At 35.7% G+C, this 144179-nt stretch overlaps 3 protein-coding genes across 3 annotated transcripts; 1 reads left to right on the forward strand and 2 right to left on the reverse strand.

Moving 5' to 3' along the window:
• The first annotated feature begins 1836 nt into the window (after window positions 1-1836).
• On the forward strand, window positions 1837-27134 carry LOC127876078 (arrestin domain-containing protein 3-like). Its single transcript, XM_052420987.1, has 7 exons — window positions 1837-2160; window positions 4583-4717; window positions 7708-7931; window positions 8279-8461; window positions 11102-11284; window positions 20473-20692; window positions 26648-27134. Exons 1-7 carry the CDS (start codon window positions 2046-2048, stop codon window positions 26806-26808), a joined length of 1221 nt encoding a protein of 406 aa, XP_052276947.1. The 5' UTR covers window positions 1837-2045; the 3' UTR covers window positions 26809-27134.
• A 10211-nt stretch (window positions 27135-37345) lies between these two features.
• On the reverse strand, window positions 37346-38606 carry LOC127878513 (galactoside 2-alpha-L-fucosyltransferase SEC1-like). Its single transcript, XM_052425045.1, has 2 exons — window positions 38594-38606; window positions 37346-38487 (listed from the first exon to the last, which is right to left on the reverse strand). Exons 1-2 carry the CDS (start codon window positions 38604-38606, stop codon window positions 37493-37495), a joined length of 1008 nt encoding a protein of 335 aa, XP_052281005.1. The 3' UTR covers window positions 37346-37492.
• A 4221-nt stretch (window positions 38607-42827) lies between these two features.
• Window positions 42828-110972, reverse strand: LOC127878514 (deleted in malignant brain tumors 1 protein-like). Its single transcript, XM_052425046.1, has 44 exons — window positions 110777-110972; window positions 103649-103863; window positions 101087-101422; window positions 100676-100803; window positions 100305-100494; window positions 99436-99594; window positions 97907-98052; window positions 96618-96704; window positions 95436-95622; window positions 94993-95139; window positions 94246-94383; window positions 91346-91499; window positions 90813-90976; window positions 90354-90518; window positions 88196-88363; window positions 87599-87742; window positions 85483-85668; window positions 84047-84184; window positions 82963-83196; window positions 82502-82684; window positions 81396-81530; window positions 79661-79885; window positions 73821-73973; window positions 73350-73511; window positions 71905-72246; window positions 71170-71460; window positions 70066-70170; window positions 68198-68416; window positions 66955-67095; window positions 66186-66368; window positions 65580-65903; window positions 64290-64435; window positions 63142-63328; window positions 62393-62511; window positions 61244-61460; window positions 60574-60930; window positions 58767-58952; window positions 58030-58158; window positions 56736-56891; window positions 55312-55485; window positions 51478-51828; window positions 46328-46501; window positions 44186-44332; window positions 42828-43835 (listed from the first exon to the last, which is right to left on the reverse strand). The coding sequence occupies exons 1-44, from the start codon at window positions 110953-110955 to the stop codon at window positions 43504-43506; spliced, it is 8403 nt and encodes a 2800-aa protein (XP_052281006.1). The 5' UTR covers window positions 110956-110972; the 3' UTR covers window positions 42828-43503.
• Window positions 110973-144179: the final 33207 nt, after the last annotated feature.

The following is a 144179-nucleotide window of genomic DNA, read 5'->3' on the forward strand; positions in this document are numbered from 1 at the left end:
CGTATGCGTTCTTGACTTATCATACGACAACCACCTGGTGGACGGACAGACCGACCGACCGACCTACCGACCGACCGACCGACATGAGCAAAGCAATATACCCCCTCTTCTTCGAAGGGGGGCATAAATATAGGTGTTATTGTCCATTCATTCATAGCAGTCCTAATGAATTAAGGTCATTCTCTAAACATGATTAAAGTCTAAAGAAGGAAATAATTTTATTTTTTTACAGTTTGAACATTAAGGTCATTCTCTCTTCTCTTCAAAGTATCACATTTCAATTATACAATATAATACAACATTTTAGACTTTATTATATAATCCTTAGTCAGGATAAGATAAGAGACAAATGAATTTTTATAATTTATTTCAATTTCAGGTAAGACTAATAAATGATTTATTAAGTACTACATGTACTTTGGCTAATAAATTAAACTAAGACACTCAGTGACACTTAGACAATCTGACAAAATATAAAATCTATGGCCAATATATACGTCTAAATTCATAAATACTATCACACAAAATACATCTCATCAATAACACACATTCATATTAAATTAGTTATCTCTTTATATTATAAATATGGTACATAAAGTGTCAGATAGTGGTACATAAAGTGTCGGTACATACACAGACTGGTACGTAATGTGTGACATTCAACATTTTAAAAATCAGTTAACAATACATGTATATGGACTTCATTGTTTTGCATATACGCAATCAAAGCATATTTATTAAAAATTAAAATAAAACACACTGTTCATGGCTGTATCTTTTTATTTATACATGCATAAACTATTCTGGTTATTAATACATTTTTAAAATTATATATAAACAAGAGCACCACATTATGGGTGCCAAGCTAGGTTGCGGTGCAGTTTTGAATAAATGAAATTTATTAAGAGTTTTTAGAGGTTAGTGACCTTGACCTTGACAGAGTGACCCCAAAATGGGTGTGGTGTGTAGAAATCATCACGGTGCATATACATGTGAGGTTTCAATGTTATAGGTGGAAGCACTTTGATTTTAGAGCCGATGTAAAGGTTTTAGCACGACGCGGACATCTGTCGACGAGCTATGACAATACCTATGGTTTTCCCCGAAAACAGCCGAGCTAAAATTGAGCGCCATTAGTCCAAATTTTTGACGCTCTTAAATATTAAGCTACTTTTTATATGGGTAATATTTGGAGCAAAAAATTTAGCCCATAAAAAAAAGTATCTCTAAATTCTTTGCACGTCTTATAAATAAGACTAGTGCGCCATATAAATTAAATGGAAAACATACAACATTGTGTCAAGAAAAATAAAGCTGTAAAAATCTCACCTGCTCGTCTTTGATGTTGCAATTAGCACATTCAGCATTTTCAGTATCTACTAAATAAATATATGAAAGTGCCAAATGTCCAAGATACCATGACGTCCTCCTCAAAATGTTAGATCCTTTAAACTCCATTTATTTTATCCCTGATTCATCCTCTCACACATGAGGCCTACATGTAAGATTCCTTGTAATGTTCACAGCGTTTATTTTAAATCGTTTACGTTCTCAAATTTCAGCAGGTATTTAATTATAAATATTTATTTATTATTTTGATTTATTTACTATTTCGAAGATACAGTCTTGCAACGTGTTAAGTTAGTCTAAGTTACGTGTTTAGTGATTCTTACAAACAATAGACTGACATGAAAAGTGGCTCCTTTTGAAGCACAAACTGCATCCATGTATATATTACAGCTCGCCCGGTTTGATAGGGCCTGTTTTTGATAATAACTAATTACCATTTTTCACTTCCGTGTTTATTATGTTTACCAACGCCATGATGGAAAATCCGTTTCCCACAATGCTTAGCGCGCATTCACACAGGTCAGTAAGACCGGTGTGACACAATGGGCAGTAGCTAATAAATTTTACCGCGGTAGGAAAGGCATCTTTTATTATTAGTAGTAGTAGTCTAAAAAGTCTAATAAGTTTCTACTAGTAGTAGCTAATAAAACAGGATCGGGTGGAACATTTGTGGAACTGTGTCAGAACAGAAGAAAATGCCGAAGCGAAACCTTCAGATTCTGATAGACAACCAGAAGACGGTTTATTTTCCGGGAGACACGATAACTGGACGTGTACAGTTTGACGTAGATAAACCTCTTAAAGTAAGATGTAAGTAAAATGGATTGTTCCTTTTTTTAACGTGTCACACTTAACCATTTAGGACAAGAGTAGACCGGTAATTATATTTGCGCAACATAAAATGTCTTTACGCGTGGTTTGGTTTTCATCATTTTTTTAAAAAACAAGTGTCAACGCACAGAATAATGGTTAAATCGCAGCTTTATTAATCTTCATTTAACAATGAAAAATCAGTTGTACAGTCTACCAAGACTAGTCCGTTGTTTCCTGAAGATACATTACTAAATCTATATAAAAAAAATACATCAGTATCAACTTATTAAGCGATTAACCAACAAACAGTCTACACAAACAAATGCATCCGAATATATATATCCGAGATTATACCAGTTTGTCAAATATTAATGAATTTATATAAAATGTGTAAAAAAACTTATTACATATATATTTCAATATAAAATAAAATAAAAGTTTAGAAGAACATGTGTCAAAAAATGCGAAATAAGCCAGATATTTAATTCTGAAATCGAAAACGACTGTACAGTCGAATTCGCCAGCATGTATATCATGCATGTACAATGTGAATCTAAACTTAGTTTAAAGGTTCATTTTAAATTCCTGCAACGATATATATTTAAACGACATGGTCCTAATAAAAAAGACGAATGCTTCGGTTATTGTAGGAAAATATGTGCGTCACTATCGGCTAGGGGCGCTAATTTGTCTTTGCTGCATTTTATGAATTTCCTTATTAATGTATAATTTTTCTTGCCTATTTTGTGTTATTGTAACCTATTTTATCAATATATTACAATTTCACACATATACAAAATCGTTTAATCTCGCTTTAAAGCAGATATTTATCTTATACAAATGTTATATTTTAAATATTGCTAGGAAAAATTCATGTAATTTTGTTAATGTTTTCGATACTCGCACCGCCACCTGCTCAAGCGGGACTCAAAGTCATGACTACAATTAAAGCCTACTTTAATAAAAATACTTCTTCACTAAAAGCGCGAAATAAATAATATGCAGGCGTATAGAGTTGTCCCATGTGCACCTCATGTCTGACGAAATTAATTTATGGTAATTTATGCAGTCATAAAATCATTTATGGGACTGATAAGATCTTTTGTTGATAATGGCCAAGAAGCCGCATCTTAAAGTATGGTTTATATAACTTGGAAGTTATTAATGAGACATAATGATACATTCTATAAATAGCACGGTTCGACCAATCAATAGGCAGCTTGGCCATTTTGTTTTATCGTTGAAGGAGGAAAGGCAGGTTTCTATCAACAGCTAACCTTCTCCTTCCCACCTGCCGCCTTGAGTTTGTTTTTTTCACTGTGATGTAACTGTATAGTTAATCTTAACAACTTCATAATTTTTGTATTGTATTGTTCGACATATATGTCAAACGTTTTAGTGGCATTTTCGTCACAACTTTGAACTGTGTTGAAACATTCATTATAACTTGATCTGCGTTTTTTGCAACCCAGATATGTCACATCTAAATGTATGTCTTTTCATATTTGACATATTATGGTTTATGTTTACATTACATATAAGAAAATGATGTTTTATACTAGACATACTTAGGATGTCTCAGTTTTGGCATAAATAAATGCCCATATTCAGCATAATCCGTCTTGTGTCTTTATATGTGTCATGCTAGTCCAACCACACCGGTCCCTCCAATACTACTTGTGGTTGTTCTGCATTTCTGGATCTGAACAGACCATAAAAAGTACTAATACAGAATTTATCATGCCCGGTTAAAGTGTTAACAGAAACAGATGTGTTTATGTATAAATATTATCTTTTCTTAAAATCGAGGAAAAGCATTTGTGAAAAGCAAACATTTAATATATATTTTTAAGATAAAATTGTGTGAGTCAATAAAATACTGAAGGGCCTTCGACATCAAAGGAATGTTTACATCAGCGGAAAAATACGGGCTGCACAGGCTAATCTTGTACGACATTTTAAGCACGTGCATTAAACCTCTCGTTCACAGAGCACGACCCATAACTTTGAAATCCTGAACGGCCCAGTTATAGCGCGTAAAAATGTGTTCGCAAATTTTCGGCTATCAAGTCCAAGCAAAGCACACATTTGTATTCAAATTTTATGTAAATACATTTTAATATTTTTACAATAACTCCGATTATTATGTTTAATGGCATGAGAGAATAATTTATTTCATTAAAAGTTTGAAAACAAAATTCTACTACGTTTCCCTAAAAACACGTTAAGTTCCCTTGCAGATACTTATACAAATGATTTCAGTGTACAAAGCTGGTGTCTTCCTAATAATTCTTAATATGACTCCAAATGATTCAAATCGGTTACATCTTACGTAAAAACCACGAATTCAAACAAAACTAAAACGCTAGATATTATATAAACATTTACACACAAACCTCTCTATATTCGATTTATTCAGCCATCGTTCTGAAATTCGTGGGATGGGCTAACGTTCACTGGTCGGAGAGGAGAAAAAGCGGGAATCGCAGCTACTCGGTGGCCTATCATAACCGCGAGGACTACTTCAACTTCAACAACATCCTGTTAAGTAAAGGTAAGCAAACCAATACCTACATTCCTAAATATGAAAGCCACCGTTTTCATAAAGTTGTATAATCAGTGAACAGTTTAAGATTATTTTGCAATGTATACAATATACCAAAGTTGAATTGAATATAGTTGACGGAATTTAATAGTATTAAAATAAGTGCTTTATGCTGGTGGTATCGAAACAACAACATCGGAATAAACAACCAATGTCTCTTAAAGGATAAAAAAAAATATTGAACTTTAAACGATAATGATATAGTATGCCTTACATAGGTAGTCTGCTCCACTTATATAAACTTCGATGGTCAATTATTTATGTGTCTGTCCATATATTAATTAAGCGGGCTGATTAAGATAATAATGGGTGCCCACTCAACTGTGTACCACAGTTATTGAATGCTTTTTCAAAATATGAACATTTATTTCGTCAATAGCTTTTTCGTATCAATATTTACAAAGTTGCTAACAATTCCGTTAACACCAAACAGAAGTCCCCTTATTGAAATAATAATATAAGACTACGTAATAAAGCATGGGTACGTTTACAAAAAATTCGTGACGCAGTTTAGTTTATTTAAATGATATTGCTGCTCGTTGTTTTAAATAAAAGCAACCTAAGGAAATGTGTGACTACAAGAAATATAAAAGTTCTTTAATTTTCATTTATGAAGTTCTTTTGATATTGTATCATTTTATGCTTTGTTGAACCTTAAAAAAGTGGAGTATAATGTAAGAAGTAGTAAACATCACATCGGGCCTCCTCGCTTTACAGGGACCGCCAATTCAGCCCGTATACGTCAAATGACCTTAGCATGCGGATTTTGTCCGTTCGCCGTTTTTTAGCTGACTGGTCGGTCACTTTAATTCAATGGGTATCTCATTTATCCGTGCGATCTCTTACAAAGTATATTAAACAAGAAATATATCTATATATCTAGAAAAGATATACGGCATTGATTATGGTTAGAGTTGGTGAAAGGTAAATAGTTCAATGAATGTCTTTTTCTGTGCAGTTCTAGCTGCATCCTACGCAGTACGGGATGTTACGCGGAGTTTTCGCGGCTTTTTTACATAACATATTGCTGGTCATAAACCTATCGATACAAAACAGAAAACCAAAAGAAGAATGGAAGTGAAATTAAAACATATGAGTCAACCGGCCACACGCGAAGTTTCCGTACATATTTTAAATATTTATACGCGCGTTCTTCAATCAAACATGTTTTAGTGGTTTGTCGGGCATTGCTATTTGATTCGATTATTAATAGTATCGAGAATAATCGCGCTCATGCTTAATACATTAATCAATGTGGTGGAATAATTGTCGTTAAATTTAAAAAATATTATTTATCATGGTATTGTTGAAAACACATTAAGAATCTATTATTGACATAACATAATTATATCGCTGAATATCTTCATTTAACATTTCTGGTCTAAAGAAAATGCAGTTCACATAGTTCACGCGATAGCGTCTATATTATATTACGATTATTTTACTGGCCGCGAACTGACCCTGATACCTTGCGGATTGGAATGCAATTCATTAAAGTGAGGCCACGCTTCCACTGCTGGAACGACGGCTTGTTTAAAACTTTATAGTTTTACATGTTAAATGTTCAATTTCAAAAACAATTTAAAATGGTTTGGCAAAAACGAATATCAGGAAATGGAAAAACGATACTTTTATGAACTTAAATCGACTAGTACACAGACAGCAATATGGAAGTAATTACTAAATATGAGGACATAGACGTTAAGTTCAAACGCTCGGGCGCTGGCAATCCTCTGAAAATAAAAAGTGCACGCACAAACTGTATTAATGTAAAGAGTTGAGTGTAAAACTGTTCTATCTATCAAGCCTTTTTATTTGAGATAAAATTGTTTCATGCTGAACATGCAGTAAAACAGTGTTACAAAGACGCGGTCATGTTTCCATTGTTCTGGTGGTATGTTCAAATCAGCCAATGGTATAAATGAAGTGAATTAATTCGTGTCTAACCGCGGGAATATTTATATGAATTTTACTGGTCATGATTAAAGGTCACCTAAGGTCAAAAGTGACGTTAAACAGCTATGCCGAAAAAAGACTTGGGAAGTTTAACGAGCGATTCGACCTTCAAATCCGCTGAAAACACATTGTAGGTAAAGTTGTGTATTACCTTTGTAATCCCCTTTGTTGTTGTATTTATATGTTTAATGTTTCATGATCTAATTCAATGTAGCTTTGGTCACAACACTATTTAGGTTCGTTAAGAAATTAACCAGATCTGTAAACTGTATTAAAACATACGGTGCATACATTGCTAAGCAATGGTATGTCAAAACTCATGAATAAGTCGTTTGAGCTTTTCGGACCGAGATAAAGACATATGGATGAACAAAAGACAGTGTTGACATAGGCCACCGACAAAAGAAGCTTTAATAGCCCCATAATTACAGTTTGTATTTTATGTTGCACATTCATTTCGTTTGGAGTAGCCATTAATTACAATTCTCACGTTTCGTTTTAGTTTATGTTACACTTACCTGATCCTTTACATTCTCGTAAAAAAGAACATGCATATCATCACACAGCACCTTTTAAGTATAACTCGCTTCATCAAAGAATCTACTGAATGTTTAATCAAATCGACGAAATCAGTCTTTTTAGACGGGCGGACGTTCAAAATGAAATGGAATGCAGCTTTTTCAATATATGTATAGGATATTGTTGTAAACAACATTATGTAACATTGTAGATGACAATACAGCGATGCGATTTTCTTTCACTTTAAGACAATGCGTCTTGCAATTGTTTCATTTACGTTAGACCTGTTCTGAAGCTTTATAGTTAAGGAAACACGTTTCAATCGTCAAAATAAAAATCAAGCGTAGTTTTACGACATTGGCGTGGATAATATTTTAAATCTTAAACGACATTTGAGAACAGTCAATCAATACAATAGAAGATTTGTGAATGATTCACACGTATAAAAAACTGATTTCTTTCAGACACGTCAGGCTCAGACGAAACCGTTTTATCGCCGAATTCCTATACTTATCCATTTAGCGTTACGCTGCCGTACAACATTCCGTCCTCGTACGAGGCTTACATCGGACAGGTGCGCTACATTTTCAGCGTGAACGTTGACAGACCCTGGGCCTTTAATATCAACGCTAAACACTTGATCACCGTGATGGATCCACTGGACCTGAATACCATTCCCAACCTAGAGGTAAAAACTGACAGCCTAAACGTATCTTACAGTACGCCCTGTAGCCATAACTAAGACGTGCAAAACACATACATTTTTTAACCTTGCTTTACAGCATCTTGGTTGATTTAATTCAAGTGTTTTTATGCCTACATTCTTTTTTCGTTGATATCACAATCTGTTATGCATTTGTAATCTATGGTTCAAACACGCATAGCGTCTTTCACAATGTACACCCGTATAAACAAGGTTTTCAAAAATAATGCCTTGTAAGACGGCACCTATTGAAAAGAAATTCTAACAAATTTATATTAAGCAATACTTTGTGTATGTCCAGAACAATGAAGGAAATACCTCTATGTTTACAGTCACGTGCAGAGAAGACGGACCAGAAGGTGCTGTGCTGTTGGTGCTGCGCCTCGGATCCCATTTGCGTTCACGTCCGCCTCGAGAGACAGGGCTACGTGCCCGGAGAGGAAATTCCGTTTTGGGCGGAAATCAACAACCAGAGTAACAGGACAATGAGCTGCACCCAGGCCAGGTTTCTTATGGTACTAACAAGATTCTAAATGTTTGCTCAACGGTTGATTGTTGTAAGCTCATTCGCCGGTGATTTAATTGTAATAAATCAAAGAAAGACATCTAACAAAAATCAAAAATAAAATAACATACTATTGGACTCCACATATACCGCAATAATAAGGCTTTGCGCCAATATCAACATTTAATATAACTTGAATTGCGTTCATGCGATCATGAACTCAATTGGCCAACTGCAAACCAAGCACAGGCGTTCGTCCAAGTTTGCTATTTTGACAAAAAAAAGAGTTCTTCTAAAACGATTTAATTTCGGATTATTTAAGACGATAGTGTTATATATCTTTGGTCAAACAAGTATTGTATTTCGTTGCCATTGTATAATAACACACAGAAAGATTTTTCTGAACGATACAGCGACGCACAACACTTTTCAAAAGAAATGCGCTACTTAAAACGATAAACAAACTTCTTTTTTCTTATTTATCTTCAATTTATCAATTTTCATCTTAATATAAAATGAATATGTATATTTATCAACCCCAATTTTTTCAAGTAGAACGATATCGGACAAACTACAGCAACAAAACAACTTATGCAAACGTACCATTTGAACAAGTGAATATCCATTTTCTCCAGCAGTATTTTATTCCTATTACACACACTTTAATGACATCAATAAGAACGGTCATTTCGGGCGGCGAAGCCAGCACACATCCCTTATACCTTATGTTTACTTTTAAATAGTACACCGTGTACTTTATTAACACGTGTTTTAATAGTAAGAGTACTAACGAAAACGCACAGTATTACTACAAATGAATTCAAAGTTCGTCAATGATTCTTTACATAAATTGTATATGCTTCAACTAAAATCAGGTAATATAATTAACAAAACCGAAGATTATAGAACACTCGGTTGATAACTAATGCATGGTGTTCCTCCATCTAAAGGTAAACTTGGCGAGATATTGAAAACATTTTCAAAATGCCATGACTGGTATTTATCAATGATGACAAAGAATGCATACCGATTTTGTCATTAATCAACCGCAGTTGCAGCTCTGCGTATTTAAATGGTCATGCATATTAGCAATTTTTAACAACCGCAACGGTTCAAGTGAAGCATCATCAAGGCGAACGCAAAACGTGTCCTGGTGGAGGCATCGGCAGCAACAACCATATAGCGCTCCGACCACTAAGCTGAAACTTAAGAACAAGCGCATCAACAAGAACACCAGAATTGGATTTTTACTTGGAGAAACAGAAAGAACTTGAGATAGTAAAGGCATTTCAAGAAGAGATAGGTGTCAAGTGTGCAGCCCGAAACATCGCAGACAATCACATTGACACCATCGCCAACAACATCAATGAAGTCCTGCTGTCATCAACCGAAGAAATTATTGAAAGAGAGAGAAGGAACAACAAGCCTTGTGTGATGGCCGAGATCATGGATCTCTGCGAAAAATAAAGAGTGCTAAGGCATTAGAAGTAGAAGAACATCAGCCAAGATTCCAGGACAGAATCACAGAGAGCAAACAGAATCGATGACAAAAGATGAAAGAGGCCAAGGTTGAGTGTATTTAGGAGCAATCTGTCAACATTTACACAAAGATTACCAAATGCAACAGTTAAAAGGCCTACAACACCCTCCAAGCAGCGACCTCAACAACAACCCGATTCAACCAGACCCAAGTCTCTTTTAGAGTTCTCTCAGACAAGAAGTCGACAACGAAATTATGCATTTAAAGGCCGAGATTGAGGAGGCAGTGTGCAAGAACATCTCAAGGAGAGGACAACGTCCATTCCGAGCTGATGAAGTAATTAGGAGAGGCAACGACTTTAACAATGAAGGCATTGTGTCAGGATTTATGGGAAGAAAGAATTTGCCGAAGAAGACGACCCAATCGTTGGACATCCTCATAACAAAAAAAGGAAAATTCAAGCTTTTCGAAAATACACAACATTGCCATCATATGCCATCTCATCAAAGCGGCCAAGGAACTTATAGCGGAAGAGCAGGCTGGATTCAGAACAGAACCGAGCACAGTGAAACATATCTGCAACTTCAGATTCATCATTTAGAAGCACCCGCAACACCAACGTGAGCTCTTCAACAACTGCATCGACTTAAAGGAAGCATTTGATCGAGTGTGTCATTATGGTTTATGAAAGTTTCAGAGAGGGTTCTAAAGTTTCAGGTCCTTATCGAAACATTATAAATAACATTTATCAAAACATTATTATTAATATATCCTCACGCATGCCAAACAACAATTCATACTTTATACAATATATCCCCAAAACGCAAAGAGTCATATTACCATACAATGTTTTTTTGGAGGGGTAGGGGTGGGTGGGCTATTCATCATTTTGATACGGATGCAGCAGATGGTCAGCGTTTCTTACACTTTATAATTTGATAAATTATATGAATCAGCACCTGCTTTTCAGATATTCAACAACAACAACAATAAAACAATAACACACTATTCACATTAAATTAATCATGACCCGTTTGTATTCAATTTATAACGAAAAATATCGTTTCCTCGCGGATGCTCAGAGAGCGAACTTGTTTTCTTATCAGTCATGAACTAATCTGCACATTAGTTTAGTTTATATGTTTTCAAAAGTACACGTTTCAATTTCAGAGTGTTTCTTACCATGCAACGGCTAAAACTCGAATTGTGCAAAACCATCTGACCCAAATCAAACATGGCGAGATTGAAGGTGGCGGCACGGACGCCTACGTCAACGAGAAACTTCACATCCCTGTGGTCCCTCCTTCGTTCCTTAAAAACTGTAGGATCATTGATATCCGTTACTATGTTGTGGTAGGTGTAATTTTCAAAGAACGTTATCCGCTAACGTTTCATGATATCGTTAATAATGATAAGAGATACGATGCAATGTTATATCCCATTTTGAGAGTCTTATATCTGCCTCAATGTAATGTTGAGGTCTCTTTTAAAAGTGACATGTGCATCTTTTATTTGTTGTTGCCACTTTTTAAGAGTTATCTGTCCGTTTTAAGAGATTTATATCCTCTGCTTTTTAATCGAATGGCCCGTCAAAAGAGACTTATATCTGCCACCGTTTCAGATAAAACCCATTTTTTGAGATCAGATATGAACCGCTAAAAGTGATATTATGGGAATTGTTCACTGTTGAATCGAGCTGAAAAGAATTAACAGGTCAAAAGAGTTAGTTAAAATGTGTTTACTGACCAATTATCTGCAACTCATCTTGCTACCAGTTGTAAATAAAAGAATATTTTGTATTCGATATTTTACGTGACCCACCCAGTCCTCTAAGCCGAAATGATCCGTAAAACAAAATTGTGTCTTTGTGTCGTATGAACGAATCTGCACTAAAACTAAATTTAGGTTCACATCGTACATACATGATCAGTTGTCAAACGAAAGTACGGTTGATATTCAAATGCATTTTTTTCTCTTTCCGGGATATTGTTTTAGTATGTCGATGCTGCATTAACAAATATAAGTGTATATTAAGTAAAAACACCACAAATAAACAACGTATGCGATAGACACTTATAAACTGTTAGATGCCCATAATATCACTTTAAATAGATAAGGTATGTCCCATTTTAAGATATAAGGTATGACCCACTGTAAGAGATCAGGTATAACCCATTTAAAGAGATCAGATATGAACCACTTTAAGAGAGCGGAAATGACCCACTCTAAGAGATCAGGCAAGACCCACTTTAAGAGACCAGGTATGTCCCACTTTAAGATATTAGGTATGGCCCACTTTTAGAGATCAGGTATGACCTGCTTTAAGAGATCATGTATGACCTACTTTGAGCGATTAGGTTCAACCACTTTAAGAGATCAGGTATGACCCACATTAAGAGATCAGGCATTACCCATTTTAAGAGATCAAACCTGACCCACTTTAAGAGATCAGGTTAACCCACTTTAAGAGATTAGGTGTGACACACTTTAAAAGACTAAACGTGTGAGGAAAGCGGATTTCAGAAACTTATATTCGCTACTTTATTATAATATATGGTCCTCTTTAAGTAACAGATATCCTCGACTCATTGAATGACCCGTTTCAATAGGAAATGTCCGCAACTATGACATGTACACTGAGTGACTTTTAAAACGCCTCACTTTATCAAAACAATTTTTCACGATTAAAAAATATGTTAGAGTTTTTTAACTATAAATTATATGTTATTTACAAGTAAAACAATTTATACCCGCTAAAATCTGCAAGGAAATTGAATGTCGTAAAAAGCTGGCTACACATAAGCTATTTACACGTTTTTTGCACGTGCTTCACAATTATATCCACGAAATAAAATCTAGTCCTGTTGTATGTGTATGTAATCGACAAGCAAACAAGACAAACACAAAATATAGTTTTAAAAGGTGTTCGCTAGCATGCCACGCTAACTAGAACATGAGCGTTCAGAGGCTGTTGGTATGCTGAGAGCCGGAAGTGGCGTAACCGACGTCGCGCGTCAGTTTAATTGCGCGAGATCCACGGTTAATCGTCTTCGGGAAAGGTACGCCGTCACCGGAAGTATTAAAGACCGTCCACGCCCGGGTCAGCCCAAGATAACAACGCCTAGACAGGACGCCAACCTTCGACGCGTTCACAGACGTTACCGCTCCCGGTCTGCCACCCAGAGTACCAGACCAACAATTGGTATCCGTGGGTAAGTTGTGCACCATATTTTATCATTTTATGATGCTTGTACAATATTTGACAATCCAACGAAGTTAGAGACTGTTCAGTCACTTTTGTTTTTCAGGCGATCAATCCATGTCCGAACCGTGATACGTAGACTGCGTGCCGTTGGTTTACGTTGTCGTAAACCTAAACAGGGATACGTTTTGACCGATAGACACAAAGCTGCGAGACTTGTTAGGGTACGTATACATCATCGGTGGACCCGAAGACACTGGGGGTACAGTTCTATTTTCAGATGAATCTAAGTTCAATGTTCAGAACTGTAATGGACATGTTAGAGTGTATTGTTCGAGAGGTGAGAGGTTCATTGAACAATGCATACAGAAGTTTAATTGTGGCTTTGGTGGCAGCATTCTTGTGTGGGCTGGGATTTTCCAATTTCACAAAACTGACCGCTAGGCGATATATAGGCACCGTATTAGCCCCTGTTGTTGCTCCATTTATACAGCGTAATCTCAGAGAAGGATTATTTCAACAAGACAATGCACCTGCACACTCAGCTCGACTTACAAGAGCTTTAAAAAAAATCCACGAATGGAATTGCTGCAAGACGCTTGAGAGCCCATCGTCCAGCCCCTAGAAATCTCAACCAGTTACGTCAAGCCTTAATACACGATAGAACAACATTCCCCAACAACAAATAACAAACATTGTGTTGTCGATAAGACGTAGATGCTGCCTACATTGCTTCTTATGGAAGTTACACGCGTTATTGATTTTTGTAAAATTGCGAATTTCAATGTTAATGGTGTTACTCCTAGATTTGTGTTATTTCCTTTAATTGCAATAATTTTTCAATAAAAATTTTGGAAGTTGCTTGTAACATACCTTTGCTCATTATTGCCAAATATCATACAAATTGAAGAATGTATACATGTACTTTACCAGTTCGTTACTTTTACAACTGGAGCGTTTTTAAAGTCTCTCAATGTATTTCTCTTTATAAGAAACTGACATCTGATCTATGTCATGGTATGTATCGTTTGAAGATGCATATATCCTGTACTATATTATGGCGTAACCCGTTTGAAGAAACTCATGTCTGAAAGTAAGTTTGATTCGTGTAAAGCGATTGATGACGCTACCATTTCATGAAACGACTTATTTTAGAAAGCTCATGTGCGCTACAAGTGAGGTCCGTTTTGAAATGCTGATACCTGCTACTTTGTCAAGTACAACCCATTTCAAAAGACTTATATATGTACCTATGTAAGGTATTTGCCATTTAATTGCAACAGCTCAATAAAGTCACGTGATGTAATGACGAACCGCAATTGCTTGAAGTCAAAATGACGTTGCTGAAAAAAACTTCGGTATTTTGCGCGCTAATTAATATATTAAAGTATCAATATAGCCATGTTTTTTAAGGTTATTGACGAAACGTAATCTTTTGCTTATAGAATAATTAAATGATGTACATTTTATAGCATTGAATAACGCAAAAAGAAATCAAAATAATATTAAATGTTGAGGTCTTAACTTAGTAATGTGTGGCCACAACTAATAGCTTGTTCTAACAATTTATAAAGTTGAGGTCTCAACATAGTAAGTTGTTCCTTCAACTTAATAACTTCTGGCCGCAAGTTACTAAGTTGAGACTATAACTTTATAAGTTGTGGGAACAAATTACTAAGTTTTGACCATACAATAGTTAAACCAATCAGATAGACCGTTTCATCTTTACCGTTTTATCACCGTTAGTACCTTTATATTCGTAATATTGTGTGTTCGGGTTCGAGCGCCGATTTGAGCACTATCCCCGAAAGCTATGGATCCCAGGAATGAGCCCCTGTCTGAGCACTTGCCTTGTTAGCGACTTGGTTCAGGGATCCATCTCCGGTCTGAACGCTAGCAACGTAAGCGTCGGATCCCGGTTTCGAGTCCCGAAGCACTCGCTTCATAAGAGAGTGGTCTATGGTTTTTGGATTTGAACTCGGGACCCTTCTTGTAAAGGGCGATTGCTCTGACCGGGGTTCGATCGCGTGAACCATCACTTACGAGGCGAGTGCTAGATGCCTAAGTTTTCAACGGTCCCTTGGTTCGAATCACGGTATTAGCAGTAGTCCGAAAAGCTAATTAGGAGTTTTCGACGGTCCCGGGGTTCGAATCACTGTTCGAGCACTAGCCCTGAAAGCTTTGGGTCTCTAGATCGAGCCTCGGTTTGAGGACTTACCCTATAAGCGACGGCTCGAATTCCGATGTGAGAATTTGCACCAACATTGACAGGTCCCGGGTTCGAGCCCCAGTCTGAGTACCAGCCCTGAGAGATATGGATTCCGGGTTCAAGCCTGTGTCTAAGCACTTGCCCAGTAAGGGAAGGATCCCGGTTGCGAAACCTCAGTCTGAGCGTTCGCACCGAAAGCTACGGGTTCACACAGGGACTCGAACCAAACATCCGTCGCTAACATACCATACTTACACTCGCTTTCTAAGCGAACGGTTGCCGAAATGAGCACTAGCTCCGTAAGCAACATTTTCTGTTTTCGAGTCCGGAATGAGAGCTAGCCTCGCAAGCTATGGGTGTTCGGGTTCGAGCGCCGGTCTGAGCACTAGCCATGTAAGCTATAAATCCCGCATTTTTCGGGTCAGGCGCAAAGACTATGACTTGGATTAGGGTCCGTTCGCTTATTAAATGGTAAGTACTTAAACCGGGATTTGAGCCCGGGGATCATAGCATACAGAGTTAGTGCTCAGGCAGGGCCTCCAAACCGGGATCCGTTACGAAGGGTGCGAATGTTTAGACTGGTGTCCAAGTCGCTTACAGGAAAAATCCGTAGACTAAAAACCAAAGACCTAGCGTTTAAGGGAGGCATCAGACCTGGATTCGCAACCGGAATCCTTCGCTTATGTGGCTAGTTTTCACACCAGGGTTCGAACCCTTAACCAAGTCGCTAACTTGGCCATTGCTCAGATAGGGGCTCAAATCTGAAATCCATGGCTTACATGGCAAGTGCTCAGACAGGGCTCGAACGGGGGATCCATAGCTAACAGGGATAGTGCTCGAACCCGAGCACCTACTAGTATAAGGATTACTAATTGTGATAAAACGGTAAATATGAAACGGCCGATCTGATTGGTTAAACTTAAATTAGTGGCCTCAACTTAGCTAGTTGGTCCCACAAGTTATTTAGTTGAGGCAACAACTAATAAGTTGTTGGAAAATGTTATGAAGTTCTCGCCACAAGTTTCTAAGCTGAGGCCTCAACTTAATAAGTTGTTCCCACAAGTAATTTAGTTGAAAGAATGAGTTAATAAGTTAAATGAAAAAAATACATAGTTGAGGCCACAACTTAATAAGTTTTGGAAACTAGTTATGAAGTTGTGACCACAAGTTACTAAGCTGAGGTCTCAACTTAACAAGTTGTGGTGACAACGTACTTAGTTGTTTCCACAAGTCATTTTAAAAGTTGTTTCCACAAGTTATTAAGTTGATGCCATACTATTAATAAAGAATTGCGGTTGTCACTTCTGTTCGGCGTGTAAAACAGAAAACACGCATTGCTTTGCTATATCTAATGGAAAACAGTGGACTAATTTATTCTGTTGAAACAAAATCTATTACAATAAGCTGTCCAATTTGCCGAAACATCACATAAACGCAAGTCAATATTACGAAGATTCATTTTACAGCAGATTTATTAACTAAACGTCAAATTAATTCCATACGAACATGCTCCATCATGAGACACTCTTAAAAATGATTAAAGTAATCTTTATTTGATTTTGTTCAAGAAATGTTTAACAAAAATACGTCTCCTGAAAACTTGTGTTTTTGTAGGTTCGACATTCTAAATTGGAACCATCGATGGGTCCTCAAATATGATAAAGATGGCCGATATTTAAACATATGTATCTGCTAATATGCCATGGTGTGCTCCGTTTCTAGAGAAGATATTTAACTATGGCGTTGTACGGCCCGTTTAAAGAGATTGACATCCGCATACGTTTTAATGGAATTGCAGATCGTTAGAAATGCACATCGGTTAGTTTTATGGTATTATCCGTTTGAAGATACTAATATCAGCTTTTGCGTCGTGTATGACTCGTTTTAAGAGTATACATGTTTATCCCATTTTCACCGCAACATTGACGGTATAACACGTTGTGGAATATACTTGCTTGTATTCAACACTGTGGAATATACCTGTCGCGTGCACGGACTACTTTTTCAATGACGTCATGCGATATGCGCTAAAATTAGGTCGATATTGTTTGGTTCATTGATCGAATTATAAGGTCACCCATTAGAAGAAAATGTGCATATTTTGCAGAAAAAAATATATATATGACATATTCATCAAAAGAAATGTTGAAATAAAATATAAAATTACACGATTTTTGTTTTATTTTTTTATTTATATTTACTTTACCACTGAATGATTTTTCATAAGAAACAAAGTCGACAAAACTTAAGCTTCAAAATTATACGACCTTCAACCTTTAAATCTAGTCATATGACATAATTTTTCGCCATCCGTATAATGAATCAGCTGATTGATGGCGTCATAAAATGACATACTAATTGCTTCATTTTCCCCATTTTTTTGGACGATTTATTATAAACGCGACTTATTTCACATGTTTTCTACATGTACTGTATGTCGACATAACTGAATTGTCAATTGATCACATTTTCCTTATTTCGTGTAATGTGCATTGTTTATAACCAAAGCATATACTTTTGACATTTAACTTAAATATTAAGAATGTACAACAAGCCATACACATATCGCACAGTTCATGAATAATCTGCTATGTTTGCTTTCCTGTAATTAATTCACGTTAGGCATAGAGCTGTGTAAAGTATAAGATGGTAAAAATAACACCACACTGGAATTGGGAACGTCCCATTTTGTACACGGGTATTTTCTACTCATTTATATGTTGTGTACTGGAATGTTTTCCATTCTTTGTGTATTTATATATTAAATTATTTTCTCGTACAATAAGCGCATTTACCATAGATAAATAAAACATTGTGCAAGTTTAAACATAATTATGTTTGTATGCAGAAATCTGCAAATGCAACCGAGTTTACCAACGGCTATTATTAGATAAACTGCTCCGGTTCATTTGAACAGCAGTAATGTAGAGTACATGACGTAGCGTGTGACGAAGAAGAAAGTTTATCGCGTTCATAAACTCATTTGAATAAAGTGATAGAATGGCATAAGGGTCTTTATATAACTATGCTAAAATAATTATTAAAGACCCTAGATGCAAAATCGTCAATTATTGAGTTAAATGGATTATGAGATGGATTTTAAAGGATAATTAAAGGTAAGATACTAGTTCTTACGTGTTTTGATTTTTGTTTGTACTTTTGTCGTTCCCTGTTCTCGGGGAAATGATTTTAACATGGGCGCCATTGATGCATCGGATCACACACGGCATACCCATAACATTATATAAAAAACACGTTCTGCGCGTCCTTAAATTCGTCGTCCGAAGACGGAAAACGTATTGCCCTGTATATTTTGTCAAATAAAGTGTCAGTCGCTGCAATTGTCTGTTTACTCGTCAATATTGTCAAGGTCTTCGATAGCTAAAGAAACTTCAGCGTACAGTTTATTTAGTATTGACAGACCTGTACAAAGTCGCGCCAGTCAAAAATCATAAAAAGCGACATTTAAAGTTATGGTAGCAGAACTAGGTGTCGAAATTAGACGACTGTCGGAATTACCCGACATTGCGCTATGTTGGCATCGACAGCATTTTGTCAGGAGCAATCGCCGCCATATTGGATTTTGATCATTTTCTTTCGAAAATAAAATGAATTATAGTCAAGTAAAATCTTCTTTTCGCGGTCGTAATGTGTTAAAATTCGCATACTGCGTGAAATTGAATGTAGGCATATGGTGATATTTTTAACTTGTTTTACAGTTTGTGTGTGAATTTTTAAAGACTATTTTGCGTACTAGTCCAAATTTCTGACGCTCTTAAATATTAAGCTACTTTTTATATGGGTAATATTTCCAAAGAATTTAGCCCATATAAAAAGTATCTCTAAATTCTTTGCGCGTCTTATAAATGAGACTATTTTGCGTACCAGAACAAATACATGTATATCACTACGCATGGTTACATTTGTTAGATTTTAAGTGTTTTTATGACTGAATTAAAATCATTGTTAAGGTTATTAGATCTATTTATGTTAAATGTCACGTTGAAAAAATCAAATGGGATAAATAGAATACTAGGATTAGCGTTGAATACAGAGAAGTTTATGTTGCTCGGCTCGAACACCGAAAGCGCTCGCCAAGGCTCGCGCTTCCGGCGTTCTAAGCCTCGCAACATAAACTTCTCTGTATTCAACGCTAACCTAGTATTCTCTATTTATCCAAAACAAAATCATGATAGGACTGGTTATAAGAGCCTGATAATCGCTTCTATGAAATGTATTGCCCGTTTTAAGAGACTGATATTTACCAATATGTTATGTATGGCCCATTTGAAGTGACTGATATCCGTTACTATGTCATTGTATTGCCCGTTTAAAGAGCCTGATATCATGTACTATGTCTTTTATGGTATGTTTTAAGAGACTGATATCCGCTACTATGTCATTTAAGGTCCGTTTTAAGAGAACTATAGTATCCGCTCCAGTAACTATGCCATTTTTTGTCCGTTTTTAGAGACTGTTATCCGCTATTATGTCATTTATGGTTCATTTAAGGATATGCTATCCGTTTCTATATCATGTATTTAACCATTTTAAGATAGCGATATCCGTGTATTTGTATGGTCCCTTATTGTATGACGTTGACGTCACTTCCTTTGTATTTGTTTATATTAATGTACTACTGATGAAGGCCATGGCCGAAACATGTTGAGTACCTAAGACATTTTAATAAACAGTGACGTGTTTGTACGATTTATTTAATTTCATAATGGATCATTTGAAAGATTTACATGATAAATTGCTTGCATTTTCTGAAATGTCGGGTAGTGCTTTTAAGCTTGAAAAATTGTTACAAACCGCTTCTTGCAAGATACATTGAGAACGGTTACCTATTTCATGCATAATCGAAATATTCATGAAAGTCAACCGTATGTGTTTTCTAAGAGATATACGGTAAATCGACCTTAGCTCGGTTTTCCACAAGATGCGAATTCTTTCAGCCAAGCATTTTGTTAGGACGGTTTTAGCATAACATTCTTTTAGGCAATCGTAAATATGTTATCTGTTTTACTCAAAGTCAACTGAACCCAATAAAATGCCATAAGGCATACACTAATTTTAGTTGAAGCATATTGCCTTGATGTTATATGTAGCATAACTGTTTGTCGGCAGATAATCGTAGACCCATCCGGTCTCGGATTCGGTCTTCACGTGCCAGTTGAAGTTGTGATTGGCTCCATTCCACTCCGATCCGTTGCCCAGCAGCATGGACTCGCACTTCCGCATCGCCAGGCTCCTATTGCCCCAATCGCGAACCTGCCGCCTCCGCCCCCTCCTTACCTTGGAGCTCCCGCGGGACTCTACAATGATACTGCGTATCCTCCAGCACTTCGTGAGTAATTCTAATCGACACAGATCGAATGATTTATAAAACAATAATAAGTCTATAGCAATTTATGCATAAATATGACATGTTTAACATACATTTGGGTATAAATGAGGTTCATATCAATTGCAGCTATACAATCAATTAGTTTGACAGTGTTTGTCCATAGTTTGTCCATAATTAAAAACATAAACGTGTGCTGAGGGCGCACTTCTCTGTCAGTTGTCCGTAATATAAAACAAGTTTATATGTCGCCGTGTTTTAAGTGGTGAAGAAATTTGACAAGAGCTCAGTATTTCTTTTATAAGTCCATAATTCTAATTAAATATCGTCACCTTAGCGCAAAACAGTGAAAAGTGACATTTTTTTCAAAAATGACTCTTTTGCATAAAATGATCTAAAATGATGTCATACATGTCCTAAATAAATATCAGAATGGTATTCCAGTTTAATTGGTACTTTTTAAGAAAATGTCATACTGTATTATTTGCACACATAATTCTGTTCGGTGCAGTAAGTAAATAAGTGCACTTGTCTACTTACTGCACCAATGTTCTTTTCATTTAAACTGCTTTGCATTGTGCAAGAAAGTCACAAGTGCACTTGTTCACTTATTGCACCAAAATAAGATTGATTTCCAGCAAAGTTATTTGGTGTAATATATTGATAAGTGTAATATATCAAGGCCAAATGATGATATCAGAGCTAGAAACTATGCATTGAATCCCAGTTAAAGGGATCTTTTCACGGTTTGGTAAATTGACAAAATTGAAAAAAGTTGTTTCAGATTCGCAAATTTTCGGTTTAGTTATGATATTTGTGAGGAAACAGTATTACTGAACATTTGCCATGGTCTAATATAGCCATTATAGGCATCTTTTGACGATTTAAAAACCTTACAATTATAAAGCGTTGCAACGCGAAACGATTGAATAATTTGGAGAGTTCTGTTGTTGCCGTTTAAATTTGTGAAACTACGAAGATTGCTTATATAACGTATAAAATACGCATTTTATGTATGCTTGGCTGGATAGCTCAGTTGGCTAATGCGTTCAGGATTCCGGGAGTCACTGGTTCGAACCCTGCTGCGGGCTACTTTTTTTCCTTTTTTAAGTTTTATTTTTGATTTTTTACTAGAGCTTTTAAAATTTCATGTTTACATTTATCAATATAAAGCATTTAATGACAAACTTAAAAACATGCCAAAATCTGTGAAAAGGCCCCTTTTAAGGGACATTAACACATAGAGAAATGTTGAAAAATTAAAACAAAGCAATTGAACCATAAACGTTATTAAAATCAACTTGAACACCAAACTGTACATAAAATTACAACGGGGTCACCAAGAAATATCAAATTTTCATAATATTTGCATTATCATTGACACACTGATATTCTAATGCCAGGTACGTAATATTCATTTTAACACATCAATACATTTAAATCAACTCGCACAGATTCAATTATTATTTATCATCATGTGTGGTAATTTGTGCTAAACAGATTCCTGACTGTTATTTCATTTTTGTTAATCATTTGAATTTTTGTCATCATTTTTTTTAAATTACTTAACAAGTTTTAAAAAGGGGTGTTTGTTAAATCATGCTGTTCATTTAAAGGATTATATAAATGACATTTGAACAACGTTGGTTTAAAAATCAAATCCAAACATACATTTTTACGAAAACATCATTAATATTTTCTTTCAAGAAAAAAATAATATCTCAGCCAAAATCAAGTGTGTTAACAACCTTTGGATTTTTAACGTACCTGACCATCAAACGTACATACGTATAATTCAAAGAATCTTTATAAGCATGCCTAGTTCATTTCATTGATACACATGTTTTGTACAAAAATGATAAAAATCTAATAGCTAAACTTGACAAATCTTTAAATACACATGTACATGGAAAACATAGATTTAAATAACTCCCTAAAGTCCATCAGATAAAGCGTCGTATCGACGCGAAACGATATTTTGGGAAACTACTAGGATTGCTTATATAGCTATAAAAACATCCGCTCAAAACATGAGCGTGGATGGTCGAGTGGTCTAGGCGGTAGGCTTTTTACTCCAGGAATCCAGGGGTCAGTGGTTCGAGCCCTGTTGAGGTTTAAATTGTAAATTTAAATTGAAATTTATAAATTGTATTCTTGTTTTTTTACAGGAGATTTTTAGTTCAAATGTTTAAATTTATCAATATAAAGCATTTAAAGCATTGAATGACAAGCTTCAATACATGCCAAAATCTGTTGGACGGCCCCTTTAACTTGCTCGACAAGTCTATTTCGTTCCTATAGACAACATGCAATTACAACTAAGTCAACTACGTTTACATTTTCAAATAACAAACATTATGATTAAAACGTTCACATTTAATAAACACAACTATTTTTGAGTTCTACAGTAGTTTATATACGTACTTCTTAGAACTATTTTCGAGTCCACATACCTGACACTTTTTGTCAAAACAATCAATTTTCACAAAACAAACTACATAAACTGCCTTTTGCTTTTGCTATAAACAATTGGCTATTGATAGTGGTGTTAAAAAACATGTAATGGGCATCTTCAAGTTTAAACTGCCTTTAAACATACACACCATTTAAAACCATTTTTAAATTTTATTTAAAGACCTCTACATATGTGTCATACAATATACAAAATACCATATAATGTCATGAAAGTACACGAATTGACAATGAGTTATTATTATTTACAAATCTAAAACTTTGATTAAATATGAACACGTAATTATGAATATGTTTAAAAAATACGGACTGCGTTAAGTTTCTTTTACTGCGATAGATTATTTAAGGTAACAATAAAACGCGTTTACCAACTAGTCAAACTGGCTATCTTTGCTTGTGCCGTAACAAAACTCCAAGCGCAATTCTTAGAACCAGTCAAATATTGCACCTTGTTTTGTTACGTTGGCGACACAGCACATTTTTGAGTGGTTGAAATTAAATTTTAATGGTTTCAAAGAATTTGCGAAATTCTCAGCGGAATCACAAAATTACAGCCCCTGCTTGGGAAATTCTTAGCGACTAAAGTCTTGATATAAAGCAAATGTTTATACGAAATAAACGCCTACCATTTTCTTACTGATAATACAAAATGCTTTCATATTTTTTAATTAGATGCTCGCTGGAGTGATTTCAATTCAACTTCCGCCATTTTTGGGGCATTTTACAGTTACTTCACTTGAAATGCGTCATTGAAAATGACGTACCGTACCGTACCGTACGGACTCGGAGGCGTATCGTGACCCGTACCGAGGGGAGACTATTACGATATACCGTCACACGGAGTACCGTGACACCCTTATGGTTTGATCAATGGGGGTTCATTTTTATCTGAGACTTTGGGCAACACATTTTCATCTGCGATATGTGAAGAGCCATTTCTGTCTGCGCACATTTCAGATATGTTTAGCTTCTGTACTTTTTTTCTGTTTCATTGACATTTCCTTGATGATCTATCATCTTCCGTTTAAGTGAACATTCGCGTAGGCTGGCTTCGTTACTTACATTGTGTTTTTCTGGTACAGTGTCTATTTTCCAGTGCCCACAGTATTCGCCTTTTGAACAGGCTTCACAGTAATATGAGACCTTGGCGGTATGTAACTGATTGTGTGCAGCAAATAATGCATGCATTTTTATGGTTCCCGAAACAGAATTCGGGTTTTTCATCTCGAGTTCTTTTGCTGGTTTCATACTCAGTTCCATTATAAAACACAGTCATACTCGATGCTTTCATGTCAGGGACTAGTTTTTTTCAAGATCGTGACCACCACTGTGGAATTATGGTTTGTGACATCAAAAACAAAAATCAAATTCTTGTGTTTCAGCTCTTCTTCTTCTTTATAGTAAGCAACTACCGGGTGCAGTGTAACTCCTGTGCTGTTCCAATAAGCGCTTTGAAATTCGTCGGCGTTGCTGCATGTGAAGTTTTCTGCAAAATCCATATGGATCAATATTTCATTTCTTGGCAAGTTGGCTTTTAGATTTCTTATTGCAGTATATTGCGTCTTCACCCTAGAAACATGCTGTAAGAAATATCGGAACTGCAGTTGTGTATGTTTGATTATACTCTTCTTTTGTGGTCTTTGATTTAGCTAATTTTATTTTCTTCTTCCCCTCTTCTTCTACGCGTTTCAACTCCTCAAACTCGACTTCTGTGTCATCCTGTATTTTATTGGTTAGCATATCTGTCATGTCCTGTTCAAATACTTTCTTGCTAACCGTTTCTGGGTTTGGTGAAATATCAATTCCTACAGAGCGAATGCTTTTAAATTTCATAGCAAATTTTTTATGTTTGCTGCATGAACATGTATTTCAGGTTATCAGCTTTGTCAAAAGTATATAGTCAGGATGTAGGCAACAAAAAAAAGATTTTGATACCTTGGTATTTGGGTTTTCAGCACAGAACTCGTGTCGCTCCATGAAGCTGATCACATCCCATTTGATTCTTTCTCTTTCCAGGAAATTTCTTCTCTTTGGAATAGCCATCAATGCCTTTGCAGTGGCCCGTCTTAGTACTTTTCTCGAAATCCCTGTTTCTTTACTTAGCGTGGAAATACATTTGTACTTCTTAAGGATATTGCCGCTCATAATATTTGCAATTGCCTTGCCTGAAAGGACTTTCAGGCCTGGTTACAAGCAGACCATTCCTCAGGCAAAATAAAACAGTCTAGTGATGCATTCTATAAAGATTTGCCCTGTGAGTAATAACCAAATTGTAACTGTTGTTTTTCCTCTCAGCTACAATAATGATCAAATTTATGCTGGATACTTTTTCCTGTAGTGTTTTATAAGAAATCATGGTATTTTGCAACAAAATTTAAGAAGAAAACTTGAACTTTTATCTACTTAAAGTGAAAAAGTGCAACAAAATTCTCCAGTTTTATTAAAAGTGCATGTGGGCTTATCAGTAGCCTTTTTATATATCAATACTTATATACTGGGAGTATGACAGTAAAATTCAAGATGATAGTACTGTCAACTTCAGCCAAGGTGAAGCCATGAAATTGTTATGATTCATCAATATAGAAGAATAAGCCATGTAGTAAAAGATGTCTTGTTTGTCTTATTGGTTAAACTTTTTGTCATTCAAATTTGACAAATTGTAATTAACTCACATTAAATAATATTGGCCGAAGTATACTGTTTCAATGTATGGTGATGTTGTCATTCTCCTCAATTTGTGCCTGTTCCAATGAAATTATTTTTCTGAAGTTTACAAATTAAATTTCGATTGCTTGTTGTTACAAATATAATTATGTTAAATGAAATACCAGTGTCATATTATTGTTTAAAGTTGATTAATAAATTATCAAACAATACATGTGTTTTTTTCATTAATATGCAAGACGTTTCTTTAAAAATGAAAAAATATTCATTTCCTCTTAAAAAGATTCATAATGCTATGCATGGCAGATCCCCAGTGCTCATAATTTCGCTTCCTACATCAAAATTGGTGTAAACATTATTTTGTTTTCAATATACTTAAACATTTTATTCTTAATTTTACTAGAAATTCAGTAAATTGTTTGATTTTAAACCATAATAACTTACTTTATTCAGTTATTGCACAAAGAATGTCCAGTGCAATATAGTAATAAGTGCACTTGTAACTGTATTGCACTAAAAATATTTCAGTGTCAAATGAAGTTATCTGCAAATTCATCAAATATAATATTACTTGGTAGCAATATACTGAAATACATTTTATCTAATATATTTTTAGTTAAAAAACTGGATAAAAATGTTAACAGTGTTAAAATCAAAGCTCAATCTTTTATAACAATCAGTTTTTTTACTCTCCTGTAAAATTTTGAAATATGGACTTATCAATGTTTTACACTAAGGTGACGATATGTTATCTGTTTGAGCACAAACGACGATCATTCGTCCATAATGGAAAAGAGCATTTTATATCTTGCCGTGTTTTAGCACAAACGACGTTCGCGCAGAGCGCTCTCGGAGCCCACAGCACCGCGGAGGCAGGCGACACTGAGCACACCTATGGAAACACAAACTTCGCACCTGTTTACACGTACTATAACTGGAGCAATCCGAGGAATAACAATACTCAGTTTGAGATCGAAGGATAGAATTACTCGTCGTTGTGCCGAATATTACATCCATGAAAATAATGTGTTAAGTTTCAAAGGACAAAGGACTGTATTTTTCGAAACCTTCATAGATTATTTTTGTATGCGTTCATGAAGCAATAAAGCCAATTTTTGCTTCATTAACTTTCGACAATCCACTGTTTTATTCGCCAATCATTGTATTCGCATGTTGACGGTAGCTATGTATTATCAACTTTCTTTTCGTGTGTTAATGTTTTATATATGTAGCCGTTTTATATCTGTATTGATCTGTTATATTTTAATATATGTTGTCACTGTAATAAAATAAAGTTAATCCAACAGTGTATGCATTCGTTTTGTCCTAGGGTTAAAGAGTTGTAAGCAAAACTAGAGGAGTTTCATTATTGTGATCTGACTGCATTTTAAAATAAATAAAGCGACTTTAAAATCACGCAAACGCATGAAAATGGCTGCCATTTAATGTATTCATGTTTCACAACTGTTATATGCTGTGTAACGCTAGTACGAGACTTTCAATTCATCAATACCCAACATACTTAAAAGGAGTTAACATACATCCCTTTGAACTGTCAGACAAGAAATTGGCGAAAGCTATCTTGAATAATTATTTTGAATTAATCTAATGACGGTTTATGGCTTAACACATTAACGATTCGAAAACAGTAATAGTTTTGTCTAACTCATTTATTTCGCCGACAATGTAAGAAGGCTGAAACTATATGGAGATATATAACTGAAACATCAATGAAATGGACGAAAAGTATCAGTTAAGAGCATAATACACATACAAATTCGAAAGGAGAACTATGGGGAACCAATCATCTTTTAAGTTCTAAGAAATGATACAAACATACAGGATATTCACATGAGACATACACAGTTACATACCCTTTCACATAGACTGTGTTGATTTGTAACATACCCTTTCACAAATACTGCCTTGATTTGTAACATACCCTTTCACATAGACAGCGTAGATTTGTAGCATACCCTTTCACATAAACTGTGTTGATTTTTAACATACCCTTTCACCAATACTGCGTTGATTTGTAACATACCCTTTCACATAGACTGTGTAGCTTTGTAACATACCCTTTCACAAAGACTGTGTTGATTAGTAACATACCAGTTCACATAGACTGTGTTGATTAGTAACATACCCTTTTCACATAGACTGCGTTGATTTGTAACACACCCTTTCACATAGACTGCGTTGATTTGTAACATACCCTTTCACATAGACTGCGTTGATTTGTAACATACACTTTCATATAGACTGTGTTGATTATTAACATACATTTTACAAAGACTGTGTTGATTTGTAACATACCCTTTCACAGAGACTGTGTTGGTTAGTAATATACACTTTCACATAGACTGTGTTGATTTGTGTCGAATAAAATTTAGAATTCGATGCTCGAAAGTTAATATCGGACAGCCTCTGCTGTACTTTGAGTCAACTGTAAACAAAGAATAACATATCAATAACTAATATTGTTTCCAAATATTTTACTCATACCCCGTGAGGTTTATTCCAATACACCATTACACATATAAGTTACTGTGACTCTTAGTCAACAAAAAGTACATATAATGACATTTATAATACAATGCGTAGAAGAACAGGACCATGCAATTATAATCATTAATCACGTTTCACAGTGAACACATTGCTATATGTCAGATTGTACATACAAATTGATCAATTAATTTGTTTCAAAAAGGCATTAGATTCCAAAAGTAAGTTAAGTGTGTAAAGTTGGCATGCATTTAGTAAAAAAGTGTTCTTACAACATATTGAATATTAGTTTAGTGAATAATAAGCGGTAAATATGAACTCGAATGGCAGATTGAAAAACTTAATACAACATGACTGTATTCATGTCTGAATGATGCAACAGGAAAATACCTTATTCGAGGTCGGTATATACATCAGCTAACGAAATAACATCGTCCTTTAAACAAGTAAACATTGTAATAGGCGCTTCAAGTTTCACGTTGGGCACTGTTACACCTAATCAATGAAAATATTACTATAACCATAACCTATTTTATCCATTCGACGTTCATGTGTGTATGGAGACGTCCTTGTGCAACGTATACAATTAAGAATAATGAAAAAAATAGTAACAACTGTCTATTATTATACATCATGATTTGTATCATTTAATTACAGTTTCATTTGAATAAGATTGTCATTTGTTTCAAAATAATTTTGAAATGAATATACCTTATCTTATTACATCTGTTAATTACGACTTATAATGTCGTTATTACCAATTTTCCAATACGTTTTAGACATGCAAAGTCTATGTTTACGTGTAAGTATCTGTCATTATTTGATAATGTATCGACCTTGAAATTAAATTAAGAAATGACCAAGAGTTACAAACGCACAGCCTTGTACCCGGCTTGTACAAAGATAATAAGCTTGGCACAAACTACAATAATGTCGTTCGCGATGCTTTATTTCCAATATGGAGTTTTGCCTTAACAGGCGTTCACCAAAAAAATCTTTATCAAAGCAATATAAACGATTTTCTACAAAACTAAGCTAATTTGCATTTGATTGCAAACCGTTAATGCCTATATCGAGTAGACCGCATGTTAAGAGTATCAAGAAGAAATATCAGATATATAGTTATGCAACTCTGCTACAGAGAGAAGTAATGTCGGCGATCGTATAGTTATTGCAAATGTACTTGAAAGAAACGTAATTCAATCCAAGTTCGACCTATTTATTTTGTACGTTAAAGCAACAATAACAACAACAATAGTAGTGACGTCTATAATGACGTTACAGTTCGCGCAGCGACGTCATGCGAGGTCGCGCCAAATTACGACATTCTCGGGGCCGCGCAAAGAAAGCAAAGTGAATACTTACATAATATTAACATAACATAAACACTATTTTATAATACATGTCAATGTTGATTAGAAATTACACCACACTATTCAATGTCTATCGTATTACACTATTTTCACTGAGTATTGTTTGTCAACTCGCTCACTTCGAGTGGATATAGTTTTGATATAGGTCTATTTGTGGACAGACCATTGCTTGTGCGCACACGTGCAGCGCGAATAAGTCCATCATTTCCGGTCAACACGTCAGTCACTACAGCTATTTTCCAATCACATCTCGATGTCTCGTCATGTATCTGGACGACATCACCGACCCGAATCGTCTGGGCGTTGGTTCCGGATACACGATGTCGCTCACGAAGGGCTGTCAGGTACTCTTTCTTCCAGCGACCCCAGAACTGCTGGATGATGTGCGCTCTCTTCTTAGCCATAGCGTGTATAGTGTCATGGCTCGCTGGTGTCCATAGTCCATAAGTGACGCAAGAAGTCTCACCATGCGAAAGTGACGTAATGCGACGACCGTAAAGTAGATGTGCAGGCGTCAAAGGAACCGGATCATCGATTGCGGAAGACGTGTGTGACAAAGGACGATCATTAATGACAGCCTCGATTCCCGTAATGATCGTCTGTAATAACTCGAGGTTGATGTAGGCACGTCCGAGTATCTTCTTTAGGGTTGTCTTAGTAAGTCCAATAAGACGCTCCCACCACCCACCGTACCAAGGGGCTCTCTGGGGAATGAATCGCCATTCGACTCCTAGGTTGCTCAGTGGGTCTTGAACTGAGGTGTAATATCTGAGATTCATAAGCTCTCTTGAAGCTGCGATGAATGTTGTGGCGTTGTCAGAAATCATAATTTTAGGCAAAGACTTCCGACTTGTAAATCTTCTAAACGCTTGAAGAAATGATTCTGTTGACAGACTGGCAACAACTTCTAGGTGAACAGCCCTCGTTGCAGCACATGTAAACAGACATATGTAGGCCTTCATGTCACTTCCGGTAGTCTGTTTAATGTGAAGAGCGCCAGTGAAATCCACTCCTGTTACTGTAAATGGTGCAGAATCTTGAACTCTTGCTTGCGGTAATGGGGGTGGGTCTGGGGCCACATATGGTCTCCCGGAAACGCGGCGGCATGTGACGCACTGGCGAAGGGTGGCTTGTACGCATTGACGGATCGCGGGAACCCAGAACTTCTGTCGTAAATGGGTTACTGTAGCATTCACTCCTGCATGAAGATGGCGGGCGTGTGTTTCCTGGATTATGAGTCGAGTGAGCACGTGCTTCTTAGGCTACAGGAACGGAAATTTGGCGTCTTCGTCAACTGGCGCATTGTGTATTCTCCCTCGACATCGAAGAATCCCACGATCATCCAGAAATAAACTGAGTTGTTTTACTAGTGGTTATTTACTTTGTCCGGAATGTAAGCTAGTAATTTCATTTCGAAACTCCATTTCTTGACAATACTTAATCAATAGGGTTTCAGCCTTGTATACATTCTGTACTGACAAACCACTGCATGCGTTCTGTTCAAGTTCTCGTCTACATCTTGCTACGAACTTCAGTACAAATGCTGTCACACGAAGTAACTTTTTGTATGAACTGTATCTCGTTATGTCAATCACATTCAAAATATTTGAGTTCAAGATTTCACTTCTTTGTTGCGTTGGCATAGGCTCGTTCATTACTGTGTTAACATGCGAATTGCTGGGAATCCATGTCGGCCAACGACCTCTGTCATTAAGCCATCGAGGACCTTCTTGCCACAACCTGTTGTGTAAAAGGTTTTCAGAACATATCCCGCGTGTCAAGAGGTCAGCAGGGTTGTCTTTCGTAGGGCAATATCTCCATTCATAAAATTTAGTCAGTTGTTTAATTTCACACACTCGATTTGCGACGAATCGTTTCAGCACCTTTGTACTTGATAACCATTGAAGAACAATTTGGCTATCAGACCAGTACGTTATCTTGTCCGCCATAATTGCCTGCTGAATATGTGCAGCTAACCTTGCCCCTACTAAGGCAGCCATTAGTTCCAATTGTGGTAATGTCAACGATTTCAGCGGTGCAACCCGGTTTTTCGCCATCACTAGGCATGTACCTGTCCCATTCGATACGTATGTTGCCGCACCATATGACTTCATGCTAGCGTCAACGAACACATGAAGCTCTTTTGGTGACTTCGTTTCTTTGCCATCATCCGTGCTGGATAGGAACTGGCGTTTGACTGTCGTCTCCGTTGCTGTGTTGAGATCAGCAGCAATGTTGGACCACGATGTTCGAATAGCAGATGGCAGAGGCGTATCCCAATCATAGTTTCCTTTCCAAATATCCTGCAGCATAATCTTAGCCCTCACTGTAACAGGACTGAGTAGGCCAAGAGGATCGTAGATCTGAGACGAAAACTTCAGTATCATTCTTTTTGTGACCTCAGGTACTTCTGGAATGTTCCTTATGACAAACTGCATTGTATCACTTTCCGTCTTCCACCGTAGACCGAGAACCTTGGTGACGTCTTCTTCGTCTAGGACGTTTTCCCGTAAAGCTACTTTCTGAAGTGCTTCGCTGTTTGACGACCACGATTTAAGGTTCATGCCAGCTTTTGACATCAACGTTCTAGATTCATGAAAATACTTCAACACTTCCGTTTCAGACTCAAAACTCGAAATGACGTTATCGACGTAAAGATCACGCTCAATCACGTTTACAGCGTTACAGTCTTTGTTCTGGCGTAGGTGCTTTAAAAGTGTGGCGTTCAAAATGAAAGGTGAACAGGTCGCGCCTAACAACACAGCTTTGAAGCGATACACTACGACTTTATCCTGTGTATCGTAAGGATCTTCGAACCAAAGAAATCTGGTCATGTCTCGGTCATTTTCGTGGAGGCCGACGTGCAGAAATGCCTTTTCTATATCTGTAGTAACGGCATACTTGTGCATTCGAAATCGTACAAGCAGCGTTGTCAAGTCATTCAGTTGAGGCGGGGTTGACTCCAAGCAATCATTTAGACTAGGGTGACTTGCAGACTTTCGGCAGCTACAGTCATAGACTACACGAACAGGGGTTGTAGATGAGTCTTTCCGTACTGGATGGTGTGGAATGTAGTGGACTGTTTGAGACGGTGACTCCTTATCGACACAAACTTTCTCTATAAAACCACGTCCTTCCTGTTCCTTGATAACTTCATGATACTGTTGAAGCATTTCTGGTTCACGACGGAGTCTATGAATAGTGCCCATTGTCCGCTTTAGGGCAATTTTAAAGTTCGTGGGTAATGGTGCGTGGTCTTGTTTCCATGGTAATTTGACTTCATAACGTCCGTCACGAAATGCAATTCACTTGTCTTGGTACTCTTGTATGTAGTCCAGCTCTTTCTGGTCCTGACCATCTGACGTGACACCCATGCTTTCAAGTTTCCAAAATCGCTCAAGTATTGAGTCGTTCGGCTGGCGGGTTGCGATTACGTTCATCATGTGACTCTTGCCTGTGGTTTTTGATGTAGTCCCCGTATGAACAGGACCCGACAGTAGGTAGCCTAGCTTTGACTTCACAGCTGTAGGACCGTTCCCGCGAATAACAGTGTCTTCAACCAAGTCCCAGTAGTGGTCTGCGCCAATAAGAACGGCAATGTCTAGCATTGAATCGACTGAGACTTGTTGGGCTAATTTCAACCGTCGGAGATAGGGAAATGTTGCTGCAACTGACACGAGGCTTGTGTCAATGGGTTTCGCTATTGCTGGAACAACCAGGACGCTCAATGGGATCATTCCGTTGTCGTCTGTTTTCACGTAAATTGTACTGCGATCTACGTGTTAGACTCTCGTTGTGATTCCACCGAATGACGCAATGTTCAACATTTCAATACCATCAACCGGAAGTTGTAGTTGGTTTGCCAGCTGCTGCGTAATAAAAGACTTCTGGGAGCCCTCGTCGAAGAGGATAGCTGCATCGACGGCCGTCTCCTTGATACCTACAGTAGCAATTGCCGTCTTTAGAAGAACACCAGAGTGTGGGTATTTCATAGAAGAGTGGAAAACAGTAGCTCCCGGTCTCAAAGACGATGTTTCCGGTGTGCTTTCATGTCTAGTTTTGTCATCGCTGCTGGCGTTGCAGATACTCGTGTGGTGTTTTCGGTGACACTGCTGACAACGACCACGCGATCTGCAAAGTGAAAATTGATGCTTACCTAGACAATTGTAACACAGCTTGTCCTTTTTGACTACGCTTATTCGCTCGGAAGGGCAGCAATATTTCGAACATTCTGTGGGTTTGTGTTTCTCGTGACAGAATGGACAAGAAAATGTTTGTTTCTTCACATTCAAGGATTCGCTCTTGTCGAATTTAGCCTTCTTAGCGTGGTTCGTCCCTGCGTAGAATGACGCAGTTTTCATGAACTGGGCGATTTCCGGATACGATGCACTTCCGGCTTCCATGATGTCGAGCTCTCTGTAGATAGCGCGGCGGAGGTCACACAGCTTCCAGTTAGTATCTCCTCGTTCTCGGGCCAGGTTTCGCTTAATGTCTGCCGGTAGCTTCTCTAATATAACCGGAACAAGTAGATCGCCATACGTGTCCTGCTGTTGGCCGATGGATTCCAAGTTCCGGATGTGTGTCTCCAATTTGTCATAAAAACTTCGAACACTCTGCAGGTTGTAGAGAGGAGCCGGTAATTGAAGCAGTGCCTGCATACTTGCGTGGGTGATTTTGTGTTGCTGTCCATATCGTTCTTTCAGCAGTTCAATAGCCCGTTTGTAATTAGCGTTTGTCAAAGCGAAACCATCAATAGTTCTAGACGCGTCGCATTCCAACAGAGATTTCAGGTAGCTAAACTTATGAATGTCCGATAGATTTGTATTTAAATGCACAGTTGTTTCAAACGAGTCCCAAAATGTTTGCCATTGTAAAATATCACCATTAAATGTAGGCAGAGAGAGTTTCGGAAGTCGGTGGTACTGTGAAGAGTTGGAAACATACGAAATATCACTTAGCGTTTGGCTGTTGTTCTGTAGGTTTAGTTGTGCATGTTTCTCACTGATGGGTTCCGCGGAGTGGGCGCTTGGTGTGTGAACCGAAAGTTCGGATCGCGGCATTGTAACGACACTTGAAGATTGGAGGCCGCCCTGTTTCTCACTTCGTACCGTGCGCAACGTGCGAAGTTTGATGTCGATTTCCAACATGTACGCGTCAGTGGCTAATATTTCCTCTTTTGAAAATTCATTCTCGTATTCTTTTATCTCACGGCACCAATGTCGGCGATCGTATAGTTATTGCAAATGTACTTGAAAGAAACGTAATTCAATCCAGGTTCGACCTATTTATTTTGTACGTTAAAGCAACAATAACAACAACAATAGTAGTGACGTCTATAATGACGTTACAGTTCGCGCAGCGACGTCATGCGACGTCGCGCCAAATTACGACAAGTATCTAACAAATAATATCAATTAAAGTGTTAAACGGACATTAAAATGTTAATGCTAAATTCAAATTGTTGCATATTGTTACTTTAATAAACCAATTTCCCAGCTGTGTCATCGGACCTTTGGTACACTATACTCATAAAAAAGTAAAGCAATAGTATTTGCATTAAATTGTTGTACTCTGACAAAAACTCATTCAATAAAAAATAATGGAGTTACATGTTTATGCGTTAAATAAATTGTTGTTTATGTATAATTTATTTCGTGACATTTTGCAGTTACACAGTTGGCATTCAACGGGCTCATATAATTTTACTAGAATAAGTAATTGTATAACATAGGAAGCCAGCAAGTGATTCCCAACTGCGTTATCATGTTACTTGTTCAGATTCGTGTAGTTGTAACATGTTGCACAGCTAAATATCAACACAGAAAATCGTTCCGATTGCAATACATCAGAAGTATAAAATTCGCCGTATTCTTACATAAAATCGAGAATCATTTAATTTCTATTCGTCACAAATTATCAGCAAATAAAACGACAAAAACATCATAAATGGATAACATTGAGAAACAATCACAAAAGAAAAAATCCTTTCGAAAATAGAATAATCATCAGACAGATGTTTTGCTATATTTTTTTAAGAAAATATGCGTTTTTGTAAATAAAAGCTAGTAGGAATAGGTCAAGCAATGAAAACAGAGCCCCTTGCTTTCGAAAAGTATTTTTAGTTATAAGATTGGCCTTTGTTGGGTGGCCGTATGAGATTCAGGCAATGTGAAGTTTTCGATCCACACACCATTTCATAAACTTATTCAAGTATTTTATCAAAAAAATATATGCTTTATTTCAAAGTTATAACAACCATAATTATAGTTTTATTTATTTTGTTACTTTTAATTTTTAAAACTGATTATACGCTATTTTAAGAGTATTCTTCACAATTAATTGTATCATGAAAAATTAAGTACATGCTTTTAAGATGTAACAATTAAACTTGATATAATGATGTGCATTAATTCAAATGTATGTGATAGCTATATCTTAATATAATTTTGTTATAAACTTTAAAGGGACTGTCAACCACGAATGACGAAAAAAAAAGAAAAGAAAAGTTTGATTAAAATATCACGACTGGTATAGCACATTACTTAAAAAAAGTTCATATTTTCAGTATATTCGGTAATAAAATTTTGCGATGTGAAATCGAAAGTACATCGCGAAAATAGGTTACATAACGATTTACACACTATAAATAATGCAAGTAGATTGATCATTATATATTTATTATATATACAATTAACAACGCATGCACAATTTGCAGTCCTGGGTTTACCACGTGTCGATGATGATCAATCTACTGGCGTTATTTATAGTTAACTGTTAGTTACCTGGTAGACATACCCAGTTATATTTATTACCAAATATACTGAAAATATGAAAACTTAAAAACTTTTTTCAAGTAATGTTATATACCAGTCGTGATATTTTAATCAATATAAACTAATAATTGTAAAAAAATACGGTATTTTACAACTTTTCTTTTCTTCGTCGTCGTGGTTGACAGTCCCTTTAAGTTACGAACATACTCGTCAATCATAGTTCTACAGCTGCAATTTTAATTATTAATTTACGTGTGTGTATATGGGCTTCGTAAAAGTTAGGATACTTTACAAAATAAGCATAATACGCCTGTGCATGTGTACATCCACACACAACCCTTTGAAGTGTTTTGCTATTGGTATATCATTGCTTTTAATTCTGATATAGATCTGCTTTGGGGCAGGGTTAAACAACCGGCAGAAGCGAACAAAATGAATAATTATAGGACATTAGGAATACCATCAGTGCATGCTATCCGTCTTTTTCATGACAAGCCTGTTAAGATCTCAAGATAAACTTCCATGCGCATGCACATTCACACATACCAACACGCACACATCCACACACGCACATGCAAAAACACACTCTTACACACATGTACACGCATTATTTAAGCAAATTATTCTTTATTTCAGTTATTGATTCAGTTATGTGAATAATTTGTGGCAAAAAGGAGATAACAATGGATTTCTACTTTTTCTATAAAAAAAATAATTTGATTTGCACAATAATACGTGTTAAATGTCTACATGAAAAGCAATAACCCTGAATATACTTAAATACAGAAATATAAGTAAACAAACAAATTAATAAAGAATCATTAAACATATAACATTGTTTTTACCTAAGTTTCACAAACTTGATAAAGCTAGTTATCAATCAAGTTTAAACAAGTGATCATGAAAGGTGATATTATTTTTCATTTAACAGGCAAATGCAAAATTCGTAACCAGTAAAAGGCAACAATAAAGTAATTTCAGCACTTGTCCAGTCAATACATGCATTATCGACACACTCATTCGATGATTATCCAATCTGGATAAAAGTAATCCGGATATGCAAATTGAGTACTAAGGTAAGATCCATTCCTTGCCTGCTGTTTAGAAATGATAGTTTTCCCTCCCGCCAGCCAGGCCGCCCACCAGCCATAGGAACCTGTTGTTACTATGGTATGGTCGCACAAACTCAAAACGGCCATATCAACAGCGGCAGGGTTGTCCTCGACAAACGCCATCTTCCACTTGTCGGTGAAGTTTGAAAAGTTACGTTTTACCCACCTTATGTCGTCAGAACAAAATACGAATATTATATCTTCTCCAAACATTTTAGTGCACAGTTGTATTGCGTGAATAATATAGTCCTTCGAAACAGGATAATGGCCGAATTTAATTTTCGATTCAAGGAGGAAGTCTCCTCTTCGAATGTGTACACCGATGTATGTGCGGTTTTTAAATAGTGATGTGTCGTTAAACATTGAAGCGATGTCAAGTTTAATTTGTTTGGCCTTAGAAAGTATACTTGTAACAAAAGTAAATTCCTTTCTGATATGTTTTTCAATATTATAAAAATATTTCCAAGACAATAGGTATCCGACAACATTAATATCCTCTTTATTACTGAACATGGTAAGTCTTTCGTCAAAAGCACAGCATCGCATTTCTTCCACATGTTTGGCATTGAGCGGTATTGGAGAGAAAGATACCATATTGTTTGAAAGTTGAAACGATGATAACAGGTCACCACCGCCATCTATAACAATATTGCTAAAATTCATCGTGTAAGCCAGTCCAAGGATTGAAGCGTACCCGAACATTTGATTTCCAAGTCGACCGTAAATAGCAATACTCAACGTTCCGTTCCTCAAGAGTAAATGGTCACCGTAACGTGTGGAATGTATGCCGCTCTGCATGTGTACATTGCCTATATGACGTGTAGACATAAAGTACACTAACATCTGCAGGATGGAAAGCAACAGGACGCCCAGGCAGACAGTTCTTCTTTTTGCTGAACCTGTAATGAATATTTTAAACCATAAATTTTGATAGCCCCAAAACGGATGTTCGCGTAAATTAAAACGATTCAAACTAAATAATTAATAAATAAACCAGAAACTTACATAGCCGTGCCATCGTATAAAGCTCTTTTGTAAATTTTCGTATTTGCCAAATATCCTGTATTTGCCTGCCTTCAAGCCGCCATGATTTTTTCACAAAATCACGAAACACCGTTTTAAGCAACCTTAGACGCTCTGCGCTTAGACCATACAATTATATATCTGGCATTTGCATTGCGTTTTAATCACGGTAAGCACACAAAAGGGTTTAATCACCAATTTATTGAATCGCCATGTGTCGTTACAACCTGACTTAATAATAGTGAGTATATTATATTACCGTAGTATGGTGACATAGAACTGTCGTACGAGTACCACATTAGTTTCGCGATTATAATCGCTTTGACCAGGTATGTGTCGAATTAACTACATACTTGTTGCGTAAGGTTTCATACAATTTTACCAACAAGAATTGTATCATGAAAAGTATCTGCTGACGTAAATCATATCACGTTGATATTCATGTTAACATAAACACGATATTATTCCCGTAACGGCGTTACTAGTTAAAAGTCAGTTTAGGTTAATCATAAGATATAAATGTTCCAGTTACCACTTAAGTTTTTCCCCTGTTACCATCTAAGTTAGGCCGAGACGTTCTGCAATATGCTACTAACGGGAACCTTAACATCAATATATTCATGTTACTCGTTAATTATCGGTTAAATTAAATTGTAACACGTTAATATTTATGTCACCACTTAAGTTTGGCCGAGTTGTCAATATCTGGCAACTCGAACCTTAATACGATAAAGTTCGTGATCATAATTTGTAAACGTAGTCACGCCTATTTATATTTATATAATATTCATTTTACCACTTAAGTTATTTATAAAAAGATGTTCCGAATATCACCGCTAAGAAGTGTCGCATCGCCAAATAAATTGTTAAGTTAGGTAACAATGTTGTATTTGTGGTTAAAGTTGAAAATAAGCAATAAAAACATAATTGTTCTTTCTAAAACTCAGTCGATATGTATGCCAAAAATCAACATGTACCTCTTCCAGGTAACTGTTGATTTTCAAAACACCATTTAAAAAGAAGATAACACAATAAACAACAAAATAGAGAAGTCAAGTATTAATGAGACTAATAGAATTACTGCATTTGACCACCCCTGAAAGTAACCGTATACAAAGTGTTTGCCTTCATATAAGGTGGCCCAGGCAAGTTTCCTTACCGTGCTCATGTAACGTGCAAAATAATGCATTTCAACACGCTGTCGATAGTCATTCATCAAGGTAGTAAGTCAATACGTACACCGGGTTTGTATTCATCACATTGAATAGAGCCGTGTCACAGATTCACAGTATGTCATTGTGTTTAACACTGAACGGTTGGATCATCTTTCGTAATTTATTAAAAACTAGAAAACCTTTTCCGTTGTGTGTTTGATGCGCAGTATGATTCGTGGCGATAATATAGAACAAAGGTACTGAAAAGCCGCTGTTAACCGCGTATGACTTTGTATACATTTTAATTGTTTTTCATCTTCATACATTCAATAACATATCCTTATAAGACGACACCCCTATGAATGACAAAAAAATAATTTCAGTAAAGGGGTACGAATCCCGCTGTTCTTTGTTATTTTCTTAAAAATATATCGCGGGTTTAACGTTTAAAATATTCTAAAATGGTCATGCTGGTTCGGCGTGAGTCGTTACAAGATCCAGCCAATTTTCTCTGGTTTTATTAAAACCGAACGTCAAACATTATATTAAATAACTATAGATTTATTGGATTCGTACCGTTTAATCACTTCAAATGAAGGTAGCGGCGGCAAAACACCTTACGATAAAAAAGAACGAACGAACATATAATTTCAGAGGAACTGATCAGCGGAGACTTACAGTCTTCTTCCAAAAAAGGCTTGTAATTTTATATATTCGAAAACAAAAAACAATTAGGCCACTCTTGATAATAATGATCATAATAAACATGTTATTTTAACTTTTACCTTGGTTGACATTCCAATGTAAATTATTCAAACATGTTATATTTGGACTGTTTTGTAATGGATTATAGCATGGTCTAGCATGCCATGGAGCAGAGCCTTGCAGATTGAGTCGTGTCTGGCGACGTGTCATAACCAAGCTAACTTTCGTCGTTTGACGGTCGCCACGGGAGGGGGGCTCTTGTTTTCGTGTTCTGTGCGTACTCGTTGGCCTTGTTCTCTATTAACGAAATGCGGAACATTATTTTTTGTTCAAATGCCAGGAATCCTGCATTCTGTGTCCGCGTGAAGCATCCAGGTTTCGCTGCCGTATAGTAGGATGGAGACTACGTGGAACGTTTAGAGACTGTATTTGGTGGAAAGCTGATTGGGATGTTTGTCTGCAACCTGCTCAGTCTGGCAATCGCTGCGATCGCCATTGCCATTCTTATCCGGACCTCAGCAGTACTGATAACATCCTTGGAAGGATTGCTCCCAAGTCATTGAAGGGCCACTTATCCCAGCTTCCTGTCTTGCATGGTGATGGCTGTGCTGATGTTGTTTATGTTGTTCACCGTGATCTTCGACTTCTCCGTGCTGATCCCCATCCCATTTGTTCTGACGCTTTCATAAAGACAGTTGATGAGGTTCCTGGAGCCACCCATGAGGTCAATGTTCTCAGCGAATCTCAAGTTGGAGTTTAGTTTGCCACCGATAGATAGAATTGAGGGTCCCGTGTATCATATTCTCACTGAAAAGGTTAAAAAGAACGGGGGAACAGAAATCCCTGACTGACGTGCACTGTCATAAATAGGTCACTCTTCCGTCCATTGAAAAGTACTGCGCTGTTGGCGTTTACGTAGTGTTCTTTGATGACTTGAACCCGCCCTTCATCAATGTTGAATTTTCTGAGAACCTGCCATAGAACATCGTGCAACACGCGGTCGAAAGCTTTCTTAAAGTCGATGAAGTTATAAAAGAGGTCACGTGGGTATTGCATGTTTCTCAATTATGAGTATGCAGTCGAAGATATATTCAACTGTGTCCCGACTAAGTTTGAATAAAGCCTGCACTTCCGCCATCAGTTTCTCGGCCTTACTTTTCAATCGATTGAGGATCATGCGTAGCATGGCTTTTCTTGGATGACTGAATAAGTTGATTGTGCGGTAATTCTTGCACAGATGGTTATGTTCTTTTATAGTTTTCTTAAAAACAATCAATGTGTACTGTGGATCTTGAGTGTTGGCCCTTTGTAGCCGCGGGATGGGGGCACTCATATTAGGTGTTGATCAAATCATAAACAAAAGCAGTTACCCGTAATTAACATTAAAAATTCATGCGTTAGTTAAAGTATGGTCGTTAACGTACAAATTGTTCCAAAAACGGTTCTCTACAAACAAAATTACTTTTAAAGAATCAACTAATTGCAAATCTGCTTAACATTTAGTACATTGTAAGAAAGCCTGAAACTATTTAACAAACAACACAATTAACGTGTTTGAACTTTGACATTAAAGGGGCTTTTTCACGTTTTGGTAAATTGACAACGTTAAAAAAATGTTTCAGATTCGCAAAGTTTCGTTGTAGTTATGATATTTGTGTGGAAGCAGTAATACTGAACATTTACCATGCTCTAAAATATCCATTATATGCATCTTTTGACGATTTAAAAACCTGAACATTATAAAGCGTTGCAACGCGAAACGATATAATGATTTTGAGAGTTCTGTTGTTATATTTTGGAATTTACGAGGATTTCATATATAAAGTATCAACTGTATCACTTATTGTATGAGCATGTATGGCCGAGTGGTCTAAGCGATAAACTTACTCCAAGGGTCAGTAGTGTAGTTCGAGTCCAGTTGAGGGTTACTTTTTGTTTCTTTCTTTAATTTTATTCTTGTTTTTTTACTGGGGCTTTTTAGATCCAACGTTTACATTTATCAATATAAAGCATTTAATGACAAACTTCAATACAAGCCAAAATCTGTGAAAAGTCCCCTTTGGTGTGTGACATTGACCACAGCGCCGGACTTGCGTGTGACAGGCTTGCTGTTTATGGTTAACATTTGTGTTAAGTATTTTAGTGACAGACCGGAGAAGATCATCTATGCCCAAATTTAAATTATACCTTATAATTCCAGACGCACACTCACTAGCTTTAAACCGCACTTGACCATTCAGATGTATCAAACTTTCCACAAGCGCGAACTATAAAAAAACAACTCAAGACCATCCTTGTAGAAAACATTTTTGTAATTGCTACATATAAAGTAAGCGCAAAACATCTGCGAAAACCTCTCGTCATACTATATTAAATTACAAGCAATTATTATAAGTGTATATACATACGTATCAACTGTACAACCTCAGTCAAAATAGCATACTTACGTACTTTCACTACACCTAAAGACATGCTAGTGTATAACATTTATTTTGTGCACGTTTGGTGAATGCCATAAGTATTTATAAAACCTCATAAAATTAAGTACAAAAATCATGGGATAGTTTATGTTCGTTGTAGATATGTGTAGTATATAACTATCTGCTAAATTTCAAGTGTTAAATTACAAATATCCATGCACAGAACCACACAATGCGCATCACACCTACTAAGCGGCAAGTTAATTATTAACTCCAAAGACCCAGACAAAAATAGTTCAGTAAGCAAGCACTCACGATCAAGAAATAAGATACTTGGTCTAAGCGTCCAAAAATATTGGTTCCAGAGTGAAACTAACCACTATTATGTCGCTGCCGCAGAAAACACATCTGCACATAATTACAGCTGCCGAGATATTCAAAGTTAACAAAAATTTCATTAAATGTCATATCCGGCATGAGTGGGCTGCTCAATGGATGCTTCCTCCATAATTATCCCTTGATTTCTATCATCCACATACACATGGTTGGCAACTCCCGCCGACGTATTTGCCGACGCCCCAGAGTCCTCAATCTCACTGTTCAAATTGGACTTCTAGAAATGGGCCTTAAGTTTTGATAGAGTTACACGACCATCTGCCCCCGACCGGTTAACCACGGGATTAGGGTCGTTTGCGTCGTTGTGTACTAGCACTTTTTTGATCTCCCCTTTCGGTCGGGTCCGGCGGTATATGATCACGCCACCGACGACGATGACCGCTATGAGTACAGCAATGATGGTGACCGTCACCCCTATGATAACACCGGAGCCACTTTGTTCCGCCTCTGAGCGACGAAGTTCTTCCTTAACCAAACCATTATCCGTAACCTCTGTGCGACCAACTCCCTCTGGGCCCACGGTGATTGGAAGAACACCGGTGTAGTTACCTGTGACAACAACTGTTCTATTTAAAAATGTATTACAAATGACAGATTGAACAGGTTTTATGTCATTTCACATTTTCCCTGTGCATTCATTTAGTTTTATTGATTTAGTTTTCTCTATAGTTACAAACTTACTTACTATTAATTATTCATTAATAGTTTTAATTTCCTAAAAATAAACTGCATTCAGCATGTAGCTTTACATGTCACGGGACTGTGTGTAATTAAAACATAGTAAAGCAAATGAGACAAATATGGCATAGTATCTCTACCCCTTTAGTATACCCCGTATATTGAATATTATTTTAATGTGACGTGTATACGAAAAAAACGGCAGTCTAAATGAGAATTACCTTTGCAGTAGACTCCGGCGTCTTCGCCGTGGTTACAATTCTGCACGGCAAAGCTGTTGTGAGGACACTGCCGGATGTGAGTCTCGTTCCCCGTGCAGCGCACATTGTCCAACCACACAGGACCCATGCCTCTGCCAAAATGGGCTCCTACAAGTGCGTACACGGAAAAATTAGTGGCCACAAAACTCTGGACAAAAGCATTATATTCCATTCTTATCTTAGAACACTAAAGTCAGATAGGCACCCCATAACCTTGCTAAAATATAAGCAGCTTTATTATTATCAATATCAATAATACCATCAACAACACCAATTGTTTATGAACATGTATTCATTTTCAATTATGCAAATACTTTATTATTTGCGCCGCGTTCTGAGGAAACTGGGCTTAATGCATGAACGTTTCAACGATCACTTTAATAAAAGCGGAAAGTGTCATCCCGCATTAGCCTTCACGTGCTATTCTGATACGACACTTTACAAACGTGCATTACGTCCGGTTTTACCAGAACGAGGCTCAAGGCATTAAAGAAAAACATGAACTACGAACTTAAGCATTTCAAAAAACATGTAAAATGAACTTATAAATATTATAATTGTATATTTGTTCAGTGTCAATCATTAGAAGTCTGTGGTAAACTTGACCTGACAGAGACCCTGGATTACTACACCGATTTATATTATACCATGGAAACTGTACACGGGAACACGCAACAGCAGCTGTTTGAATAACAAAAGAATGACGTACCGGTATTTGATATAATACTGTTATACTTGACAAATCCGACATTGTCGAAAAACGACACCGATTATAAAGACAACGAAAGTCCGATTACCGCAAGCAACTCAATAATGCATCAACTGTTTGAACGGGCATTGGTCACATCTTAAAGAAAGACCCATTTTCATTTTTATTTTCAAACTTTTAAAAGAAAGCAGTATATGATCATGTAGCGGATTAACACAAGCGACGTATATACATAATGAAATACATAGTATTTTTAAATACCGGGTACTCATCCGTTGTTTTCGTTTTAGTTTGTTTCATCACGTGACTCTTAAATACAAAAGGAATACTGGGTACATAAGGTAATGCGTATTGTGCAGTACTCGCGTATTCATGAATGTTCGAATAAATAGAATGCTTTCTTCTACAACCATTATGAAGTTCATTTTTGAATGGTTTTGTAAATACATCTTTATAAAATGTGATTTATCTGCTATGTTATTTGTAACACGAGAGTAAGTTGCTGTATTCTAATATAGATAACTATATACTATTGATCAGGGGTTCCTTTCTTGATGTCACCCTTATTTTCTCAAATGTGGTAGCATACCGAGTCTTTAACTTTGGGTAACACACCACGACATTTTAGTTTCAGAGATGTATATTGTTGCTTATAGAGTCTATAGTAACAATAATAATTTTAAGAAATTCAAGTTAAAAACTTTGATAAAGTTTTGTTAACTTTAAAGAAAGACAAAAAACAATCCTTTATGCATGCCTTAGTGTCATAAATAACAATCTACGTAAGTTAGCATTTTGTACGTGTACGTTGAAAGGTGAAGACATCCTGTGGTAAAACGTCTGCCTAAAGACAAACAGAAAGATTAACAGACAGGCAGACAGACGGAGAGGCCTCCAAGGGAATTCAAGTATACCCACCTTTATCTCGTATCACAGATGTCATACATTGTGAATAACAAGAAACCGTCGGAGACGGGTGATGCTCCCCAAAGGTTGTTTTTTTTTGTCACAATATTTCACTATATATTAAGATAAAAGGAAACGTCTTGAGGGCACAGTAGTTGGGGGTACAAGAATTTTTTTTATAGAAAATTTCAAAGGGCCATAACTCTGTGAAAAATCATCCGACCAGAACCCGCTGATAATATGCACATCTCCTCTTGGTAGTGAAGCTTCCCATAAAGTTTCATTGAATTCCGGTCATTAGTTGCTGAGAAATAGCCCGGACAAAAATTGTGCACGGACGGACAGACAGACGCACACACGGACAGACGAAGCGGCGACTATATGCTCCCCCCAAAATAAATTTTGGGGGAGCATAAAAATGAATAATATTTGCTAACATGGAGATATTTCCTTTCCATAAAGATTGTCTTAAGTTTTCTACATCTCACCCTTAACGCCGTGTCCTACTCCAAATCCGAGAGACTGACAGACGACAGTGGCGTCCACATCGTCCCAGTAATCATCGCAGACTGTGCCCCATTCCTCCGCGCCTGCTAGATACACCTCCACGCGGCCATATGTTGGGTCTCCCTCAATGTTTACAAGACGCACATACGTCAACTCTGATAATAAACATATTTTTTCTATGTGATACTACCGTATATAATCAATCATAATATAAAAACGTTGGCTGTGAAATCCAGTGTAACTTTTTTTCAAATATTATAAATTTCACATTTAGATATATATCTTGATAATTTGCATTAAATAAAAAACAAAAAAATAAAGATACAGAAAATGAGGTGTACATTACAAATTTCCTCAGATTATGTTCAAATTGATAAAAAATGACCTGAAAATAAAAACTAAAACAAGAGCACCGCCTTGCGGGTGCAGACCGCTCATCTATTTTTCTTTTTAAAGGTTAAGGGACCTTTCTCAATTTCAATCACAAAGGAGGGAGGGGTGGAGTGGAGGGGGTGTATAGTGTGGGGGTGTAGTAATTTATTACATTATCTTCCAAATATGCAAAAAAAATGAAAAAAAAAAAATATTTTTTTTTTGGGGGGGGGGGGATTCTTGGTTGGGATGGTTTGACGGTATTTAAAAAAAAAATAATACAAAAAAAATATTTGTGTTTTTTAACCATGTTTAAAAAATATATTTGTGTTTTTTAACCATGTTTAAAAATAAATAAAAAAAAAAAATTATTGGGGGGGGGGGGGTTGGGGGGGGGGGTATAGTGTTAGGGTGTGGTGGTCATTTATTAGATGATCTTTAAAAAAAAAATGGGTGGGGGGATTCGGAGGGGGGCGTGGGGGATGGTTTGGGTGGAGTCTATTGTGGTATGTCAGGTAAGAGTTATTTTGTCAATGTATCAATCAAATCTAATCATACATAAATAAGTTATGGCAATTTTAGCAAAATTTAATAATTTGACCTTGAGAGTCAAGGTCATTCAAAGGTCAAGGTAAAATTCAACTTGCCAGGTACAGTACCCTCATGATAGCATGCAAGTTTTTGAAGTTTGAAAGCAATAGCCTTTATACTTTAGAGGTTAAGTGGATCTAAACACAAAATTTAACCATATATTCAAAGTTACTAAGTCAAAAAAGGGCCATAATTCCGTAAAACTGACAACCAGAGTTATGCAACTTGCCCTTTACTGTCCCCTTATGATAGTTTGCAAGTGTTCCAAGTATGAAAGCAATATCTATGATACTTAAGGGGTAAAGTGGACCAAAACTCAAAACATCACCAAATTTTCAATTTTCTAAGTATCAAGGGCCTATAATTCAGTCAAAATGCCAGTCAGAGTTACATAACTTTGCCTGCACAGTCCCCTTATGATAGGCAGTAAGTGTTGCAAGTATGAAAGCAATAGCTTTGATACTTTAGGAATAAAGTGGACCTAAACACAAAACTTAACCAATTTTTCAATTTTCTAAGTATACAAAGGGCACATAATTCTGTCAAAATGCCAGTTAGAGTTACATAACTTTGCCTGGACAGTGCCCTTATGATAATTAGTAAGTGTTGCAAGTACGAAAGCAATTGCTTTGATACTTAAGGAATAAAATGGACCAAAACACAAAACTTAACCAAAATTTTCAATTTTCTAAGTATAAAAACGGCACATAATTCTGTCAAAATGCACGCCAGAGTTATCTTACTTTGCCTGCCTAGTCCCCTTATGATAGCAAGTAAGTGTACCAAGTTTGAATGCAATAGCATTGATACTTAATGAGAAAAGTGGACCTTAACGCAAAACTTAACCGGACGCAGACGCCGACGCAGACGCCGACGCCAAGGTGATGACACTAGCTCATTTTTTTTTTCAAAAAATAGATGAGCTATTAAAATGGTTTTTTTTATCATTTTTTTATTCAATATAAGACATACAATTTATACATGTAGACGTCTATATGATCATAAAACAAAGTGATATACCACATAGCAGCAATAATGTTCAAACATGTTATACAAGATATGCTAATATATACTTTTTGACATTGTGGTTTCTTGTTTATTAAAAAAAGTTAATATGTATTTTCTTTCTTTGGTTGCTTGTGATAGTTGTTTAAGAAAAACAGAATATTAAGTATGAATAAATATGAGTTGCATAAAGTTGGTAGAAAGCAAACTGGACTTGTTTATGAAAGTTTAATGTTGTTCCATTTATGTTCAGTTCAAATATATGAAGTGTATCGTTGTTGAGGGCAATTTCTTTTTCAACTTGAATCTTTAATTTTAAATAATTGATGAAACAGTTCATGATGGGTGTTTGTTTTCTGCATTTCATGCTGAATATTAAATATTTCATTAATATAATAATGTAATTCACAGCGTTATTTACCTCTTGTATTTTGAAGGTATTTACCCCTAAACTTATGTCTAAGAGAGATAGTTTAACATTTAATTGTTGTTTCTCTGGAAAGTTTGACAATTGATTCCATAGAGATTGAATATGTTTACACTCCCAGAAAAGGTGTTTTATTGTTTCAACATTTACTACACATATCACATAGATTTGTGTTGGATAGGTTGCACTTAAAAAGATATTTATTTGTAGCTATGATTCTCTGGAAGTATTTATATTGGAAATTTCTCAATGTGCTATCAGTAGTTGATTTATATGGCATGACAAATATTTGTTTCCAATTAATTGGAAATTAATTCCAATTTCCTTTTTCTCCAAAAAGGTTTTGCCATTTAGTTTGAGCTTTAGAAGTTTCGGTAGGGTGTTTGATTTGTAGTGTGTAAAATATTCTGTTTGTTTTGTTTTGTTTTGCAATTATGTTTTATACGAATGATTTTTGAGTACATGGTGTGTTATTTGTATTGGTAACAGCTTTAATATGTATGGGTATTATACTTTTGATCAATGTGTAGTACATCAGGAAACAAGCAAATTCGTTGAATTGATATCCCCCGCCAATATGCTTCTGGACACAAAAGTGTTATATTTGACACTAAAAAAGCATTTTTCAAGATACAAAGGGCCATAACTCCGTTATTAACAGATTGTGTACAATGCCATTTGGCGTGCATCATCTTCTTATTCATATATATACTCATACCAAGTTTGAATGAAATCTGCCAAAGCACTTCCAAGATATGGCTCCGGACACACAAAACAAAGCATTTTTTCAAGATAAATAGGGCCATAATTCCGTTATTAACGGATGGTGTACATTGCCATTTTGCGTGCATCATCCTCTTATCCATATATATACTCATACCAAGTTTCAATGAAATCCGCCATTGCACTTCCAAGATATGGCTCCGGACTGACAGACGGACGGAAAGACGGACGGATGGACGGACAACGTCAAAACAATATCCCTCCGCCTATGTCGGAGGATAATTACTTGTAGGTATTCCGAATATGTGGCATAGATTATTAAAGGAATAGAAGTCGTTTATTCTGTAGTCGTACAATTGATCTACATATTTTATGTTTCGTTCAAACTAATGTTTATACAAAAAAAAGTTTTAGTGTTAGTAGTTATGTCTTTATTGTTCCATATAATGGTTTTACTGTTTATTTTTGTTTCTAAATTATAAGTAACTTTACACCATGCCGATAGAACATTCGATAGAAATTTCAGCTAAAATATTATTGTTGATGTTACATTCAAAAAGTAAGGAATCACCATATGTTTTTAGAATTTTCTGGTAGAATAATTTCCATTTACTCGTATTGGTATTATCTAAATATCTTTTAACCCAACTGCATTTGATTGCGTTCAGAAATGAATCTATATCTGTTAGTCGGATACCTCCATATTCTACTGATTTAATTAATTGAGTTCGCTTAATTTTATCAAGTTTACCGTCCCATATGAAATTAAATATTTCTGATTGTATATCTTTAATAATATCATTCGGTTGGTTTGGGAGAACTGTTAGTGTATAAATTAATTTAGGGAGTGCAAATGTTTTCAACACTGTATTTTTTCCGATTAGTGTAAGTTTACGATGCTGCCATGATTTTAAACAATTTTTTTTTTTGTAATTTAGGCAATAGGTTTTTCGAACTGTTTCATTTTCATTGTTTGTAAAAGTTATTCCTAACGTTGTTGCTTCATCTGATGTCCAATTAATTTCATTTATTTTTTAAGATGAATATTCCTTTGTTTAAATTTACCTACTCGTAGCACAGCGCATTTACTTTTGTTTAATTTAAGACCCGATGCCATTCCATAAAGGGTTAGCGATTCTATGAGATTGTTGAATGAGTCACTACTGTAATTTAAAAAATAAGTTGCATCGTCAGCAAATAGGGACTGTTTAATTTCTTCGTCTGGTTCTAGTGGTATTCCCTTTATATGTTTATTTGATTGGATATAGTGTGATAGATACTCGATGCATATAATAAATAGCGAGCATGAAAGTGGGCATCCTTGTCTTACCCCTCGTTTGATGTTAAAACTGTTTGAAAAAAGCCATTGTTAATAATAATGCTGTTAATATCGGTATAAAATTATTTAACCCATTTAATTAGACTTTCACCAAAATTCATATTTTCTAAACAAGAGAACATAAACGAATGGTCTAGTGAATCGAAAGCCTTTTCGAAGTCTGCAAAGAAAATAAGGTCTGAATTGTTTGGTTGGTTGAAATAATTAAAGCATTCTTGTATCAGACGAACGTTTTCACCAATGTAACTTCCTTTAATGAAACCAGATTGAGATCTTGATATGATTAATTGTAATATTTTTTTTAATTCTGTTTAATATACTTTTAGTTGCAATTTTATAATCATTGCTCAGAAGACTAATCGGGCGCCAGTTTGATAAGGATTTTCCAGGTTTTGGAATGAGTGATATTATACTTTGTTTTTGAAGCGTAGTTAAGTTTTCGTTGTCAAATGAATAGTTAAGTGAATTAATTAAATGTGTTTTAATATAATTCCAGAATGTTTTATAAAACTCGATTGTAAAATAAAATGATAATCAGTTATTAAATATTCAAAAATATATATATTTATAATAAAAAATCGAAACTCGTTTTTTTGCAACACAAAACACTGACCCATCAATCGTGCCAAAACATCCACGGAACAAACTAGGCTCATTTCTAATAATGTTCCTACCTAGCTTTTTATCAAAGCATCTAGCGGATGCATCATAAGACCTATTTCTGCACAGGCCCGCGAAGACCCCCTCCATCTCGCTGGAGCTGTTGAAGCCTGTATGGCGACACTGCAGCAGGCTTTCCTCGTAACCGTCACAGCTGACCCGCGTAAACCAGAGCGGCCCCTCCACCTGCCCGTATCTAGAGCCCACGACCTCCAGCCCGTCCTCGAAGCCAATGCTTCGGCAGAAGACGCGCGCGTCCCGAGAGTCCCAGAGCCAGTCGCAAATGGAGCCCCAGACCCCGTTGTACATGATCTCAACCAGGCCGTGTTTAGTCTCACCACTGCCTAGCCGGTACTTGAGGCCATCTACAATATAGAGGTCAATACAAATGATGAGCGCTCTGTGAAAACGGGGCTTAAACCATGTGCAGGCTAATCAGGGATAACATTTCCAGTTTTTATGTTGTTGTTTTTCGTTTAAAGGAAGTCTTTTTGAACGACAGTCCTGTCTAGGAGGAAAGTGTGGCATCTTATAAGCCTGTACTGAATGCAAAGGCTAATCTGGGATGTACGACCATTTATGCACATACATTAAGCCATTTTTTCACAGAGCGAGGCGCAAACTTTCCTGATTGAATTATTGAGATGAATTCTCCATGAAGATATTAATTTACATGTTCTCATTCACCGCTTTTACTGCATTCTCCGTGCAGATGTTACTTTCCTTTTTCAAATTGGAAGATATTCCTACATTCTCCATACAGATATTATTTTACATTACCTCATTCAAAGATATTCCTGCATACTCCATTAAGATATTACTTTAAATGTCCTCACTTAACCCTTTCCCCCATAAGAAGCAAAGTGAAAATGACTTTTGCAACCAGCATAAAACCAGAACAGCCTGCGAGTAACTCGCAGTCTGTTCAGGTTTTATGCTGTTTGCTGCTCACTTAACGATATTCCTGCGTTCTCAATGAAAATCTTGACGATCTCCTCTATTCTCCATGAAGACATTACTTTAAATTTTTTATTCAAAGATAGTTTTGTAATCTTTATGAAGAAAGTAATTTAAATTTACTCATTCAAAGATTTTATACAGTATTTTTTCCAAGAAAGCATAAATATTTACGAAGTGTTTGGAGAAAACTTTACACATCCTAAAACATAATTCAAAATGCATTTCTAACTAAAGCTGTTCGCATTTTCACATAAATGCTGCCTTCTGATTTGATAAGCCGCTCATGTAAACAGTGTTTTATTTCCCGATGAACTCAATAAGTTTGCAAATTAACAAATACATATTAATGACCGCACTACTTTTTGTTAAACAAGTTGTCAGATCATGAAATTGAACGACATTGCTTTTCATTAGTCAAAAGTAAAATTACGTCATTGTTTGTATGGAAAATAACACATAAGTTATGCATAAACGCCGTCAACGTGTATTCAAATTAGACGTTATTCTCACGACACAACAGTTCTTAAACCGATGAACTGCAGACGAATGCTAGACAATTCTAAAGCGTTAATTCAAAATCACACAACTCCTCAAAATATATTATACGTTATAAGGACGGAATTTGGTAATTACATTTCTAGGTTAGATCCAATGAAAAAAAAAACAAGTAGCCAAATTTCAGCGTAACGATGACGAACACATCATAAGCTAATTTGCTCTATAAATGAGTGTACATGCCGCTTTGTGTGTGAGGTTATGAAATAATGAACAACAACATAAGTATTATCACATATTTATTGGTATCAAAATTATTATAATAAATTATCACACAAACCACGTCTAAATAAAATATTTTCCACCTTAAATCAAATGATTAATTTCATTATATGCTATCTATTTTTATTAATTTTCATGCATTGGCAGTTAAGATATACAATGTCAGAACCTTCCACAAGAATGTTTACAGACGCCCGGTTCTTGACGGGGGTGGGTCTTGCGATGGGTAACTCTCTCCGCTCCCCTCGCCATCCCCAATTATTTTTTAGGAACGTTCTTGTCAAATGATGTAGTAAAAAATAAATATACGTCGTGAAGTGACATATTATTTCCATATAATTTCAATGGGTGAATACTCTTTTATTGTGTGCTTTTATTCTAATGTACATTTTTTGAGTCTAAAATACTGCATGTACGTCTGTATTTAGTAACAGCATAGACTCTGGTAACAGCACATGGTCTGTTGCATTACGCACACTTTCCATGGGTGAAACTTGACATTGCAGACGACAGCAACAATTTCGCGCTCTTATTAAATAACGTAGTTTACATCATTATGATATACATGTATAGTGAATAATGTATACTGTAGATGTGTGCAACGGGAAAGGAACTGTTAAATGCAAATACCATCACGTGGCAAGAATCTTCGATAAGCACGTCATACTATCTCTTATCAATGGATTATCTATTACCTCATGTGGCGTTTATTGCGATTACACGTTGAATTGACATCTCGCCTAGACGATGATCGCTCCGCCGACTTAGTGACGTGGCTTAGCGGTTTGAAAACCTATACAACCTCTTAGTTGCTTCTTTGCCTATAGATTGCCTATAGAATACGCGATATTCCGGATGTTTTTATGGACTTTTTACACCCCCTATAATACTGGTAAAAGGGGGCTTTGTCATGTATTAATTAGTTTATAGAACATAAACTATGCATAACAGGTATTTCGGTACTTAAAACACGCTCCCAATCGCTTGCGTGCTTACCAAAATCTAACCTATTACTACGTGTAATGGTGGTATGAGTAAAAAACTTATTCCTCTACACTGGTATTTACAAATGTTATTTACAAAGATACTAACAAAACATTTTGTCCATATGTATTTGACACGAATAGCGCTTTTTAATTGGGTACCGAAATCCCCCATTGTATAATGTATAATTTTTTTAAGTGATAAAACTAATATTAAACAATGCTTATGGGACATTTATCAATCATTATAATTGAAAGTGCCGAACAACAAAACGGTGCCATCGATAAGTTTTTTAATAAAATAGAAATATAAAATAGTTTTCACTTGTTTCTGGCATTAAAAGCGAGTTGTAGCGTTGATTTCGTTAAGTTACGCAAATACCAATATACCCTATTAGCGTACATATACACGTGATCCAATTCATACGTGATATTGCTTATATGACAGTTTCAGTTTCTGAAATTAATTTTCTATAAGGGAGGTTTTGGTAATTTTGGTAATGCTACATATTGAAGCTTTCACTCGCACTTGTTGGAAATTGTATAAATTAAATCCCTTTATCTGTCTGTTACCGACTGTCCGAGTTAAATAAACCTTACTTACACAGTTTCTTTATATTAAATTTCCTATTTTGTTCGATCAAAATAAACGAAACTCGTTCAATAAATGAGAACTAGGCATTCGGCTTGTCTAGAAAATGAGGGACAGGTCGTTAGCAAGAGGCGAGCACGATTTATCGATCGCTGAGTGGTCGATCGATATTTACCGGGTAGATAAGAATCTGATTGACAGTTGGCGAGATGTCAATTATTACTGTACGTCGAATGTTTTAAGTAAAACTTGTTATGAAGGCTAGAAGTTTAAAAAGTCTGGGAAGCATACACATTAACGTCTATGAAAAAAACTAATTTTTTTCCATGTTTTTTATGATTTTGTTTTAATTAAACAGTGAAACAGACATGAAACTGCAATTGCCCATTTGAATCAATATACTACTCATAATATATGTATTCACAATAAGTACAGTTGAACATAGAAAATATGATTTGTTTCTATCATGTTTTCCCCAGATAATAAATAACTTGTGTAAAAGGACAGTATTGTCACATTATAAGAATTATACTAACTTGTGTCACTGAGGCAAAACACCCCTGCACGCTCGGCATAGAAATCACAGCCTGTGGTGGCCTCCCACTTGTTGTATGTACAGTTGAGGAGCGAGGTCTCGTTACCATGACAACCCACATTGTCCATCAGGATCACGTTAGAAATGTTCTTCGGAGGTCTGTAGGCGTATCCACCTGAAGGTTTAAAACACTTGGATTTCATAATGCTTTATAATATCTCACTATATTTTTTAATGATAATTGTTAATATATTCAATACCCCGAACATGATATGGAAAGCAGCGTAAAAAGTCATTAAAATTTAAGAAATATAAATAAACAAGATATGTGTTTGTCTGAAACACAATGCCCCCTATTGCGCCACTTTGAAATAAAATTTCAATTTATCATTTGGCAGATTTATAAATTATCTCCCTTTTATAGCTTATTACTTCCCTTGGATTGTATTTTTTGACTTTTGACCTTGGAGAATAACCTTGACCTTAAAATTTGTTTTTGATTATATCCTTTAAAAAAATATTACTTCCCTTGTGAAAATGATCTGTACCTGTCAAATGATATAAAATAGAAATTATCTCCCTTAAAAGCTTGTTACTTCCCTTGAATTTTGTTTGTTTGACCTTTGACCTTGAAGGATGACCTTGACCTTTCACCACTCAAAATGTGCAGCTTCATGAGATACACATGCATGCCAAATATCAAGTTGCTATCTTCAATATTGCGCAAGTTATGACCGATGTTAAAGTTTTCGGACGGACGGACAGTTCAACTGCTATATGCCACCCTACCGGGGGTATAAAAATATAACCTATCACTATTTTGTGAACTGTACTTCTCTTCTTGGCTGTCAATACTTGAATAAATAGCAAGTACCATTTATGTATCAGGTAAAAAGGAAAGCATATCTATGGAAAACAGGACTTGGAAGAGATTTTATAAAAACTTTTTACTTTTTTATTGTACTTTGTTTTATCTGGACACAGATAATTTTCTGCATTTTCAAAAAAACAATTGCATATATAAAACATCTAAGTGGAAAAAAATAGTAACGCATTAAATAGTGACCATGCCCTCTGACAGATATACATGGGTTACAAATATGCTGCACTTGTGCTAATATGCTAAGATCTGTGTCATGCGAAAATGAGCCTTATGTCATATGTGGCCGGATAGCCCAAGACAAGCCTGAGCTACCCTATTTGCTAATAAGACCACAAAACATTGAAAGACTTAATAGTAGCCAGTGTTGCACGTTTGTGTAGGCTGGTTGGAGCTGGGCTGGCAATGTATGGCACATGGTCCTATTTGGAATGATCGTAACTTCTGTGAATGCTAGCATGACATTTTCCAAAGCGGAATACTTGACATTTGCTTAAGATAAATCACAAATTCCTCTGTTGTTATATCTGTTTTTTATGTAATACCTGCATAGCCCATCTGCCTGCAGGCAATAAAAGCGTTCTTGTCAGTCCAGTTTCGGTTACACACAGAGCCCCAAACCCCGTCCACGTTCACCTCCACGTAACCATGGAAACTGTGCATGGACTTCCCATAATCAGGGTTGATACGCACCTGGAAACCTGCAGCGGGGCAAAGAATAATAGTACAACAATGCTTTTATGTGCACTTGTTTCACTACTGAAATTTATGAATTTTTAAACACTTTTTTTACAATAAATTAAAAATGTATAGCAATATCCAAAAGAAATGTAATGCGAAAACCTCTATCCCACCTAAAACACATAAGTATATGATTATGTGTGAGTGCGCGTAATGCACAAGAGTTTTTGGTACGGTTACAGCTTTGTTGCCAAGAAATAAAGATCTCATTCATTATTCTATCCGTGGGAAATCAGACTGAAACTGAGAGAACAAACCAAATCTGTGTTATAATATAATATTTAAAAACAAGGCTATTGTCAAGCAATATGGTCCCCTACCGGCTCCACCATTGTCAGAAATTCCACCATTTTCAGATTATTATTTTATGGTTGCCATAGCAACCACAATTTTTTCACGTAGGAACAAAATGAAATGACGTGCATAATGTCCATGTTTCGGGTTTCATGAACAAATATGAAGAACTTTAAAAGTTATCGCAGGATCCAGAAAAGTGTGACAGACTGACGGACCGACGGACTGACGGACACACAGAGCGAAAACCATAAGTCCCCTCCGGTGAAACCGGTAGGGGACAATAAATACTTCAACACATGGGTTAGCAATGATAAAACATTTGTATTTGAAGCCATGACGATCAATATTATCTTCGATGAAAATTTGACTGTGTGGATTCCATGATAATCCAATAAGTTTTAAACTGTCAATTTACACACGCTTAGTATTGAAAGCCATACCTGTGGAAAATAGGTATAGCTTTCAATACTAAGTGTGTGTAAATTGACAGTTTAAAACTTATTGGATTATCAATATTATCTTGTTACAGGCATTGAATTCACACTTAATGGATTTGTATTGGCACAGCATATTTTCTGAGTTTCAAACACATATAATCCAGATGAAAATGCATACAACATATATAAAAGAAAATAGTACCTGTATACTTTTCTCCACTTTCCCACCAATAAATAAATACAAACAATCTCTGCCTTTAAGCGAGAAATGTGCATTAGACACTCTTTTTAGAAAGCTACATTACTATTATAAGAACCTTTGAACATCTTTTTTGCTTCCATGTCTGTTAATCCAGATGCCTACCTTTATCAACGATATTCTCTTGGCTGCAATATACGGATGCATATTTTCCTGATGGGCAGGAACTGCTAAACTCCATGAAACATTTTTTGAAAACGTTTTCACCGCCCTTACACTGCACTGAATGCACGCCTGTTTTCAAATATAAGAATCATTAAATGTTGTATATTTAGAAAAATATTTATTCTTTAAGATAAACTTTTTCAATAATGATTATTATATTTCCAATAAATAATATGCTTATTATGTTACGTGAATCTTCAAAAATGATATTTTTACAATAACAATAGATCTTTAATAAAATGATTTTTATGTCTGTTTGATGCAGGCATTTTGAAAATAAATATGTATTTTCATACCACTGGCAAAAAAAAAGAAATAAAAAATGAAAAAAAGTTTAAAATTCCAAATTAATAAACAAGATATGTGTTTGTCAGAAACACTATGTCCCCTTTTGCGCCGCTTTGAAGCTATATATTTGACCTTTGACCTTGAAGGATGACCTTGACCTTTCACCACTCAAAATGTGCAGTTCCATGAGATACACATGCATGCCAAATATCAAGTTGCTATCTTCAATATTGCAAAAGTTATTAAAGTTGGCGAAAGCAAACAAACACACAAACAAACCAACAGACAGGGCAAAAACAATATGTCCCCCACTATAGTGGTGGGGGACATAAAAAAACAACTGATGAAAGCATTGGATATAAAAAGACATCAGCTACAGGAAAGCATACCAATAGGGCTAGAGACATTCCCGAAAGCTGAGCCGGGACTGACATTCCCATCAATGAAGCCTAGGGACCGACAAACGACCCGGGCATCAAGTGAGTTGAAGCTGTCATCACAGACTGCATACCAGTCATTGTTGTGGTACACCAGAACCGCGCCCATGGAAGAGTTGTACTCGCCACTCAGTTTCACTAGTTGAAGAATAAGTTGTAGTGTGGGTAGGACGTGAATCTATTGTACCTCATATAGATATGAACCTTGCTCTGGGAAAACAGGGCTTAATGCATGTAAGTTAAGTGTCGTTCCAGATTAACATGTGCAGTTAGCAAAGGCTCATCAGGGACAACACTTTGTTTTAATGGGATGTTTTCCAAAAATCATAAAAAAGGTTAAGGTATACATATACTTAAAGTTATTGGTATCCGAGAAACTCTTTATTTAAGATATCAAAATTGTATAGTGCAAATCAAGATATTTTTACATCAAGAACAACACTCAACAACTATTAATGTTTTATCTTCAGAATTATAAACAGGACTATGGACAACACAGCGAGAGACGTTCTCAAATTTTCATAGTATAGTTTTCTCAGGGGCATCTCATAAAAGTCCTTCATACATGCACAAAGCAACTTATATAATACGCTATATACTAACATGACAGTCACTTTACTAATCACAGACAAGACAAGCGCAAGTTTGACGTTAACACCAAACACAGTTTATGTTCATTATAGTGCAACACAGTGAAATATAATTTTCATTTCTTTTGCAGGAGTACATGTATATTTGTCAGAACATATTTGAATCCAATTAAATGTTCATTCTATGATTTCTTACATGTATCATATCGTTGTTCTGATCATCTCTTGCCACTCTGGCTGATTTAATTTATTTTCTGCTCATCACAAGTGTGAAATAGAGGATATTTGTCCATGTCAGTGTGAGATTGTTTGTTATTTTACGAGTGATCATAGGAAATATTATTTTTCTATGATCACAAGTGAAATAACAAACGATCTTACACTGACATAAACACATTTTCTGTTTCTTCTATGCCCCTTTTTCAAGAAAATAATTAACAGCTGTTTCCCTTTTGCTGAAAAGTTATCCTTTCTCCCGTGGCATGTCTCAATACATTTCAAAACACAAATTGAATTCATTAGTGTGACGAAATGACCTCATTATACCAGCGAAATTCTCCAGGTAAACTCTTTTACAATGACAAACGGTGAAAAAGCATAAAATAAAAATATAATATAATATATATATAATTTGTTGGATTCGGTGGAATGTCGATTTTAGTTCACTCATTATCATAGAAAATATATAGATAATTATTTATGATAATCTCAATATAGAAAAAGGAGTTCCGAAAATTTGTTATTTTCACCGGCGAAAATAACAATTTGTTTATTTTCACTGCTGTGATTTCACTGCAGAAATGTCATATCTTATCATTAGGTATAAAAGAAAAAGTATTATTTGAATGATAAACAATCATAAAAAAGGGTCAGTCTCTGGGAAAACTGGGCTTTTAACATGTGTGTAAAGTATCTGCCTAGATACAAGCCTATGCAGTCCCCACAGACTCATCTAGGACAACACTTTCTGCTGTTATAGATTATTTTGTTCAAATGATGTCTGTTCTACACAAAAATCCATTTTAACATCAAAAGTGTCATCCCTGGACTGCACAGGCAAATCAGTGACGCCACTTTACGCAAGCCTGTTTTTTCTAGAGACTTGCTTAAATAAATTAAAAAAAAGAAAATACAAGCGATATATGTGAAACCATTTTTTTTCCTCTTACAATCGTTAACACACAGCACTCCAGCATCGTCCTTGTGTGATTTACACTTCCACCATCCCAGCGACCCGTCCACTATTCCGCTGTTGAACTCACGGTGTGGGCACTTGTCGAGACTTGCTTCAGTGCCTGCACACTTGAGATGGCTCATCCAGATTGGGCTGACCTTGCTCTCACCAAAATAGCCTCCCTTGATGGCGTATCCATCATGGAAATTCTGCTGGCGGCAGAAAACCCTGGCGTCATAGTCGTCCCAGGATGCATCACAGACTGTTCCCCAAACTTTGTTGATCGATATTTCTACGCGTCCCTCTGACGTGACCTTTGGATTCTTGTCGTTTACTATTCGGTAGTCAATTCCTGTACAGACACAAAAGAATTGTTGAATTTCCAAACTTTCATATGCAGATTCATTAGATATGAGAAATAAGTTTGAACTCCAGCATAGCAATAGTTATTTCTAAAATACTAAACAATTGTTGCTATGCTTGCGTTTCAATAACGTTTAGTAAAATGCCAGTGTACTGTAAAAAATCTGTTTGCTTAATTGAGTAGACATTATGATAATTCCATCACAATAACACTAACAAATAAAGATCTTCATACAGGACTCCATTGATTTAAAATCATGAAGGACCTGAAAGCAAACAATCAACAAACTACAAATCCACACCATTCTCATTGTAACATAGGACAGCTGCATGCATTCGGCTTGAGCAATTTTTCTCGTCTAGTCGCTCTTTGAATACGCAGTTGTTTAGGGACGGTTCGTGACCTGTACATTTGACATCACTCATCCAGTACGGACCACGTCCCATCAAGGGAGAGAAATCATTGTCTGCCTGCGGGAAGGCAATACCATGCTGGTAGGTCAAATTGCGACAAAATACCTGAAAACATACCCAGTACACACTAAAACAATTATTTCAATAAGAGGTATTTAGGTAGGTATGTGTTAAAAATATCAGCTTCAAAAAAGATCACAGAAAGCTCTTTCCATTGACTGTAAATCAGATTCCTTATCTTTTTAATCAGACGTTAAAATTATTGGTTGAAACTCACCATGATAACCAACACGTATTGAAAGTAAAATAGTTGTAGATTATGCTGCTATAAGAATGTGTTGCAGAAAAAGATTTATGACCTTAATCATTCCAAAAAAATGAAGCAAAAACAACACCATAGGCTGTATTGACAACCTAACCAGTATTTATGCCCAACATAATAAGTTGCTAGTTTTGTATGAACTCTGCCAAACGTTATTTATTGGTCTTAACCCTAAACTTTATTTTAGAAGTCCAGGTTTATATTTCGATAATATTTTGCTACCATTAATTATAATTTTATGCAATGCTACATTCACTTTAACTTGTAAACAAACATGTGTTGCTAAGCAATTTTGAAGATCATTGAACATCCTAATTCAAGCGCAGTACCTTGAGTATTGTACAAAAAGTTTAGGCTCACCTACCTAATCCATTATTTCTGAGATATTATTAGAAACAAACAACTTTTTTGTTTTGCCTTTAATTTTAATTAATTATTTTATTTATTTTTATTTTTGGTTTGGGGGGGGGGGGGCAAATAAAATGTATAAATAACTAAATAAACAATAATTATTAAGACAGCTTTTGTCATGGAAAAGCTCGTATTGGTATAAATCGTATCATATGCAACAATATCATTCCCACTTGTAGCATAAACCAAAATATGCAACAAATATCATTACCAATGGCAACATATGCAACAAATATCATTACCAATGGTACCATATGCAACAAATATCATTAAGAATGGTAACATATGCAACAGATATGATTACCGATGCGTCAATATCATCCCATCCCTCTGAGCAGATCTTTCCAAACAGTCCGTAGTGACGCACGGAAACCACACCAGAATAGTCCCCAGCAGAACCTTTCTCAATCGAGTAGCTGTAGTCTTTGAAAAAACAAGTGAAATATGCTATTTAAATATGATTTTGGGATCCTTTTATTTATTCTCATAATATAATTATGCGTATTGTGTAAGTTATTTACATGTGTATATGCAATCTATATTATAAATGTATAATTTATGTATGTGTTATTTAAATATGGTATGTATTTGGTTGAAATATTTGCTTATTTTACAATTTGAGATATTTAACATGCTAATTCCAACAAGATAGCCTCAGCTGTACATGGTAAACTACCATTATGTCCAGAAGAATGACTGCATTTGTTAAGATAATGAATTTAAATTAACAACATTTTTATATACAGTGTCTCTTTAAATTCTCTTTAAAGTCTTTACAGTTAAACATCCATATAGTCTCACAATAATGACCACAGGACTTTAGCCCAACACTTGAGTCTTGAGCTGACAATATTTATTTGTACTGACTGACATTGGTCAAATGAACTGTTCAAAACAAAAATTATTAATATACGAAATATTTCATTTAAATACATCAATTTGAATTTCCAAACATTAAACCATATTAAAACAATGGTTTTATAAAAATTACTTTAACAACATCGGGAAAATTCAAATACGCATCATTTCCTAAATCAGTACAAATGTACCAACCCTCAGTAAGAGGCAGGTCAGAGTTCATGTAGCAGGCCACGGAGGCATAGGAATCCGACTGAATACACTGCCCGGCCATGAGACACTGGTCTAAAGAGGTGGCGTCTTCCGAGCATGATATCGTGTTGTTGTCAAAGATTTCTTCGTGTATCGTGCCAAAGGCAGAGCTCAGGATTGCACGCCCTGTCTATAATGACATGATGCCATTGTGGGGTCTTATGTAAGATTTCCTTATTTTCCCAACGATTCATTGACTTAGAAAAAATGAAATGAGAATTTTATGAAAAAAGACTTCTATAAAAAATAAGATTTTATAGAAAATAAGACTTTATAGAAAATAAGATTTTTTAGAAAATAAGACTTTACAAAAAGAAAGAGTTACATTGACTTACATTTTAAACAAAAACTTTCAAAAACTTAAGACTTACATAGAAAATAAGAACTTCACCTGAGAATACAGAAAACAAGTCTTTCGTAAGAAATAAACAGTTGGCCTTAGAAATAATACTTCAGAGAATGCGTATATGCAAGCTAGAAACATTGTTTTTATGTTATTATACTACAATTGTTCCAAGTTAAGAATGATGTAATAAAAGGTAGTTAATGCCATACAATTACAACTAAGTTAATGCCATACAATGATTTCACATCAGTCTGTAAGGATAATCTACCCACATGACCTGGGTTTTCATATTTACAAATGAACCAAATTAGTATGCAAATTATAACATGCATAATCATGACCTGATACAAATACCATAAGCTTTTATTGAAATCAGTACTTTTCCAATACACAGATAAAATATAGAAAATGTCATATTTCACTCAAACTTGAATATTAAAGTACTTTTAAAACGATATTGCACTTTAATAATATTAATCATTTTCAAATGTATGTGCATTTAAAAAAATAAAACTAGTACTTAATTTTTTTCCCAAATATTGACTAAAATATCTTAATATGAATCTTGCAATATCTGTTGTTATTTCAGTGGCTGTAGATAAGGCCAGACATCATGATTGGGTGGATGGAAGAAAACACAATACAGCACTTAAGTCAATTAACACATGTTGAATAGAATTGTGCTTTGAAATGATCCCCGTATTTTACTACTGTCATATTAGGCATACAAATGCCCTGAACTTACATCAAAGCCCAGTTCTTTGCAGACCAGCGTGGCACTATTGTCATTGAATCCTTTATCACGCACTGCCTCCCACACATTTCTTGTAGAGTCAAAGTAGAGAACAGGTCCATTGGTGATGTGCTTGCCAACACCAGAACCAAGGTTTTCTGCAATACATAACCACTAGTGAGCAGAACCCAGCTTTACTGCAATACATAACCACTAGTGAGCAGAACCGAGCTTTACTGCAATACAAAACCACTAGTGAGCAGAACCGAGCTTTACTGCAATACATAACCACTAGTAAGCAGAACCGAGCTTTACTGCAATACATAACCACTAATGAGCAGAACCGAGCTTTACTGCAATACATAACCACTAGTGAGCTGGTCTCTAAGACAATAAGGCTCAATGCATGTGAGGTGCATACGGTAATGTTAAATAATGCTTTACGTGATATTATTATGTATACTTTTCATATGGGATTAGAACAAGGCGTCTTAGTCCTATTATATTTTATGAATAAATAGATGATTTGCATGATTACATAAAAGTTTGCAATTTCGTCCAGACTATGAGGAATTATTTAGAATACTATATGCAGACAATATTGGAAATTCTGGCCAAAATCAGCATTACTTTAGTTATGTTCTAGATAGTATCGTGTTATCTAAATTTAAGAAGTTAACCCTAATATATAATTTGAATAAAACAAAAATTGTAGTATTTAAAAAGCTCTGATTCTCATCAATGACATGTAATGTTGCATTAAAGTGCCCTCTTTCTCCATTCTGGTAACTGCCCTTTAAATGAAAACTGTTCATATCATTACACACTATTTTCTAGACTGTGTGTATTTAATGTCAAGGTTAATTTCTGGTGTACTTTAACAATTTATAAAATGGCTCTGATGCAAACCATGTAGGTGTGTCAATGCTTGCGTCTCTATATTATTTCATGCCTATAAAAAACTAATGCCAAAGTCATTCCAATTCTGTTGTATGGATCATAGCTATAAGGGTTGCCATTTGGTTATAGTGCTGTTAGTGTATAACAATATATTGATGTTGGAATGCCTCATTAGGTTATGTGGCACACATACCATTAATATTTACACATTGAGCCGCATTTTAAAGTATTTGTTAAGTTTAATTGAAACACCAAAGTACCGTTATATGTAATTAACTATTCATTTAACATTTACAATTGGGTTTTGTCTTTATGTGAGCAAATGTTCTGAAAATGTAATTATGTTTGCCTGACTGTCCGAAAAGTATCACCAAGTTTGCTGACAGTGTAACTCTTTCTCACCTGAATTGTAGCAATACACTGCCGCATCCTTCGAGTGATCACAGTTAGAATCGGTGGGGGAAGGTTCAAATCCCTCGTGTAAACATTTACGTAGCGAATCTTCCGAACCATTACAGTGCAAGTTAGCCGCATAAATCTTATCAGGAGGTGTGCCAAACTTTCCTGTATAAAGCGGGTACCCGGTTTTGTAGCCAAGGGAGCGACACAGGACCTTGGCATCATTAAAGTCCCAGTATCGATTGCATACTGTTCCCCAGACCCCATCCACAGATATCTCAACACGCCCATACTCATTTCCGCCACCCATTATACGGATGTCAACACCTGAAATATATTGAAATATTTTCTCATCATATACAAAACAAATTGCATAAAATAGAAAATATTCTATGAAAAAGGAGAGAAAAGTTTAAGATTCTTTTGAGGTAACACTAACATAGAAAACACACATTAATCATGAGACAAGTATTGAATTCTTATTTTGAAAAGTCAATGATTGCCAGACACTCTTCCTATACTGACATAAAAATGTTGAGAAACAACCTTACAAACCTCATGCAAAGATTGTACCACAATATCATTAAAAAAGCATTAAGAATAACAAACCATATTTCTGGTAGCACAAGACGCCAGCATAATGACGACTGAGACAGTCCTTCACTTGACCGTACTTGACCATCGGACAAAGGTCAAAGGATGTCTCCTTTCCGGAACAATTGACCTGTGATGTCCAGAATGGGGCGTTTTCTCCCCTACCTGTGCTCCATTTGTAGTGGCTGTAGGCCTGACCTGGAGTGGAAGGGAATGTGTGAATCAGTGAAGTGCAGCCGTGGGTATCAGTTGTGTGCAGCAAATTAATGTGTATTACGTACAGTTAAGTAGACGTGCACTAAGCAATTGTTTTATAATCATAAAAGCCGTTACCAAGAAAAAGTATCCGAATTTGCATTAATTGATTCACACGGTCGCTTGTGTAGAAAATAGCATAGATGCAATTAAAGCATTTTAAAATTAAAATTAGAATTAATATCAAACTAAGAGCTTAGGAAAGGGATATAGAATAAAAAGCTTATTACATGTTTAAACTGTACAATACGTGATAAATTTGGACTCGCACACAGTTTGAAGTCATATTGGACGCGCCTAACAGCTCGTCCAATATGACTTCAAACTGACAGTGCTCGTCCAAATATAGTTTGTAATGTACAGTGAAACATCTTTAACCTATAAATATGTGCTTTGTAATAGTTTTTTAACCATTAAATCAGATTACCGTTACCATGTATTTTTTTATAAACTAACTCTATTTCACAGCCATGGTCAATGGAAAGTTATCCTTAAACTGCATAATAAAAAACACAGTCTAAAATGCTACCATAGTAGAATCCTAACTGCTTGCAGAGGACTGTGGCATCTATGTCGCCCCAGTCGTCAGAGCAGACACGCCCCGTGATGTTCAGGTAGGATACCTCAACAACACCTAAGGACCGGTTACCAGCGATGGAGAAGGAGGGCACTAGAGTGGAGCATTTATAAGCATAATATTAATGGCAATCATATTTTTGATTTACTTAAGATTAAGTCTGTAAAACATTGCTGACAGTAGACAAATCTTTTTTCAAGTTATGTCTGTCAAATAATTATGCCTAAGCTTCCTGAAAGTCTAAAAGAATGTGGTCAAACATGGTCAAGGACACTTAAGGACACTTTCTCAAATATTTATTAAATCTGGGCCATGCTCTATCAAAAGGGGTTCAATGCATGTATGTAAAGTGTCGTCCCAGATTAGCCTTGCAGTCTGTACAGGCTAATCTGGGATGGTACTTTCTGCTTTTATGGCATTTTCTGTTTACAGAAAGTCTCTTCTTAGCAAAAATCCAGTTTAGGCCGAAATTGGGGCTCCTGGCTAATCTGGGACGACACTTTAAGCACATTCATTCAACCCCCTTTTCACAGAGCACGGCTCATATGTAAAGATATCTTGTTTTAGCTTTGTAAAATTTAAGAAACCCTAGTACTTATTAAAATGTAAAATCGTGTCTTTTTCCGTTCAACTGTTAAAGGGGCCTTTTCACAGATTTTGGCATTTTTTAACTTATTCATTAAATGCTTTATATTGATAAATGTAAACATTGGATAGTAAAAGCTTCAGTAAAAAATCAAGAATAAAATTAAAAAAAGGAAAAGAACAATGCCCGGAGCAGGTTTCGAACCAGTGACCCCTGGAGTCCTGCCAGAGTCCTGAAGTAAAAACGCTTTAGCCTACTGAGCTATTCCGCCGAGTACACATATGTGACGTATTTTATACCTTATATAAGCAATCTTCGTAGTTTCACAAAATTTAACGACAAAAACAGAACTCTCCAAATTATTCAATCGTTTCGCGTTGCAACGCTTTATAATAATTTTTAGGTTTTAAAATCGTCAAAAGATGCATATAATGGCTATATTAGACCATGGTAAATGTTCAGTATTACTGTTTCCTCACACATATCATAACTAAAACGAAAATTTGCGAATCTGAAACAACTTTTTTCAATTTTGTCAATTTACCAAAGCGTGAAAAGATCCCTTTAATATGTCAAAAATGCATAAACTGTGATTATGATGGTACACACCACTGTATTTTTCCAAAGTGGAGCGATTGAAACAGGCTGCGGCTGCATAATCCATGGAGCACATAGAGACATACGGAGTATTGTGTGGGCAGTCAGTAATCTTTTTCTCGTTGCCATTGCACTGAACCGCTGCCATGGTCCCAGGGGAATTTATGTAGCCATACGGGGCATTGTGTATGGGCAATCCAGTCTCAAAACCAAGCTGTCTGCACACAACATCTGTCGTAATGATACATATGAGTTTTATAAAAAGTGAAATACACTATTCTTTATGGAAAACGTTCTTAATTAAACCTCATTTGTTGTCTGATTGGAACGAAGTAATGATATCGAATATTATTTTATCTCCAGAAATATAGAATAATAAATACTGATTTAAACAGTAAATTTTATTGTGCAGAACACTCTGTTATAAAGGAATGCCTTAGATAGCATAATAAACATCACAGATCTCTGCCCAATGTGTTTATGTAAGAGAGCATAACAAACATCAAAGATCTCTGTCCGATGTGTTTATGTTGGTAACCATAATAAACATCAAAGATCTCTGTCTGATGTGTTTATGTTGGAGAGCATAATAAACATCAAATATCTCTGACCGATGTGGTTATGTTAGAGAGCATAATAAACATCAAAGATCTCTGTCCGATGTGTTTATGTTAGAGAGCAAAATAAACATTAATGATCTCTGTCCGATGTGTTTATGTTGGAGAGCGTAATAAACATCAAAGATCTCTGTCCGATGTGTTTATTTTGGAGAGCAAAATAAACATCAAAGATCTCTGTCAATATGTGTTTATGTTGGAGAGCATAATCAACATCAAAGATCTCTGTCTGATGTGTTTATGCTGGAGAGCATAATAAACATCAATGATCTCTGTCAGATGTGATCATGTTGGAGAGCATAATAAACATAAAAAATCTCTGTCTAATGTGATTATGTTTGAGAGCATAATAAACATCAAAGATCTCTGCCCGATGTGTTTATGTTGGAGTGCATACTAAACATCAAAGATCCCTGTCCGATGTGTTTATGTTGGTAACCGTAATAAACATCAAATATCTCTGTCATATGTGTTTTTGACAAGGCATAAGTCTCCCTGGTGGTAACACAAGTTCTTCTTAAACTATTTGTTAAAGGGCAAAACATAAAAATAAACTAAAAGCAATCAAGCCGAAAATCAAACATACTTTCCCGAATGCCTACTAAAACCTCTCGAAAATTTCATTATGATTGAAGTCTACACACAGCCTGAATACCGTTACACCTTTTTTTCAAAGGAGAAAAACCACAGTTACTGCTGCCGCAACAATATAAACTAGTAAGTTGCATTTTCAGACTGCAAACATAATCTACCAATACTTAATAAACATATTAATGCCAGTAACTGACAACAGCCCAAATTGAATCTGACTGAGGGGAAAACGGCCTACAAAAATAATTGCCTAACCAATCAAACACAAAAGGTTTGTGGTATAAGGCTGGAAATAAAACTCACATCGTCAAGTTTTTACCACAACGCTCTGCTTACTTAGCTCATGTAAATAATTTTCTGGTTATCCCTTTCCCACTAAGATACGTATTTCAACGCATTTGTAGTCCCTTAGAAAGTTAAATTTAATTATAGAACTTTTTTCAGAGATTCAAGTTTTAAAGATTTCCTTTCCAACCCTTAGACACTGATGATCAACAAACAGCATAAAACCTGAACAGACTGCGAGTTACGTGCAGGCTGTTCTGGTTTTATGCTGTTTGCACATAGCCATTTTTCACTTTGTCTCTAAGCGGGAAAGGGTTAGGTGATTACAGACTGACAAAGGTTTACTCACTGACATTTTTTTATACAGACTGACAAGGTTGCACTCACCGACGTCTTTCTGGTCCCAGTCCTTGTTGCACACGAGGCCCCAGTGGTTGTTGATGTTCACCTCTACAGCACCGTGGGACTTGTAGTCTCCCCTAGTCAGCATCACTACAGCGGGAAGAAAATCATACTTTATTTAGGCATCACTTCGGGGAAAAGGGCTTAATGCATGTGCGTATAGTTTTACTCAGATTAGCATGTGCAGTCTGCAAAGGCTAATCAGGGACAACACTTTCTGCCTTATCTGGATTTTTTGCTAAAATGAGATTTCCTTTATACAAAAAATACAATACAAGCATAAAAATGTGTCCTTAATTAGCCTGTGCATACTGCACAGGCTAATATGGGTAAACACTGTCTTAACACACATAAATTAAGTCCCAGAACATGGTTTATTTATTGTTGTTTATCGCTCAATCAAACTTGATTTGGAGATTTAATGTGATATTGAACCTTAAACATTAGTCAAATGGATTAATACCCCTTTATCTAATTGACAAAGAGTTGTTTATTAAGCCAGTTACAAGATTATGTGCAAACGTTTTCAATTTTTCAATGTTCATGATTTAACAAAATAGATTTTTTTCAACTGTGATGTACTTATAATAATCTGGAATTATTTTAAGGTCTTATGGGGTTCTTTAACCATGAACAAATGAGTTCTTTGCATATAGACTTAGAGTAGAAATAATGGCAGTGTTAAAAATTTTAATATATATCATGATTGTATATGTTAACAAATTTTATGTTAACATTATAGGCATGGGTCTTGAGATTTTCGTACAAAGCTATAACTTATATCACCTAGTTATAATAACAGTGAGCAATAATAAGCAATTCAAAATTCAGTGTCATTCAATGAACTTGAATACTAAAATAAACAAAAGGATTTTGTTCACATCTAATGTATGGCATATCATCATAATTACTTTTTATCATTCAAGGCAAAACACAGCATACAATTAAATATAAGTGTACAATTAAATGACAGCTTTCAAAGTTATCCAATATGCTAAACATAAAAAAGGATTAAAAAACTACAAACACAAAACATCCCATAGCAACTTCTTTTAAGAAATCGGATACATCATTATTCAACCAGCCTACCTGATTTCAGACAAGTTACACCAGCGTCTTTGCAATTTGAGTAACCAGGCGTCCACGTATAGGTACACTCCAGTATGGTATTTTCATTCCCAGTGCAGGCGATGTAGTTCATCCAGACACGACCACTATTACGGGAACTGAAAGTCTTGGTGATGCCATGGATGTAACCTTGCTGACGACAGAACACGCCCGCCTCCTTGTTACTCCACCTGCTGTTGCAGACCCGCCCCCACAATCCATTAAACATGATCTGAACACGGCCCTCTTCATCCTGACGGAATTGAAATCCCCCTGAAATGTTTACAATTGGTCAATATTCACCCTTAAATCACTCAGATACGCATGTTGATTCATTTTAGTCCCTTAGAAAATCACATTAAATGCAAGACCTTTTTTAATAAATTCAATTTTTAAAAGCTTCATTTCTAACTCCTTAGTCACTCGCAGGCTGTTCAGGTTTAATGCTGATTGCATATAGCCGTTTTCACTTTGATTTTCGGTGGGAAAGGGTTAATGAAAAAAATACCTAGTCAATCATCTTGACTTAACTAAATTCACCTTTATTAGTAACAATTGCACCAAACCAAACTATATTTGAATGCAACGAGGTAGTATATGGCTGTTTTTTTCTTATTTTCTTATGAAAAGCAGAAGCACAACTTAACAATAGAATTATATCTATAAAAAAAACAGATCCAACAGCAATATCATTTGGATTGTTATTTTGATGGATACCTGCATGGTTAGTACACAGGACGCCTGCAGTGGGCCTCAAGAAGCTATTCTGAATAGAGTATCGGCAGCCGATATTCTCATTGAACTTGCTGTACGAGCAATCACTGAGATTATGAGCAGAGTTCTCATCCCCGCTGCATTTAAAGTTTCCGAGTACCATTGGTGCCTCTTGCCGACTCCTGTCGTTGTACGCGACTCCCCCGATGTACTTGAGCTGCCTGCAGGCGGCCCGCGCTGTGATGTTAGACCAGCCATGCGGGCATATCGGCTCCCAGAAGCCATACTTGTTGACCTCTAGTGACCCATAGTACAGACCGGAGGATATACGTATATCAAATGTGCCTGGAAATGAAATGATCCTCACTGTGGGAAAACCGGGCTTTGTGAATGTGCTTAAAGTGTCACTCCAGAACCTGAGATGACACTTTGTCCGAATGCATTACACCCCGTTTTTCCAGAACGCGTCTTAAATACATGGTTAATTATGAAAACTGTTCATTTGACTGAAAGGTTAGGAACTCATTCATGAATATTGTAAGCAACCTGTCATACACTCACAAGAATTATATAAGTAATGCTGGTTGATAACCTCAAATAATGCCTGTTGTCAATTGATCGTAAGCATGGGAACAAGAAAATGGAATAATTACTCCCTGAAAGATATCCACAAGCAGAAACAGTTCGACAGTATGTGCAAGATCCTTTCATTACAGAGGAAAGTCACATTAAGAATGTAATTGCATATGTGTATTAGTTAAAGAGAATTTTCACATCACTGAAACCCCATAAGTGACGTATATTCAGCCTATAAGCAGACTGCAGTCAGTAGATAATCAAGCTTGTTTATAAGATATAACTAAAATGAAAATTTCTCAGAAAATGTTGTTCTATGAACCAAAGGGAAATAACACTCTAACAAAATATAGAAGCTGACCGACCTTAAAATATGCTCATGTTCTCCTAACACTGCGTAACTATAGTTTCATCAGATGTTTGCTAGTGCAATCTTTACAGGAGCTATGCACTTTATAGACTGACACACACATTTTATATTTTTGTACATGCATTAATTGATGCAAATTATTTGTTTAATTAAATATATGTTTTTAATAAATGATACCAAGAAAAGCTCTTAACAGATATTCATACAGTTCAGAATCTACAAAAAAAATCTTTGTCACGTGAAGTCGCCCATATATGAGCCGTGCTCTGTGAAAAGGGTGTTTAATCCATGTGTGTAAAGTGTTGTCCCAAATAAGCCTGTGCAGTCAAGGCTAATCCAGGACAACACTTTCCCCCTAAACTTGATTTTTGCTTAGAAAGTGTTGTCCCAGATTAGCACAGGCTAATCTGGGACAATACTTTAGGCATATGCATTAAACCCCCTACTCACAAATCACGGCCCATATGTGAGTTAAAAAACAATTTCAAACGCGTGTTCATACTTTTCTCTTCAATGATGGACTCGTTACAGTAGATGGTGACGTAGTTGCTAGTATGACACTCTCCGATTAGATACTTGCACTGGTCTAGGGATGCCTCATCGCCGTTACATCTCAAGTCAGTAATGTAGATCCCATCGCTCTCATTGGGACCAAGGACCGAACCTGGGTACAGAAATAGTATCAAATCTTAACAATTTTTTTTAATCTTTGGATTTTTATTTTAAAAGTCTTCCAAATTTTTTTTTTAATTTATGAAGAAAAAAATCTGAAAAAGTTGGAAAAAACATACGAATCATTTTAAATGCAAATATAGAATAAGAAAACTATGAATACATATAAGAATACAGTTAAAAAAAATATTTTCACAGTTTTTAAAGAATAAATATATTTTACCAGACTGTTAAAAAAGAAGAACATCAAACAAAATAGATAAGCTTCAAAGCACTACATAAAACACGAGTTCAAAGGTACCTGGTTGGAAGCGCCCATCCTTGTATCCGAGCTGTCGACATGCAACACGCGCTGTAGACTCAGTGAAATCCGCATCACATACAGCCTTCCATTGACCATTAATATACAGCTCTAGAATTCCATAGTTCAAGTCACTGGTCCCCAACAGTCGCACTTAAATGCAACAGAAGACAGATATTAAATATTATGTTTTAAGTAACTTGTATATTTTTACACTGCATTGTGAAGGTTGCGCCTGACACTGTTGCATCTGCTTAACTCTTTCAGTGCTGGAACCAAATTTTGAAGGCATTTGCAAACAGTTTGGATCCAGATGAGACGCCACAGAACGTGGTATCTAATTAGGATCCAAACTGTTTGCTATTCTGATAGTATTCTTTGAAACAAAATCTAACAAAATGCTAATTTTAGAAATTCAGCAGACACCATTTTAGCAGACGACAAATTTCCCAGCATGCAAAGGGTTAACATTTCTGAATCAGATACAGAAGTTCCAGATGCAACCTTCAACATTTGCTACAAACATGAATGCCTCATTCAGAATGGTAATTATATTTCAAAATATAATGCATCCATGAATGCTTTCCTTTCCAACTAATGACTTAAATTGTCAGAAATAAACATAATTTAATTGTTTGTCTAACAAAGCTGCGATTTTATGATTTAACTCATTTTGTTTTTTTACATAAGACATGTTTAGGATTTTTGAAAAAAGCTTTTGTCTAAAGGAAAAAAACACAAACACTGGATATTTATTTTGCCAAATAGGTGAATGCCGTGAGTACAATTATTTATCTTATCAACAATTGGATCAAAGTAAATTTTATGTTTATAGAAGGTAAAAGGAAATTCTGTGTACTCAATGACTATGTATGTAGAAAATTCTAGTTAATACTGCATACCGCGAACATTGGCCAGTGTTTCCTGTTTGCATGCTGTGCATGGAATCTTATCTGTATTCTCTGGTATTCTATTATCTTATCAATTTCGAATGTTTTTACTTCATTTCAAAAGTAAACAAAAGAAAATGAAGGACAATGACACTCAAACATAAAAATGACACCATGAAAATAAATAAAACACTGTCGCTATACTAGGTAGGACTTGCTGTGTTCAACAAGTTTGAAGTAGGCCTAATATTATCAGATTGAGTGTTCTATTTTCTTAATGCTGGCGTGATGGTAGGATAAAATATGCAACAATGCAGCCATAGTTGCTCAGGAAAGCAATCTTAATAGTTTTGCAGAAAATGAGGATCAAAAACTATACGAACTAATGTTAGATGTTGCATTTTACATGTTAATATAATCATGCATCATTAATATGAAAACAAACATTTTATTTCAATAGCAATTAAAATTTTAAAACATATAAGACGGAAAATACCAAGGTGAATATGAAATAGAGATTAGTATTCAAATAAAATGTGTGTGTACTTATGTAATAATCAATATGCAAAGCCACTTGTTTCATTGCCAAATGCATCAAGGCTTATACAGCATACATTTATGATACACACTTGTAAAAATGATTGATCCCACACTGTTGAACATGGTTGCTTCAAATTTGAAAATCCTCTTTTTATTGATTGATTTATTGATTAAATAATGTATCACAAAGCTGAGCGTACAGTCCATCTGTACAACACTTGGAGACTTTTGCCAAATTAATGTACCGTTGTGTTTCTGAATATTCATATGAGCCATACTTTTTTAATAAATTTATGTTTTCCTAGTGTAAGAACCCACCTTAAATGATGAAATTGAAATTAATTAAAAATAACTCTGTGTTTCAACATTTCAACGTACAAAAATATGAAAGCATACAAACCCCGACGTGAAAGCGTCAGAACGTAACAGATGAATAATTTTATGGTGAGCTTGCCCACAATATTATGTAGTCAAATGATAACATGTTCAATTTTAAATCATAATCTTAGATCATAACTGAGATATTAAAGTTTGAAAAGTGTTGCGTTAGAAAAGTCTCCAAGTGTACAACATTGTTTCTGACATAATTATTTTTGAATAATAACAATCACAAGTCTGTATCTATTTATATGAACAAATGTGATCAGTGGATGAAATCAACTCAAATTTGGCATCACATGTGTTCATTTCAGCTGCGCTCTGGGAAAAATAGGCTTTATGCATGCTAATTAAGTGTTGTTGCAGGTTGACCTATTTAGTCCGCACGAGCTAACCTGGGACTACAATATCTGCTTTAATTATTAAGTATCTTCTAAATTAAAATCCAGTCTAAGCAGAGAGAGTTGTCCTTGATTAGCCTGTTCGCATTGCACACATTAATCTGGAACAAAATTGTATGCACATGCATTAAGCCAGGAATACTGTGCTTACTGGACAATCATTTGCTGTGCATACTACTGCGTTCAAAGATAAAAGCATGCAGGCAGAAAATGTCAGTTGTTTAGAGACAAAAGCATCAAACAAACAGGAAATTAAATTTCCTAATTATGGTAAGGCAACACACCATCAGGTAAAGTCTATCTGGTCTTCACCCAATCAGACTGATGCATGGACAAAAAAATGTTATGAAAATTAGAGAACTAGTAATAGCTTCAAAATGCATTTACAGCAGTGTGCAGCTATTAAACTTTATATTTTCCACTACCATAGGAAATGGCAGACACATGGAGGAACATACATTTTGGCACTTCATATATCTGATAATTCAAGTAAAAAAGTTCTTAAAAAATATCAATGTCTGATATAAAACCAGTGATACCAGAAAGTGAATAATTTTACTGACTTGTCATCGCCAAGCTATTAAAATATGCTACTTTCAAAGAATGATGAGCATCAGCAATATATATCTAGCAACGTTCTTCTAGAACTAATATGTGTCACCATATTTCACACAGTGTAAACCAGTTTTTACGCAGACACATGCTAAATCCATTAAAGACATGCAACTCCCATAATCATTTAAACATCAATTGTATGTACATATACCACTAACATCCTGTCCTGTCATTGGAATACCAAAATAGAAACAAGAACTTTGAAAATAAGTATGTTACACTGCCATGTCGATCTCAACAATAACCAGTGTTGTTGCTTCTGTTGTTGATTTTTTTCATTTGTTAGATTGTTGTTGCTAGACATATATTAATGTTCAAATACAACCATCCACTCCTAGTTTATCTGTGTGTTATTTTTATAAGATAACGCATTGTTAAGTTGCTGTTGATAATGATAAGGAGGATTTTATAGTATTTTGAGAATGGATAATATTTACTTTACTCATGACTATGAGTTAATGTGATGATCACTTATGTGATCGTGGTACAAAATGTCAATACTTATTTGAATTACTATTATTTAGCTTTTTTCGCAATTTGCATTTTTAAATTATCGTGTAATTATAACAATAATGGGTATGCCAATAGTGACTGTCATTAATAGCAAGATTTGTTTTTCTTCATCATTTTATGGTTTCCTGTAACCTTTACACTACTATAATATACATAACTATTTTATTAGTTTAATAAACCATATTAATCAAGTTTCTATGAATGTTAAATCCACAAATCTCCAAGGAACTTTTGCTCTTGGTACTCTTAGATATGTCCTTTTAAGATTATTCTTATCAAATGTTGTTGTTGAAATGATAACATTTTAATGTATAAAGGGGCTAAATAAAGTATGAATTTTATCAGTTTTGAAAATGTTATATTGTCTCACATTTCTTTCAAATGTCCATATACCCCAGTAAACAAAGTGAGACTTCATCTGCACTAGCAGGAGAAAAACCTTATATTATAGCATTCTGTTTTTTATTTATGGCATTGAACAATTTTCAAAAGGAATGACACAGAACAAATTTACTGAGTAGATACACGACAAACAAATACACAACAACCACACACAATAAATGAAACTGGGGATGATCGCCTTGAAACAGTCAATGTTAAGGATCAGGTGTTGCTACCTGTTGTTTGGAACTGCAAACATCCCACTGAGTTCCATAATTATTCGCAAATTCTCTAATTGAATGAACAAATATACAAAATAGTGTCACAAGTCAAATTAAACGCTAGTAATATAAAATAAATTAATTTTCTATTTAATAATCAATCGAATTTAACTTTGATGCAAACCAGAGAAACAAAATTGAGATTTGTTACAGCCATATGAAATTAAACTAAAACAATAATTGAAAACAACCGCATACATCTTGATTTAAGGCAAGTGTCTCCTCAAAATTGAAGTAAGTTTTAACAAGATAACTGCCAAGAAGGACCAAATTAAAGCTTTGTTATGAAATATTTGCAACTAATGTTGACCCAAAATACTACGTGGTTTTGTTTGGTGTATTGTGATGAACACTAATTCGTGAGGTGTAAAGAAGTTTCCGTCATTTCATCATAACTTCAAAACCTGTACAAAGCATAATATTTTGTTCTAGATGTAACAGACACAGGGAAGAGGTTTGACATGCCCATCATATAGACTCCATAATGAAAGATATGAAAAAAATGTGTAGCGGTGCGGGGTGGAGTGTGGGCACATGGTTTACAATATAATGGATGTTTCAGTTCATTTACTCCAAGACGTTCCAATATAGTCAATGACAGAGTCAGACTAATATTGTAAACAAAATACAAGGACCAGGTTGGAATAAACTAAGATGCACAAAATATAGTACCTGCTTCAGAGATTTGGCTCAATGCAAGCATAGCAAGTTTTTTCAACATAAATGAATACTGTGTACTTACCAACCAATGAAACTCTTTCGTTGGAACAGTTGTGTACTTAGCAACTAATGAACTCATTTATTTGAAAATGTCATGATCAATAATTTGAAAAAAACAGTATTGAATCAGACTTAACGGCTAAATGCACACCACAATGAGAACAGAAACTGCACAAAAAATAACTTCACAATGTAAAGCACAAGATATAATACAATTATTACCAATATTAGCTTGTACATTATACATTTGAATTGGAAATGTTAATAATTATTCCTTCTTTTTTCTTCTCGCTATTGGTTTAAGGTATGTTAAATATGGGACGAACATAGCATATAACTCTATTCAAAAGCCAGGGACTTATGGAAGCACTTCGAGCTAGTTTCCAGATGTAGGCTGACGTTATATTGTTCAAACCAGTAACTATTTACTTTAAATTAAATTTATTTTTAATATAATCAGTTAATTTTAAAAAGTAAATGTCCATAAAAGGTATCAAATTACAGGGTTTGTTTTGCCAAATATAATTTGGTCGCCTTAAGCACGGGATATTTATGTTAATGCTCTTTTTCAAATCTGATCAGTAAATAAAATAATTTCATGACTAGATTATCAACCAGGTAAAAGTGCATGATGTGGAACTATAATTACCAATACTTTCAATGACTTCCATGTACACCATAGCCTGTACCTACCAATAAAAGAGTGCAATCATCTGCTATGAAAGCTTTTCTAGTAATAAAATAATGACTTTCCTGAGGCAAAAATAAATTGATATGAGGTGCCTGCATATATTGTGTAGACATTACAAATACACTAGAAATAAGTAAATATAAAGTTTGTGCTCCGTGCGAAGTGTTGGAAGGCTATGTACTAAGTTTGAGAACTTGTAAAGTAAATATAAAGTTGGTGCTCGATAATAATTGTTGGGAGGCTATGTATGCAGTTTGAGAACCTGATTTGTAACACTGAACAGCAGCGTCTTCGTTGCTATGGTAACAGTCCCTTGGATTGTGGTTAGCCCGGTACCAACCACCTGTGCCAGGCAAACTCATGACAGCAGGCAAGTCGTGTTGCGAGGCTTGCACCCAGGAAATCATTAAGGGACATTGGAGTATCGTACGCTCGCTTCCATCGCATTTCAGGGTGGAAATATGCAGACCAACAACCTGAGAGCCGAACGTCCCCTTGTCGAGCGCACGACCAGACGTAAAGTTTAACTGACGACATACTACTTTAGCATAACCATCATCAAACCATCCACAGAAAGAACCCACTTGATCGTCGACAGTGAACTGAATTCTTCCATTCATGTGATTGGTGCCATTTTGTAGACTAATATTAAAACCTGATAAAATAGATATTCAAAAATGTGTTTGTGTTTGTTGTGACATGCATTTCAACTACAAACTGTGTGTGACACAGGTGTGTTTCAAATCTCTGATGATGTTGCAAGACCCTGTAAGAGAATTTGATTAAACCTGCAATCAATGAAATGTTAGTAACCTTATCTCATGTGAAACAAACCATACCTTGGTTGTAACATTGGACGGCAGCATCCTGGGCGTGAGTCCTGCATTTGAAGAAGGTTCTGCGGACACAAAATTCAGTCGTCCCCAGTTCTCGTATATCGCCTCTTCAGGTTCAATCTTGATTCCACTTTTCAACAGTGAACCCTCGTTACCAGCGCAACGAATATAGGAAATCATGATTTTTCGCTTGCCTTCTCCAAAGTATCCATTGTCAAGGGAACGACCGCTTGTTTGTCACATATCTTAACAGAGGACATGCGCTGCTTTGTCATCAAACTTTGACATTCCACAGACGGTTCTCCATTCGTTGTTCAAAGAAATTTCAACGCGGCAAGACAATGGACTGGTGCCATTTGCCAACCATAACGTGTACCCTGTTAAGCAGAGCATTGTAAAGCATGAAGCAAATTCATGAATACCATAATGTGCTCATAGATACTCTGCACATTGGTTTATCAACATTGAATAACGATTAATCATACATCATTTATAAATCCCATTTATTATGAAGTCCAACTTCTGGAGTCTGGTAAAAAACGGTGCGTAAACATCGGGCACAAATAATAAAAATGTATACAAATACATGTTACTTATATACAAATCATATGTACAATTGACAGTTTAAACCCTGCAAAGGAATCATGATAATAATGTTACATAGATAAAAGATCAGAAAAATCAATTTCAGACATGTACATTTGGAACAAAGCCATGAATGTAACTCTCACAGAATTGCAAAGCCCTAGAAATATAATAACTTTATAGATATATAACTCGTCATATTCTGGTCCTTCAGAATGAATCTCATAACTTTAGTGCTGGTTCAATGCTGGCCAAAGAATTCATATAACAATAGAATATTTGGTTTATTTTAAAATGCATATATTGGCTAAAAAATCAAAGCATTTCTTCATTACACATGAGATTAAGCCAAATGGCTATGAAAGATCTAAATCTATAACTCTAAAAGAAAAACAATAAATCTTCTTACATGAAATTCAAATTTGATATAAGACAATTTCATTAACCAATAACTTCAAGTTAAGGATGATCTCTTGAGTAAGCATTTAAAACTTCTATGACCTTTTGACAGACGCATCTTAAAATGATTTTATAATCAATATAATCCATTCATGTACACACTACTTTAAAATGCATGACAGTTCACAATTTAAGTATATTTTTACTGAAGCTTATACAATGGCCAGGTCAGTGTTTTTCAATATTGTAGACAGAAAAGCGTGTTGATGTAACCACATCTAAGATCTTAATAAAACCTAGCACAATAGTTCTGTGACTTATACCAGATGTACAGGACATCACTACCTGAGTTCTGGTAGCAGAACACTGCAGGCTCCAGCCCGGACTTGCACTGGTCTACCGAGCCCCATCGAATGTTGCCACATCGAATCAGAGACCCTTCCTGACCTGTACAATTCACGTTGGTCAGCCAGGGTATGCCTATGAGGAAGAAATAGCACAACATGTATTATCCATAGAATCATCATATTCAGTATAATCCTCAGAAATAACCGTAATAATATTAAGCATACAAAATATTATTAATTGAATAATCCACAAAACTATCACTGAACGTAAAATTGCCTGTGAAGTCCACACAGGCTAAACAGGGACGACAATTTTTGCTTGTATGGAATATTTCATTTGAAGGAAGTCTCCTCTGAATGAAAATTGTGTCTTGGTAGAAATAGTCCTCCCAGATAAGCCTGTGTGGACTTCTAGATTGCCACTTTGCGCAAATGCAGCCCGGATTTCAAAAAGTGTGATTGTAATATTTTGCTACAATGGTCAATACATGCTACATTTCAAAGTGCCATGGGTCATCTACCTCATTTCCCCTCAAGAAAATATAAAAGTTCAGTTTTTCACGAAAATGTTTAAGGCTACGATATTTAATCTTGAACTAGAAATAACATTAGTTTTGCAGTTATCAGCAAGTGGTTTTGGGCTACCATCATTCATTTGTTTGTAAGAATATAAATTCAAATGACCACTGTTTTTATAGTAACCATATGTCACCTTGAAATAAGAATAAAAATTCAATTGCTTCAAAAGTGTTTCCATGATACCATATATGATCTTAAAGGAAGAACTGAAGTTCCCATACTTCGCACACATTCAAAAAGGTAAGCAGGTTAGCATATTGCATGATGAAGTTGAGGGAAAAACCACTGAAATTCAACACCCAGCGCTTTTATGCAACCATATTTCATCTTAATGCAAACATATAAAATACTATGCACACCCAGCAATTTAAGGCCATCACATTTCATCATCAAGGTACAAACTCCAGCGCACACCCAGCGTTTCTACGCTAAGATTTTCTATATTAAAGTAAAAATAAAGTTATATTGCTGACTGGTTAGCCATGTGTTCCCAGAACCAGGCTCAAATTAATTTGCTTTACTCACCAAGTGTTTTTGAGCTATCATATTTCACTTCAAAGTAGGAGAATCCACCCTGGAAGCCCATCTCTCTGCAAATGACAGTGGCCTCTGCATCATCAAAACCATCAGCGCATATGTAGCCCCAGATGTCGAAATAGCGGATGGAAATAGTCCCGCGGTTGTATCTTTTTAGTTTGAGTGAATATTCTATAACAGAAATATGTTTTTGACATTTGGAGTGTGATATGTAAATGGCGTGGTCAGGTTGAACGGTAGAAATAGCATTCAAATTAACTTTGTTCTTTTAGAATGGTTGTTATATTTGTTTTCCAAAACAGCTTAATTTAAGTGTCACTCAATCAAGAAAACACGTCTTTTGCTAAAGTATTCCATGTACATATTCCGCCAAACTTTTTCCTACTATGTTTATTAAACCGCATTTAACCAAAAATTAAAGCCTCTACTACTAACATGTAGAATCTCACCTCCATTGGCAGGTAGATCAGAACAAGCCACAGAAGCATACTTCCCGCTAGAGCAGCCAGTATTATCGTCCACATAGCTGCAGTCCAGTATGGACATTTCGTTTCCAATGCATCGGACGTTGCGGTAACCAATGTCATACTTCATTTCTCCGAAGGCAGAACAACAAACGCTGATTCCATTTTGGAATCCTGCCGACATGCATACGACCTTGGCTGCAAGGTCATCAAAGCCGTCTGCACACACGAGTCTGTATGCTTCTCTGTTCCATATATGCACTGCTCCATAGCTTACGTTAGGCTCCAGTCTCACTGGCAAACACAATTTCCTTTTTAACCCTTTACAACTAAGATACGTATATTCACGCATTTGTAGTCCCTTAGAAAGTAAAATTTAATTAAAGACCTTTTTTAATAAATTCGTGTTTTAAAGGATTCATTTCCAACCCTTCAATACTGTTTATCAGAAAAAAGCATACAACCTTGACAGAATGCGATTTATTCGCAGGCTGTTCTGGTTTTATGCTGTTTGCACATAGCCATTTTCTTTTTGCTTCTAAGTGGGAAAGGGTTAAGCATCTTACACCCAAATAGTTCTATTTTATAGTTATTATATTATCATTAAGTTTAAGCATATGTATTGGTTCAGAATATACTGCATGACATTCGTGTGCATTTAAAACAATGATGATATGTTTCATGGATTAAACGGAAAGCATCTAGGATGCATATGTGAGTTCTGTTCCATGGGACATTTAACAAGAGAGGAATTAAGCAATATAAAACAGGTAGTAATGGATGGAAGAACTAAGACATTTTCTAAGACACAATTATTTGGTAAGTTCATGAAAGACATTGTTCAAATTTTTATGATTGTGTAAACCATTATTGTTTCAAATTGTTTCAATATTATTCTTATGAAATTATTGCAATTTTGATATTTCTTTTCAACTACTATTTAAATAGCTTCTTAAAATCCTAGGCTTTAACAAAAATTAACTCTGAGGTGAAATCACACCTCTCTGTTACTTGGGTTATCATAGTTGAGAACTATGCATGATATCATATAGGACAACACTGTTCATACCTCTATCAGTACAATACACGCTGGCGTCATGTTGGTGATTGCGACATGGAGTGTGGCTCACATTAAAGCCGCTATTTGTGCAGGACCATATTGACTTCTCATCCCCATCACATTGTACGTAGTAAAGCCATGATGGACCTGCTCATACAAGTAACAAGACTTTAATTGCCCTAACAAGATTTTAATTGCCCTGTATCATGGGAAAATAGGTATGATGCCATATGCGGGTAGCTTACCTCCATGCCAGCCTCTGCACATGCGCAGTCTGGTCAGCATCAGATACCCGGTGCAGAGACTATGAGCATGCATGACTTATAAAGGGACAGCATGGGTCCTGATCACATTGCTGCTTTTGCGCTTTTGTGTGATAACGCACTTTTGCACGACTTTTTTTCTTTATCGAAAGCATAACTGTCAATTGTTTTACAAGGAAAACAAACTTCTTTTTGCAACAAATATTTCTAAACAGCTCACTTTATGAATATATTATAATACAACAACAACCCAATAGCAAAGTCTTTTTCAAGAGCCAAACCAAATACTAAATAATCAAATAATAACAAAAAATATAATTCATTAAAACAAGAGAACCATGATGGCCCTATGCGCACACCTGAGTTGTGACCTAGTTTTTTTCCCCAAATGGACTTGTTAATCTAGTTAGATTTGAACCAGGCCTGAATACATCCGTACCCAGTTTCATCAAGACTGAGTCAGAAATGTAGTCTTTAGAGTGGTTAAAAGGTTTTTCTAAGATCTTACCTTTTTACCGAGTGTTTGACTGCATTTGAACTTTACAAGTCAAACATTCTGACCAAGTTTAATCAAGATTCAGATGTAAATTTTGCTTCTATAGTTAAAACGAAGTTTTTCTATGATTTGACTAAGTGACCTATTTTTCGACACACATGACCCAGATATTAAGTTGATCTACATATTGGGATAATTATTATGAGCAGGTTTAAATACGGCTGAATCATACATTTGACTTCTAAAACGTAACAATTTTTTTAGAGCTTTGACCTGTAGACCTAGTTTTAAAACCCATTTGACCCACATTCAAACTCATCTTAGATATTGTCAAATTAAACAATTTAACCCCCAGTTTCATCACGACTGGGTGAATAATGTCGCGTCTAGAGTGGTTACGTTTTTTTTGTAAGATTTAACCATATGACGTAGTTTTTTAACGAAGGTAACCAAGATTAAAACTAGTCTTAAACATGTTCCATATAAATATTCTGACCAAGTTTTATCAAAATTGCATTTAAAAAATGGCCTTTAAAGAGTGTTCAAAAGCAAAACATGATGTCACACAATGAACGCGGCACGAACCTTGATTTACCAAGACAGACAACAGACATCAGCAAACCACAATAGCTCACAATAAGCAAATCATGCTCAGGAATTCAAGTTATTCATCTAAAGCATCCTACCCATCCCAGCTCCATAGTAGGAGTTTGCTTGTGCCACACCATCTAGGAAACCAAGCTGACGACAGACCACCCTAGCATTGCTATCTGACCAGTACGAGTCACATATTGTGCCCCATGTTCCACCGTATGAAACTTCTACCCGACCGTTTGACGGCGCACTTCCATTCACTAGCCTCACTTCGAATCCTGCAAAGGATGAAAATGTTGGATTGCAATGAAATTTTTATTGTGTTTTTGACAGTAACCATTTAATTGTTTTTCTTACCCGTGAAAATATCAATGCTAGCACTCAAACACTTGTTGCTATAACTCATGTATATGATATTTGAGTAATTTCATTATTACAACATTACTAAAAAAGAATAATTCATTTTGGTAGCCCTTAAAGAAACACTCTTTTTGATCTCTGAGTACTCTTTAAATTGTCAAGTTTTGAGAATATTATTTATTGATGATGGTACTCATGCACGAAGTATGCTAACTTTGGTATTTTTCATGGTTTTTTAGGATCTTTGGATGGGTACCTGAGAAACTGCAGCTCAGTGATATGATAGTAGTATAATAACACTGGTTTGTGGTTCCTTTTGACAACAGGGGCATTATAATATTTTAACAATGTAAGTCTATATTAAGCATTTCTTCAATATTTAAACAATCTTAGCAATAGAAGACCGCTACCTGATGTCCCAAACATAATATTACACCTAACGGCGGTGTCTTTGAACGAAGAAAACCTTTGAAGTTATTATGTTTATAAAATCAATTGTTAAAATGTGACACCTTGATCAAAGCCAGTTTCGACCACAGGGACATGATTTTTAACAAACTTGGTAGATGATTACTTTCATTTGTATCATACTACATCTGTATATTTAAGTTATGGACCTTCTTGTAGCAAAGCAGATTTTGAGTTATGATGCTGCAACTCCATTTTAAAATGCTACCCCTGGAGCCGTGTCAGCTTTGACCCCAGTTGCGTGTTTTGAATAAACCTTACAAACGTTCTCTAAGTCATGATTTATACTAAATATGAATGCCATGGGCGTTGCGGCTTTCGACGATACTATTTTTAAAGGTTTTTACAAAATAAGAGAGCATTAAACTAGTTACCCCTTGTGAAAGGTTACTTAAAGAGTCTGCTTCAAACAAAAAAAAGAGAACCTGAGGCGAAGCAGTTTAAGACAAGATTAAAGATTTCCCCACATGTATGTCTATGATAAACTGGTGATCCCTGTGGGTAAGGCTAGTTTTGACCTAAGGGTAATAATTTGAACAAACTTGGTAGATGACCTGTTTACGACGTTAAAAAAATACCAAACCTGTGGACCGTGGGGTTTAAAAGATTTTATTAATGTTGCTATATGCATATGAAAAAAATTAAGTTGCAACCAGGACCTAGCCAATTTTACTCCATGGTAATCCTTCTAAAACTCAAAAGGATGTTACATACAAAACAAACAGCCTCTAGGCCATACACTTTCTGTGAAGTTCTTTTTTTTAAGTTTTCATTTTTCAAATTCCTTAAGTCCCGGTGACCTGATTTATCAACAGACTGGAAGCATTTGAACAATTTTCATTCAGGACTGCCCATGGAATATTCAAGTGATATTGCGTCAAATACTGTCCAGCAGTTCTGGAGGTGATGATGTTTGAAGAAAAAGTTGACTTAAACACACAGCTTTAGTCACAGACAGATGGATGACGGACATCATGGTATCCCAATTTTTCACCATGAGCTCAGGTGAGTTAAAAACAATACAATGCTTAGACACCTCATAAATAAGAAAAAAAAACAGATCCCCTCTTGCTCAAGAATTTTTTTAAGTAGTGCTAAGTTAGAGGAAAACTAGCTATGCTTAGAAGTTGAAAAGGAGCTGGAAATTAATAGCTAAAAATGCCAACATTGGGCATTACTGTCTTGTTCCTGGTAATATTTGTTCGACCATTAAAGATGAATATAATAACGTTACATAACTGTTGTTTCAAAAAAGGTTTGGGCACACTGACATTTTGATAACAAACACACACATCGTCAAGTGTTATGAAAATAATGAGTCTTTGAATTGTTTTTGTCTCATAGCATCAATATAGAAAAAAACCAGAAACAATGAAATACCTGGGCCCTCATAACAATACACCCTAGCTGCCATGTTTTTAGACAGGCAGCCACTAGTGGGGGTTTCCAGAAAACGGCAGTCTTGGATACGTGTTTCATTACCGTAGCAATTCACAGTGGTCATCCAGATAGGTGTACTGGAGCCTAGCAACAAAAGGAAGACTTTGAAAGACACAGAAAGGTTACATAAAGTACATAAATTATCAACCCTCAAAGCCAGAAGATTCTACCAGTATATGTAAACAGAAGGCTGTAGTTTTGGCTATCAAGGGCAAAATACAACTGTGTTTTTTGTAACTGAAATATGAAACATACTTTTGTCCTAGGATTCTTCCGAACAAAAATATCCTAGTTTAGTATCTAATAAAAGATATACATGAACATATGTCTCAAAAAGCTCACGAATTTCAAATACCCGTACACTCAAGGTAAAATGATTTGGTAAAAAGTTAGTACAAACAAATACGTTAAATATAACAAGATTTGGTAGAAAGTTAGTACAAACAAATACGTTAAATATAACAAGCATTCCTCTATGTGTTTAACAAACATTTACACATAAACAACATCAACCGTTACGGTGTCCTGAAAAATGACCTGAGTACTGTGGTCCAAATGACACGCCTCCCCCAGAATATCCAAGCTGTCGACACAAAACATCAGCGTCTTTGTTATCCCAACCTTCCGCACAAATTGTGCCATTCATCCCATGTTTCTTGATTGCCACCGTTGCAGGGAAAGATTCAAAGGGCAAGATGTAGATTGCTGTGAAAAACAAGTTTGTTATGATTGTATTTTATGTGTAAGCGTTTCATGCTATGAAACTTGGTCTTTGATTTGGTTTTATTTATTTTAGTGAAACAAGACTCCCTAATCTAAGATTCCAAGTCAAGTACTAGAAAAGCAACAATATTTTATACCATTAAATGGCAAAAAAGGCTTCAACAGAGTTAAACTATACTCAAGAGAATATAAAAACGCAACAGACACGACAAAGATAATTATGATTTAAATATATGGTCAGTGTACATTACCACATTTAAATATATATTAAAATCTTTTGAAAACACACATCTTGAGCTAAGACTTACCGTTATTATCAATCGAGTACTTTGAGCAGAGGACAGAGGCATAATTGGATGATTTATCAAGACATTCACCCGACTCTTTGAACGGACACAGGGCTATAGAAATCTCGCTCCCTGTACAGTTGAAGTGAGTTACAAAGTCCGAGTAGTATTTCCTTCCAAAAGCACCTTTAAAATAAAACAAAATGGTGTTATTCTATATAGAGGTTTTATGGCCTAACTATTTCGTATATACTGGTAGAAAATATTTACCCAAAGCAGGCTTCATCATCCAGTGAAATCCTTATCAACAGAAAAATAAAGCGGCCCGTATGATGCTACTCGTTGTTTTTCCGATCATGTTTTCACCGTACAAGTTGCAATTCTTTGTTCAGGATAACCCATCAAACAATCAATATAAGTCTTATATTCCTTATATATCAGCTGGATACTTTATATGTCAAAATGGCATCTTTAAATTAAAGAGATAAAATGTAGGTTGTATAATATACTTTGCTAAAAATTAAATTTAAATTTTCTTTCATCATGTTTTGTATTGTTAATATTGTTAACATTATTTACAGAATGTGCACCGATATTTGTAAACCATATTTATACACTTACATACATCCCCACAAATTTGTAACAGCTAAGGATTGGTCCCGGTTGTTAAAAGTTGTGACCCCACAGTTCTGCTTAATATAATCATATGTTTGAAATGTGAATTTCTACTATATGTTATTATCTGCTTTAAATGCAATTGAAATTGAAAGCTCCAATATTATAAAACGGTATTTTACAATTGGTTTCTTACTGAAAATATGGAGAAGAAACTACATGATAGTATGTGCAACTTCAAGAAGTTATCAAACACTTCATTTTATATTAAGCTCAAACTAGGCTTAATTCATTTGCAAAAAATGTCATCCCAGATTAACATATACAGTCCGCATATGCTAATCAGGGACGACACTTTCTGCTTTTATGGCATTTTTCTTTTAAAGGAAGTCTCTTTGTTAGTGCCGCCGCGCGAGATGACAGCGATATTGTGGTAGTTTGTAAGTTGATCTGTAGCATTCGCTACCTTGGCGGCGGGAACCAGGCTGTATAAGGTCCTTTTGGGTAATTAATTTTCCCTGCGGCCCCGATGCGCTCTTGTTATCTGCCCTTTTTCTGCATGCTCGTTTTGGCGCCGTACGATAGCCATGCATTGCAGACGTTAATTAGCCCCGTAGAGCCCCAAAAGAGGTATATATTCGTTGTTTATAAGTAATTGCCTTTGCTCTTAAAAGTGGCGTATTGTAAATGCCTAATTTTTGTTCGTAATGCGTTCAACTTTAAAGTTATTGTATGTTATCAGTGTTCGCGATTGAAATCTACCATGGTTTCCCCGAATTAACGACATTGGAATTACCTATTGTTCTATATGTATTTGCCAGAATTTATCACTATTTAGATGTGTTATTAAACGTATGTATTTTTCCTTTAATTTGTAGTTCGACGTAGACGATTGTCATTGTTTAATAAATTCGATGTCAAACGAAATTGTCTTCAGTTAACTCCTCGGGCTAAACTTATACTCTTCTTTGTTAAAATCCAATAAAACCGAAATGCACAGGCTAACCTGCGATGACACTTTAGGCACATGCATTAAGCCAGAGTTTACATTCGAGGCACAATAACATCACCTGGTACAAGAGCCTTGCTGTTGGGAAAACCCAGCTCTCTGCACACCAGGCTGGCATCAGTGGCGTTAAAACCGTCGGCGCAAACTGTGACCCAGTTTCCATGGTGATACATCTCCACTTTTCCTGCTGTTGTGTTCTCGTCAGCTTGCCCACCGGATATACGTACTAGATGGCAAGAACATAATGGTTGGAAACTTCTTTGCCACCCAGCCCCTACACACCAGAGTAAGCTGTCACATATCTTAATGCTTCATTTATAAAATAGGACTAAAAAGGGGGCATAATGGACACGTTGACCTGAATAAAATATGAACTAAAATCCTACTTTAAGGAAATCGGTGGTTATTGAACTTATTGTTTGTAAATACACTGATGTCTATAGACATTATGAATATCAAATAACAATAAAGGTTATGGAACAAAAACATTAATAAATTTAGTGCAAAACAAGTGTCTCACCATGGTTGTAGCAGAAGACACCAGCAATTCTGTTTGCCTCATAGCATTTTTCGTTGATGTTTGTCTGCCAGCCGGGGTTTTGACACATGAATATTGAGCTCTCTCCTCCATAGCAATCCATTGATGACATGACAACCGTTGTCCCCGTCGATGAGAAGAAGGAACTGAATTGTATTACATGCATCACCTGAAAAGTTCTTATGAAAAAATAAAGAATGTAGCAGTAGAACAATTTACCTCAATTATTTGTGATGTCTAACTTAAAAATTAAAATGCCTTCAAAAATCAGTTTTTAGTTAAAAAATGTAATTCATATGCATGTAAACAGTTTGTAAAGGCTAATATGGGACTACAATTTTTGTCCAGAATGCACTTTTATTTAGAAGATACGTCTTAAAAACTAAAAAATCCATACAAGTGGAAAAAGTTGTCTCTAATTAGCATGTGGCAACTGCACTGGAAAATTTGGGACCATAATTTACCCACATGCATTAAGCCTGGTTTTCCCAGAGACTGGCTTTTTATAATCCCACCTTCTTGGTTCCCCATCCTGGAAGCCCAGCTGTTTGCAGGCAACACTGGCATCGTAGTGGGACCAGCCAAAGTCACAGATGGTGCCTGTGAAGGTGTCCAGTATGATCTCCAGGTTACCTGTGTTGGCTAAACCAACCAGGCGCAACGCTGGCTCTGAAATAATAATGGCCAATGATTGAGAATAACATGAGATGAAAATAACTCAAAAGTCAACGGCAAACCATTTCAGAATGACATGAGTTAAGAATAAAATTAATGACATGTGTAGAAAACACAATGTTTGACAAGTTGAACAGAATCCTATATAATTTAGATACACACAAGTCTATCATGAAAAAACAACTTTTTTAAGTTTTGTATTTCATTGTGAAGTCATGATTCTAAATGATGATTCAACAACAAAAACACTACTTAAATTTGGGCTCCAAAGTTTATATTCTATAATTGGAAATATTTTCACATATATATGTAACATAACTCATAATAACGTTTTTGTAAGACTTCATTAATAAACTTATCTAAATTTAAAGCCAACTAATGTATGGGTAGTCATTGAATATCCCAACATGTATTCTATTGACTAGATACAGGCCCGTAGCCAGGGTTTTGAAAAGGGGGTGCGAATTTTTGCCGGCGAAGGGGGGGGGGGGTGCGGGAGAGGATGTCCCCATCCTGCAATCGGGGGCTTTGGAGGTCCTCCCCCTAGAAAATTTCGATAATGAAACGTACACTCCTGCATTCTGGTCAATTTTTGACTGTATACATTTTAGAGACTAAAGTTATAGAGTATTTTTATATGAAATTTCACTTTCATTGACCATACTCAGTGACTGATTGACATGAATATGATATAACATACATGTATTCCCCACCACGTTTTTCAATAACCACCTTTTTTTATCAGTCACGGATATACATCATTTTATACGGTGTTTAACCCGACACTAGTATGCGCGCACACACTTTGTTTACATAAGCAACAACACATTTATAAAATGTTAAACCAACAATAAGAACGGTATAAAATATCATTATTTATTGGAATCTAGAAATCTAAGATAAAATTGGTGTGTTTTACCACTCCAACATTCTACCATTCATAAATCGAGCAAATTAAATGGAAATATTTGACTTTTTTTGTCAAAAAGATTGTTTGTTTGCTATATTGGATAGTACCAGAGACATAGCATTACTCTAAACGTGCTTATATTGTATTGTACAACAAACACTGATGAACAAAACTGGGTTTTCTCTTATATGCATCAATACTAAACAGAAATCAAAATGGTACAACTGGTAACTTTAATATTTTTTGTAAACAATTTTTAACAAATTAGTTATCATTTTCTTAACGAATTTCAGAAACATATAACACTTAAGGCTTCATTAAGAGTAGGACATGCCTAGTGTCAAATTTGACATAATTAAAACATTGTGGAAAGTTATGTATGTTGAGCAGAACACACGCCATTAAGTGTTGGTAAACTACAAAAAAGCTACATTGCTTTGTAGAATGGATTTGTTTTCTTGTCATTCACACAAAAATTATCCTGTCTTGAAAATAGCTGATAATTGTGTTGCTGGAAAACCTTTTAGTGGATCCGAAAATGGTTGTACGGGGATATAACAAAAAGACAACGCAGTCTGTTGGAAATGCTGTGCACAATGTTTAATTGTTATAAATCGTGGTATAATGCAAAGTTATTAACCAGTGACTCATTAGTCTTCAGCAATAGTCAAAGGGTGTCCTTTGATTTCAGTCATTTTCGGAAGCTAACATAACATTCCGTTAATAATCATCTTAAATGTATTTTCATTTTCATAAGATTATTTAATCAAGTAAATCAAATTGTTTTTCAAGCCATTTAGATAATTGTCGAAAAAGGTTAGTGGATTGGGATTTCAACCCACAATAAGTAGGCTTCATCATTTTGTTATGATATCTATTAAAGTTATGGCTTTAATAGACATTTATAACGATGACAAAAGTTAAAAAACAATCATTCAGTATCAAATATCCATAAATAAGTATCGATTTTATACGGATTAGGGTGCTAGGTCAGTAATTTTTCATTATACAGAAAACAAATATCAATTTATAACAAAGATTCAAATTCCATTTTGCGCGGACCGGCTTCTTAGATCTTCTCAAATTTTGCTGTCAACCCTTCTGTTGATTTCAACAATTCTACGGTTAAAAATTGTAAATAAAAATCATGCGCTATCTTGGAAATGACTTAATCGAGATATGAATTATATGGTGACCTGTTGGTTGCATATTGAAAACATTGTTTTAACGCTTAAATACGAAAACTCACCGGGTTCCTGGAAAAATAAACAATCGTTTTTGCGTCAAATAAAGTTGGGTGCAACTTATAGTACAATTTTTTTTACTTGTCAAAAAAGATTGGGTGCGAACGCACCCAACGAACCCCCCCCCCCCCCCTGGCTACGGGTATGACTAGATATTATTATAAAACTAATATGGAATTATACATTCTCCGCATGTTACTACCTTAAATAATTAAAAGCAGGTTTTCCTTACAAGGTGATGTAATTTTTTTTTATTTAGCATTTGAAATTAATGTTAAGGGGCGACTGGAAAGAAAATACATACCGCGTTCTTAGAAAACTGTTTTTTTTGCATATGCAATAAGCGCTTTCCAAGATTAGCCTCTGTGGTTAGCACAGGCTAATCAGGGTCGACACTTTTGCCCTTTTATGAATTTTTCATTTCAATGTATCCTCTAAATGAAAAAAACAGTGAAGGCAGAAAGTGTTGTCTATGATTAGCATGTTCAGACTACACAGACTAATCTGGCACATCACTTGACACACACATGCATTAAGCCAAGTTTCCCACGGATGAGGCTCAAATACGATCAACGGCTAAACCTACTCTTGACAGTGTAGCACAGCACGCCTGCATCCCCAGAGAAAATCTGAATGTCACACAGTCCGGGACTCACAGGGCAGTCAAACAGTGTAGACTCATTACCATGACAACCAACCATCCCCATCATGTAGGGACCATAGCCTGCAATGTAGACATGTCAATGAATAAAAAGAAAACACAATCTATTGGATTATTTGTAGCACACCATTTAAAATATACCCAACCGATGTTTAAAATGTAAAATTATTATGTTTTTAGTAAATAAATAATGGCCACTGTTTTGGTGCTGTTTATAGTGATAGCTTAAAATATGTGGGTTAAAAGAGAAAAAGCTTACAGCTAAAAATGGATATGATAGACATTTAAAAAAGTTTTTACCCTTGAGTTGAATATTTATTAAGCTACAACATGCCAAAATGAGGCCAGCAAAGCCCAACACAGCCTTTACATGCATTCAATCTGTTCATGAGTTATCCTCTTGCTTTTAATGAGACCCACAAAATGATAAATTAGAAAATAATTTACAAAAATAGAAAGTTTCATTTTTAATTGAACCAGTAATTGAACCATATTCGGCCCATACAAATTATGTTTTACTTTATTTCGCCATGGCCAGTGCTTAAAAAATGACCACAAATAATCTAAAGACTTAAAGAACAAATAATTATGGTTTCTTTCACTCCAAAATGACAGTGAAACATTAACATGGACCTGATGATGTATACTTGTATGCCACTCCGCCCAGATAACCGAGGTGTCGACACACGACGTCAGCGTCCTTGTCATCCCAGGCGTTGGGACACACGCGGCCCCAGATCCCGTACTGCTGGATCACCACACGGCCTGTCTGGTTGGCCATGTCCGTACCTTCACTGCCCACTAACTTCAGCTTAGGCTCTGAACGGATAACACAAATAAGCAATACCTTGGGGAAATGGGGCTAAAATCATTAGCGTAGTGTCATCCTCGATTTTTGTGAAAAGAAACTGGCAATAATTAATAAAGCCGTTATGTATGAGATAAACAACTACTTTTTTAGTGTAATTACTTTCAAAAACACTTTTAAAAATAAATTATTATGTCGTGCGTTCACATCAAGCAAGTCTCATGTGTGTGACATAATAATATAAAAAAAACGACAAAGTACATGAAAATACATGTGTTTACAAAAATGGAACCATCTTACAACTCACCCTTATTCAGTGTTCCATTAAAACATAACACAACAGCATATCCAAGAAAAGCGTCTTTCTGGCAAGCGCGGAACTTGTCATATGTGCAGTTGAGAATGCTGGACTCATTTCCAACACATGTCACGTTTGGGCGAACATACTTTCCGTAAAATTTACCAAACGAACCCATTGCGAGCGCTTTTCCATTCTGCAAACCAGTAAAAGACATCAATATCAAAATTGTGGTTAAATATTTTAAAATTTACAAATTCTTGTTTATTTCACAATAAACATTTATATGAGTCTGAATCTGGAAAATGGGGCTAACGTATGTGCATAAATTGTTGCACAGATTAACCTGGTGACTGACAACACTTTCAGCTTTTATGGATTTTTTTCGTTTCGAGGAATTCTCTTATTTGCGGAAATCCAGTTTAGTATCAATCCAAAGGGCAGCATAATAAAAGTAGCATTCTCATTTCAAATGCAAATGTGTGGCATATCATGTTTAATTTTAAAGCGAGATTATACGATTTTGTATGTGTGTTAAGTTGTAATATATTGATAAAATATGTTACAATAACACAACATAGTAAAGGAAAATTATACATTGAAGACGAATTTCATAAAATGCAGCAAAGACAAATAAGCGCCCCGAGCAGATTGTGAAGAAGATATTATGTACATATTTTACTACAATAACCGAAGCATTCGTTTTTTAGTTAGTGTTCGTGTGTCGTATGAATAGATATCGTTGAATGAATTTAAAATGAACCGTTAGACTAAATTTAGATTCACATCGTACATGCATGACATTTTCGATTTAAGAATTAAATATCTGGCTTATTTCGCATTTTCGACACATGTTCTTCTTAACTTTTTATTGTAATTTATATTGAAATAAATGTTTAATAAGGTTTTTTTACACATTTTATATAAATTAATAAATATTTGACAAAATCGTATAATCTCGCTTTAAATGATTATCAGGTTATCGATGTGTCTGTCACTCTGAGCTAGTTCAGTAGAGGTTTGATAGCCATGCATCAGAAATAAATAGGTGCTCTGCCCTGGGAAAACGGGGCTGATAGCATGAGTGTCAAGTGTCATCCCAGATTAGCAGACTGCACATCTTGGACAACACTTCACACACAATGCATGAAGCCCAGTTTTCCCAGAACAAGGCTTAAACAATGGAGTCACCTGAAAGCCGAGTTCGTAGCAAACTCTCTGAGCCTCCTTGTTGCCGAATCCTTCGCCGCACAACACCGACCAGTCTTCCTCCATTATCTGTACAACACCGTGAGAATAATGTTCTCCCCTAGATAAACGCACTAAAAAGGGGGGGATAATGAAATAATGTAATTTACTTTTTTCAATATAACTGAAAAACCCATAACTTTGAGTATAAAAATTGATCTCATGTTGAGAGCTGATAAAAAAGCAGATACTTGTAATATTACACTTAACGTTTAAATGTTACAATGAAACAAATATATGAAATAGCTTTTTGATGGATATATATACACTGAAAACAGGGGCAGATAATTCTGATAGTTACATACATTTTTATACTTGTTATTAAGTCCTGCTTGATATAATTCATAAAATTGATGTACGGTGCAACTTAATGACCTATTAACAGCAGCTTATTGTTTCTTTCAACATGGAATTAATTACACTAAACGTCCATGATAAGATTTGCAATTCAGAACATAATTTCATATGGATGACTCATTAATACGTTTTCAATATTTTTTCTTCAGTATTATCCTTCATTTACATGTCTCATATTTATTTCAATCAGCCATCTAAAAGCATGTATGAATGTCAAACAGAATTATATAAGAATCTTATCTTTTATTATATACTAAAGCTTTATAATGTAAGTAAAATATACTAAGGCTTGCTTAATTTATAAGTATTTTTACTGATGAAATAAAGCAAACCAATTGGTGATGTTTTTGCCATATGTTGCCCAAATTAAGGCTAAACTCAGCCAGTCTAGCATTATATTTTCAAATATAACCCCGTTCACATTCTCTATATTGAGTTTTGTATGAGTTTTCTGACTTGATAAAACATCTCAAATAAGGTTGACGATGTGAAAGCTGAGATAAACGATAGAGGAATTACAATAATCAGTCGTTAAATATTTAATGTAATTACAGTATTTAGTTGTAGTTGTCATAAGAAATTATTGTGCCGTGATCATACATGAAATCGGGAATGTGAATGTCTATGGGCAATTACTTCACTTAATTATAGTATAAACAAAACTTACAAAATCATGTGCTTATTTGTTTGACCATGAAACAAACCTATGATTAAATAATTGTTTAATATTTAAAAAAAAAATGAAATGACTGTTATTCAATCCATTTGAAGTATCATCATACAAAAATGTAATGGTTTCAGAGAGTATAACAGCCAAGATACAACAAGATGGCATTTTTACCAAATCCGTAACTACCATTTTTGTGGCATATCACTGAGGCATCGTTGTAATGGGCGTCACAGGAAGTCCCCTGATATGACATCCAACCCTTGTTTCTGCAGTGGACGATGTTGGACTCGTAACCATAGCAACCCATACCATTCATCATCACAGGGCCAGTCCCTTTTCCATAGAAAGAGCCTATAATAGGGTATTTGCAGTGTTAAAAACATCAAATTTGTTACCATGCCATACACATTATTTACATGAAAATGCATACAATATATACTTATAAAACTATTCCATTTAGCAAAGCAAGACCAAACCATAAGATATTGTTTCAATGTTAACCAGGGCATATGCAAATTATAATTTAAACAAATAAATCATAATCTAAACTGTATATATATATATATATATATATATATATATATATATATATATATATATATATATATATATATATATAGATATAAACATAAAAAGAAAAATGTCAATAAATATGAACTTTTGTTTTGTAAAAGGCAATAAGGACAATCTGCACAGTCTTGTTTAAGCTATTGATACAAATTGCATCCCTTCAAAAATAAAAATCTGAGCATGGATAAAATGTCTACATCATGAAAAAACTTTGTATTAATTACATTATCAATGATATTTAATAATCACCCCGAAGATGAACCGGAATGCTTATCAATCATTTTGTTTCTAAATATTACCCAGTTGCTCATCCACAACCACAGGTGATTCTAATCAGCATAATTATATAAATTAAAAAACAACAACAATACAATTATGCATGTATTTCATGTTGCATTTTAGATGAAGTCCATGATAAACATGATATTTCACAATATGGAATCAATCAAAACAAACTACTTGTTTATATCATATCTACATCTAGTTGTTCATCATCTCCTAAGTATGCTGTTCAAGGGTCCGATATCTGTATTAATATCAATAAACATATGTAAATAATTTTCCTATTCTTAATTCGCATGCTAAGTCAGTTAAATTGTCAATATATATAAAACTGTATATTATGGGTGGTCATTATGAGAATAAATCCTGAAAAAATATCAGAGAATTGCTTGTATTCTTAATTAGAAACTCTATAATGTACACATGCACAGACTATGTTTTAAGTTGCATAACATGTTAAGCAAAAAATAAGCCAGTCCACGCAGACCTAAGTAACAAAGAAGTTTCATAAAGGTCTAAATTTGAAAAAAAGATTTCCGGCTTGAAATTGGTTAAATTAAGGATAAAATAAAAGCTTATTTAGGATTTAAACAAAACATACCTTAAATACAACAAATATATTGTATTAAACTCTTTCCCAATCAGAAGCAAAGAAAAAAATGGCTTTATGCAACTGGCCTAAAACCAGAACAGTCTGCAAATTACCTGCAGTCAGTTCAGGTTTTTATGCTGTTTGCTGCTTATCATTTTCTTAGAGTTGAAAATGAACCCTTTCAAACTTGAATCTATTAAAAAGGTCTTACTTTAATTTGATTTTGAAAGGAAAAACAAAAGTGTCAAAATGCGTTTCTAATCAATAAAGGGTTAAAAACTGACTCTCACCTGTAACAGGGTCCCCGTCAGCATACCCGAGCTGTTTGCAGACGACCCTGGCTTCACTGAAGGACCAGGCCTTGTCACAAATGGTGCCCGTGTGACCATCATTGGTGATCTCTACACGCCCGTAGTAGTCTCCACCCCCTCTTAGGTGCACGGACACCTCTGGAAAACAACAAATATCGTGTGATACAAACTAATTATGTATTATTGAGTTATTTTATAGAGAAAAACAAACCAATGATAAATACAAGCATGCATTTAGTAGTTTTAAAAGAAAAGTATTTCAAAAATGGTATTAACGAGTGTTAAAGGGCAAAATCAAAAAGAGACAATATATGTGAAATATATATTCAAACACTTAATCTTTTAACACTTCACTTATTGAAATATAAAACAGGTTAAAGTAAATTGTAAGTTTACATACTAAATACAAGCATATTTCATAATCATACTTGTTAACAGATTGTATCTCTGAAATAAAGAATTAAGGAAAAAAGATATAAAATGCCTATAGGTGATACATGCATTTTTATTTACTCCGGAAAGCTAAACTATGTCGTATACCTTGTATAATTCATTACCTTATTTGACTTGTTTATTGATTTATGCAATAACTATGTCACCACTGAAATTCTACAACTTAGTACTGTGGCCTTGTGTATAGGAAAGTAATTTAAACATATTTCCAATACTTCCTTTTACTATTTTACATTTTATTGTTATGTTAGGCGAGACTGCATTTTGTGACCTACTCTTTTTAATCAGAATTTTTTTCAAATTAAGTTTCTCTTCCCTCTCTTCCCTCCTACAAATAATTATTGGTTAAAACTGTTGATTCAATGCTTAAATCCCAATGCCAATTAGCTAGTTACCTTTGTTATAGCACAGAGCATACGCCGGTTTACACGAACGAGAGGGCTTTCCCCAGGGTGGCTTGGCACATTCCTGGAGGCTGGACTCTGACCCAGTGCAGTTCATGTCCATTATCCAGTGTAGTGTCAGCGTTTCATTGACTGTCCCGTACGCCTTCCCAGCTTTGAATTTCAGTTGTTTGCACACAACCTTTAACGGGAGAAAGAGATGGAAATCATTATATACGTCAAGAAAAATATATATTTCTTTTTAATATTTGTTCGGAAAGTTCCATAAATCAATCCAGTCGAATAACCTTTTTATAAAGGAACATTATTTTCTGTTTGAAAATGTCCTATTTAATTTATTAAGATGAGTCCATGGTACTTACAGTGGCTGCCTTGTCGTTCCAGTTGTCTCCCATGGCGCACACCTGTCCCCACACACCGTCGTGACGCACATTTACCTCTCCCCAGTAACGGTTGGTGTCTGAACCATTGTCCAGACGTACAGCAAAAGCTTAAATATGATTGGAAGTGTAGTTCAATATGCTAACTGTTTTTCACTGAATATTTTAAATTCCATGTACATGATGGCATCCAATCAAGTACACTTACATCTATCAACCTCAGCCAATGGTTGATGAAAACAAATAGTGAATGCCCATGAAGTGCACTTATCAACTACTGCCAATGGTTTATCGAAAACCCTAAGTGAAGGCCCAATGAAGTTCACTTACAACTATAAAATTCAATCATTTGATAATGAAAACAAATTGTGTAGGCCTATCATATACACTTACATCTATCAACTGCAGCCAATGGCTGATGATAACAAATAGCAGATGCGCGATGTTCAGGTGCGCACTTGGTCTTCAATGTCACATGGGGGCAGTCCAGCAGATTGGTCTCCATTCCCTTGCAAGTGAAATGCGTGTACGCCTTGTTGGGTCCTGACATGGACTGGTCCACACCAAGGGTAGAGCAGCATTTGCTAATACCGCTGGTGTATCCCATCTCTCGGCACACCACCTGTGCTTCCGTTGTGCCCCAGTCCTGGTCGCACACCTCCACCCAGCCATCATTTGTACGTATTTCTACTGTCCCCACATCAGTCCTCCCTCTGGATTTCAATTTTACTGCAACACAAATAGTAAGTAAATAACTGAATGATGATTACGACTTATACTGATTATCTTAAATACAGACCTGTTACATCTAAGCCAAATGAACATATAAGTCACCAAAATATTTATTTTAATTTAGGATCTGCTTACTAAGTTATCTTTACCATACAAATTGATCAACATGATGATACAATACAAGGCAGTACTACAAAGGGATACACATGTTTGTTTTCTTGTTTTGCAAATTTTGATATTATTGCAATGTGAAATAAAACAGAAAAATGTGTGAGTTAATTAAGATATCAAGTCTTCAAAGCAAAAATACGGGTAGTGTTTATTTTAAGTGAAATTGCAAAGAATAATGAATGCTTGAGAAAAACATTCCTGCTGCCTTAGCACCAAGTTCAGGTGTTTAAAATGTTACATTATAATTGGATTCCTTTCTTCCCACATATGTTTGAAGTAATAAGCAAATTATTGTTAGCTATTAATTAGCTTAATTATAAATTGACCTCTACCCTTGTTTCGAATTGCTAAAATAATGTTCCAATGTTAGTTATGATTATTCAAAAATATGCCTTTGAAGTGGTTACAAACAGCATTTTAAGTGTGTAGACAAATGTTAAGTGCTTAAGTTAAGTGTCATTTAATTATAACATGATTTTCATAAATGCAATAGTGTATCAAAAATAAGCAGCTTTTTTCAGTTGGTAGATATCCCTTATAATCCAACTAGTTATCAGTTTAAGATTCTGTTTGAACACTTATTGTAAGGAAACAACCAATATACAAAACAGATTAACTTCGAGCAAATTTGAAAGATGAAATAGATACCTTTGTCTTTTCATAGAATAAAAAAAGGTTTTCTAACTGAAATTAAACAAATATAACTTTAAGTAACCACGCATTTCTATTTAAACATTTCATGCTTGAAAGTACGAGGGCCTTAATTGACGAAGTTGTTACTGAAAGTGATTTCTGTCTTTGAAGATCATTATCAAACTTAGTTTACGTACATTTAAAGTTTGGCTGATCTACCAACCTTAGTTTTTGGAGATTTTAGTGAATACAAACCATTTATGTTAGGAGGGGAAGGGTTGAAAGGGAAGTAAGACTGAACAAGAAAGATGTACTCTAAAGGAATCACAATTTGTTCCAACAAGAATTTACTGCAGAATTATTTCAAAGGATTCACTGGTTATGCTAGTGATGATAAATGGACACCATATAATTAATTTTTCATTATTCTTGTAGCATTCTCACTTCAGTAAGAAAAAATCCCAAACTGGTTAAATATATTTAGTATTAAGACTAATGTATTTAGTCTTTTAAATGAAAATACTTTTGACTAGTGTGTTGCTTTCATGACTTTTATTTTAGCTTAATGCAGTTTGATCACTTTAGTTCATCATTATATAAAAGAAAGCAATGGTTCTGACCTGAGAACTTCCTTGAACTTATTAACGTATTAACTTAACTTTAACTAATTATTCCGTATTACTTTTACATCAACTTATTATTCCGGGTAAGAAAATAATTCCAAAATTATATAAGTATAACATTCATGTAAAATCCAAATGATAAAACTAGGGATGTACCGATAATTCTAGACAGGAAATCTTATGGTAGATCGACATATGATTTTAATATTGCTATAGTTTATTATAGAAGCCTTATATATTTCTAGTTGTTATCAAAAGCAAATATAAATGTTATTTTTATACTATAATTGTGTTTGAAGGTAACATTTATATTAATAAATTATAAATATATAACAACTTTTTGAGTATTTAAGACGTCGTTGAACATGGACGATTTTGAAACATACGACGTAAAATAAAATATGACAACGCCTTTCTAATAGGTCCCTCTTTTAAGAATTTTAATAGATCTATTCCATTACATTTAAGGATGAATACTTGGATTATGGTCAGCTTTGTAAAACAAATTTCGCCATTACGCAATGAGCATATAAAAAAGGTAATTATCAATATGCAACCACAGCGTAAGCATAAAAATAGCCAAAAACATAACATCGTTATTTTTGTTTGTTTTTATTTGCTCAAATAACTCCTTTTGTTCTTGCAAATAGGCTCAAACCCCCGTTATTTGGATATTGGCGTACTTCAATTGCCTTTGTACGCTCTGCAAATTCTAAGTGTGAATCTTATATCATTACTTATATAGTCTATATTATGTATATACATGTGCAAACAATACAACCACAGCGACACCTACCTGAGCTGTTGTAGCAGGCGACACCGGCGTCTTCGTAGTGACGACAGTTGTTGTTCCCCCAGCCGTTGTGCTGACACTCGCCGAGGTTTTTCTCGGTGCCCGTGCACTGCACGTTGTCCAGAAAGATCTCGCCGTATCCCTCGCCAAACGCAGCTCCGGGACCCGTGAAAGACTGAAGTGACAGCGAGCTCGTTTGTAAGTGGCAGTGTTTGAAACTGGAGTGCGTTTCAAGATACTTAAGAAACAATGTTGGAACCAGTTGCGGTCCGCACCATAAACTGCTTAATATTACTGAGTCGTTTACCATTAACGATTCGCACAACTATGTCGTTCACTGTGAGATTTTAAAGTCATTTGGCACATTTATTCACCATCATTGGACGATGTGTCGCGATAAAGAATTACGTCGATATCTCCAAGGTAAAGGTCGCCACGATTTAAAATAGATTGATTTTGGAACAATTGTGGTAACTATGAACAATCAGTAACAATGCACATTTTGAGTTGTCTCAGACTTTTTTTCAAATTTGAATCAAGGTCGCCACGAGTAAAAATAGATTGAATCTGAAACAAGGAGGGTCACAACGCACATTTTGAATTGTCTCCCTTTATCAGCCTTTTTTTTTTATTGAAAACCTGGTTTTGTGACAATTTTGTCCCCACTTTTGTGCTAATTACTATTTAATCTCAAGACTATAGTCTCAAGTGTAAATGAATGACATTTTTGATTGTATTAATGCCACCATTTTTGTACCTTTGACACCCATCTAAAGGACCCCATTGGAAATAAGTTGTAAAACTTTCATGGGTTATCCTGTGTTATATATATCATGTCTTGATTTCAACATCTTGTAACATCTTGTTATGTCATGTCTTTGCCAAATATACTGACTAGTTACTTGTAACTGAATGTAAATGATTAACTTTGACTGTGATTTACAAATGTGATCTATCAATGCATTGTGATTCAAAATCTGTGATAATTGAAGTCAAATTGTTAAATGTTGTGACCTGAATGTATTGTATGAACCGTACTTTATATATATATATATATATATATATATATATATATATGTATATATTATACACGAATAAATCAATCTTATCAAATTATCGTCTAAATCAATGTTTCAAGAGTTAATTTCCTTAAACAAATACAGAGTATTCTCGTACAACAAGCTAGTAAACGCTTTTAGGCATGGAAAACAATACCTAGGTTACCACGTTACTTAATTAGGTGGTTTTACGTAAAAAAATATTATAATTTTGTAAGAAACAAACACGCCACAATTAATGGAAAAAGAATTTCAAAATTGTAACATGTTTTGGCACGCGTGTAGGAATTAGATAACGTCAGTATGATTACGCAAACAAAACACGACTTTCAAAGTATTGCAACATGAATTGCGACTATGATCATGTTCAAGGCATATTGAAAATAAAGCAAGAATTGTATACATGCAATTAATGTTGATAAAAGTCTTTAATAATACCTGTGGTTAACCAGCTATGATTAATTGTTTCAAATGATTAGTGTTCATTGTGTAGCTAATTTAAATACACTGATTTGCTTTTAACCCGTCAATTTATGTTACTGCGTCACAAAACCATAAATGTCCGGTAGAATAACAAGTGACATCCACTGGCTGTTACCGCCGTCATCCGAGCGTTACATCTGTCTATAATCAATCAAAGCGCTGAAGGCACTGAAGATGTTCGCTATTGCATAATTTAACACGCAATTCATTTTTCAAAATCAATCGCAAGTTTGAAATGAACACACGCCATTCAACTTAAAAAAGTGTGTGTCATAGCGCACGGGTCGAGTTTTGTGTGCACTTTTTATCATCCTTATTATTTCATAGAAATAACTAAGACAAAATAAAAACAGCATGCTTTTTCGGAAGTTCTGAAATCAAAGAAAGTATGATGAAAATGGTAATGAGAACTTAATATAAAGAAAATTTGCAGTCACCATCATATTAAAGGAATATTTTTTCTAATATCAAATGACTATCTCACCAAGAATATAAATTCATAATGAAAGTTCCGTGTACAAAACTTTTGATTTTTGACACCATATACAAATTCAAAATATACAATAATCTTCGTATCTTGTATATGGAGGAATAAAAGTATATAAACATTGCTGTTTATGCTTTACTTGTTACCCGAGCAGTTCACACGGTGTCAACAACGCTAACATAAACATAGGTATAGAGCACTAATGCGCTTTTAGGCGAAGCTGTTTCAGTTTTCATCTTAGTGACTTTAACATAACGCCAACAGACACGAATGAATATTTTCGAATATTTAATAAGCTGATTCGAGATACAACCTCTGAATTTTTGCTACATCACTGCGTATGTGCTCAATTCAAAGGATGTAGCACTGTTCAGTGTAAGAAATTCCGGACTACTCTCTGTATGCTCAAACGACACAAATTGTGGCCCTGTTACAATTACGCGTTACAATCCATCTCGCAGAATTTCAATTTCGCCTCCAAGATGAGAAAACAATCATTAGCGAAATAGTATAGTGTCACGATAAGAGAAAATCGTTTAATTATCATACCACAATGTTTGCCGTACTTGGTCAGCACGTCTGGAAATCATTCCTTAATGCGTCGATAGGCTGCCATTATTAACAACTTTGCTATTTTGAATTCAATTTTGTATCAAAAAGCATTGTTTTTAAATGTGGGATTTTCAATTCGCAATGAGATTTGTAATGACCCTCGTCATGCGAAAATGGGTCTTATTCCATATGCGCCCTTCATATAAATAGCCCACTCAGCTATCCCTCCTTCTGGTAAGGAGAAACATAACATATTGAGTGATTTTAAAGCGAACAGCGTCGCCTATGGCCTGACTGCGCAAGAGCACTTGTTGGGTTTAACAAACGCTTGCCGAAACGCATAAGACCCATTTTCGCATGACGGCGCTATTGACGTGTGATTTAAATGTGACGAAAGAAAACTGCGTTTAAATCAAATATAAACATACGATATATTTCGATAATGAAGAAAGATGCTCATAACAAGGCATATGAGGACACATATGAAGTGCTCTCCCGTAGTATATTTTTTATTTACTCACACTAATGTGTGGTTTGACAATGCTAACACACATTTCATGCGGTGAATATGCAGCTTACAAGTGAAAAACACAACACAATAGTTTAACTTTTGTTTAATTGTATTCAATTATTTAGAAAAGTAAATTGCTAACTTTATTTCAAAGTCGGCGTATACGCCGACTACATTTTTAAAAGACATGTATTGTTATAAATATATTTAATATAATATATTTAGTTGTTTTCGGTTTTAGCGATTATAAAGCATTTTCGAGGTTGCCTATAGTATGCCTGAGTAATTGATGAACTCATATCCAACTGTCAATGTATTGAGAACTGTGAATATAAACAAGCTAACCCTTCTACTAAGCTTCTACTATTGCGTTGCTAGCACCCGTAAATACAAAATATCGCCGCTATGTGTTGAGAACCAAGAACGCTTTCCAGAAATACCCGATGTAGTAGCTTCAACGAGGTTATGAAACAGGTCATTCGTATTATTATTATAAATTATTTGTTATATTCGGGTTAAGCGATTATGATTTTTTTTAGTCTATCGTATCGCTGAAGTTATTGTTGAACTTATGTTCAACGTTTTATAAATTGAGAATATAAATAAGCGTCAACTTTTTCCCAAATCTCTCAATTTACGACCTGTACTACGTCATTGAGTTGTATGTGAGAGCGTAACCTATTGCGTTGTTATCGCCCGTAAACTTTCCTTTGTTTATCGACAGGCGCATCTATTAATAGCCGCATATCATGAATGCCAAAACACCCGCGAAAAAGAACCACGTGACCAAATAGGACGCTAAACGCAAATACCATGCGACTACGACTTTAATTATGTAAGAACGCTCCGCAATTCCTCTGAAGCCGGGGCCTTGTGATTGCTTTTACGTAAAGAATTGACCTCTAACTGAAGTAAGCAAAGGAAACGCAGCACCTAATTGACCCATTCCTTCTATGTGCGAAGGCAGATTGAATTTTACTAATGTATGGTTTGCCTATCATAACACACATTATAATGCGGTAAATATGCGACTAAAAGTAAAAAACACTATAATTAAACTTTTGTTTTTAATTAAGTTATTTAGAAACCAAATTTCCAAACCTTATTTCAAAACAGCAAGACTACATTTTTAAGAGAATATTCTTGTTATATTTAAATGTTTTTTAACAGTTTCAGCGATAATGAATCATTTTTATGTTGTCTATCGTATCCCGGTAATAATTGTTGAACTCGTGTTTAACGTGTTATTAATTGAGACCTGTGAATATAAACAAGCGTAACCTTATACTAGTGCGTAATTCTCACCCGAACTCCCCTTTGTTTATCGCCAGCCTCAGATTTATGAATGAGATGAGCGAAAATACTACGTCACGCAGACGCAGCAGAAAGTGGACTATTTTAATCATTCATAAACAATCTCCTCCGCGACACGTGCAATACGATCATTGTTTTTTTTATTCTTTTCTATAAAACACCATTCGAAACTATTGCATTTAACACGATATTAATATAATGTTTCCATTTGTGAATAAACATAATTGGAGAACTCAAACCTCTTGCATAAATTATACAACTCTTTCTTCGCGCGTAGTGTAAGCGGGAATTGGGCTAATCATACCCAGGCCGTATCGACCTGAATTTTACATCAAGCACATTAGACGGTCGCTAAAGCGACCATCTAAAAACAAATAAAATACGCGTGTCAACAGTGTTAGAAACGTAGTATTTTTGTTTAACATGAATAGGTCATCAACAGATCTTTACGTAACGCGATAAGGTTATTCGACCATTCTTTCTTAGTAATATGGCTTTGAACAAGGAATATAATTCATACCCCCCTCCCCCCAAACGCCCAACCGTACACGTAAAACCCTATAATTACGTAAATTTAACAAAACTACTAAGAGACGGTATATGCACTTCTGAATGCACGTTATTTTCCCCAAATGTTAACGTACATATAAATACAGGTACGTTATATCGGACATGAACTTCTTGTGTGTATGTTGTATTGTTTAATTAGGCACATTAAATCATATCCAGAAAGAAACGTTATGCATGTCGTCAGTTTAACGAACTACTGGAATTTGGAAACTTGGTAACTTGTCCGTGCCAACTATATTATAATAAATTTCTTTTAAAGTTATCGAACCAATAATGTCAGGGGCATTTTATCTACTGCACGTTTACGAATTGTTTACCTCCAAAAACAACCCGTTGGTTTCATACGCAAGACACAGGCAGTTAAGTGTGTAAAAAGTAGTGTTTCATTAGGTACAACTTATGTCTTTCGATTAAAGTGACATGTTAACGACGATTCATCTTTTAGCTCTGGGCGTTTTCGCCGTGAATATAGAAAATGACTAAATATGGTATGTTTACACTGATGCAAACTGACGAAAAATCCAGATACAATACTATAATGTAATAAAAGATGTGTATATGTTATAAGTATATTTTAATATATAAATCAACTGTATACTTCGCACATACAGAATCGAGAATGAACCATGTAATCAGCCAGTGATTTGATAAAATGTAAAATGTACCCACTGCTTTGGCATTTTAAAGGAACCTTTTCACAGATTTTGGTAGATATTGATGTTTGTCATTAACTGCTTTATAGTGTGTAAGTGTAAACACTGGATCTAAAAAAGATCCAGTAAAAGCAAGAATAAAATTAAAGTAAGAAAAAAAGTAACTCTAAACTGGGCTTGAACCACTGACCACTGGAGTAAAATTCTAACGCCTAGACCACTCGGCCATCCGTGTTCATACATTGAGCGATGTATTTTATACTTTATATAAGCAATCCTCGTAGTGTCACAACATATAACGACAACATCAGAACTCTCCAATATTCAATAGTTTCGCGTTGCAACGCTTTATAATTTTCAGATATTTAAACTGTCAAAAGATGCATATAATGGATATTTTAGAGCATGGTAAATGTTCAGTATTACTGTTTCCTCACAAATATCATAACTACAACGGAAATTTGCGAACCTGAAAGTGACCTTAAAAGTGAGCGACACAAAACGAATCCTAGTGAATACATGTACTTTTATATTTAAATAACGAATGTACACACATAAAATGAACAAGTTAATCAAATTGACAGTAAAGAAAGATAAGTAGCAGATACATAATTAAATTGAAAAATGAAGTTTACATCAAGCGATATAAATGCGTTCGGATTACATCTATAGAAATATTACCATGTGTGTCACGCTCTGGAAAAACGTGGCTTATCGGTAATGCATGTGCGTAAAATATCATCCCATATTAGCTTGTGCAGTCCACACTGGCTTATCGTGGACGATACTTTCCGCTTTTATGATGTATATCGCTTAATTGAAGTCTCTTATAAAAGAATATCCAATCTATAGACATCTTATCTAAGACGACCTTTTCCGCACATGCATTTAGCCCTGTTCTCCCAGAATGCGTCATATTTACAATAGTGTTTAGTCTTACCCCTAAGTCTAAGACGTCTTCGTCAATACGTGCACATAAGACGACGTGAGGAATTCAGTAAAAAAAACTGCATAGTCCACAATGTACATCAGGTACAACTATTAAATGACATTTATCCATAGAGTGACATCATATCGCTTTTAGCATGAGAATATTCGTGTGACACCGGTGCAATTAACAGTGACTAGTCAGATTGCCGTAGGACAATGCTGAACACTTACATTCCACTATTGTATCATAACATCAACAATGGCGAAAAATGATCCATTATACTCAAGTGCGCAAGTTCGTATGCTGGTTAGTAATTATGTAATGTTTTATCGTTTCAGGAGCAACGCGTTTTGAGTTTCGCGCTTATCAAGTACGTGTGAAACGTGCATTTTACTATAAAGTACAATATCTGCCATAATGTCGAACAACGATGAACAAAAATACTGGGATATGACAATTTAAATACTGGTTGATATAGTTATTAAGTTTTGTCGATGAATAATCAATACTTTTTTAATTGCATGAGTCAAACATGAATGGAAGGACAATGGCAAACGCATATGCCCCTCTACCTCTCTATAAGTATAAGCATTAAACTTTGTTTGAAAGTCCTTAATACGTTCTGTTCACTCACCGCTCCCCACTTGTATCCTAGCTGCCTACAGACAACCTGCGCCTCTTTGTCCGTCCAGAGGTTTTCGCAGACCGTGCCCCAGACACTTCCGTTACGCGACACCTCTACGCGGCCCATCGTGTTGTCATAGCCCCCTACGAGGCGAGCGCGGACGACTTCCACTGAAATGAAAGACATACACATAATATTTGTAATCTTCAGCTACCCGCTTATTAAACCACAAAACTGTGCCTGACTTATAACGGACAGGGTAAACGAGAGAGGCTGGTCAGAAGCCTTGACTGGTCTCGGAGTGCGTAAGATCACTTTTCGCATGACGCGGATGAATGTTTATGTTATTCTTATTCTTCTACATTGGAGCTACAATGCAAAAATGTACATGCAAAACAAAGATAAAATATACACGAATTTAAAATGATATTCAAAAGTACATCGTATGCGGTTTCTGTACGAATACACCAGTGGCTACTCCATATACAGGCCTTGATCTTGGATGTTGCGTACGTCATGTGTGGTTACTTTCCAGAAAATGCGGAAAGCAATTATTAATTGATGTTTCCACCTTTTCTGCTGTCATTTGGAATGAATAAATGTGGCTGTTATTAGAGGTCACCATCAGTTGGCAAACAAAATCTTTTCCGTGATTTAATTTAATGATACATATTCTTACATGATAAATTATTAGTATTTAATGTAGTCAGAATCACAAGTAACGTTAATTAACAAATCAATAAACAACGCTCAAAAAATCATGATCAGGAGCTAGGCGCAGTTAAACAATATTTAGCTTAATTACGAAAATGAAGCGATAAACTTATCGGGACGTATTTGTATTGAATAACACAAAACAATCAAAATCATTTTAAAAGATTTTGCTAAAAGTAAATTTAAATACTAACGTACTATACGAGTAAAGAATGTGAAGCACATTGTTAAATAAATAGTGTTATTACAGATCTTTTACTGTATGAGGACACTGTCATTTAACTCTTATGGTTTCTAATCGCATTAAAAAGTAAGAACATTTCTACTTGACGGTCTTTAATAAAGATACCGAGAACTGCGACATTTAAACGGACCGCTTTAATAGCATATTTGTTACCAAACATTGTACATCAATCATGCCCAATTAAAATTCAAATTATTAGGCGTGTGAGAGAGTCTATGACGTTAGTAAATGATTGAATGTTACAAATCGTGCACATACATTATACATTTTTCGACAGTCATTTCTCACAAAATTACGTTGTTTTTGTTTTTCTTTTGTGTTTTTTTTCCAAGATGGTGGTTCAATTCTGCGGCTTGTAGATTGTAAAATATTATTAATTGGTTAAGTGACGACTATAAAGTTAATACTTTCAATGTTGTAAAACTGTAGCTTAATGAAAGAACTTTAAGATAAATAGGACAGTATCAAATTACCATATGTTAAAGTCAGTAGAACGCTATAAATGGGAAATGTAACAGTACAAGACTTAAATCAACGAACCGTCAAGGTTAAATAAATAAGCCTCTGGTAGTTATAAAAAGACACAGTTGTATTGGTTTTGACTTGGATGATAAAATGTTAAAACCATCTGTTCAAGCCACCGAGTCATTCAGTCATTAACAACGACGCTTTTCATGTTATAATATATTAATGACTGGAAAAACTACAGGGATTGTGTAGATAAGTTTTGACTTTGAACACGAAGACGACAGTTTTTTGTTAATAGGATACATATGGTGTAGATCCCAAAGTATTATATTTAGTCGAAACGTAGGTTGGTGTCTGTTTGGATATAAAAGAGACTATGTTGTATGTACAAAAAGAGTCCAGCTCGAGTTTAACTAGCATATTCGTCGGATTCATTTAAACTGTGAATCGCGGGGCAGGCCCGTAAGGGTCTGGCTGCCCGCCGTATTTTTAATTATTTGACTTCAATATTATCTCTATCTCGAAAGTTACTGAATGTATCTTATAGTATGTGGACTTATTAATAAGCAAAATAAAATATCAATAAAAATTCTATCGGATTTGTGCATGAATTTTCATTTTATCGGACTATGTTACAAAACAATTAAGTAAAAATTGTGGATTGGTTTATTTCGCAAATTACATAAGCAACAAAAGATATCAAAGGCCCTATAGGCATTTGTACGACACCCGAAATAACGAAAATCTTTTTGTGGCAATTCAGTCGCAACGTCTAGCAATTTTACACCATGGTAAAAGGGTTTTGACATATTTAAGTTAATATGGATCCATTCTTATGCAAAGCATACATAGGTCTCGTCGTCGGCTGCGTGTATGTCCTGTATGTTGGACAGCACAGTCGCAAATAGCATAAACAAGAGTCATTGCCATATCAACGGAAAGTATATATTGTTCTTGACAATTTGTGAGATTTAATGTTTATTTCCGTGGTAGAAATATCGAACTTTTGTTTTATCAATCGGTTTACTTTAGAGCCTTGCATAAACAAAAAGACTGGGAGGCAATAGTTTTCGTTTACTGTATCATAGCAAATAATTTTATCAATAAAAAACAATAAATAAACTTTAAACTTTTTATAGTTTAAACTATAAACGTACTAGCATCAACAAGACATCAACACAGCGGGAATTGGTACCAAAATATACAAACTGCGTTCAAATAACAAGCGCAATTGGCATTTCATCCTCGATATTTAACATTATTTTCCTTTAAATATTCGACATCACATGTATACTAATCTATGTTTAATTCATTTTGCTGGTTTAAAATCTCCTTTCTGCATATAGGACGAGTCTGGATGTGCTACTATACGGCGCAGATAGAGAAGATCCCGTCTTATCTTACAATTTATTTTCAGACATTGTCCTTTTCATTGACATTTACTTCATCATTTATCATGATTAAGAAACCCATAATTGCAAACTATTGATCAAAATACGAGAATTACATTAATAGAATTTACGTCATGCCGTTCCTTCCGCTATGACTAGATATTGCAAAATATTTGTCTTGGCTATCTTCTTACACGAACGTCTAGAAAAGTTGGCCAAGACCAAAAACGTTGTTTGAATATTTGAACTATGTTAATTGCGTGGCCAACTGGTGTTCTAGCCAGCCTGTAAAAAACACCAAAAATAAATCTGATATATGTTATATGACATTTGTGTATCTATGTTTATAACTAGGATATGTTCATTATACTTCATCGTATGTAGAATGCATGCCTTTTAATAACGCATTTATCACTGCACGCCACGATTTATTGCATCTGATCGTTTAACACACTGTATAATTTCTTTGTTGGAAAAGACATTATACAATGCATAAAGCTAAAATATTAACATATTTGAACGTATGCAGTTAGATATTAAAGTCTAAGGTAGGAGTGTAATCATGATGTTGTCGTAAACAATAGAGGTAATAAACACAGTCTCTTTATTCGGATTCGCAGTCGCACAATTTAAAATATTACTGCTGTTAAATTTACATGAATTCATATGAATAACATTAAAAGGCACATTTGTTTACCAAAACGATTTTAATGGGGAATATCAGCCCCATACAATTATTTCCTTCAAAAAACATTTTGAATGGAATTAATTATATTAGTCAAGCTATATGGAGTTTCCTTCATTTGTCATTAAACATATTTGCAGATATGAGTAGACTGATACAAACAGTTCTCGCCAACCTGCAATGTTATGTAACGGACAATCATGTAGAATTGTTTATGGATTCATTCGCACTTTAAGTTTATGTTAAGTGTATAATTTAACTTACAGCGAAAAACAATGATATGTGTTTCATGAGTACCGGAAGGTTACTTTTTGGTTTATCTCGCAATTTTAAAACCGAATAAAAATCCTTGATATATGTCTTAATATGTTCAATGAACATTACAGACATATTTATTCTAATGCAAACAGGACAACACCATTTAATTCTTCGCCATTGATCACCAGCAGCCAAACTCCCAGCAACCATAATTAAGATCTCTATCTTTGACAGGTTGTTTATTATCGCTAACTGACTTAGTCAGGCACACGTAAACGCACTGTCCGGGTGACGTGTTTTACGTCGAAAGTAAGTACAGTACCACCTCTTTACGTTGGTTGACAGATGCTGCAGCAATATAGCGCGAACGGTGCCATGTTGTTTTTGACACAATCGTACACAATAAATGACAGTTTAATGATTGGGAGCATCAAAGAATACTGAATCTTATTATCAATTATCGCGAAACGCATTCTCATTAATATCCAACTTTACCAACGTTATGACAGTCGACTTGCTCGATTACCATGTTGAGCAAGGTTACGTACACTATGTACTTTATTAATTTTATTCTGTTGATAAGGCATTATTGAAGTAAAATAACGTTGATCATTGTATGAATCATCCCTGAAACTGTATTTGTTAAGTAGAAGTAAAGGTCTTTTTAGGATTTCGAGGAAAAAAATTACATTATTGTTTCATCACAAGCTTACGTGTGGTTGTTATTGTTTTCATAAAACCCATGTACGCCTCACTACTTTATTGAGCAATGCAGGCAAAATCATTCGCGACCCTTAACAAAGACATAGAACAAATGTATCAGCGGTAAAGTAGCCAGTTAACAACACACAATGACTTAGTGTAGCTTAAAAATAAAATGAATGCCCCACTTCGGTGTCAAAACTTACTGTCAGGTACTCTTGCAGAATAGTTGTATATTAGCCGGTAAACAACTCACATTACCACAACAGGTATATAATTATGATGTACCTTTGTATTTGAGAGCTATAAGCCATGAAACAGGAAGGTATAAGGCAGTAAAGAAAATACATACCGATTGCGAATTATAAAAAGAAGAAAAGAAATCCCGCGTTCTACAAGGCAATAACAGGCATTATCTTACCATTGCTAGAGGTTATTGTTGATATACAGCCGATTAAGGCATACAGTCCGACTGCCAAGGATGTGAAATGTAACACGGATTTTCTAGACTCCATATTTGCTCCTTTGGGACACTCGTATTACGCATGACGTCCGATTATCGACTTTACACTTGCATCTCTATTTTAACACTCTCTGTCTTACGTATAAACCAACAGTTAAATAACAAAACGGATTTATTTCGCAATATGTTTTTTTCTCCACATTTCGTTTACGTCATTTAATTAATAATAAACATAAGAATGTTTATGCATTGAAGACAAAATACAGCGTGGTAACTGTATGTCGCGCATTTATTTCTGAATACAGTTTAATGAGAAGGAAACAATCGCTATAAAATCTTATTACTTTGTTGTTTATGAAGAAAAAGATTGATGCGCAGTAGGTGTATGTTGGTTAAGGCCATAACATTAAATATTCAGCTTATATAAATGCCACGTGTCATTATTAATGATTTATGTTTTAGTATTTAAAAATGTATGTATCGAACATGCCGTTGTTGTCTTTACACTGCCGTTAATTTCGCTGAGTTTACACATACATTAAAAAAATACTTACATTTCAGTTAACACAAACATAGGCATGGCAGATAAAGATACATTTAGTATAAAGTACACCAGCTATGATTATTACCTGATGTAACGTAATTGAATGTCAAACGTATTTAATCTAAGTTATATAAACAAGACAAGTCTCTGAATGATTTATAACTATTTCTTTTATTTTTCTATTAAAATACTTTCTTACACCAATTCTAAAATTATATTTATAAGTCTCAAAGTTTCTTTCAAATTTAACCGCAGAATGTCCTTTCTACATAAAACATCTCGTTTTATACTGAAATACCCATCAATATAAAATAACACTTTTCTTTATAACATATTTGATTGGTCAAAGCGTTCTACTGACTACCCGATGATTTATAATTGGCTTGGGCATAGAGTTCCCTTACTACTTATTACGTGCCGATTGGCTGACCGCTAAAGTACTGTTCCAAAATGGCATTCCCCGGGAACGAAGTAACCAAATTATTCATGTGTTTACCCATTTATCGAATAATCCTTCTGACATCTGATTTGACTACTAGTGGCGATAATAAGGTATTATTGTAATCGTCTTCATCGTATAGTTCAATGGATGTGAGAGATAATTTGATAAGATTAGGATTCCCGCTGCAGTACTTTGTATGTCTGGTGATAATAAGGTATTATTGTAATCGTCTTCATGGGCATAGTTCAATGGTTGTACGAAATAATTTAATAAGAATAGAATTCCCGTGTCAGTACTTTTGACAATTTTATCAACTGGGATACCTTGTTAAATACACGTCGCTGAGTAACAGATTCATACGTCTAGAGTCTCTTATCTTTGACCTTTCAAATTGTTGATTTAGCCTACTTTAACAATAAACGTAAAGGTATGTCAGGTTTTTACTTGCGAGAGATCACAATTAATGTTCTATTTTATGTATATTCTTAAATTATTTATAATTTAAGAAATAATAATAATTTTCAAATCTTATAAATATGGCTAATATATCACAAAGATTTATTATTAAATTTCCAAACTTCATTTATGTTATTCTTATCTCTAACATTCAAATATTTTCTTTATATAACCCTTATTACATTAATTACAAAAGTTATTTTATTTATAAATATTAATGTAAATACATTTTCTTATATCATTAAAACATCAATTTAATTTCTGAAATGCATACATGATTTTGTCATAGCATTAAAACATCTCTTGATAATTTCTTACATACAATTATGATAATTAAATTTACTTATACATTCCTATCACATTATAATTATTATCTGTAATTAATTTTTTATCATATCGTTGTCTTGTATAACATAATATTTATGTTATATATGTAAACAATATGCAATTAAATTTACTTATAAATTCCTATCTCATTATTGATATTATCTGTAATTACATTTCTATCATATTGTTATATTGTATAACATAATATTCATGTTATATGTATACACAATATGCAATTAAATTTACTTATAAATTCCTATCACATTATTAATATTATCTGTAATTAAATTTATATCATAGTGTTATATTGTATAACATAATATTTATGTTATATGAAGAAACAATATGCATATGCTGTTACGTTACACTGAATACTTATGTTATTAAGCGAACCGTTGAATGTGAAAAACTATTTATATATTTGACGCACGATCAAGATATTAAAAAAATACCAGTATGTACTATTACAATTAAAATATTCCAATCAACATAGTGCATAAATGATAACGTACCTATTTTCCGTATGAAAAAAAAACAAGAACCGTGCATAATATTACAGAGGGATATTTATATTATTAATAATGAAATAATGGGCAAATTCTTATGTTTTCATTACACTGGATGTATTGAGCATTACAATGAATTACAAACATGCAAGGTTACGCCGCGTTATCCATAAATGGGCCGTGCTCTTTGAAATAGGGGTTTAATACATGTGCGTAATATGCCGTCTAATACTAGCCTGTGAAGTCCGCACAGACTAATCAGGGACGACACTTTCCGCCTTAACTGGAATTTTTGCTAAGAGGTATCTTCATTGAAACTTAAAAATATCATAAAAGCGGAAAGTGTCGTCCCTAGTTAGCCTGTGCGGACTGCACAGGCTATTCTAAACGACACTCTACGCACATGCATTTAAACCCGTTTTTACAGAGAACGCCTCAAATGGATCTTTCGCCATATGCGGCCAGCGTAGCTCAACACCAGCCTGCGCATTCGCGAAGTCTTGTCGGGAGCTCGCTTATAAACCCGAAACCTTCCGTACAATAACATGAAATACTCTGGTCGCCTATTGCGTAAGACACATTTTCGAACGACACGGCTCAATATATATGCTTGAGATATCTACAGAGATTGTACGATCTTCAAAATATTCACATACAACTTTTTCAGGAAATTGTTCACTACTGCTATATGCATAATACATTAATGTGTCATTAACGAACATAAAAACTAAGCAATGCATCATAAAAAGTTAATTTAAAAGATCTAACGCTTAAACCATGCTATTCGAACAGGATGCAAAACTTCTTGTTTTACATAGATATATAAATTCATATTGTGGTAAAATGCACGCGTTATATGCGCCATGTAGTCTCTTTTAAAATAGCATTTTATTTAGAATCTGTGTCAAAAGCAAATTCAAATCATAGTAAATTATATGTACATTTAAAGTATAGTGTTTTTAGGCTTTTTTCCACGTAGCTGTTTAAAGTCGGGTTTTACCATGATTGATTTTTGTATTTGTACATAGAAAAACATTCAATGCCAATTGAATTGGGCACATTTTAGGGACTGCAAACATACCGCAATCGTTTGACGTATTATAATAATCGTCTCATTCTCTGTGAAGTCTACCATTTACACGATGTGTTAAATTAAGCTTTTAAATTTATCAATATGAATATCTATAACATACACGCTAGAACTTAACGTTATTCTGTAATATTTTCCTCGTTGTATAATAATAATCAGGTTGTAATTTGCGTTCATAGAATGGAATAGATAGTAATATTGATCTATGCAATAATGCCTGAGGACCGTGAGTTTTCTATTGTGCCGACCGCCGCTGAACTTTGGAACAATGACACTGCTCACAGCATCGTGACTTGTTTTTAATTTAATTAACAGCTGCGCAAACAAGGTACTAGTTTAATGAGACCATCAACGCTTATAACAGAACGGTAAAATTTAATACAAATATCAAGTGTTAGACTACATATTCACTCCACACTCGAACATCGATCTATTTAACGGATTCGAAGTACATACCGTTTAAGAACTCTGCTATCAATCGGGAACCCTCGGACAATTCCGCCATAACGGCGATCGACTCTCGGGTGTATTTGGTGGAAGGATATGCCTAACGCCTCTAGGCGGAAGATATTACACCGAAAATATAGTTCGGGTTACACACCATTAAGTTTGCACTAAATTAACCGATAATATAGATATAGAAGGACCAATATCTCTGAGGAGTAACATAATAGAATATTTATTTCTGTTATTGTTAAATATTTGTTGTTACATACAAAATATTCAAATGTTAATTAAATGTTTAGAAAGCCAATTAGTTGTTTCTTGAAGTGAAAACAACACCATTATTCAAGCTTAAAAGAACCAGTATTTCTCCAATTACATTTAATAATTACAACATTGCGGATGTTCTGCGGGGCGACAAACTTTGAGATTTAATCCATATGTTTAGGTTCTATACCATAAACAATCGTACGCCACTGTACAGTGGTACTGGGAAAACTCTTCGGAGTAATATAAGAAATAGTAAACTCCACATTGGTCCCAATAACATTAAAGTGACAAGCCATGCAGTCACAAACTGATTACGGACAGAAGCCATATAGCCCTCAGTGGGGTTTACTATTACCAGTATTGAGACACCTAAAGGGTTTCGCAGGATGGAAGAAGTGGAGAGATCGATTGAACTTGAAAAACGATTCTGTTTCTGTGCATTTGATGATGGCAACCATACAGTACTTCTGGCAGATATTTTTTATATTTTAGCCTAGGCAACTTAATTCCAGATGTTGTTATTCCGGCCAGGCCGATACTCTTTAGATGGGCAACCAAAACACTAAATATGGTCAACCGTGCAGGCAACAATTGTTACTAGAAGTGGCGCGGCAGAGGCATGTTTGACCTAGGGGCGCCCCAGGGTTTGTAATGTGGTCAGATCAAAATTTCAAATAGTGCACTGTGGCACATACGGTTTGCTCATAGCTACAATGTGTGTAAGTTTCAAGGTTCTAGTGCTAATAGTGTAGGAGGAGATAGTGGCCAGGATGGAGAGACGGCGGAGATAAAAAACATAATAGATTTCAAAATCTAAGGCGGACCCTAAGTTCAAGGTTAAGGTCACAGGGTAAAAAAATGAATGCGCATGGAAAGGTCATGTCCAGATACACATGCGTACAAATATGAAAGCAATATCTGAAGGGACACACTAGTTATGAGCCTTTTTCGAATCGCATTCGCATATTTTGAAACCTGAAAACTGACCCCAAGTTGAAGGTCAAGGTCATAGGGGTAAAAAAATATACGCGCATGGAAAGATGTTGTCCAGATACACATGCATACCAAATATGAAAGCAATATCTGAAGGGACACAGTAGTTATGAGCCTTTTTCAAATAGCGGTCGCAGATTTCGAAACCTGAAAACTGACCCAAAGTTCAAGGTCAAGGGGTAAAATATTGTATGCGCATGGATAGGTTTTGTTTAGATACACATGCATACCACATATGAAAGCAATATCTGTAGGGACACAGTAGTTGTGAGCCTTTTTCGAATCGGGGTCGCACGAAAATCTCTGACCCGTCCCCACCCCATCCCCCATATTTTTTTACCAAGGGGTCAGATCAAAATATCGTCACTGTCAGCGTCGCACATATGCTTATAGATACCATGTGTGTAAATTTCAAGGTGCTAGTGCTAATAGTGTAGTAGGAGAAAGCGGCCAGGACAGACAGACGGACGGCTGAGATAACCACATAATCCCCACTTTTTCTCCAAATAGCGTGGGGATAAAAAGTTAGTTTCCATCCCTGACTGCCATTACTGACATGAAGTAATTTAACTGTAATATGTCTGGCAACACTCTGTTTCTAAAGAAAAATAATTTAAAAAAACCACTTATATCCTATATCAGTGTTAAGGCATTATGAAATGGATATGGGTGGGACAAGTAACAAAAACCATACACATTTACATCAGAGAACATCTGAGATCTACAATTACTGGATAATATATATGTTGAAAGTTAATATAAAGTTAAGAGGGCAATACAAAAGAATATACAAAAGTAGTAATAAAGACAAAACAACCGGTTTACAATGTTAAGATCTATGCAGTTGTTTGCAATAAGTTCTAACAATTACCAGTCTAAACTTTGGATTTTGAAAGTGTCAATTCATTTATGTAAATCGGAACATAAGAACTTTTTTCCCGGTCACTTTGAGCTATATAAGTGCCTAAAGTTTACACTCAATAAATTTGTAAAACCAACTTATATGTGCTTACAAAAATAACATATTAAAAATCCTTTCAAGATCACATATCATCAGTAAGCATTTGAATGAACCTGGTTGTGGATATAATGGATCAGCCCTGTTTTAGCCTTTAGTGTAAATTGGTTATTCCAATACTGTGGAGACACCAATAACATCTATAAACAAATTAAGAATACAGTTTTTTATGCCACCCTACTTTTTATGCCCCCGGTAGGGTGGCATATAGTTTTTTAACTGTCCGTCAGTCTGTCCGTCTGTACTTCCGTCTGAAAACCTTAACATTGCCCATAACTTTTGCAATATTTAAGATAGCAACTTGATATTTGGCATGCATGTGTATCTCATGTAGCTGCACATTTTGAGTGGTGAAAGGTCAAGGTCATCCTTCAAGGTCAAATAAATGGCTTCAAAGCGGCGCAATAGGGGGTATTGTGTTTCCGACAAACACACCTCTTGTTTTTAAATGATAAACCAAAGATATTGTTGGAATTTGCCTTATTTTAGGCATCGTGTATACATTTTAAACTTAATTTTTCTCACTATGAAACAACTCTTTTAAAAGGCGACAATTAATGCTCCTCCATCCCCTATGCACGCTAAACAAAGAATCATTTTTTTATAAGAATCCTTCAAAATGGGCAAAAGTCAGGGGCAATACTGTCAAAATGCCCTTTAACATCTCTTGTGACATGCGGCTGTAGTCTATTTTCTCTGTAAAATATTTTTACAGCGAAACACATAATTTCATCATCATAGATGTATAGCTTAGAATTCATTTTATACTATATAAATGTTTTGTGGTCTTATTTATACAAAACAACCTGGATATTTATGAAAAATCACCATTTCCCTGTAAAGAGAGAAGGCATTTGTTCACCAGTAACATTTATATGTTCAGTTAATTGTAAGCAACAAACGTGAAAAAGTCAGCCCCCCAGTCATCGAGTTTTTAGGAGTTCAAATTTGCTTAAGTAATAATGCATAAATATTGATTCTAAGGAAAAAAGAGTAGTCATTAATGCCAAAATAGTTCTGCTTTCCAGAAGCAAGGACGTCAAACACAAGCTTTACACCATTTATATTTTTTAATTATTTAAAAATCTAAAACGAATGTCCATTCTAAGTGTGCTGTCGTATTCTTCCATCAAATTATACATGTTTCTTGCATAATTGAATGTTCATGTACATGGATCACAATGTATATAGAAACTAACATTATTTTGAATTATTTTTCAGTTATTATGTGAAATTTTGGATATAGTAAAGCAAATATTAACATTTGTCTAAAAATGAATAATCCTCTGAAGCCCCCGCTGGGAATCAATCCCAAACCAATTTCCTCTGGAAAGTATTTTATCTTAAAATACAAGGGCATGTAAGAGGAAAACTAGCAATATACATATTCAGACATGTAATGAAGTTTGTTATTAATTGCTTTAAAATTGATAAGTATACATTGGAACTAAATACCTCAAGAAAATGAAAAAAAGAATAAAGAAAAAATATCTTTAAAAAGATATTCGGTGTATATCCTGATTTTGTTATATAGTACGAAAAATAACGTTTTTTTTTTATTCTGTAGAAGAAACAAAGAAGAACCCTTTTCTTTTTTTAGTAAAAGTTTTATAATTATGATAAATTGACAGGACATAATTATGGGCCTTTGTTTTGACATCTGATATATTGTGAAGCTAATAATGGTGCCCTAATACGAATGATACATGACATGAAGTAAAAACAAAAAATACTGCTTATGTGTGTGTGATAAATTATTTATAAAAAACAATGACAATTTTATTTGCATATTAAATACCACACACTTTGACAACAAAAAATATTGTTTGTATAATCAATATATACATAATCTAAGTTGCTGCTAATATGGGATCCCCACCAGGATTTAAACCTGGATTTCCTCTCCATATAGAAAGGTGTGTTTGCTTACACTATAAGGATGTTCAAATAAACAGCAATAATATTGGTTACAATTATTTCTGTCAACTATATTAATTATTTAATTAAGTCTTGACACAAAATGTGTAAGTACACGTTTGAAGCTTTAAAAAAACAATTTATTCTCCATCTATTTTTTAAGGAAGATGTCACATTAATAATGACATGTATCATAAGGGCTCGCCTTTAAAGCTGCTCTGGATCAGGAACTGCACTGAACCTGAAATCAAAAAAAGATTATTTAAAACCACTTTTTGTTATAGAAACAATTAAATGCCTTTTTTATTTCAATAGATTAATATTGATCCCCATAAAAATCTGGAAACATAACCCAACAACTCGTTGAAAATGTGTTTGTTTATTTACATCTGTGAGTACATTATGTTGGTACATATGACAGTGAGGCGGTAAGAATCTGCAACAACTAAATCGAAACAAATATTCAAATAACTGTTTATGTACGAGATCTGTCGCACTGGTAACAACACAATTATATGACGCGATAATTGGCTCATAAAATGTCCATAATCAAGAATTAGGTCAACATCATGGGCAGGTCAATCGTTTGGCATATGGGTGTTTGAACTTAATTGCAACCGATAAACAAAATGGCAGCAAAAGCTATTGATGACACGCAGAACTAGATATAATAATATGCGTTTGGTTAAATCTACCATTAATTATGCTCAGCATCTTGAAATAAAAAGTTCTTCAGCAATTGTCGATTCGTTCTTGGGTCTGAAGCGCAATACACAACCGATTGATTATTATGCAACTTGAAGCTCATGAATAGTAATTACACATTTAATTAAAATATCAGTCGACTAAATCTTGCAATAGACAAACACTAGTATAAATTAATTTAATTATTACATTTTCTGACTTGATACGTTGATGTGTATAACCATGCTGTTGACAAATGTATATAACTTATAAGAGTGGGTCTCACTAAACACTGCAAAATCACAAACAGTCTAGCAAAGGCTACAAAGACAAGCAAAGTCAGATCCAAAACACAAATAAGTTAACCACTGTATCCTTTATTCAATAAATTTAAGACTATTAGGGAAATATGTTTAGGAGGAACAAATATTTTATCATAAATAACTGTTTTTATTTGGTCTACAGTAGTTTTAGTATAATTCCAGACAAGTTATAACAAAGGCAATCCAAGAGTTACAGTGGGTTTATTGGACTTCGCGTGCATGTGATTGACTTTGTGTACCTTTGCTACACGTTGTATGTTTTTGTAGTGTTTAGTGTGTTTAGTGTGACCATTACGGCATGTAAACAATAGCTTCTTTTAATTTTAGAGACATGTGATTAATGCTACCTGCATAATGCTTCTTAAACTAAAAAAAAATGTTTCGGTGTAATGTTTAGAGAATGTTGGTAATCATGACAGTTTTTAATTTATTGTAATTTACATGTACTTTAAAATATATTCATATTTCTGTTCAAATGATATGCATCCATTGTTAGCAGTGATTTTTGTATTATAAGCCAAAGAACAATTCGGATTTAATCATTTAGGACCTACTGGCGGGAATTTTTATATGAATTTTACTGGTCATGAATAAAGGTAAACTAAGGTAAAAAGTGACGTTAAACAGCTACGCCGAAAAAAGAAAGGAAGTCTTCCTTAATTGGGCTCGAGCCACTGACCCTTGGAGTAAAAGTCAAGCGCTTAAACCAATAGGCCATCAGTGCTCCCATAGTCAGTGGTTTATTTTATACTTTATATAAGCATTCCTTGAAATGTCACACTATCAAACTATAACAAAAGAACTCTCCAAAATCAAAATTATTTGTGTCATTAAATGCTGTATTGATAAATGTAAACATTGGATCTAAAAAAGCTCCAATAAAAAAAAAACAAGAATAAAATTAAATAAAATAACAAGATGTGTTTGTGAAACACAATGTCCCCCTATATGACGTTTGACCTTGAAGGATGACCTTGACCTTGTGAAGGATGACCTTGACCTTTCACCACTCAAAATGTGCAGCTCCATGAGATACACATGCATGCCAAATATCAAGTAGCTATCTTCAATATTGCAAAAGTATTCATTAAATAAGTGATTTGGGCCACATATATTTGACCTCTGACATTGAAGGATGATCTTGACTTTGACCTTTCACCACTCAAAATGTGCAGCTCCATGAGATGCACATGCATGCCAAATATCAAGTTGCTATCTTCAATATTGAAAAAGTATTTATAAAATAAGCGATTTGGGCCACATATATTTGACCTCTGACCTTGAAGGATGACCTTGACTTTTCACCACTGAAAATGTGCAGCTCCGTGAGATACACATGCATGCCAAATATTAAGTTGCTATCTTCAATATAGCAAAAGTTATTGCAAAATGTTAAAGTTGGCGCAAAGAAACCAACAGACCAACAGACCAACAGACAGGGCAAAAACAATATGCCCCCCACTACTATAGTGGGGGACATAAAAAAGTAACCCACAACTGGGCTCGACAATTGACCGCTGGAGTAAAAGTCTACCGCTAAGACCACTCGGCCATCCATGTTCATACAATGAGTGATGCATTTTATACTTTAAGTAAGCAATCCTCATAGTGTCACAAAATATAATGATAACAGTCTATTTAAAAGTACCTTTTCACAGATTTTGGCATGTATTAATTTTTGTCTTTAAATGCATTATATTGATTAATGGATCTTTAAAAAAAATCCAGTTAAAAATCAAGAATAAAATTAATATAAGGAAAAAAAGTAACACTCATCAGGGCTCGAACCACTGACCCCTGGAGTCCTGGATTAAAGTCTACCATTTTATATCACTTGACCATCCGTGCTCATTGAATGAAGGATGTATTTTATACTTTATATAAGCAATCTTCATAGCTTCACAAAATATAACGACAACAACAGAACTCTCCAAATTATTCAATGGTTTCGCTTCAACACTTTATAATTTTCAGGTTTTTAAATCGTCAAAAGATGCATATAATGGCTATTTTAGAGCATGGTCAAAATTTCAGTATCACTGTTTCCTCGCAAATATCATAACTAAAATCAAAATTTGCGAATCTGAAACAATGTTTTTAAATTGTCTCAATTTAACAAAACGTGAAAAGGCTGCTTTAAAATCAACTCTATGTCATAGTTCTAAAGTAAACCTAGTGGTAATATTATTACAACACTATAGAAACTGACCAGGGATTGGGAAAATACCTACTCCTTAGAACACGTCTTGCTCGGTCTACTACTGGATCGTAAGAGAGCGTGAAAAGCAGTTTGTGAACCCCACTTCCGCAAGAGTGAGGGTACAACCCGTTCTTACTATACCCGCCCGTACCGTACTGGATACGTCACAACACTCCTCCCAACTATATGAAAAAAGGGCCTTACCACAACTGGGAGTTATGTGCATGAGGGGGTCAGCAACTACAAGTCGCTCCACCAAGATGGTCCCTCTACCAGATGCGGGTTTCTCTCAAGTACTGTTCTTCACTACCTTAGTCCGTGGTCAGGATTTTCCCAATTAGAGCTATTAGCCCTACTTCTGGCCGTCTTCTTTGTCGCAAACTGCTTGGATTCTGTTGCTTTTCAGTCATGAGTCACAGACCCAATGCCTTCTACTTTACTGGATTAGATTAGTACCCAGCGAGTTATAAACCCAGCTGGAAACCAATAGATGAAGACCAACTGATGGAGTGTTTTCCTGAAGAAGGCTTAATTCCTCACGCAGTAAGTACCCAGCGAGTTATAAACCCAGCTTGGACCCGATAGATGAGGACCAGTGAGCTAAAAGCCCGACTGACCTCGACTGGAACTGGTAAAGATGTTTTCCATTGGCCACAGAGATTTCCAACACATGTTCCACAGTAGTTCCCCGAAGTGCTGCCACCGCCTCGGCCACTGTGGATATCTGGCTGGGTGACGATACTCTGGATCCAGGTGCTGGAAAATAAGGAGCATCCGTCTCCAGGAGAAGGCGACTATCTTCAACATTCTGTAGTGCCGAGATCTGGTCCGGAGAGAATGTCCTCACCTTGAACCCAAAGTATGTCCGTGGGAACCTCTCTAGCCACCGATCCTGGACATACCTGTTGCCAGTGAAACAATGCAGATGTATCGGATGATGCGTCCGCACATTCCTCTTCAGGACATCGAGGAGCAAGAGAAACGCTTTTGTACCGCCATCCCCCTCCATTCCACGGCAGTGAATCACCAGCACATGTCTATCTTCCAAGAACGGCAACATCTTCTCCAACATCTCGACCTGATATGCCCAGTATTTCATGGGCTCTGAGTGGTCAAGTCTAACCTCCCCAAAAGCCGCCACGCGAGGATTAGCTAGCAGGTTTTGGAACCTTTCCACTGCCTGATTCACCCGAACAACGCTATAACGCGCATGACGTGGATGTAAGCCCACCCCAACGGAGATGTATTGCGGCAGATCACGCAGGTGCTGATCCGTCGGGTAGGTTTCTGGGTCACAATAGATAGAGACGCCCCCTACAAGGGATGTTCGCCTACTCTCCTCTATCGGAACTGCATCCATCATGCCCTTCATTCCCCCTTGCTGAAGCTGTAACCTGTGCAGTGTCCTGTCAAGATGGAAATGGGCGTCAAATGCTTAGGCTGGATTGGTATGGCCTCGGCAACTGGCTGTGCATCCTCAGGGGCCTGGAAGTTTAGTACCCAATAGGCCCTTATTCCTCCGATAAACTAGCTGCAATGAGTAACAATACCTTCCAGTGTAGTAGCGCACCCACGGAGTTCACGGCACCAAAGTGACTTTTTTCGGAAAAGGCTCATGAAGAAATTTACAAAACTCCTTCATAGCTGCCTCTTGCCGCTCTGAGATTGATGTGTTGTCCAGTGTACTCAGCATCTTCTGCACCACAACAAACGCCACCAACTCATCCAGCGTAACTGGTTTTCCCAAAAGCCATCTTCCAGCCTGACTTAATGCACTCCTCCTCCCTCGAAGTACTCGCTCATCAGTAGGATCCAGCGTTTCGCTGAATATGGAAGGGATGTGCTCTATAAAAGCATGAGCTTTTAATTACTTCGCCTCTTCCATACAACCCGGCACCCAGCATGTCTTTTCCATCCCGCGATTCCTACGTTTCTTTTCCCCCTCCCGGCACCCTTCAGCCTTCTCTTTGGCGTGGGCAAGGAGATCACTGGTCTTAACCCTTTTTAGCACTGGCATAGAAATTACCAACTCTTCTCCTCCCTTTACCGTCGGAAAATTCCTTTTCAGAATTCCTACCGGGTGCTCCGGGTTATTGATCTGTACCGTACGAGTGGGCTCGACATCGCGACGACTACAAATCTTCGGACGTGCGTCCGCCCACTGGACCCGATGAAGCCGATCCTCAGAAGAGCTATAATCCCCTTCTGACCTTGCGCCTTTCTGGAGAGCTGACCATACAGAGAACTCCGGATTCTTCATCGGTACCATGCGAACGGGCTCCTCCACATCGCGACGACTATAAGTCTTCGGACGCGCACCCGCCCACTGGACTCGAGACCGGTCCTCAGAAGAGCTAGAAGCCCCTTCTGAACTTGCACCTTTCTCTTTCTGGAGAGTTGACATCCCTGAAACATCCAGGATGGAGCTACAAGCCCTCACCGCTGATGTGTCCTGTAATTCAGAGGTGAGGTCCTTGGTTGGACTACAATATAAAGAAGTGAAACTCCAGCTGCTGGAGCAGTATTGAATTTTCATTAAAACAATTAGTTGGTCCTTTATTTAAGGCAAGTGACCAATTGCCTAAACAGTACAAAACATTACAATACAGCACAATACAAACCGACATAAACTCAAAATATGAATAAAACTGGAGTCACCGCATTGGAACGGTCAATGCAAAGCATTGGGGGTTTAAACTCGGTTATAGAGCGCTCAACCTCACACTTGGCCCACCAATATTCATAATACATTTAAGTGTAAAGAAAATTTAACGTCATAGCATTGTAACTCAAATAAAACAATAATAAAAGGGAATTAAAACGCATTCAATTTAATTACTATTTAATTACTCAATTGCATTGAAGATACAAGAGTAACAGAGTTACAACTTTTTGACGAACGATCAACTAAAACTATTAACAATTGTCAACTATATTCCTTCTTTATAGAAAAAGATTTGAGAATATAGCGTCATGGAGTTAATATCTCAGATAATCATCGCGCAAATACAGGAAGAAGCAGCAATAATGGGTGTAAAAATTCCATATTACATAGCTTGGTTGTTTATGTGACTGCTAAAAAAAAAAAATTAAATCAAACAAGAAACGCTATCAGAGAGAAAATATAAATAAAATGGAACAAGTCACAACCGTGCCGTCCACTTCCATGGGCTTGGCCTCTGTAGTGAGATCCTAGGTCGGACTAAAAGTCACCACCGTTTCCACTTCCATGGGCTTGGCCTCTGTACTTGTGGAAGCTTTCCTTATTTCAGGAGTGTGAGAGGAAGACTTCAGGAGTCGAGGCGACCTACGAGGACTTCCTGTACTGTAACTGTTAACTGGTGAGGCCAACAGCTTTTCCTCATCAACATCCTCGTAGTCCAGGACTTCATCCTCCCCCACTGCCTGCAACAAGTCTGATCCTGTTTGGTATCGGATGTCACGCTGTCCCCTAGTTGGATCATAATCCTGTTGTTTGAGTGGAGGTAATGTTGGGAGCCTCCATACGTTAGAACTTATCCAATCTCGGTCGACCAGCTGGTACATCTCCAGTGATTTTGCAGCTTCCTTCAGCCAAGCGGTGTTAGGCTTTACGTTCCGCCGACCAGGATTGTTTGACTGAGATTTCACCAGAGCTACCATCCGGCTTACCACTCCCAACATACGCTCCACTTCCTGTCTGCCCCAACAACAACTTGGACACAATGCCAGTTTCATGATGAACTCTCCTGCCGGCCTTTACACCTGACCACGACTAAGGTAGTCTTCAGCTACCAACAGAAAATCTTTAGTGGATTTAGCTGATGCCATATCTGCTGATTGAATCTGAAACAGAAGTTATAAATAAGCATCTTAACATTTTTGTTTACAGGCCCTGAAATTGTATTTATCTATTTCAAGCGCCTCTGTCGCCGTTACATTGACACATGATCCATGATACCATTCTTCACAGAAATCACACTGAATCATGAATCTACCGCTATACGGCTTCCTGCAAACACAGTACTCGTTGTTATCCACTTCGCTTTCTTGTTCTGGAGTTACGGATGCCTCTCCCCTTTTAATTTTGGCAATCCATTCTGGGAGACTCCGGTCCCTACATGGCATCATCCTATCGTGGTTTACTATCGATACAGAATTGCGCAAGCGAACCTGATACAGGTAAGCCGACAACTTCTTGACGATAACCGCTGGACCTTTCCAGGGAGAACACAACTTACGAGACTTGCCCTTCAGAGTTGCAGTATCTAAAAGATATCTCCTTCTGAATATGGGCGCTGTAAGATCCGTAGATCAAAATAGTGTTTCATGCGTTTCTGAGAAGTCTCCAAGGTGGACCTAGCTGACGCATGAGCTTCCTTCATGGTTTTAACCAAATCTGCCACGTAAGTTTCACAGTCCTCATGTTTATCATGCACATTTGGAAACATGAGTTGTGCTGGTGTAGTATCTTCTCGGCCCAACATAAGCATATTTGGGGTAAAACCAGTACTCCGGTTAACTGATGCTCTAATTGCTCCAGCTATCTGTTGCACATGCAGATCCCATTTATTCTGAGATTTCCCCAAAAAACACCTCACAGCGTCCATCAATGTCCGGTTAAAGCGTTCCACTTGTCCATTTGCAGAAGGCCTATAAGGTGTAGTTCTTGCCTTATGGATATGGAGTGCTTTACACAATGCTTCAAACAGTTTACTTTTGAAATTACGCCCCTGATCAGAGAACAACTGTAAAGGGAACCCAAATCGAGAGAATAACTCGTCGACTGCTGCCCGTGAAGTTATTTCCGCTTTCTGTGAGGGTAGTGGTATGCATTCTACCCATTTCGTGAATTGGTCTACCATCATCAGGCAGTGTTCATTTCCTCGCTCGGTCTTGGGTAATGGGCCAATGAAATCAATGTGCACTCTCTCCATCGGGGCTCGCGCCTGATACATAATCATTGGGACCCTCCCGTAGTGTTTGTTCTTCTTATTCTTATTGCACGCGGGACACGTTAGCACAAAGGTTTCAGTATCTTTGGACAATCTTACCCAAAAGAACTTTTCCTTCAATTTTGCTTTAGTTCTAGCCACACCTTGATGACCTGATGATGGTATATCGTGATGCCACACCAACGTTTGTTCTTGAAGGCTGTGTGGTACCGCTAGTTCCAGATCTTTACTGTTCAGTTTTTGTTTAAACAAAACACCTTCCACTAGCTGGATCAGTTCTTTATTCACCCAGTAGTACTTGGCTTCTGGACTGGCGAGGAATAAAATTCCTTCATCAGGCTCTTTGACTTTTAACAACCACTTGATGATAATGATAATAATCTTTATCCTTGCTCTGCTCCACCTGTAGTTCTTCCAGGGTAAAACCCCAACACGTAGGTGTTTCTGCAATACTTTCTTGCATCACCTGTACATCACACACTCTGACGCACTGATCACCCATGTTGATGATATCAAAATGAGCATCACTCAATCCTAAATCCTCACTATGGACTAGAACATTGTCTTTGGCTTGCACACTGAAACTGGAACTTGCACTTGATACAGTTTCCAACAAAACCTTGTTCACCTGGTTATTTGCGAAATTGGACAAATTAACTGCATCATCCACATCTTCAGTGAAACCACCCCATTGTTCATCCGCACGTTTGCAGTAATGACAACCCCCACATGGCAAGTGCTCTGGACGAATACCCGCTACGTAAAACGAACAGGGAACCGGATCATCAGGCCTTCGGGATAAACTGTCTGCATTACCGTGTTTCTTACCCGGCCGATGTTGAATAACCATGTGATATTGGGACAACTCTTCAATCCATCTAGCCAACTGTCCTTGGGGATCCTTGAACTTCAGTAACCTGTCAGACTGGAATGATCGGCTCGCACTGTAAACATTTTTCCCAGCAAATGATACCGGAATTGTCTGGTAAATCTTACAATGCTCAATAGTTCCTTTCTGGTTGTGCAATACCTTCGCTGTTCTGGGGTTAAAGACAGACTGCTATAAGCAATAACTCTTTCTTCCCCGTTTTGCAACTGGATAAGTTCAGCACCAATTGCCACGTCTGAAGCATCTGTATCCAAAATTAATGGATCTTTACTGTTTGGAAGGCTCAGTACTGGTGGATGAGTAAGTGCCTTCTTTAATGCCTCAAAAGCCTTTTGTTCTTCCTCATACCACCGAAATTTATTCTTTCCTGTTAAATTGTATAAAGGCTGAGCCAATTGTGCAAAGTCCTTAACAAATGAACGATTATAATTTGCCAATCCAAGGAACCTTTCTACATCTTTAGATGAAACTGGAACGGGCAACTCAGCAACTGTCTGTTTATCTTTTGAAGCCATCTTAAGCTGGTTACTGGTAACTATCCGGCCCAAAAAATCCACTTCCCGTTGAAAGAGAATACATTTCCGGGGCTTCAACTTTAAACCGTGTTGTCTGAACCGACGTTAAGTGTCTACCAAGTTTCTCAAATGGCTATCAAAATCTTGTCCTAGGACCAGGACATCATCTAGGAACGCAAGCACCGTCTTTCATGTCAGCCCACGCAACACCAGGTTGATAACCCGGGAAAACGTGGCCGGAGAATTACTCATTCCAAAACCCATACGCACATGTTCAAACAACCCATATTTGGTCACAAATGCAGTCTTCTTTCGGTCTTCAGGATTGACCAGAACCTGCCAATAAGCGGAATTTGCATCCAATATGGAAAACCACAGGTTTCCCGCTAGGGTGTCTAGGCAATCCTCAATCAATGGTAATGGAAATGTATCTTTAACGGTCACCTCATTCAAGGCTCTGTAGTCGATACACCACCGGACCGAACCATCTCTTTTCCGTATGAGAACTGGCGATGACGCCCAATCAGAAACAGAATCTTGAATGACGCCTGCATCTAGCATTTTTCTTAAATGCCCTTCTTCCTCATTTACAAAACAAGCCGGTGTTCGTCTCATGCGCTGCTTAATTGGCTTTGCATCTCCGGTATCGATTTTGTGGTCGATTCCCGTAAAAGTTCCCAAATCGAAATCATTTTGTGCAAAGACATCTTGATATTCCGATAAGCATGCATACAATTGCTGGCTTTGTTCTTCATTGAGGCATGTAATGGATGACTCATAAAGGCCTTTAAGAAGTTCTGGAAGGCTAGTTTTAGATTTCCCGTCTGTTTCTGGTGTTGGGAGCTGAGAACAAGATGTCTTCATCTCCCCTAACTGGTTCTCACTTACTGCGGAGACATTTAACCCTGAGTTACTATAAGAAGCATCAGGTTCTTGTGACCCTTCAAGGTAACTAAATACCTCACAAGCCGTTGCAATCAATGTCTTTTTCCTCAATGTTGCAAAAGTCTCTTTAACATTGATGAAACACACCAATGGATCCCTGTTGGCTGCCATAACTGTCCTTGGCATCAGAACTTTAAGTGTCCCCAACGTTTCGACAACGTAGTCACTGGGCATGGGTGCATCTAACTTACACGGCAAGCGTACCACCGAATAAGGTGGGACCACCACTCTCTTTTTCAACATCACTCTAGCCACCGTCGGCTTCCCTTCTTTAAAACTAGAGCTAACTGGTATTCTTTCCCAATCCAGTATCAACGTGTCTGATTGCATATCTTATAACATTCCCAGATGATGCAAAATATCATGCCCTAAAAGCATGTCATCGACGATTGGAGCTACATAAATCCTTTCTTTGAAGCAACGGCTGCCCAATTGCATCTTTAAAGGTGCTGTTATGAAACCTTTAAGAGCAGTTTCTGCGTCAGCCGTTGCTTAATGTTAAAATACTGAGCTCAGGCCGGGGATTGAACCCACGACCTCCAGAGTGGTAGTCCGACACTTTAACCACGTCGCAAAAGAGCTAGCCCAACAGCAAGGCTGTTGGAAGTGACCTTACTTTTACTACACTCCTCTCCCTTTTAATGTTTCAAGGCCCAGACACGCCCGCTACAGCATGTCTTGCATCCGCATGGCCCTACCAGAAACCATTAAACAGCTCAGACCGACTCCCGCATTCACAGTACTATCTCATCCTCGTCGCCAATAAAGTAAACCTAGTGGTAATATTAATACAACACTATAGAAACTGGCCAGGGATTGGGAAAATACCTACTCCTAAGAACACGTCTTGCTCGGTCTACTACTGGATCGTAAAAGAGCGTGAAAAGCAGTTTGTGAACCCCACTTCCGCAAGAGTGAGGGTTAAAGCCGTTCTTACTATACCCGCCCGTACCGTACTGGATACGTCACAACACTTCAAATAATTAGACGTAATCTACCGATGTATACATGTATCAACCTCATATATATATTATAGCTGAAATAATTCGCGTTCTGAATAAATCTGAGCCAAGAGGCTGCCAAACCAGAAATCATCAAAAGACTATCATTTATGATTGACTAATTTATAGGAGTACTCAATGTCAATACTAGCATCTTTAAATTTTGAAATTATGTTGTAGTAATTCACAGATCTACACTTATTATTATTTAAAGAATGTAATCTTGAAACAGACGAGCTACATACAACACATTTTTTTTCTTCTTTACGTCAGGTTTAAACCGTGAGAGTCGCCATCTTGTTTTCAAAAGTAGTTCCAAATCCAATATGACGGCCGCCTTCGTACATCAGAGAGACGGTGTGGTTTAGCCCACTGTCCGAAGAGTTCAGATTGCTCTGCTATAAGTACGACATTAAACCGGATTGCGCAATGCCTGACTTTTCTGTACTAGTATGTCGTACAATGACTGTTAAAACGTTAAACGGGCCTTTTCACGTTTGGGTAAATTGACAAAATTGAAAAAAGTTTTTTCAGATTCACACATTTTTTTAGTTATGATATTTGTGAGGAAAAAGTAACACTGAACATTTACCATGCTCTACAATAGCCATTATATGCATCTTTCGACGATTTAAAAACCTGAAAATAATAAAACGTTGCAACGCGAAACGAATTAATAATTTGGAGAGTTCTGTTGTTGCCGTTATATTTTGTAAAACTACGAGGAATCTTTATATAAAGTATAAAATACATCTGTCGTTGTATCAGGAAGGATGGCCGAGGGGTCTTAGTGGTAGACTTTTTACTCCAGGACTCCAGGGGTCAGTGGTTCGAGCCCTGCTTAGGATAACCTTTTCTTCTTTTTTAAATTTCATTCTTGATGTTTTACTGGAGCTTTTTCGATCCAATGCTTACATTCATCAATATAATGCATTTAATTACAAACTTCAAAACATACCAAAATCTGTGAAAAGGCTCCTTTAATCAATAATAAAACAAACAGAGCTAACGGAACGTTGACTGATAATAATAATGATCCAATAAATAGGAATGGGTTTAATTACGACTCAATACCAGCGCAGGTTATCAAAAACAACAGACTGATAGAAATGCTCGACAGAATACAAACGTGTAATTTGCGCCAAAGTGAAATCGATAATTAATATAGAGAGGTGTGTAACTTATGCTATGAAACACTCCTTGCAAAAGTAAAACACAGTAACATGTCAAAACGATCATAAAAGGGCTTCCGTCATCAGTCGAAACGGTGGTGGAACAGTGACATTGACTCTCTCTTCAAAGATGTGTGTGAAAGTGAACATGCATTTCTAAAGTATAACAGTAGCAAACGCAACAAACTTGAATACAGGCGCCTGTATACATTAAAGCAACGTCGTTTCGATAGGGAAATTACACCATGTAAGCGGCAGTTTGAAAGGGACAAACAACTTGAAGTGGAAACTATATGCATGGAAAACCCAAAAGATTTTGGCGCCATATTAAGGCGCAAAGCCTTCGACGATATCCCGAAATACCCATGGAAACATTTGACGAAGACGGTAACATATTAAACGACAATAAAAGTGTCCTTAAAATTTGGGAGAGAGAATTCCAAAAACTTTTTGACAAAGCGGAAACATGTGAAGGCGCAAACTTTGATGAACAATTTTATGAAGAAGTAAAAAAGTTTAGGCTGGAACTTAAACAACAGTTCACGGAGGCTGACAATATTTATGACGCTAACTCGAACCCGATGCTTAATGCAACAATAAGCGTGGAGAAGGTGAAAAAAAGCTCTATCAAACTGCAAAAACGGTAAAGCATGCGGAGAGGACTCGCTTCCGTACAAAGTTTTTAAAAATAAAAGTTGCTACCATCTGCTCTACGAAATGTTTAACAAATGTTTTACTTCTCGACCTCTATGTGGTCCGCGTCAATAATGAATTCAATCCCGAAGAACAACTCGTGCGACCCGCGTATACGCCTAATTTATCGCGCTATTAACCTACTTCCGGCCGTGAGCAAAATATTCTCGAGTGTTCTTAACAATCGTTTGACACATTACCTTGACAAGAACGAAATAATTGTCGATGAGCAAAATGGCTTCCGCAAACATAGATCTTGCACCGATCACCTATTCACATTGTGTTCCATCATTCGTAACAGAAAAGCAGAGGGACTAGCAACGTATACATGTTTCATTGATATTATGAAAGCATTTGATAGGGTGGACAGGGATTGTCTGTTAGCCAAACTATTAGCAATAGGTGTAAACGGACGCTTCTATCACGTTCTACGTCATCTTTACAGCTCTTCGAAAGCGAGGTTGAATATTAACAATAACTTAACCGACTTCTTCGATATTGAATGCTCGGTCGAGCAGGGAAACATAAGTTCACCGACGTTATTTGGACTCCGTATAAATTATCTGGCTCTTGAATTAAGGAAATGAACTGTGGTATGATGATCAACGGTGACAAAATATCTGTATCCTACTGTAGCGGACGACATTGTAATTTTAAGCGAATGCGAGCAAAATCTTCAAAAGATGCTGAATAAAATCAATACATGGTGCAAAAGATTGCGCATGAAAATAAATCCTTCGAAAACGAGTATTATGCATTTCCGAAAACAAAGTCAGCAACAAACAACGTGTACCTTTAACATTGGAGAGCGCGCTATAAACATAACGAACAGTTATAATTACCTCGGGTGCATTTTATCAGACACGCTTGACTTCCTCGTTACCGCTAACACACTGGCGGAATCGGCGGGAAGGGCTCTCGGTGGGATCTTAAATAAAACTAAAACAATAAATACGTTTACTATATACACCAAACTTTATAACAGCAGTGTTATACCTGTAATGGATTATAGTTCAGGGGTTTGGGGATACAAAACATACTCGAAATGCGACACGATACAACATAGGGCGATTCGAGCCTTTCTTGGTGTTCATAAACACGCATCAAATGTTGTAATTAACGGAGACGTGGGGTGGCAGACTACTACCGCAAGACACCCTATAGGGATGCTGCGCCTGTGGGACCGCCTTGTTAAGATGCCAGACGATTGGCTAACAAAGAGGGTAATTAATTGGGACTTCTCTCGGAATAAGGGCTGGAACTCCGACATTAAACACATCTTTGATTTACTGAACCTCCAGCCTGTATTTGCATTTCGATCGATGGGCAACATCTCACTAGATAGTCTTTTCAGTCGGGCCACCGAACACTATAAGAAAAACGACATCAACAAATAGATACAGGGTCTCGAAACACAGCCGAAACTCAGAACCTAACGGCAAATAAAGCATCAATATGAGTGCGAAAACTACAAGACAATGCGCCTCCCGAAACATCTCAGATCGTTTATTGCACAGATCAAAACTGCAACCTTTCCACTACGCATTGAAACCGGGAGATTCCGACACCTGAAGCCTGAAAAGAGAGTGTGTTTACTCTGCAAAGGAACCAAATAAAATCGAATCTGAGTACCACTTCCTATTTAAATGCTCCTGTAATACAAACCTCAGACTAATGTTTTATAAGTTCATCATAACGATAATACCAGACCTGATTCGTATGGATTATAGTGACAGACTCAATGCTTAATGACGGACAATCGAGTGATATATACATTTTCTTTATTTATAAACGATTGCTATTTAAAACGAGAGAGTATACTGTGTATGACGATATGCCTTTATTATTGCTATTATACAAAATTGTACATGACACTTAATTATGCTATATCCTATATCAAATTAGCGAATTTTTACTATATACTTTAACAGACATTAGACGGCTACACTTATCCATGCCTAATTAGTGACTCGTAAGCCATTTGCATGGCTGGGTAGTACTGCTTGATTTGAAAATGTATATTATAACTATTATAAATATGTACTATGTGTCCCATAAATAAAATAGGAAACTACAAAAACTACTATCAACATATATCCGTTGAGAAACTACATATAGGTAATGACGAATAGCAGGTTACTGCCTGTTGTGTAATATATCAGGCGAACGTAGAATACAATTAATGGCGAGGCTAGCCGATCCGTTATTTTATTCATGCCGAGACTTATATATTACAAAACGATCAGGCAGTAATCTGTTTTTCTGGTGATCAGACCACTACGTCCCCCATTTTATAAGAAATAGTGAAAAATAATCGCTACGACGCAACATTTTTGCGGGAATGAATATGATTTATGACGATTGATGTGTTAATAATGACGTAATGAGTACTTGCGCTTCATATTTGTAAAATTTGTTTTTTGCTGTTTATTTTGCTTTTTGTGTATAAAATATATCTTTGTTTCAATTGTTTGTCATGTTGAATCTGATTATGTTTTTACATAAATATGATTTATGTGAAAAATAAGATTGTTTTCATGCTTTTAACACGATGGTGTACATTATCTTTCGTGCTTTTATACTTATATTTCAAAGAATAGTTTTCATTGTATCATTTTATTTGTTTTACTTGCATTTGTGTACATGCCAATTCAAAAGTAGCAAATAGCAAATTTTTCATACCGCTACATTGATCCTGTGTGATATATTTATTATATCAGTTCAACAGGAAGTTGTTTTATTATGCCACTACTGCACATTTACGTTGATGACGCTGACATGGTATTTTAAATTGTTATCGGATACCCCATCCGATAACACTTTTAAGCTCTGCCCATTCATATAATTTTTTTACTCCGCCTACATTTGGGTTCACCATTATTTTGTGCAGCGTTCAATGTTTGCTTAGTCCCGCCTATACTGAGAACTACTTTTTTGTAGGCGTGGAATGTAGCTGACGTCGTTAAAATGTAAACAAACTGGACCATTCATATTGAATTCAGAAAATCCATAAACAGTAAGTAATAATTAAAACTTATATCATTTAATAAGTTTATAAAAATGGAAAGCATAAAAGAAATGAGCATTCATCTATGGGAAAAATAAAACAAATACAAATTTTGGCCTCACTTGCTTCACTTAAAACGAACACAAATTATACAGCATAATAAGAAACATTTAACTTAAAAAATAAACAAAATACGTTTGAATATAAAAAATAAACATGACAGATTTGATCAAAAGAAGAATACAGGACAACTTATACTTTAAAGATGCAAATGCTTTCCTGTTTTGTGTCACAATTTAAATAGCAAGGCAAAAAAGTGAATATCATACACAATAAATTAATGTCGACAAAGAAAAAAATTAATTTATAATAAAGATGTTTTCTTGGTCAATACCTGCCATTACCTATAAGTTATAATACATGAACAATTCAATTTTTAAGAAAAATTCAAAATAATAAATAGTCTTTCTTAGCAAATACCTGCCATATGATAACTTATAATACATGAACAATTCAATGTTTAAGTGTCTGAAATCAAAATTGTATATAAAACTGGTTCTGTCTCAACATCTTTGACAAAACAGAAAATATTTGTGTACACTGGTAGACTGGTAGTCTAGTTAACCTGAAAATGAAATAAAGAAACCTTTATAAAAACATGATAATCAAGCACTCATTGCACAACTACTTTTAAAATAAAAATCTCGATCTATAAATTATAATTAGACTATTTATATGAATTAAGATCTATAACATTCAAAGATAAAACTATAACAACTTTTCTCAATAATAAATTTGTTGACAAAAGTTTTACCTTTCCAAAAAAGTTATTAAATGGGTTGATTTGAAGCTGTGCCGGAATGCAGTGGGGGTATATCTTGAATTCTCTGAGAAGCAGAGAAAGACTGAGACCGGTTAAACGGATAAGGCTAGAACTGTATCGCCAAGAATTTGGGAGCATGATCATGACCCATCGAAATGTGTGGTTGCAACGTTTTGCAATTGAAATTAAAAGAAAAACATAATAAAATATAACAAATCCAACATGAGACAAAATGTCAAAATATAGATTTTTAAAATAACATTTATAGCACAACTTGAACAAATTATAATTTAGACATGCACACAATATCACGATAAAAAAAGATAATATAGGCATACGAAATGGCCGTAAACAACTATAAATAAAAAATAATTAAGAATTTCTTTGAACTGAAAACCTTTTAATAATAGTCTTATTTTTGTCCTCAATATTAATAGCGAATGGCTGTATTTGCACAAATTTGAGGAATTCGCGATGCAGATGACTTAATGTTCAGTATTTTAAAAGTTAGCGACTAATTTATTTCACATTTTTCAACAGTTATCGACTTTTTCTAACAATTTTGAACAGTTTAAGACTCATATTTTCACAAATTTGAACAAAGCTCAATTAATAATTTTCACATTTTTGAACAGTCACAACTCATTTGTTCACAATTTTGAACAGTGTGCAACTTATTTTTCCATAATTGTCAAAATTGCGCGACTCATTTTTTCACAATGTTGAACAGCCACCCCCCATTTTTCACAACTGTCAACCGTGACTTTTTTTCACGATATAAACAGTGTGCGACTAATGTTTTCACAAAATGAGGAGGCCGAGGTTGCTGCACAAAGATAAAAAAAAAGCCCACTGCCTGAAATTTTATCCAAAAAATAGCCACATTGCTTATCGGAGCTAAACAACCCATTCTACTTTCAACAAGCAAACAGACCAATGACAGTAGGACTACTGGCACTGACCGTTGGTTCATCAGCATGAAAATGGGTGTAAAAAATAGCACAAATAATGAAACATGTGTAGAATGTGCATGTGTAACGATGAAACTTACCAACCACTCGACCAGGAAACATATCCCCTGCAAATTATGTGGGATTCAGGATGCTCTCCTACTGATATCATGCAGATCATTGGTCACAAGAACGTACACAACATCATTAATCTCAGCAATATGTATCTCCGACTCCAAACACACAACTTGAAAAATCGCTGAATATTGCACAAAAGCAGTTTCCTTAGAAAGTTCCAGCAACTCGAAATCCACAAGCAGTCGCGTTCCCCACTTACTTTGACTTCGAAGGCCTGTTTTTCGGGGAAACCGTTAACTTCCGCGGAAACCCGATATGCTGTGAGAAGTTGGATGTGCTAGGAGAAGTTGCCGATAGATTTCGATGAATTTCGGTAGAGTAAGTAAATCCAGTTCTATAATTGTTTAAAGGAATTTTTGAATTAAAATATATTTTGGTATATGCAAAGGAGGTTTTACCATTTATGTTAGAAAAATCCTGGTTATTAATATTCAGGATTTATTGCAATATGGCTATTTAAAGTCGACGATGCAGGGATTTGTCCTATATTTAGCACTTTATTTACGAATTTCTTTAAAGGTATGCCAGTAAAAAAGTTTTTGCACCGACAATTATATTAATCAATGTTCCCGAGTAACATATCCGCCAGGGTTTCTTAAAAAAATTCGTATTGGTGGAAAAATTCGACTTTACATTCAACATGTTGATGAAAAAATGATATGACATGGTGCTGTACAAAGATGTTGAGATATGACATGAGTGCAGTTCATTTATAAACTTAAAAGCTCACTATTACAGCTGGTTTATGCCAACTCTGATGCATTGTAGATGCAGATGAAAAATGCGTGTTATCTATGCAAATACACATAAAGAGGAGGCGCGGATTGGGTTTTGAAAATAAATGTTTATATTTTGCATATATCATTACCAAAAAGAACGAAGAGAAACAAACATTTACACGCGTGCATTGTCGGAGATGTTTGCAAAGCTGTCAACTTGACGTCATGTATAATAGATCCAAATTTAGTTCACATTTATGAAAGTCTACCCATAATAGGAACTATAGGCAGAAAATATTATTATAAATGTTAAGATTGCCTACCGGACGTATATTTTTACCTGTATGAATCAATTGCTTTACATTTACAATGATTTTCAAACAATAAAAAAAGATACAAGTAAGCTAGAAATTAACTTAGCTTTACAACGGATATAATTATAAAACCTCAAAGTTCAATGATAATGATCCACAATGCATCAGAGTGGGCATAAATCAGCTGTAATAGTGAGCTTTTAAGTTTATAAATGAACTGCACTCATGTCATAACTCGACATCTTTGTACAGCACCATGTCATATCATTTTTTCATCAACATGTTGAATGTAAAGTCGAATTTTTTCACCAATACGATTTTTTTAAGAAACCCTGGCGGATATGTTACTCGGGGACATTGGTGAATATAATTGTCGGTGCAAAGCTTTTTCACTGGCATACCTTTAAAGAAATTTGTAAATAAAATGCTAAATATGGGACAAATCCCTGCATCGTCGACTTTAAATAGCCATATTTCAATAAATCCTGAATATTAATAACCTGGATTTTTCTTACATACATGGTAATACCTCCTTTGCATACATCAAAATATATTTTAATTCAAAAATTCCTTTAAACAATTATAGAACTGGATTTACTTACCCTACCGAAATTCATCGAAATCTATCGGCAACTTCTCCTAGCACATCCAACTTCTCACAGCATATCGGGTTTCCGGGGGTGGTTAACATCTCACAACTGAACGTATACTACGGAGATTGTCAAGTTGAAAAATAAATCACTCTTATCACTTCCAATTTGCGCACTAAGTTAAAATCCCGTTCCATTTGGTTATTGTCTTTATTGTTTGAAATTTTCACTCTACACATTCGCTTTGAAAATAGCGGTTGGCGTGTACTAGGAAGTTCATGTACATGTCGAATGTGTTATTGTAAAAAATATTGGTATTGTGTTTTTAGTTCAGAAATTGTAATTTTAAGTATCGATTTCTCGCCTTTTCCTACGCCATATCTGACTCGTCTTATATCACATGATATCAAAAGTCATCAACCATATATTCTCTATATATCGGTCAATGTTTGGGGATAATTATAATTCATCGGAATCAACTATAAAGTTTGCGTCAGCGGCATTAAAGCTATCTATTAGGA

Source organism: Dreissena polymorpha, chromosome 4 (genome assembly GCF_020536995.1).
Source record: "Dreissena polymorpha isolate Duluth1 chromosome 4, UMN_Dpol_1.0, whole genome shotgun sequence".
NCBI classification, from domain to species: domain Eukaryota; kingdom Metazoa; phylum Mollusca; class Bivalvia; order Myida; family Dreissenidae; genus Dreissena; species Dreissena polymorpha.

What these genes read in the sequence shown, in the direction of transcription:
- LOC127876078 (XM_052420987.1), top strand. Translation starts at nt 2,046, where the DNA reads ATGCCGAAGCGAAACCTTCAGATTCTGATAGACAACCAGAAGACGGTT. An exon ending in TAAACCTCTTAAAGTAAGAT is followed by an intron (nt 2,161 to 4,582) that starts GTAAGTAAAATG and finishes CGATTTATTCAG; the next exon opens with CCATCGTTCTGAAATTCGTG. An exon ending in TGCGTATCCTCCAGCACTTC is followed by an intron (nt 20,693 to 26,647) that starts GTGAGTAATTCT and finishes GCCGTGTTTTAG; the next exon opens with CACAAACGACGTTCGCGCAG.
- LOC127878514 (XM_052425046.1), bottom strand. Translation starts at nt 110,955, where the DNA reads ATGGGCCGCGTAGAGGTGTCGCGTAACGGAAGTGTCTGGGGCACGGTC. An exon ending in GCTGTGCTACACTGTCAAGA is followed by an intron (nt 91,500 to 94,245) that starts GTAGGTTTAGCC and finishes TTATTATTTCAG; the next exon opens with AGCCAGCGTTGCGCCTGGTT. An exon ending in CAGGCAGATGGGCTATGCAG is followed by an intron (nt 55,486 to 56,735) that starts GTATTACATAAA and finishes TTAAACCTTCAG; the next exon opens with GTGGATACGCCTACAGACCT.